The sequence below is a fragment of the Lacerta agilis genome, chromosome 10 (assembly GCF_009819535.1).
Source record: "Lacerta agilis isolate rLacAgi1 chromosome 10, rLacAgi1.pri, whole genome shotgun sequence".
NCBI lineage: Eukaryota > Metazoa > Chordata > Lepidosauria > Squamata > Lacertidae > Lacerta > Lacerta agilis.
The window spans coordinates 6784578-6906473 of record NC_046321.1 but is presented as its reverse complement, the minus strand read 5'-3'; the positions used below and the strand labels follow the sequence as shown (position 1 = coordinate 6906473).

At 47.4% G+C, this 121896-nt stretch overlaps 1 protein-coding gene across 1 annotated transcript; it reads right to left on the bottom strand.

Moving 5' to 3' along the window:
* Nucleotides 1–542: 542 nt before the first annotated feature.
* PODXL (podocalyxin like) lies at nucleotides 543–69043 on the bottom strand. Its single transcript, XM_033162733.1, has 8 exons — nucleotides 68739–69043; nucleotides 18289–18750; nucleotides 17596–17921; nucleotides 17159–17230; nucleotides 7754–7910; nucleotides 5954–6015; nucleotides 2615–2782; nucleotides 543–1410 (listed from the first exon to the last, which is right to left on the bottom strand). Exons 1-8 carry the CDS (start codon nucleotides 68824–68826, stop codon nucleotides 1216–1218), a joined length of 1530 nt encoding a protein of 509 aa, XP_033018624.1. The 5' UTR covers nucleotides 68827–69043; the 3' UTR covers nucleotides 543–1215.
* Nucleotides 69044–121896: the final 52853 nt, after the last annotated feature.

Here is a 121896-nt window from a genome sequence, read left to right as displayed (position 1 = left end):
GCTCCCATGTACAAGGCGACGGCCCGTAGCTTAGCGGTGGAACATCTGCTTTGCATGCGGAATGTCCCAGGTTCGATCCCTGGCATCTCCAGGTAAAACTGGGCGTTTATTCTGGTCTGAAAACCTGGAGAATCACTGCCGGCCAGTGTAGAATATTACTGAGCTAGATGAGCCCAGTGTCTTCTAGTCAAGTATAAGGCAGCTCCTATGTTCCTACATACTTCCTGAAATCTGAAGTTGTGCCACTGGGGCTAATGCTCCAGTCGTGGCCCATTTGGGTTTTGCGGTGCTTCATTCTTACACACACAAACCCCGGGCCCAAATTTGCATTCTACAGGATGAATGCAAAAAACAAAAACAAAAACCGGAATCCTCCTTGCATGACTGGCACATATTCACTGTAGGCGCCAGCTGTCTTGTTGCAAAATGCCTATGTACTGGAACGGGCTAGTTAATGGCCTGATCCTGACCTACGGAGATCGGGAGAATGCTTTTAATACATGGAGAAAACAAGTGGAGCGATATGATGATCTGGGGCGGGGCAAGTAGAGAGATACAGCTTTTTTTTAGCTGTGCCCTCTTGCCAATATTCAGAGTCTCCTGTACGCTGGAGCCCAATGCACCTCGGGTTTTGCATATCTGATTGAGTTTTTGCATAATGCGCCCCCCCCTGCAGCCGCTAACAGTGAGGGAGCGATGCCTTGTCAAGCTGCCCAGAAACGGCAGAAGTTAAGCTGCAACTCTGTCCTCTGAACAGGCGCTCCCACCTTGTTCTCTGCAGCCATGAGGACTAGAACCTTGGCTCCTATTAAAATGAGCAGTACATCCAGCCCTGCTCTCATGGTCCCTTGGCATCCGGAGGGCAAAGGGAGCGGGAGAATCCCCAGTGCCAAACTCTCCTGTCTGCCCTACTCAACACTTAAATAGGAGGCACAGTCATTAAAAATATATATATATATATACACATATACACACACCAACACATAGAATTTGCTTAGAAAGCTAATGGGATTTTAAAAAAAACAAAAACAAACAAAGGATTTGGCCACGGCAGATGCCCCTTGACAAATCCTCTTGCCCAATAACCGCGAGGCTCCTTCTGCATGTCGGCACTTGTGGCTGCAAGTTTTGAGTTTTCCGTGTTTTGAAATTTTTGCCTAGCACAAAGTTCGTTCTCTTTTTCCTTTAGAAAACAAAACAAAAAGCCCCAAACCATTATAAATGTGTATCCTCTTCGTCCTCCAGATCCTCTTTCGTTAGGCTGTCCATAGGGACAATCCAGCTGTCTCCAAGCTCCCCGTTCAGGTTGACCTTCTTCTCCTGCATCTCCGAGGAGGTCTCCATCACCTCCAGGGTCGGGTTGTCATGGTAACCATTCTCCATCGTCTGAAGTTCCTCGGTCAGGCGCTGCTGTAAGGCGGGGACCGGGAGGTTTGGGTAGGAGACATATGAACAGGGACTGAAAAAAGCTGAAACCATAGAGTTGAGGTAAGGTAAAGGACACCTGGACGGTTAAGTCCAGTCAAAGGCAACTATGGGGTTGTGGTGCTCATCTCACTTTCAGGTCGAGGGAGCCAGCGTTTGTCCACAGGCAGCTTTCCGGGTAATGTGGCCAGCATGATTAAACCGCTTCTGGCGCAATGGAACACTGTGATGGAAGCCATTGCGCATGGAGAAACCGTTTACCTTCCCGCCACAGTGGAACCGATTTATCTACTTGCACTGGTGTGCTTCCGAACTCCTAGGTAGGCAGGAGCTGGGACAAAGCAACGGGAGCTCACCCCGTTGTGTGGATTTGAACCCCCAACCTTCTGTTCGGCAAGCCCAAGAGGCTCAGTGGTTTGGACCACAGTGCCACCCACATCCAATAGAGTTTACCATAGAGTTGAAAGGGACCCAGGGGTCAGCTAGTCCAAACCCCTGCTGGATGCAGTGGAGCAGTGGCAGGCAGCAGCTGGGGGAACCCCAAGGGAAGAAGTCTCAGAGTGGTGGTGGGAACGGTGAGTGGTCAGAGGTAGAAGGCTGGGAGGAGGAGGTGTCAGAAGCTGGCAAGGCAACAGGGCTTAGTGAGCAGGGAGAGTCTGTGGCAGAGAGAAGTCCAGAATCAGAATTAGAAGCTGAAGTGGCAGAGATGAGTCAGGCTGGTGAAGATGCCAGGAGGGTCTACCCTCCTGCTACAACCAGCTCTCCTCCTCCCTGGTCTCCCAGGACAAGAGAGGTATGAAGAGGGCAGAGCAGAGACAAAGTGAGGAGTCTCAGATTGCTTGGGAAAGACCCAGGTGAGGAGACGACTCTGGAAAGGCAGAGACCGTCAGTCCTCGCCTCTGGCCATTGGGGCAAGACCTACTGGGAAGAGCTGCTGTGCTCACGAGGCCTGAGCTGTTTTGTTTCACTGACGCATTGCGAATTGTGGCAGGTAGGCTACCGACACCCAAAACTGACACTGTGCAGTGCAGAGGGTTAGGGTGAGCATTGCCGATGCCTGCAAATGAAGTGGGATATGGGAGACCCTGGCTCGGAGCGGATAACTCAAGGGTCGGGAGTGTGAAGGTTGGCCTTACAACTCCTGCGAGGCCCATTTCAATGGCGCGAAACGCAAAAAAAGCCTGTTTACCTGGTCCTTCCTTCGGGAGAGGCGCTGGTGGCAGCAGCCGTAGATGGCGGCACCAAGTAGCAGAGAGGCAGCCATGCAGACAATGGTGATGATCAGGGGCATGCTAAAGCGGTCTTCCATGTCGGGGTCCATGCTCCTGCCGCCGTGGGTGATGTTCTTCACTCCAATCTGTCAAACGAAGAGGGGGAGGGTGAATGGCTGGGAGCAGAGGAGTCGCCACGGAGAGAGGGGCATTGGCTGGGCTACTGCAATGCAGGCTACGTGGGTCTGCCCTTGAAGACTTACCCGAAAATGTCAACGGGCGCAAAACGCAGCCGCCAAATTACTGGCCAGGGTTCCAAAACAGCAAAAGCCCTGTTTTGAAACATCCCATGTGGGTGGCCAGTTTGTACCACGGCCCAATTCAAGGTGATTAAATCCCTAAAAAACTTAAGCCAGGGGTCAGCAACCTTCTCCAGCCGTGGGCCGGTCCACCGTCTCTCAGACCATGCGGGGGGCCGGACTATATTTTGAAAAACAAAAATCATGAACGAATTCCTATGCCCCACAAATAACCCAGAGATGCATTTTAAATAAAAGGACACATTCTACTCATGTAGAAATACGCCGATTCCCTGTCAGTCCGCGGGCCGGATTTAGAAGACGATTGGGCCGCATCCGGCCCCCGGGCCTTAGGTTGCCTACCCCTGACTTAAGCCCCCAATATCTGAAATGCCATCTGCATGGCTAGTGACCTCCCTAAGGTGGGCAGAGGGGCTCTGGGCGTAGTTCCTGTCCTTGGAAGTGTGGGGGATAATGGCCTGGGAGAGGATTTTCTCTGTGGCAAAACCTAAATTGTGGAAATCCCGACATTTAGCATCTTCTGCGTATTGCTCTGGAAGAGCGCAGCAAACGCACATCAGTTATCTTTGTTTTGTGGGACCCTCCTCGTTTGCTGAATCTGTCCTGTCCTGTTATGGTTGCTGCCGTTTTTCTTACTTAATTGTAACTCATTTACTCTAATTTTTGAAGTATTGGAGAGATGATATGATGATGATGATTATGATTTTGCGCCCCCTTGGATTGGCACCCTATGTGCAGTCACCACCACCCGAAATTGGACACTGAGGGGGAGAACCACCTGGAGCTCCTTGGAGAGAAAGTTAGCATATAAATGCAATGAATAAATACAATTTTCCGGAGCGTTACTCCCCAGAGGGAGTATAATTTTACTACTTTCAGGAGACAGTGGGGGCCTGTCCCTTTAAAAAATTTTTTATTATTATTATTAAATAAAAAAACAACAGGCTGATCATCTGACTTACAAGACGAGATGACCGAGGGGAGGGAACTGTGTTCGCCACATTTTTATTTTTATTTTAAATCTCCATTGTGGTTGCTCACACAATGACCCTATCAAGGCTCTCCGCCCTGCCAGCTGCATTTCCTGGACTAGCAGGAAGGGACAGAATGTGCCTTGTTCCCAGGGCATCCCGGCCCAGGAAATGTAGACTTGAATAAGGAATAAGGAAGGAATAATTTTATTGGCCAAGTATCAATCATACTTGGAATTTTGCTTCGACTACATTGCAATGTAAAGAAAAACGTACCTCATACAAACACTATCCCCCTCAAGATACAACAGCACAGGAAAGGAACGCGCCCCACCACCACCAACTGACCTCCCTTCCGCACACAACTACAAATTCAACAGTTTGATGGCACAAGGAAAAAACTATTCCTGTGCCTAGACCTTTTTGTGTATAGAGTCCTGTAACGACGCCCGGATGGAAGTAAATGAAACAGGTAATGACCAGGATGCAAAGGCTCTGCGACAATTCTCTCTGCTCTCTTCCTGGCTCGAGCAGCATAAAGTGTCTCTATTGGAGGCAAACTAACACCAATTACCCTCTCTGCAATTCTTACTGCTCGTTGGAGCCTCTTCTTATCCAGCTTAGAGGCTGTGCCATACCATACTTGATGGAGGGAGTCTGCTGCGCTCATCTCGCTTTACTGGCCGAGGGAGCCGGTGTACAGCTTCCGGGTCATGTGGCCAGCATGACTAAGCCGCTTCTGGCGAACCAGAGCAGTGCACGGAAACGCCGTTTAGCTTCCTGCCGGAGCAGTACCTGTTTATCTACTTGTAGTTTGTGCTTTCGAACTGCTAGGTTGGCAGGAGCAGGGACCGAGCAACGGGAGCTCACCCTGTTGCGGGGATTCGAACTGCCAACCTTCTGATTGTCAAGCCCAAGAGGCTCAGTGGTTTAGACCACAGTGAGTAAAACTTAGCCGAGTACCACTCATCTGCCCAACCCCTTAGACCCCCATCTAATTCTGCTATTCAGTCCCCTCAAAATTCAGGCAAGTTCATGTGCCCCATCTTTGGAGGGGGTTCCCCCCCTAAACTCCCCCAATTTCTAAATACAAGCTAGGCTGAAAATTTAGCACCAAGTTAAAATGCCCTTCGCTCTTCTCTCTGTTTCCGAAGAGGCCTCAACCTCCCTCCTTATCCCTTGAGGGGTGTCCGACATCTTGGCTCAACTCTTATTCGCTTTATTTATTTATTCCATATTCCCACCTTTTCCTCCAAGGACCTCCTCCCCCTCCCCATTTTATCCTCACAACGACCCTGTGAGGTAGGTTAGGCTGAGAGGCAGTGACCGGCCCAAGGTCACCCAGTGAGCTTTCTGGGCGAGTGGGGAATTGAACCCGGGTCTTCCAGGTCTCACACTCTAACCACTATACCACACTGCCTCAATGTCAACTGGACACAACATCAACTGGATCACCCTCTATTCATCTACTTCCTTTGCACTCTGAAAGGCGAGTGAGGCATGGCTGACGTGCACTTGCAAAATCTCCGCCGTGTCTACTTCACCCAAACCGGTTCCTGCTAATTCTGTCTTTAATCATGATTTCCACTCATTTCCCCAGAACATGCGTTAAGCTAACTGCCCGGCAATTTTGCAAACCAACTTTAGATTCCTTAAAAATAAAATAGAAAAGCGTTCTCCATTGACCGCTTTCCTAGTCCGGCACTCTAACCACTAGGCCACACTGTCTCTCTTGGCCTCCGCTGCTGATTTAAGAAGGCTTAAATCAGCCCCCCCCCCCCCAAGGGCACCACCTCACAACTAATATTGTGAGGGGCAAGAGATACGGGCAGCTGTTTTGCTTCTGTGCCCTTGGAGAATCACTCAGCAAAGCATTCTTCATCCTAACACACCTTGAAGGGCTGTCCTTGAACCCCAGTTGGTGACGGCCGGTTGCCAAGCAACACTGGAAGCAAAAGATCTGAAGATGCCTGACTGAAGAGGCGACACACCGAAGGAATGGGGCTTCCTTGAACATCCTCCTTACCTTTTCCAGCTCTTCCATCTTCGCCGCCAAAGACTCAAACAGCTCCTTATCCGCAGAGTTTGCTAACGGAAGGAAACAAAAGGGTTGGAATGTAGCAGTGGCCCCAAGGGGCCACAATGAGTGTGATAATGTGGACCCCTATAAATCCTTGAATATGCTTCTAATAGAGAAGTTATGGTTACAGGTAGGTAGCCGTGTTGGTCTGCCATAGTCAAAACAAAATAAAAATTCCCTTCCAGTAGCACCTTAGAGACCAACTAAGTTTGTTCTTGGTATGAGTTTTCGTGTGCATGTTATGGTAACCTGTTGCTTTAAGAAACTGATGATTTGGACATCAATCACAAAGATACAGCTCATAAGCTGACAAGTTGGAACGTGTCCAGAAGAGGGCAACCAAAATGGTCAAAGGCCTGGAAACAATGCCTTATGAGGAACGGCTTAGGGAGCTGGGTATGTTTAGCCTGGAGAAGAGAAGGTTAAGGGGTGATATGATAGCCATGTTCAAATATATAAAAGGATGTCATATACAGGAGGGAGAAAGGTTGTTTTCTGCTGCTCCAGAGAAGCGGACAAGGAGCAATGGATTCAAACTACAAGAAAGAAGATTCCACCTAAACATTAGGAAGAACTTCCTGACAGTAAGAGCTGTTCGACAGTGGAATTGGCTGCCAAGGAGTGTGGTGGAGTCTCCTTCTTTGGAGGTCTTTAAGCAGAGGCTTGACAGCCATCTGTCAGGAATGCTTTGATGGTGTTTCCTGCTTGGCAGGGGGTTGGACTGGATGGCCCTTGTGGTCTCTTCCAACTCTATGATTCTATAAGTTGATACATGGTACAAATGGCTACATGTAACACAGGTTCCCAACATGCTCACTAACACAATGTAACAGATCACTGTTAGAATCAAGGTTTAGTTAGCAATGCTTATTGCACATGAATGAGTTAATGATGTACAGGTGAAACTTGAAAAATTAGAATATCGTGGAAAATTCCGTTTATGTAAGCAATTGTTTTCATTGGCTACTGGAGTTTAATATATGAGATAGACTCATGACATGCAAAGCGAGATATGTCAAGCCTTTGTTTGTTATAATTGTGATGATTATGGCATACAGCTGATGAAAACCCCAGAGTTGAAATAGTTAATTTGGGGTTCTCATGCATGTCATGAATCTATCTCATATATTAGTTTCACCTTTTAAGCTGAATTACTGAAAGAAACGAACCTTTCCACGATATTCTAATTTTTCGAGTTTCACCTGCACATGATTGGTTAAATTGAAATCCTTTGTTTGAAATGTTATAAACACCCCTGCCTGGACCTTTGGGCGGGGTTGCAGTTTTGCGAAAAGATTCGACTGCAACCTATTGCTTTGCAATAAACAATAATGGACTCCTGGCTCCTCTCGTCTTTGAGTTTTATTGGCGTAACTCAGAAGATAAGCCATTTTTTGGCATACGACATGGAGAATTGAAACTCTTTATTTACCTTTTTAAGGCAATGCAGAAAATCTGTGTGGAATATTAACACACTCGGCTCAGTCGTCAGAGCATGAGACTCTTTATCTTGGGGTTGTGGGTTCGAGTCCAACGTTGGGCAAAAGGTTTCCTGCACTGCAGGGGGGGTGGACTGGTGGGCAGGTATGAAAGTTCCTAGTTCTTACTCCCGGGCAAACATCATCATCCCAGTGCTCTCCAGATGTTCTGGACCACAGCTCCCATCAGCCGCAGCTAGCACATCTGGAGGGCGCCAGGTTGGCGAAGGCTGCCCTAGGGGCACCCAACAACGCACGCGGTACCTACTCAACACAGCGACCTCGAGGACAGCCAAGTACTTGGGGTCGTCTTTGGAGGCCAGCCTCGCCAAACACCCATCCCGGCTCTGGTTGAAGGTGGGCTTCACCGCTTTGCAGAGGACATTCAAGAGAGCCTCTTTTGCGGAGCTCTTCTCCAAACTGCTCTGTAGAAAGAAAGAACAAAATTCGCTATGGTTAGGGTTTTGCTCATGGCAACTTGCTGGTGGCTGCCACCCTTGTGGAAATCGTTTCCTAACACAGGGGCAGTGCCAATCATGAGAGAAAAGTGTGGGGTTCACACAGAAACCGGGGCGGGGAATCAATGGAATGAGAAGCCTCCAATTGACTGTAGCAGCATCCTTAAGGTATCAATGACTTCCCTTCTTCTCTTTCCATGGTTCATTTTACATATCATAAATCCCTGCGTATTTTACGAATGTGAAATACTAGGACCATTTGGATTCCGTGAAGGATTAATTGATTTTCGGTCTTCTGGCCTCCATACACTAGCATCCAGAACGCTTTATTACTTTTACTCTGAATTGAATCGAGTTGTTGTAACCATTTTTGGGTGGCATATTTTTGTTTCTTTTCGGCCAATATATGATGATATTTTCTTTTTTCATCTAGATAGGGGGTTTCTAATTTAGTACTGTTATTTTTAAAGGCTTGGAGCAATTTTCTTTTAAGCTGGAAGCATTCATCATCAAACCAAGGGCTAGCGCTAAATTAAAGTTCCCATATTAGGTGGAGTATTAAGCTCTGCGAACATTTGAAAAATTTCATTATGTTTTACAGAAATATATTTTACAGAAACTATACCATTCAGTATTCCATTATTGCATCCATCAAAACTTGTTTACACTGTTGAATTTATATTAATGCTCCCAGCGTTTTCAGCTGTATACAATTATTTCCCATATATTCAAGAAATGTTTTCCAATATTCTTTAAACATATGTTCTTCTTGTTTTCTTACTCTATACGTTAAGTCTGCGAGTTGGGCATATTCTGTCAACTTAGGTTGCCATTCTTCTTTACTTGGGACCTCGCTCGTTTTCCATTTTTGGGCCAATAAAACACGGGCTGCAGTGGTAGCTTGCATCAATAACCTTTTTAAGATGCTGTCTATGTTTGTCATTGCTTTCCTCCCAAGAAGCAGGCGTCTTTTAATTCCGTGACTGCTGTCACCATCTGCAGTGATCAAGAAAGTAAAATCTCTCACTGCCTCCATTTCTTCCCCTTCTATTTGCCAGGAGGTGATGGGACCAGTGGGCATGATCTTAGTTTTTTTTTTATGTTGAGCTTCAGACCATATTTTGCACTCTCCTCTTTCACCCTCTTTAAAAGGTTCTTTAATTCCTCCTCACCTTCTGCCATCAAGGTTGTGTCATCAGCTCAAGTTAATAAGAACACGAGAAGAGATTGCTTGATCAGGATAATGGCTCACCTGGCATCCTGTTCTCACTGTGGCCCTTTTTTCTGTTTGCACAATTTCTTTTATTTAGCAGGATTTATACCGCTTATGGTGCTGGAGGAGGCTCTTGAGAGTCCCATGGACTGCAAAAAGACCAAACTTATTGATCCTTAAAGAAATCAGCCCTGAGTGCCCACTGGAAGGGCAGATCCTGAAGCTGAGGCTCCAGTACTTTGGCCACCTCATGAGAAGAGAAGACTCCCTGGAAAAGACCCTGATGTTGGGAAAGATGGAGGGCACAAGGAGAAGGGGACGACAGAGGATGAGATGGTTGGACAGTGTTCTCGAAGCGACTGGCATGAGTTTGGCCAAACTGCGGGAGGCAGTGAGAGATAGGCGTGCCTGGTCGGCTCTGGTCCATGGGGTCATGAAGAGTCGGACACGACTGAATGACTGAACAACAAAAATACCGCTTATTATACACTTCTTCTTCTTCTTCTTCACCTGTGGGTGAAATGTCTCTGTCCTTCCTCCCCAGGAGAGACGGGGGTTCCCCAGTTGAGGCAGCTGAAAGCAGAGCAAAGCTCTTTCTCCCCTTCTTTTCCTGGGTGGGTGCGTAAGGCCGAAGGGGGAAATCTATGTCCTGGATCGTTCACTGCTTTGTCTAAATATTTGGAGAAAGACTCTTTGGAGGTGCTAAGGGACGGGGACAGGACGTCGCGGCCTGCCAGACAGGAAGGAATGGTCCCTAGGCGTGGGACGGTATTGTTAAGATGGATTGTTAAAGGGGAGGGGTGGGAGGGGCCAAGGTCTCCAGGAGAACAGAGCTGCGCCTGAACATTGCCTCCCCTCGCTCAAAAAAATAAAATAAAAAATCTAGATCGTATCCCTTTCCCTTTCCACTGACGCATTGTGGCAAATTTAGGATTTTAAACAAAGCTGCTCAGGGACAAAATGTGAGGATAAGGAGAATGGGTTGGAAGAGGACGGGCTGAGATGGGAGGGGGTTTGAGGAAAACTGACCTGCAGGATCCGAAACCAGGATGAATCAAAATTTCAAAGAGACTGGAGTAAACTTATTGACTATATAAATAATAACGGTAGAAGTTTGAAGACACCAGCAGGACTGAAATAAACTCTACGACGTGGACTTGATAAATAAGATGAAACTGAGATGTAGATTGGAAAATAAAGCCTGTTGGCGGGATGGAGGGAACTCATAGCTCGGCAGAGCGAAGGGAAAGGATTTGTGTAAAAGAACGTTGAAATTTGCTGGATTTTTTTTTTGTTTGAAGTGGAAATTTAATAAAAAAGTTTTTTAAAAAAATCTCCACCCCTGCATATTCCAAGATTTTCATCAACTGTTGTCCCTTTGAAGATGCTTTCTGCCCCTTCCATTTCTATGCCTTATGAGGAACGGCTTAGGGAGCTGGGTATTTAGCCTGGAGAAGAGAAGGTTAAGGGGTGATATGATAGCCATGTTCAAATATATCAAAGGATGTCATATAGAGGAGGGAGAAAGGTTGTTTTCTGCTGCTCCAGAGAAGCGGACACGGGGCAATGGATTCAAACTACAAGAAAGAAGATTCCACCTAAACATTAGGAAGAACTTCCTGACAGTAAGAGCTGTTCGACAGTGGAATTTGCTGCCAAGGAGTGTGGTGGAGTCTCCTTCTTTGGAGGTCTTTAAGCGGAGGCTTGACAGCCATCTGTCAGGAATGCTTTGATGGTGTTTCCTGCTTGGCAGGGGGTTGGACTGGATGGCCCTTGTGGTCTCTTCCAATTCTATGAAGAAGAAGAAGAAGAAGAGGCAGAAGAAGAAGAAGAAGAAGAGGAAGAGGAGGAGGAGGAGGAGGAGGAGTTTGGATTTGATATCCCACTTTTCAATACCCGAAGGAGTCTCAAAGCGGCTAACATTCTCCTTTCCCTTCCTCCCCCACAACAAACACTCTGTGAGGTAAGTGGGGCTGAGAGACTTCAGAGAAGTGTGACTAGCCCAAGGTCACCCAGCAGCTGTATGTGGAGGAGAAGGGAAGCGAACCCGGTTCCCCAGATTACGAGTCTACCACTCTTAACCACTACATCACACTGGCTCTCTAGAATCCTTGTTGCTGTAGCCACATAAATGCTGCTGAAGCTTCCTTTGGGATTGCGCCGACTGGATGAGGCCAGTCCGGTTCACTCACGGGATACCCTCCCCCCCACCCCTTCCTCCCCCCCCCCAAACCCACTTTGCACCCCTCTATGGCCTTTGAAGCATTGCACATTCCTTGGCGAGACTTAACAGGCCTGGACAATCTGAGCTAATCAAATTCCCACACTAGCAGGAATCTAAAACTAACATCCCTCCCCAGAATGAGGTAATGTCACTTGAATCAACAGACCGAGCACCAAACACATGCTGAATCACACACACAGAGAGAGAGAGATAAAGCTTGGGGTGGGGTGGAAGGAAGAAAAACCCCACAATGACCCCAAACGGGTCGGACATCAAAACCTGAGCATGTTGGAGTTATAGTAGGAATTTGGTTCCTCGGTTTTTGGAATGGGTTGGTACATTAAAAGCTCATGAGACAACTCTCCCCCAGCAAGAAAGAGAGAATACAGTGGTACCTCTGGTTAAGAACTTAATTCGTTCTGGAGGTCCGCTCTTAACCTGAAACTGTTCTTAACTTGAGGTACCACTTTAGCTAATGGGGCCTCCCGCTGCCACCATGTTGTTCTCATCCTGAGGTAAAGTTCTTAACCCGAGGTACTTTTTCTGGGTTAGCGGAGTCTGTAACCCGAAGTGAGGTGTTTTCTAACCCGAGGTGCCATTGAGTTTCCCACAAGTTTAAGGCTGGAACTAAGCAGCCTTTAGCTCAGCTAAAGATGCACTTGAGGTACAATGGCAAATTGGAATAAGGGGCATTTGGTGATAAGAAACAGCTGGTAAAAAGAAAGAGGGATGCTTCACCCCCCCAACACTGATTCTCTCCTATAACACAACATCTTCTTTACCTATCAGGGCAGAGTTTGGAGGAGAATAACGAAACTTCCAGAAAAAGGCTCCCTTGCAAATGTCAACTCCACACCCAATTTTGGGCGTTACTAGGCAAACGATTGAAACCATTGTAACTCTGCCATTTCCTGAAGGAAAAAGTTGAGTGAAGGCAACTGCTTGGTGTCAACAGGCAGGGAGTTCCAAAGTGTTAAGTGATGCCACACGAAAAGATCGAGTCCTTACAAACACATAACAGGGATTATGTGCCAGTACCTCAAATTGGAGCTGTTGGTTGGGCATATATAGGGCAAGGCGATCCCTCAAGTAAACTGCACCCAACAGGGGCGTAGCAAGGTAAATTGGTAACCTGGGGGCAAAAAAAAAATTTGCCCCCCCCCGGAGGCATAGGAAGGTCAGGTGGTACCCGGTGTGGAAAATTCCTTGTCAACCCCCCCATTGATCCCCCCACAAAAATGGTTTTACGTTATTTCATATTTTCTTACAAAGGAATAATAACATGTAATAATAATAATAAACTTTTATTTATATCCCGCCCTCCCCAGCTGAAGTCGGGCTCAGGGTGGCTAACATCAGATACATAACATTGGTATAAAATCAAACAATAATTAAACTACCTCCTAAAAACATCTCAAAATCAAATTAAAGTCTAATTAGATGGCTAATTACATGGCTTTCCACAGGGTTAGGGTTGGGAACAGTAAGTGTTCTCTGAACTGAAATTTCAGCCTTCATGACATAGGAAAACCGCCAAGTGAACAGCTATTTTGGTGGAGGAGGGTCAAGATATTAACCGATATGCATGAAATTTCATATATAGCTATATAATCCCTAGTATAGTAAGATAAGACCTTCGGAGCAGGCATTTAAAAAAAAAATAATTAAAAAATTGTTCCTTGATCATTTGTCACCCCCTCCATTATGGAACCCGGGGCGGCCCCCGCCCCCCCTTGCTACGCCCCTGGCGTCCAAGCCATTAAGGACTTTATATACCAATAGCAACTCTATGCATTTACTAGGACTAGGAACGATGCAAACACATTGGCAACAAGTGTTGAAAACTACCCCAAATGGAAGGTGTGTTTGTGACCCTCGTGAAGAGGAACTTGGAATGAGGCAAGTGGGTCGTCTGAGCACTCAAGGAATGTGTTGGGAAAGACCCAAAGCCCGGTTTGGCTTTCTTCGCTGACCCATCCACCGGAATTGCTTCTCCCCGATCTGCAGCTGCTTTCAGCGTGGGGTGGAACGCCTCAGTTAGGACTTGGGGAAGGGGGGCAGGAACTGGCTCTGTTGGCATTTTGCCGCCAACCCAATTTGCCCTTCCTGGAACGACACAGGGGCTGAAATGCAACGACCCTTCAAGACAAAACACTGTACCAAAATTTTGCAATGCGCATGTCCAACCCCGTTTCAAGAGGAAGTGTGCATAGATTGGTGAAAATAACAAAAATGCATATTGCAGGCCAACGTGCACAGACAAATGTTTATGGGAGGGGAAATGCACACTGAGGCATTTTTTTTTTAAAAAAAAGACAAAACACACTGCAAAACTGACACCTATATGTGGAAAACTAAAATTAAGACTGGAGAAACCCAGAAACTGAGAGAAATTGACATGTTTGTCTACTCCAAGCATCAGAGGGTCTTGTTATCTGTTGAGAACCACCTGGGACCAAGGAGGGTTATTCTATTCATTCTCCTCATTCTGAGATGGAGATTCTCCTCCTAAGAGAGGCCTGACGGAAGACACCCATTACTTCACAGCTGGATCTTGCCCTGCAGGGCAGCGAAGGAAGGCCAGGGAAGGAAATTGCTATTGTGGTTGTGGGAATACCCCCCCCCCCCCGAACACCCCAATAACTGTGGGGTTAGAGAGTTCTGGAGGATTTCACAAGGATCTGTTTCCAAAACGTAATTGGCGCTTGCCGTTACCGATTATTTCCGACAATGATTATGTCCCTGCGAAAACCAGGCCTGCAGACTTCCTGACTTGGCTGCCAGAAAAGATGATATCACAGCTGCCATAATGAGCTGAAAGACACTCGCCGGCTCGATTCACACGCTTGCAACTCAACTCACAAGGGACAGGGGCAGGAGGGAGGGTATTGGAACCCCCCATGACTGTAACTCTGGCCAGGTCCTCTAACCCACTGTCTATTTTTAGCTGAACTGTACGACTTAACCTGCTGGGCATTGCATCAAGCAGTTTGCAAACATTAAGTCTTAAAAATCCCAGCTGGGTGGTGTGTTTTTTTTAGTGGATGCCGACAATTCAGAGCTTGTTCTGGTGGCCTTCAAGACGCCCGTTTCAAGTTCAAATGTGAATCTGTTCCCTCGCTGCGAGAAGCCAAGTTACAGGGAACCAGGCAGAGGGCCTTCTCGGTGGTGGCACCCGCCCTGTGGAACTCACTCCCACCAGATGTCAAAGAGAAAAACAACTACCAGACTTTTAGGAGACATCTGAAGGCAGCCCTGTTTAGGGAAGCTTTTAACGTTTAATAGACTATTGTATTTCAATATTCTGTTGGAAGCCGCCCAGAGTGGCTGGGGAATAAATAATAATAATTATTATTATTTTAACACACCTGGCCGCTGTAGTCCACACCCCGATAAGCTCCCAGTTGGATTGCTGCAATTGTGTGGCATGTGGGGAAATCCTTGAAGAGTGTCTGGAATCTGCAGAAGGCCGCGATCCGTTTGCTATCTAGAGCAGTGAGGAGGTGGAATCTTGCTAATTCAAAGTGCTGGTACTAGCATGAACAGCTTGGGACCAACTAGCCTGGGTGTCACAATCTACTCAGGAGGGTTTGCTGGCAGTCCCCCCCCCCCGCCTGAATGGTGCAGAGGGCAACTACAGAGAGCAGAGCCTTTTGGGTGGTGGCACCGTTTCCCAGGGCAAGACTGGCTGCCCCCGCCACTACACTCATTTAGGCAACAGCTTAACATGCATGCATTCTTGCAGCACTTGCGGCGTTGGCATCCTCGGTTGCATATTGCATGGGTGAACCCCGATGGAACGATAATAGTTAGCAGAGACCAATGAATTTAAATTTTAAACACTAAAAGGCTGAAATTTGGCTTGGGAGTGGGCGTCGGTTTTATGAATTGGCCCGCATTCCTGTTTTTGTTTGTGGCATAACACAACTTACACTAATATGTGGTTTTATAAATTGCTTTCTGGTCCTTGACCGTAATAATAAAAGATTTTACTTTTTTTTACTTTGCCATGGGTGAACATAAGGAAAGACCTGCAGGGTCTGGGCCAAAGGACCATCTAGCCAAGCATCTTGTACCTCCCCCAATGCCTCGGGGAAGCCAGGAAGGGGGGAGTCACTGGCGACGCAAATGACGCTGAAAATCCTTTTATCGCTGCATCACGTTCATCAATTTTGCGGAATTAAATAAACTATAAATAGTTCTGCTTAGATTTTGGATACACGTGCAATTCATTGCTACCGTTTCAAATTCCATTGTGTTATTATCTTCCTTGGTAGATCAAGCAAGCCGGTATTCTGAACGATGCTTTTGATGGGGTAAGGTAAGGGGCACTGGGGGGTGAGTTTGTGGAAATAATAATAATAATAATAATAATAATAATAATAATAATAATAAAATTATTTATACCCTGCTATGATGAGGCCTATAAATTGGCCCAAGATAAAAATGATAGCCTGCGTGAATTGATTTGGGAAGCTTTGGCGGTGATGGAAATGTAGCACGAAGGGTTTGAGAGGCTACCATACCCGGTGGCAATGTAAAATTATTAAGAAAGCCTGGGAAGTGATACGTAAAGATTTGAAGAAAACGTTGAAAATGACTCGTGCCAAAATAAATAAATAAATAATAGAAGCTATGATTCTAGAAGGTACAGGACTTCATGGATTTACCATGCAAAAAGGCTTGGATCCTGCATCTGATGCCAGGCCAAGAACAGCCCATCCCTATAGAAGGAAGACGCCACCGCCAAGGAAGATGAAGGAGATTGGCAAAACAAACTAATGAACTATATAGTGGACAAACCAGACAATTCCTCCCCCCACCCGTTTTCTTTTAAAAAAGGGAGAAATGTTCAGGCATAATCAGTAAGCTTTGTGTAGTGATTTCTGCATTAGTTGAACTTTTAAAGGTCACTTGTAATAATATGTGTAAGTTTTTAAAACTGGATAGTTAAGAGTATAAGATTCTGTAAAGGTAAAGGGTAAAGGGACCCTGGACCATTAGGTCCAGACGTGGACAGACTCTGGGGTTGCAGCCCTCATCTCGCTTTACTGGCCGAGGGAGCCAGTGTACAGCTTCCAGGTCATGTGGCCAGCATGACTAAACCGCTTCTGTTGAACCAGAGCAGCGCATGAAAACGCCGTTTACCTTCCCGCTGGAGCGGTACCTATTTATCTACTTGCACTTCGATGTGCTTTCAAACTGCTTGGTGGGCAGGAGCTGGGACCGAGCAACGGAAGCTCACCCTGTTGCGGGGATTCGAACTGCCAACCTTCTGATCAGCAAGCCCTAGACTCTGTGGTCTAACCCACAGCACCACTCACGTCCCAATAAGGTTCTGTGGACGTGTATAAATAAGTAAAAAAAAATATGTATGATTTTGATTGTGATGTTCTTTGCGGGTTTTTTTTAAAAAAAATTCATTATCATAAAATTAATAAATTGTATCTCCCCCCCTCCCCCCAAAATTGTTTTTTCCAGGGTAGTGGAGATGGCAAAGAAGGGAATCGTGGCCAGGTGGCGGCAGCAGTGAGCAAACCACGAGACCAACCAGGGAGTTATGACAGTCTAATAATGTCAAGAAACGGAACACTGAGTATTGTTTAAACTTGAGGGTCTGCAGAAAAACGACGGACCCAAAAGGGAATAGGGAGGTGCTGCTCGTCCCCCCACCCCCAGGATAAATAGTGCTTCCCCCCCCCCCCCCAGGACAGGAGCTCCATAAAATTCTAATCATATGAGACCACCAATAAGAGACACTCCCTGGGAGGTACTTACACACGGCGTGGATTGGTTCAAGGTCAAAATGATTGCCTGGTCTTCTGGTGGCGCCGCTTTTTCACAAACAATCTAGGAAAAACAGACAACAAAAACGCTGAGCGAATTCCCATGGAATGGAAAAAAACACAGCATCTCTAACAAAAACAAAGGCTGCACACAAATGCAAACCTCTGGCCTCACCCTTGTTTGGCTCTGCAGGGAAGTAACGCAGCTGGAGCCCAGAGAGAAAAGCCCTGATAGCACTTTACTGAGCAAGCTGAACAAAAATGGTGTATAATTTGAAGGGGGGAAAGGAACGGAAAGGTTTCACCTGTCTTACTTCCGGCCTTGTACATAGCAGGGAGACCTTCAACCAAAGCACACAGAGGAGAAACTCCCTCAGAAGTAAGCTGAAAGTTAAGAGGATACATTGCCTTGGGCTGAGCCCTGGGTACCTTGGACTGGGCTACGAAAGAAGTATCAGGAAATGCGACGGGCGGCTGCGGAGAGGCTGAGGGGGTCTTCTTTGTGACTGAAGTCCCAGGGCTCGAGCCGGGGGGTGCTGGAGCCGCTCCTGGCGTATGCGTGGCTGTGCTGCCCGCCGTCCCCCCAAGTTCTTTTGTTGTCACCGTTCTCGTTGTTGACTCGGCTTTCTTTGGCTTTTCTGTGGGCACCGCAGCAGGGGGGACGACGACCCTGCTTGTAGACTTCTCCGTTGTAGAGGCAACCGTGGTGACGGCTCCTGAACCTGGCGTTGTGCCGGCAGCGCCTGGGCTCTTCCCTGTTTAAAAAGGGAAAAAAAGCTGGGGTGAGGAAAACCATCACCCCCTCCTAATATATGCAAACCCACGACCTCCATGGTCCATTTTCTTTTCCACCCGAGAACGAGGCAGGGATTTTTTTTTCTGAATAAAGCATCTTGCAGTCTGGGCTCACAGCCACCATTCCCACTGGGTCTCTTCCGCTGCACCTGTTGAACTCTCAGCCTGACGTGAGGGCGTTCCACAGGGCTGGCGCCACTACAGAGAAGGCCCTCTTTTGACAAAGGGTGGTATATACATTTAACTAATGAATAAGAACAACAACCACGGCTGCCAGACAGTGCGTACAGCACTAGACTAGATGGGCCAAGGATCTGAGTACAGTACCTGGAGTGACAGCAGCTGAACTTTCTGGCTTCAGAGTCGGGGCGCTTGTCGCCACAATGCTAGCGTGTGGCGTCGAGGCCGCTGCTTTTGACCCAACGCCTGTCACGGACGTCGTTGTTTCTCGGGGGCCCGCAGATGTAGCTTTGGTTGATGCTGTTACGGTTGCAGAGGGTGGTTTGGTGGTGCTTGCAGCCACGGATGTAGCTGCGGTGGCAGGAGGCCCCTTGGCTCCACTCGTAGTTGTGTCTGCTGGTTTATTAGTGGTCCCCGTGGACGTACTCGGTGGGGGGCTTCCTGTTTGGGGCGCAGTTGCCGGGACACTGCTTTTGGCTGCGGTAGCAGAGGCGGTGGTCTTCAGGGTCGTCAGTGGAGAAGTGGCACTTCTGGTGGTTAACGTGGTGGGCTTAGCACTGGTTGTGGGCCTCACCGACGTGCCAGCCGTGGTTCCAGCTACGGTAGTTCCTAAAAAGACCCAGAGAATTAGGCATGTTTTGGAAACAGTTAACTTGCCCCCCAATCCCCACCACCACCACCACCATCATCATCGCTAACATTGTTTATTAAGCAGAGGCTGGGTGGGCCTCTGCCATGGATGCTTCAGTCGAGATTCCTGCAGAAGATCGTTGCAGGATCAGGCCAATGCCCATCTAGATCCTGGTTCCACAGCGGCCAACCAGGCATCCCTGCGAGCAGGACATGAACACAACAGATCTCTCTTGGCGTGCGATTATCAGCAACTGGTATAAACAACTGGCTTATATGTTTCCAGCTACCCTGGGATAACCGTTGCTCCCAAGCTCTGATTGGTTCATCTATTCAACATGTGAGCTAGAGGTCGAAACAAGCTATGAGCCAATGCACGGTCAGTGCAAGGAGGATCGTAGAATTGTAGAGTTGGAATGGGGCTACGAGGGTCATCTAGTCCAACCCCCTGCAATGCAGGAATCTCAGCAGTGGGAACCTTTTTTTCCTGCCTGAGGGCCACATGGACAAGCACCCAAGGGCTGCACATGCCAGGGGTGGGCAGAGCCAGAGGGGGAAAGTGGGTGGAGCAATGGATGCAAATGTTGCATTTGTACAAAAGGCTAGCATCTGCATACGCATACACACTCTTTATCCTCCATCCAGCCAAGCACGGCGCATGAACAGAGTCCAAGGGCACATTCCAGTCAGGCAAAAAACATTTGCGGTGCAAGGGAGGGTTAGTGGAGGGGCCAGCCAGATGGACTGGGAGGGCCAAATTTGGCCCCTGGCCTTCAGTCTCCCAAGCTTTGTGCTTGTACTTTGAATTGATCCAGGCCTACGAGAGACACAGATTTCCTCTAGTTAAGAGTCAGATTGAGAACCTGAACTGTTGGCTGCGAGTCAGGATATGGCAGTTATACCTAGAGGCAAGCTTTCACTGTTTCTTTCTTTCTTTCTATATTTTATTAGAACAATTTCATTCATAAAGAAATAAGTGATAAAATAAAAAGAAATTGTGAAAAAGAAAGGGGCAAAAATGATACAGTAGGTGAAATCTATAAATCTGTCCTTTAAAGAAAAAATAATGTTATACTCCTGATACAACTCTGGTTATTCATAATGTATTTGTCAGGGAACTGCCATCGGGCAGTGGGAGACCTGATGCCACCTGGACAGCAGTACCTCTTCCAACGGGGGAAGCAGCAACTCCTCTAGTGGGGAGGAGAGGGAAATGGGCAGCCTGGTGGGGAAAGGGGCTGGAGACGCTGCGGAGAACCCAAGCGCCTCATCTCGTCTGGCTGACCAGGAGGGAGGTACGACATTTCCGGTGCCCCAGTTGCGCAGAGGGGTGAAACGCAAGGAGGGGAGGAGGAGACTCGGGGTCCCGAAATTCTTATGTTGGGGACGTAGCCGGAAGGGGCCACTCCCGAATTCTGCGAGTGACTGAGATGGTCATGAACTCGTTTGCTCTGCATTGTAAATAGTTTGCACAATAAATCTGATAAAAGACATGCCGGAGTTTCTGCCTCGTTACTCGTGAGCAACCACCATAAGGAGACCTTACAGTATTACATTCTGTATAAACTCATTCCAAATATCTGTATTATAAATATTTCTATTTAAGGAGCAGAACACCAAAGGCTTAAAAACAAAAGAAAAGAAAAGAAAGGAAAGGAAAGGAAAGGAAAGGAAAGGAAAGGAAAGGAAAGGAAAGGAAAAAGACTCGTCTCATCCCTTCCGTCCCCCCTCCACCTCCACCTGAGCCATTTAGGGGTCCCCCCCTTGCATCGCGTTCCTAATTCTTGTCCCGGGGCCATTTCCTATCTGGGCAACTTCCTTCTCCGTCCAGCCACCTTTGGTGACACGGCGCTTAAGGCTGGCTCAGAGTCTATTAATAGCAGGAAAGGGAAATGCAAAAGAATAACTTCGGAAGGAGCAGGAGTGGGACACACCCTGCCCAGCCAGTCCTGAGCCTGCTTGCGCCAACGTCAGTGCATGGAGCCATATAGAGGTGGTGGGATGCGAGGCAGATCTGTCTGAGGCACCACTGACGCTCCTGAGTGTGGGGACTGCAAGCAAGGCTTCGGGAAATTCCTGTTTCCCCTCTGCAGCCTGTTCTGATTAAGTGGGAGCAAGGGGTTGAAGGAATCAAAGGCTTCTCCGTGGACTCTCTCAAGGTCAGCTGAGGTATGAGGGAGACTGTGAAGAAGAGAAGGTCCCAGAGCTGCATTTCTCCACTCCCTGGATTTTTTCCCCCATTTATTTTTTAAAATTGCTCGCCGTAAGCAAGGGAAGCAAAGAATCTCACCGAAATCAAAGTCCGGTCAAAACTGCGACAGCCCAGAAGCGGAACTTCCCTGCTGTTGCAAACAAACCTCCTCCAAGTTGTCTGAAGATGCCTAGTTTGCTCAGCACAAATTGCATACGTAAAAATGCATCGTTCGAGGGGATACTGCGCTGCAGAAATGTGTAGGCTAGCGAAAATTGCAGGCAGAAATGGGCGCCTTAGTAATAATTTATTTATACCCCGCCCATCTGGCCGGGTCTCCCCAGCCACTCTGGGCGGCCTCCAACAAATACCAAAATACAATACAAAGTCACAAATTAAAAACTTCCCTAAACAGGGCTGCCTTCAGGTATTTTCTAAATGACAGGTAGTTTCTCTGACCCCTGATGGGAGGGCGTTCCACAGGGCGGGTGCCACTACTGAGAAGGCCCTGTGCCTGATTCCATGTAGCTTTGCTTCTCGCGGTGAGGGAACCGCCTTAGGAGAAATTCTTAGGAGAATTTCGCACTAAAACGGTGGTGGCTTTTCACAGGAGGACCTTAAAAGGCAAATAAATCACAAACCGACATGGAAATGTTAAGGCCTGGATCTAAGGTCGGGAAAACAAGAAGCCGAAATTGAGATATTTGTGCATCTCTAGGTCCAAGTTTCATTCCTTCCTTGATGGGTCACCAGGGCAGGGTTAACTGACGGTGCTTTGGCCTTTGAGCTGAAGATAAAAAATGTCTTTGCAGCCAGGGGGAGGTTAAAACAGGGGCCAGCAACCTTTTCCAGCTGTGGTTCAGTCCACCGTCCCTCAGACCATGTGTTGGGCCGGACTATATTTTGGTAAATTTTTTAATAATGAACGAATTCCTATGCCCCCCAAATAACCCAGAGATGCATTCTTAATAAAAGCACACATTCTACTCCTGTAAAAACATGCTGATTCCCAGACCATCCACAGGCTGGATTGAGAAGGCAATTGGGCCGGATCCAGCCCATGGGCCTTAGGTTGCCTACCCTACCCCTGGGTTAAAACCATTCTCAAAACCCACATGCAGCTCTTCCTGCCTATCACACAGAGACCTCTAAGGGACAAGCTGTTTGAGGATGTGCTGCTTGCTCTGCTCCCAAGGCGCTGGGCTAGATAAAAATAAATTTCTGGCTTGGGCCAAGCGGATGGCGGAACTCTGCCTCCTGCTCTTATCAACCCGGCCCAGACGAGGCCAAGAAGGGCAACAGGTTCGTGACAGGCCCCGCTCTACGAGATAGCTGGGGCAGGGAGCGGCTCGGGCGGAGGGTTCTAGCCTGAGACGCTGTCTGGGACGGGATCGATAGCTGGAAGGGAAATAAACATCCACGGAAAGCGCAATATGGTAGCCTTGGAAACATAGTGCTCATTCGCCGGGCACGGAGCTATCATTCTCAGTTGAAAATGTCTCGAGGAAGGGCCTTATTGGTCGAGCATCCTCCAGCACCTCCAATTAGAGCTGGGGACCATTCCCTGTCCTGAAACCCTGGAACAACAACAAGTAGTAACCAAACAAACCCCTGTGTTGCACAAAGTACGCCAGCAAATATCCGAGCAACGCCATGACCACGTGCATACGCAATGAACAGTCTTTATAGAATTACTTCAAACCATAAGAAACGGAAAATGAAATCTTTAGTCTCAAAGTCTCCAAAAGTCTTTAAATGAAGAGAGGTACCAAACTTATACAATTAAAAAAATATATATATCCAAGGAGTGGAGAAATACAACTCTGGGACCTTCTCTTCTTCACAGTCTCGTCAGCGTGAATGAAAATATCACATGCTGTGGAACAGTGCTCATGTAATAATGCAGTTACAGGTAGGTAGCCGTGTTGGTCTGCCATAGTCAAAAAAATAAAAATAAAATAAAATTCCTTCCAGTAGCACCTTAGAGACCAACTAATTTGTTCTTGGTATGAGCTTTTTGTGTTTTGTGAAACAGAAGTCACCAGACCCTTATATATAGTGAGAGGGTGGAGAGGGGTATTACTCAGAAGGGTGGTGGGAATGGGGGATTGGCTGATAGGTGTGGAAAACCTGTTGACGACTGTTAACGACTGCAATTGGTCTTACAGAAAAAAGCAAGGGGTGAGATGGCTAAAGATAGCTTCGTCATGTATAATGAGATAAGAATCCAATGTCTTTCTTCAGACCAGGTTTCTCCATGGTTTTAAGTATGGTAATGAGTTGCAATTCAGCAACTTCTCTTTCCAGTCTATTTCTGAAATTCCTTTGTATTAAGACAGCTACTTTGAGATCTTGTATAGAATGTCCTGGGAGATCGAAGTGTTCTCCTACTGGTTTCTCTGTCTTGTGATTCCTGATATCAGATTTATGTCCATTTATCCTTTGGAGTAGGGTTTGGCCTGTTTGGCGTAGGGTTTGGCGCGCTTCGGGTTGCGCTTCCGGGTTAGCGGAGTTCGTAACCCGAAAAGTACGCAACCCGAAGCGTATGTAACCCGACGTACGACTGTATCTGAAGAAGTGTGCATGCACACGAAAGCTCATACCAAGAACAAAATTAGTTGGTCTCTAAGGTGCTACTGGAAGGAATTATTTTTTTATTTTTTATGTAATAATGCAGTCACTGTTCCACAGCATTTGATATTTTCATTCATATATATTCAATAAAAACAAGATGGATTTATGAAGCTATTCTATATCTTCCCACCACACTGACGAAGAATTCTACGAAACAGCAGTCAATATCCGGAATCTCTGTTCGGTGTTGGACATCATATTTGCTGAGTACCCAAAGCTTCACAGCTTGTCTTTTGTCATATAAGTTTGGTGCCTCTCTTCATTTACCATATTTTTCACTCCATAAGATGCACCTTTTTTCCTCCTAAAAAGTAAGGGGAAAATATCTGTGCATCTTATGGAGCGAATGGTGGTCCCTGGAGCTGAATTGCCCAGGGGCCAAAAGAGGATCATGCTTTTTATTTCACAAAGAGAAAAGGGGATGTTGAAAGGACCCCGCTCAGCAGCTGATCAGCAAGAGATCGGGAGAGAGATAAGAGTCCCCGGCTCCCTTTCAGCCCCGCCCCCTTGCCCAGGCCTCCATTGTTGCATGTGCTGCAGAGGGAGGTTGTTTGTTTCCCCAGCGACATGTGACTGGCTGATTAGATTATCTGTCTGGAAACTGTAGAAAAGGCTCCCTTTCCTTTAGAAGCTGCAGAAATGTGAGTTGAACCCCATAAAAATGGGGCTTTTCCTCTTTGCTTTTCCCCCTTTGCAAAAAAGCTGCAAAACTTTTAGCCGATCCTAAAAAAAAACAGGGTTTTTCTCTTTGCAAAAATCTGCAAAACTTTTAGCTGATCCTCAAAAAAACAGGGCTTTTAGAGGAGGAAAACCAGAAAAATTTTTTTCCTTGTTTCCTCCTCTAAAAACGAGGTGCGCCCTATGGTCCGGTGCACCTTATGGAGCGAAAAATACGGTAAAGACTTTTAGAGACTTTGAGACTAAAGATTTCATTTTGCATTTGTTATGGTTTGAAGTAATTCTATAAAGATTGTTTATTGTGTATCCACATGGTCATGGCGTTGCTTGGATATTCGCTGAAACCCTGGAAAGCTGTTGCCAGTCAGTGGAGACAATACCAAGCTGGATGGGCCAGAGGTCACGTAATGACACTTGTAATATGAAATAACTATGGTAAATTATGGATATACAACAGATGGTAAAAGATACAGAAATTTTAACTATAAATATGGAACTCATGGAGGGAGGGAAGGAGGTCCAAAAGGTTCAAAAGAACAAAAAAGGTTCAAAAGAACAAAAAATGAATGGCGGAATAAATTAAAAAATGAATGGTGGAATAAATTATTTGAGTATCTTGAATTGGCAAAAGTGACGGAGAAAATTAGGAGGCAGCCTAACCAAAAGTTCCAATGGAAATTTTATTATAGAGATTAGCCTACTTAAAATAAAGAACAACAGTGCCCGCCCAGTCAAAACCTGGACTTGCTTTGATTAATTTTCGCAAACCGTAATACAGATTGTTAAGTCAAGTATGCAGAAAACAGAAGAAATGATTAAATGATAAAAGAAGCAGTTTAACAAATAGACATAACAGACCTGCTTTGAGGAAGACGGAAGTCTGTCAGAGAAGAAGAGGAACTGGAAATAAAGAATATGGTGACAGAAAGAATATGGTGACAGAAATCCGTGTGTAAGAACTTATGGATTTATGGTTGTATGTATGTTTCTTGTTTTGTTGTTGTTGTTGTTGTCGTCATCATAAGCAGGTCAAAGTGTGTCCTCATATACAAAGTTGAGTTGGGCAGTGTTATAACCGTGTTAGAAACTCAGATATATAAGCGACAGTAATCTCCAAAGGGCACCTTAAACCAAAGTTGCGGCCGCCACAATGAAATGTCTAGGCACCATTTTTTTGTGATTGTATTTATTACTACTACTACTACTATTATTCATTTCATTTCTATACCATATTTTAAAGGAAAAAATCTAAAAGCAGTTTACAACACATTAAAATAACTAATGAAACAATCCAGAAACGCAAACGCCGGGGAAATATTCCACATCCTTCTCCAAGTGACGTTTTGCTTTCCCCGTATTTATTCATGTGCTCAATTTATGAAGCTGCCCCCTAGTAGGACTATAGGAAGACAGAGTGGTGTCATTGTTAGAGTGTCGTACTAGGACCTGGGAGATCAGGGTTCGAATCTCCACCCAGTCAGTCATGAAGCTCACAGGGTGAAAGCAGTACCAGCTCCAGCTGTGGGGGCAGAGCATAGTAGTAGCAGTAATACTACTACTACTACTACTAATAATAATTTTATTATTTGTACCTCCCCATCCGACTGGGTCTCCCCAGCCATCTCTTGTAGCTCCCTCCTCCCTGAATTTGTCTAATCCTCTTTCAAGGCCATCTAAATTGGTGGCCATCTTTTTTCTCCTGGGGGAGCAAGTTCCTATGCGCTGCATGTGGGATGTAATCCACTGGGAGCAGTCAAGTACAACATTCCTTGTAATGCTACAAAAAACATGCAAGGGAATGTTTGGTCCAGCCAGTTGAAGCTTCCTGTTCTTGTTCCTCCTGGCTGGAGCATCCTTCCTCTTGCGTGTGACTGGAAGGTGGGTGTGACCTAACCTGTCCAGGTAACAAAAGGACGAGTCACGCAGCACACCTCTCTCTCTTTCCTCTCTTCCATCTTCCCTTCATCATGTGGAGTGCAGTGACTGCTAGTTTGCAGTCACTGGAATTATTCCCCCATATGGGGTAGATCCACATGTACGTATTTGTAACTAAGCCTGCCTTCAGGGATCCAACTGTGAACTGATGTAAGTAAACTTCTTTTATTGACTTTGAATAAGATTGTGGCGTCTTTGTTCTTTTTAAGAGGGATTCAAGGGAACTTACCAGGAACGTACAATTCAATCTGAGACAGACTGAACTGTATAATAATGAGAGACTCACACGAGCCTGCAACCAGCTTTCTGCTGTGCATGAAAAGGGAAATGTAACTCTGCTACATAAAGGAACTTGCTAGCCCAAGTTAGGAAGGATATTAATAAACAATATATCCGCTCCTGCCACCCTGAACATTCGCACACTGCATGAAGGAGAGTTTCCTATTAACTGTCCTGGATCTTTCTGATGTTCAGCATCATGGGACACCCACAATATCTAGTGTTATGAAAGAGGGAGAAAAACTGTCCTCATCCACTTTCTCCAGGCCAGGCATAATCTTACGAACTTCTCTGAACTAAAAAGCCCTGAAGGCTGGAGCCTCTCTCCATCAAGCCGCTTTCTTTCCTCGCAGTAATTTTTTTTGCTGTATTTTGCTCCGTGAGATAGTAAGTCAGGGGAAGCTGAAGTTCGGCAGGGTGACGGAGCAAATCATTTTTCCATCAGGGAAAGGCGGCGTCTGAAATCCTCCCAACGGAGCGGTTCAATGGGGGCGACCCAGAAGCTTGTCCAGCACACAAAGAAGAACTGCTCCTCGCACATCTGTGCAAAAGGAGCACGCTGGATAAATACACCTATTGCCCCCCACCCGCAAGCTCTTCTCCATGAACAAATTTCCGGAAAAACCTGGAAAATTGTCCGCGGTGAGAGAGATGGAAAAAACGAACTCACAGAGCTCAGGAAATGAGAGAGGAGCTGTCGGGCAGGAAGAGAAGGGATGGCCGGTCCAAAACAGATGTTGCAGCTTGACTTAGCTGTCCCTTCCCAGAGAATCCTCAATGAAACATCACCCCCCCACCAAAGAAATAAAATTAAAGCTCACTAGCAAACTTGCAGATGCATTGCGGGTTATTTTGACTTAATTGGATTTTGCGTGGTGAGGGGAAATCCAGTTGAAATGGGAAATAAGTATGCATTAGCATTTTGAGAATTATGCCCTTTAAAATGTTTTGGGCGGCGGCGGGGGGGTGTAACTGGTTTGCTGTTGTAGTTCTTATTTTTATTACGTATTTTGTGGTTTTTATATTGTAATTTTATGTTGCGAACCGCCCTGAAATCTACGAGTGAAGGGCAGTACAGTCGTACCTTGGAAGTTGAATGGAATCCATTCTGGAAGTCTGTTTCACTTCCAAAATGTTCAGAAACCAAAGCGCGGCTTCTGATTGGCTGCAGGGAGCTCCTGAAGCCAATCAGAAGCCCCGTCGGACGTTCAGCTTCCAAAAATAGTTTGCAAACTGGAACAGTCACTTCCGAGTTTCAATCATTCAGGTGCCCATTTGTTCGGGAGACAAGGCATTCGAGATCCAAGGTACGACTGTATACAATTTAATAAAATACAATAAATAGATACTGATTCTACAATGAACTCCTGTCAGGAAGCATCCTTTATGAGAAAGCGCACCTTGTAATGAGGAAAGGGCAAAGTTCTTACACGACTGAATTTACCAGCCAAAACATCTGGTCTTTGTTATTGTTTAGTCATGTCCGACTCTTCGTGACCCCATGGACCAGAGCACGCCAGACACTCCTGTCTTCCACTGCCTCCCGCAGTTTGGTCACACTCATGTCGGTAGCTTCGAAAACACTGTCCAACCACCTCATCCTCTGTCGTCCCCTTCTCCTTGTGCCCTCCATCTTTCCCAAGATCAGGATCTTTTCCAGGGAGTCTTCTCTTCTCATGAGGTGGCCAAAGTATTGGAGCCTCAGCTTCAGGATCTGTCCTTCCAGTGAGCGCTCAGGGCTGATCTCCTTCAGAATGGATAGGTTTGATCTTCTTGCAGGTATATTTTCAATTGTCTCATAAGACTCATGATTGCGAGGGCTTTTTCTTGCAACTCTAATATATGAGGTTAACTTTCTCCAGGCTAATATATGAGGTTAATTTTCTCCAGGTATCTGAAGAAGTGTGCATGCACACAAAGGCTCATGCCAAGAACAGGCTTCGTTGGTTTCTAAGGTGCTACTGGAAAGAGTTTTTTATTTTATTTTATTTTGTTTTGTTTTGAATATGAGGTTAACATTAGGGCCGATATTACAGGCACGGCTCACTAGCGAGTCAATAGTTAGCTTCATTTTAAAAACAGTAATCTTTCTCCCCCCCCACCGGCTTTCAGGTTTGAAGCAAAAGGTATGCAGAGCGAGAAGCTAACCCAGCTACTAGAAGGGCAACTTTTGTGGTTCAAATCCCTCGAATTAAACGGTGCCCTCAACCTTTGCAAATCTGTTTCTGGCAGCTTGGGAGAACTTGGCAAAAAAAGGGGTCTCTTTGTTCAGCCTCGGGCATCAGCCCTGCCCAGCAGTAATTTATAGGAACATCCTCCAAGCTTTGCTGGAACCGAAAATCAGTAGGGCGTGCGTTGCCATTAAAGGATGACGCCGCGGTGCAATTCTGCTAGTTCTTCACAGTTCAGTGTTAGAGCATGTGCTCTGATGTGTACAAGGAGATCCAAGTTCAATCCCAGGCATCTGCGGGTCGGGATGTGAGAGGCTCCCCTGCCTGAAATCCTGGACAGCCCCTGCCAGTAGGTGTAGGAGATACTGAACCAGCTGCATCCATGCTCTGACTCATGATAAGGCAGCCTCTTTTGTCAGACCATCAGTATCGTCTCTTGTGATGCACCACGACTCTTCCAATTCTCGAAGCAGAGACCTCCCCCAAGCCCTGCAAGCTGATGGTCCTTCAAGTCAGGATGGAAAACCTGCAGGCTCCTAGATGTTTTCAGGACACCAACAGCCCCATTCAACATGACCAATGGTCAGGGATCATAGAATCCTAGAGTTGGAAGAGACCCCAAGGGCCATCCAGTCCAACCCCCTGCCAAGCAGGAAACACCATCAAAGCATTCCTGACAGATGGCTGTCAAGCCTCCGCTTAAAGACCTCCAAAGAAGGAGACTCCACCACACTCCTTGGTAGCAAATTCCACTGCGGAACAGCTCTCACTGTCAGGAAGTTCTTCCTAATGTTTAGGTGGAATCTTCTTTCTTGTAGTTTGAATCCATTGCTCCATGTCCGCTTCCCTGGAGCAGCAACCTTTCACCCTCCTCTATATGACATTCTTTTATATATTTGAACATGGCTATCATATCACCCCTTAACCTTCTCTTCTCCAGGCTAAACATACCCAGCTCCCTGAGCCGTTCCTCATAAGGCATCGTTTCCAGGCCTTTGACCATTTTGGTTGCCCTCCTCTGGACACGTTCCAGCTTGTCAGTATCCTTCTTGAACTGTGGTGACCAGAACTGGACACAGTATTCCAGGTGAGGTCTGACCAGAGCGGAATACAGCAGTACTATCAAGGGAAGTAATAGTACCGCTGTATTCCACTCTGGTCAGACCTCACCTGGTGTACTGTGTCCAGTTCTGGTCATTCAAGAAGGATGATGGTAGCTGTTCTCCAACATTATCTGGCAGGCCGCAGCTTCAAGGGGCACCCCAACCTGGGACCTTCTGTATGCAAAGTGGGTCCTTTATTGGTTAGGAATTCCCCAGGTGCCAGCCGTGTTTTGCGATTGGTGTGGGGTCCAATTGCGACCACATGAGAGATCTCTGGATGCCAGGTTGGCGACTGACATCTCCATCTGTCTGGCCCCTCCAGGTAAGCAGAAGAGCTTATTTACTGTGCTCCTTCTGTATCCCACCTTTTTCTCCAAGGAGTGCATGGTTCGCCCCCCGGGCTCAGTTGATCCCTATAACAACCCTGTGAGGTAGGTTAAGAGGCTGTGACTGACTCCAAGCTCACCCAGTGAGCTTCATGACTGAGTGGGGATTCGAACCCTGATCTCCCAGGTCCTAGTCCGGCACCACCATGGCTTCCTAGAGCCCTTCTGCTATGAGGCAGATCTATAAATTAAGTAGGTAAATAAACTTGGGGAAAGCAAAATGTCACTTAGAGAAGGATGTGGACTATTTTCCTTGAAGCTTGAATTTGTTTTATTCTGGGTTGTTTAATCTGATGGTTGTAAACTGCTTTGAGTTTTTTTTTCTTTAAAATATAAAGCGGTATACAAATGAAACGAAGCAGAAGGAATTTCACTGAGGGGGAAAACGGTGCCTAGATTGTGGCCACCGCACCCTAGGTTTAAGGTGCCGTTTGGCAATTAGCTTATATATATATATATATATATATATATATATATATATATATATATATATATTAGTTTCAAACACTAGTGTGCGCTAACAATGCTTTCTAACCCCCTGCGAGGCTAACCTGATCACCAACCCTTTGCAAAACAGTGCAACTCATATTTTTGTGTATTTGTGTCCAATACAATGCAAAGGGAACAATACAACGTCACCCTAGTTATGCAATCGTATCGCTGCCATTGGCTCAAAGGCTTTTCGTGCGAGTTGGTCTTTAAATAGCTTTGAATGGGAGAAAGCGGGGAGCGCTGGCGTTCTCCACCCTTCAAAGAATGGGAGACTCTCCCCCGCCTGCCAAACCTTCCTTCTCGGTTCCTGGATGCTGGGAAGTTCCACCGTGAATACCCTTTGTTTAAATCAATGCAATTCTTGGACAAATGAAAATAGGAGACCCTATTGTCAAAAGGGCAAGGTGGAGACCCACAGGGTCTGATATGACCTCTTTCTCCCAATTTAAAGGCAGCCTTGGGGTTCCCCAATTTGGGATAGAGGTACGGGGCTGGGAATAACTCTCTTCCTCATATTGCCCCCAACAACTTAAATCACCTTCCCATTGGGCAACAGGGGCAGGGAAGATAGGTGCAATACTGGGATGAGGAATCACAAAATTGCAGAGTTCGAAGGGTCTCCGAGGGTCATCTAGTCCAACCCCCTGCAATGCAGGAATCTCAGCTACAACACCCCTGACTAGAGAATGCAAATTCTGCTTAAAAACCTCCAAGGAAGGAGAGTCCACCACTTTCCACCGTCCAACAGCTCTTCAAACTATCAGAAAGTTCTTCCTGGTGTTCAGTCGAAATCTTGTTGCTTGTCATTTGAATCCATTGGTTTGGGTTCTACTCAAGCAGCAGAAGACACGCTTGTTTCACCTTCGGATATTTGAAGATTGAGAAGGGCATGGGTATCAGGCAAGATTCGAGCTCTGTTACTTCTCACAAGCCCCTTTCTTGTGTAAAAGGTAAAGGTAAAGGACCCCTGGACGGTTAAGTCCAATCAAAGGCAACTATGGGGTTGCGGCGCTCATCTCGCTTTCAGGCCGAGGGAGCCGGCATTTGTCCACAGACAGCTTTCCGGGCCATGTGGCCAGCAGGACTAAACCGCTTCTGGTGCAACGGGACACCGTGACAGAAGCCAGAGTGCATGGAAACGCCGTTTACCTTCCCGCCAAAGCGGTACCTATTTATCTACTTGCACAGGTGTGCTTTCAAACTGCTAGGCTGGCAGGAGCTGGGACAGAGCAACGGGAGCTCACCCCGTTGCAGGGATTCGAACCGCCGACCTTCCGATCGGCAAGCCCAAGAGGCTCAGTGGTTTAGACCACAGCGCCACCCGCTCAGACGTTTCCCCCCCCCCAAAGTCATTGTGCAGCCCAAATCCTATGTTTATTTATTTTATGGAACTGGCTGCCTAACAACCCAATCCTCTGCAAAGGCATGCTGAAGCACATGCAGAATCCTGCAATCTCATGCTCAATGACCTCAGATTATGTCCCACTGAGCATAATAGGGCATACAGAGAGAATAATCATGGTATCAACATAGGGACGAATTATAAGGCCAACCAGCTGCAGCCTCTCTCTGCCCCCTTCAAGCTGGAGTTTGCCAGAGGGGTGGAAGATCACCAAATTGGGGGACGGACATCGGTGTCCCCCTCTTTTCATTTTTCCAACTCTACACAAAGGCTCCCATCTGGCCCTCGTTGTTGATTCATGGCTCAAGGTTGGGGGCGACTGGTGGGACCAGCTTCAAGAAAGCATTCGAGCAATGTGGCTTCAGGGATGCTCGGCGTCTCGTTCCCACTGCTCTGCACAGCAGTGGGATGTTGACACAGTCTGTGTTCGGGCATTTCCCGTCTGAAGCTGGAAGGAATGCAGGAGGCAAGGCTGTAGCCTGTGACTTTGGCAATACGCTAAGGGAGGGAGGCAGGCAGGCGGGGAGGGAGGCGGCAGAAGAGTTGCCGCGGCAGATGTCAGCCCAGGCCAAGGTGGTCCTGGAAAAAGGCACCACCGGTGGAGTTTGCAGAAGGTGGCAAAGTCTGGTGCGGACTGTGCACCCATAGGACACATAGTCTGGGGACTGCATCCTCCAGGTTGGGCAAAATTACTGGACGGATGTGCCACCTTCAGAGAGCATCTCTTCCCCTGGTCAAGGGTATAAGCAATTCTGAGCACCTTCAGCTAGAACAGGTTGCAAAACCTGCAAGAGATGCTCTTTATAGCATAGAATCATAGAGTTGGAAGAGACCACAAGGGCCATCCAGTCCAACCCCCTGCCAAGCAGGAAACACCATCAAAGCATTCCTGACAGATGGCTGTCAAGCCTCCGCTTAAAGACCTCCAAAGAAGGAGACTCCACCACACTCCTTGGCAGCAAATTCCACTGTCGGACAGCTCTCAATGTCAGGAAGTTCTTCCTAATGTTTAGGTGGAATCTTCTTTCTTGTAGTTTGAATCCATTGCCCCGTGTCCGATTCTCTGGAGCAGCAGAAAACAACCTTTCTCCCTCCTCCATATGACATCCTTTTATATATTTGAACATGGCTATCCTATCACCCCTTAACCTTCTCTTCTCCAGGCTAAACATACCCAGCTCCCTAAGTCATTCTTCATAAGGCATCGTTTCCAGGCCTTTGACCATTTTGGTTGCCCTCCTCTGGACACGTTCTAGCTTGTCAGTATCCTGCTTGAACTGTGGTGCTCAGAACTGGACACAGTATTCCACAAAAAATGTGCCTCATTAATAAGAGGGGAATATTTTACAAACAGGTTTGTCCTAATGGCATATAAATCACAGGTTCGGACAAATATCAGCTTGGCTTGTTCAGAGGTCTGGTTCAAACGTAAGAGTTTCAGTCTAATCAATCATGGTTCATTGGCCTGCAACCTATTATAGTATGGTTTATTTAATTTGTATACCACTCTTCATCTGACGATCACAGAACGTAGAGGGCTAGAGCACGAGATTCTTAATCTCAGGGTCATGGGTTTGAGTCCCACATTGGGAAAAAGATTCCTGCATTGCAGGGGGTTGAACTAGATGACCCTTGTGGACGTTACTGCCTCCTGTAGCAGCCTTCTGAAATCTTCATCTCTGTTGGAAGCCTGTTGGTGTTGGATTCAATTTGATTTAATGTACATCCTATCATAGACTGACTCCTTCCTTTGATGTGCCCTCTGTCATCAGGTGAAGACTGTTTTATTCCAGCAGGCTTTTGGGGACTGCCTTTTTTTTAAATTAATAAATAATAATAATAATAATAATAATCATTTATTTATACACCGCCCATCTGGCTGGGTTTCCCCAGCCACTCTGGGCGGCTTCCAACAAAAGATTAAAAATACATTAAAACATCAAGGAAATGACTTTTAAATAGTTCTGCGCTATTTTTACTCTCTGTATTTTAACAGGTCTGCTTTCATATTGTCCTAATTTAATTTTAAATACTTTAAAGCAATTTTTTTTAAAAAAAAATGCATTCAGCCTTCTGTTTTTCATGTCTGTTGTTTTAAGATGAGTAAGTTGCCTTGAGTCTCAACAACTTTGACCTGAACCCCTAAAAAAACGGTCCTTCCTCCTCCCCCTAAAAAAAGCTCAGCGACTTTGACCTTAACCCCCCCAAAAAGGGGTAGATCCCTGCCAGTTTTTAACTGCGTGAGTAGATCACAGTCTTTTTGGGAGCTGGCCACCCCAACGTGAAGCGTGCTCCATTCACAATGGCCGACTCTTGCAATACACACAAGAAGCCAGACAGGCACTCATCCGAGCTCCCCAAGCGCTAACAATCTCACAAAGGCTCCACCAGCCCCTCTGCACTCACTGCACGGGAGCTGATAAGAGGAAACAAACACAGTTGCGCCCCTGGAGAGGACTGTTAATTCGGGCTGCTGATTTTCTGTGCCGACGGCAAGATAAGCCCTTCAAAGGCTGTGGGCTGAGCTGGATCAGAAGGGTCCCCACCCCTTAAAAAATAATAATAATTAAAAGGAGGGAGGGGGGAGCCAGCTGGACACCGGTCTCATAGCCTTCCTACATCCTAGACGCCAAGAGGCTGAAGATGAAATCGGCTTAGCGCCCGAGGCTAATGAGTCCTCTTCCCAATAAGGCCAGAGGGCTTGTTCCATTTCACATGTATACAGATGAGGAGGGAAACGAAGCAGGAGAAGTAACCCCAGGAAAACAAAGAGAAAATCCAATTCCTTCTGCCCTGCTTCAACACACAAACACACACAAAAGCAATATGGCTGACATCTCCTTTACTATGATTGCTATCGTTTGGCCCGGGTATCCTGGAGCCATTGCTAAGGCAGGAGGCGATTTGCCAGAGTTGTGCAAGAAGAGCTTGCCGGCTTTTCCAAGGATGTGTGACACAGCTCCCTGCGGAAGCTAAGCAGCTCTGGGTGGCGGCCAGTGCTGCCTGCATTGACTGGCAGCAGCGCTCTAGTTGTTTCAGGCAGGGAGTCCCTCCCAGCCCTGTGCATGGAGAAGCCGAGAATCAGCCTGGCACCTTCTACGTGAAAAGCAAATGCTCTGTCCATGAGCTATTGTCCTTCCAGGGCCTCAACAAGGTGTGCATGGAGGACAGATGCGGTAAGTCTGACCATTGGTCTATCTAGCCCAGTACTGCCTACTTTGACTGGCAGCAGCTCTCACCAGTGTCTCAGGCAGAGGCCCTCTCCGGCACTTCCTGTATGGAGAGCAAAGAGCAAAGGATATTGGACACAATATACAATTGGGAAGAGTTATGGAGGGAGGAGACTCTTGAGAGTCCCATGGACTGCAAGAAGATCAAACCTATCCATTCTCAAGGAAATCAGCCCTGAGTGCTCACTGGAAGGACAGATCCTGAAGCTGAGGCTCCAATACTTTGGCCACCTCAGGAGAAGAGAAGACTCTCTGGAAAAGACCCTGATGTTGGGAAAGATGGAGGGCACAAGGAGAAGGGGACGACAGAGGACGAGATGGTTGGACAGTGTTCTCGAAGCTCCCAACATGAGTCTGACCAAATTGTGGGAGGCAGTGGAAGACAGGAGTGCCTGGCGTGCTCTGGTCCATGGGGTCACGAAGAGTCGGACACGACTAAATGACTAAGCAACAACAACAACAGCAACATGGAGGCAAGATTTAAAATTTACAGCATGCTGTACGTTGAAGGAAAATCATATGAAAATGATGCGTTGTTGGTACCTAACTCACATTAAAATTAGCCAAAATGTATAGAAGTGCTTCAAACATATGTTGGAAGTGTAAAGAGAAAGAGGGCACATTCTACCACATGTGGTGGATGTTCAAGATGACAAAAGCATACTGGGAAATGATTTATAATGAGTTGGAAATTTTTTTTTCAATTATTTTGTCAAAAAACCAGAAGCTTTCTTATTAGGAAGTTCTGGGTTCAGAAATACCTAAGGAGCAGAAGAGACTGTTTATGTACACTATGACAGCTGTGCGAATGTTACTTGCCCAAAGATGGAAGGAAGATAAAGTACCTACAAGAGAAGGTCGGCTGATAAAGATGATGAGACTATGCCGAAATGGCGAAAATGACCAGGAAGATCAGAGACCAAGAAGGTAATAAATTTAACAAAGAATGGGGAAAGTTTGTAAGTTACTTAAAAGAACACTGTAAACAGTTGGAAAAGAGTAACAATGGAAACCATGGAAGGGTAGAGGGGAGTCTGGGGATTCAGAGAATCCTATGTATATATTATTATTATTTATTTGTGATGATATTTGTTAAAGGCAAAAATGAATGGCTTGAGAGCTGTACATGTGAAAAGGATCTAGGAGTCTTGGTAGACCATAAACTTGACATGAGTCAACAGTGTGATGCAGCAGCTAAAAAAGCCAATGCAATTATGGGCTGCATCAATAGGAGTATAGCATCTAGATCAAGGAAAGTAATAGTACCACTGTATTCCGCTCTGGTCAGACCTCACCTGGAATACTGTGTCCAGTTCTGGGCACCACAGTTCAAGAAGGATACTGACAAGCTGGAACGTGTCCAGAAGAGGGCAACCAAAATGGTCAAAGGCCTGGAAATGATGCCTTATGGGGAACGGCTTAGGGAGCTGGGTATATATAGCCTGGAGAAGAGAAGGTTAAGGGGTGATATGATAGCCATGTTCAAATATATCAAAGGATGTCCTATAGAGGAGGGAGAAAGGTTGTTTTCTGCTGCTCCAGAGAAGCGGACACGGGGCAATGGATTCAAACTACAAGAAAGAAGATTCCACCTAAACATTAGGAAGAACTTCCTGACAGTAAGAGCTATTCGACAGTGGAATTTGCTGCCAAGGAGTGTGGTGGAGTCTCCTTCTTTGGAGGTCTTTAAGCGGAGGCTTGGCAGCCATCTGTCAGGAATGCTTTGATGGTGTTTCCTGCTTGGCAGGGGGTTGGACTGGATGGCCCTTGGGGTCTCTTCCAACTCTATGATTCTATAAATATAATTTCTTTTTTTAAAAAAAAAAGTACAGAGAGCAAAATGAGGGTAACGGGAAGAAGCTTTGCAAGACGGAAGTTAATGCAAGATAACTCGCTTGATCAATGCCACCCACCCATCGCCTCACATGAAGCCTGTCTAGGTGAGAATCGATCATCCCTCTTCTGTTTGCTTACTTGTATGTACTTTGCTGGGTTTGCAGAAACCAGAGATATTAACGCTGGCGCTCATCATGTGTGCACTTAAGCCCCGAGAAGGGGAGAACGGGGCTCTCTGAATAATTCAGAGGAAAGCACCAGAATGACCAGCTAAGCAAACAACCCAAGACGGCCCAGAACTTCCCCTTGACCTGGGAGTATTCGCTAATGTGTCATCAATATCTAGTAATGGCTAGCCATGAGTCTCGCTCAGCCCCTTTGGCCTCAGACAGCTCAGACTCTCAGCAATTTTGTTTCACGGCCTTAGGCCTTCCTCCACCCGTTAGGATGGCACAGAGGCTGAATGGTGTGCTTCTCTTAGTTCAGGGGGGTCCTTATTGCAAAATATATTGAACAAAATGTTACTAAGAACTCTGGCCGCAAGTTTCAACAACAGAGATACGTTTACTCGTGAGTAGATTCAAATATATTACCAATCCTGTTAAAAATACTATGAAAAGCTACTTTGGTTAACCCATATATATGAATGATACTTCAAAACCTCGATGTAATATGTTTGATGTTGCTAAATGATGATCTATGTTAAATCTTAATTACTGGAACTTCTGTGCCTTGATGTACTCTGATATATTATTTGATATTGCCAGCTGAGGAAGGCGTCTACGCCGAAACGGGGCCCTGTCCTGGTCTCTAGTTGTCTCATCATACATCTGACCCGCATCGTAGAAGCCCTTACATCAACCTCTAAACAAAACAGAAAATTCTTTCCAGTAGCACCTTAGAGACCAACTGAGTTTGTTCTTGGTATGAGCTTTCGTGTGCATGCACACGAAAGCTCATACCAAGAACAAACTCAGTTGGTCTCTAAGGTGCTACTGGAAAGAATTTTCTATTTTGTTTCGACTATGGCAGACCAACACGGCTACCCACCCGTAATCAACTTCTAAAAGACTTTCAAGAGACTTTTCAATGTGAAACCATTATCTTTATTTAAGACTGTAATTCTTAATAGGATTGATAATATATTTGAATCTACCCACGAGTAAACGTATCTCTGTTGTTGAAACTTGCGGCCAGAGTTCTTAGTAACATTTAGTTCAGGGGTCAGCAACCTTTTTTAGCCGTGGGCCGGTCCACCATCCCTCAGACCATGTGGGGGGCCAGACTATATTTTGGGGGACAAAATGAACAAATTCCTATGCCCCACAAATAACCCAGAGGTGCTTTTTAAATAAAAGGACACAATCTACTCATGTAAAAACATGCTCATTCCCGGAACTTCTGCGGGCCAGATTTGGAAGGCGATTGGGCCGTATCCGGCCCACGGGCCTTAGGTTGCCTACCCCTGGTCTTAGTTAGACATGACATTATGGCTCCAAGGCTGTAGATCAATGTTTTCCAAACTTGGGTTTCCAGTTCTTGGCTTACGATCCCTAGGCTAGAAGAACCAGTGGTCAGGGATGGTGGGAATTGTGGTCCAAAACCAGGTGGAGACCCAAGTTTGGGAAAACCTGGTCTAGATCAAGGCATTATGGACCCCAACTCCAATCAGCCAAAGCAGGCATTGCCAATGATCTGGGATGATGGGAGTTGTAGTCCAAAAGCTCTAGAAGGCACCACACTGGCTTCCCTGTTGATGGGCATTACAACAAGGCAACTGCAAAGTCAATGGAAACAATGGAAACGGCAAAAGAAAAAAGAAAAGGGGGGGAGGCAGAACAGACTTATGGTTGAGCACATGCAGAAATGGCATGGAAAATGAATAGGTGGTCCAGTCCATCACTTACGCAGACTAGGGTTATAGCAATAGTAACTCTGTACGTACTACAAAGATATCATAAAGGATGGGAACATCAGCCCTGCCATGTGGGAATCCTTTGCAGGCGACCACAGTGCCTGGAGTCAAAGTCAGGTCATAGAATCATAGAATCATAGAGTTGGAAGAGACCACAAGGGCCATCCAGTCCAACCCCCTGCCAAGCAGGAAACACCATCAAAGCATTCCTGACAGACGGCTGTCAAGCCTCTGCTTAAAGACCTCCAAAGAAGGAGACTCCACCACACTCCTTGGCAGCAAATTCCACTGCTGAACAGCTCTTACTGTCAGGAAGTTCTTCCTAATGTTTAGGTGGAATCTTCTTTCTTGTAGTTTGAATATAGTGGCAGAATATAGTGGTACTATTACTTCCCTTGATCTCGACGCTATACTCCTATTGATGCAGCCCATGTATCTACAGCAGTGACCAGAGGAGGAATGACCGCTGGGAGGAGCGCAGAGAGAAGAAACGCCCTGGTGCACCTGCAGCAGCACAACTGGACGCCTTCCTCTGCCCCAGCTGCAACAAAACATGTCTCTCCTGCATCGCTCTCTACGGCCACAGCAGGCGCTGTAACTCGTCAGCTGTTTGACTTCTCCCCTAAAAGTGCAGTTTGACTTCAGCCCCAAAGGTGCTCTCTTCCATGGTCTCCCTAGACAGATGGATGCTAACTAACAACAACTTACCTGCCCCATCACTCTCAATTCCCAGTGTGCGCTACAACATTACTAAACAGCCAACGAAAAACCCTCACTTTGGGTCCCTAGAACATTAAGGGGGTTCTATTGTGCTGGTTAGGGACATGGGTGGTGCTGTGGGTTAAACCACAGAGCCTAGGGCTTGTCGATCAGAAGGTCAACGGTTCAAATCCCCGCGATGGGGTGAGCTCCCGTTGCTCGGTCCCAGCTCCTGCCAACATAGCAGTTCGAAAGCACCTCAAAGTACTAGTAGATAAATAGGTACCACTCCAGCGGGAAGGTAAACGGCATTTCCGTGCGCTGCTCTGGTTCGCCAGAAGCGGCTTAGTCATGCTGGCCACATGACTCAGAAGCTGTACGCCGGCTCCCTCGGCCAGTAAAGTGAGATGAGCACCGCAACCCCAGAGCCGTCCGCGACTGGACCTAATGGTCAGGGGTCCCTTTACCTTTATTGTGCTGGTTATTCGGCCTTGATCGGCCATTTTGTTTCTCTTCTAAAGTTAGTATTTCGAAGGGTGTTCTTTTTAAAAAATAAAATAAAAGCATTGCTTTCATTGTATTCAGGTGCGAGGAAGGGTGGGCCCCCGCCTCGAGCCCCTTTGGCCTCTGCCGGAAGGGAGGGCATTGTTGTCTTTCTGTGTTCCTTCTCTGCCGAGACTCCTGGCTCCCTCCCTGACCTTGGGGAGTAGAGGCAGCACTTTCCTCCTGGGCCTCCGCCTTTTGCTGGCTATTAATACTGGATTCTCCAAGCCGGCCCATTTCCTGGCTCCCTGCCCTCGTTCAATCGTAGGCCCTTACTTACCGGCAGCCTTTACTTGCAAGGAGACCTTTCTTGGGCCGAATGGCTCAATTTCAGGCTACCGCAGCAAGGGTGACTCGCTCCCTACTCCTCGGGGGTCAGCTGACTGGGGAGTACGGAGGGGCAGATCTGTCAGTGTGGCGGTTCTTTCTCCCCAGTCTTATGTCCAAGTTCTACATCCACATCAGCTTGAGAATTACTCACCCCCTAAAAAAAAGGTCCCCTTGAAAATTCACCAGCTTTTGACTGCAAACCTCTCCAAACACATTTTTGCAAAGCAGTTTTCCTGAACGTAGTGCATGTTTATATGCTATTTTACATTAAGCCCTGCAAATATATGCACACTTTCCCCTAGAACAGTGCTCCCCAACCTTTTTTATCGCCGCGGACCAGTCAACGTTTGACCCCTCCTCGCTGGCCCGCCCCTCTCCATCCCCCGGCTCCGCAAGCCAGCCAGCGGCGAAAAAAGCCGTTGAAAGGGGACGTCTGTTTTGTACTCATTTTTGCTAATTTGTGGGTCCGTGCGGCAGCTGCTCACACCCAGTGCACACATGCGCAGTCCGTCCCGGATGCTGGGTGCGAGCGGCACCCCGTCTGTGTGGCGACGGCTGCTCACACGGCAACTCGTAAGGCTGCAGCATGCGAGCAGCCGCCGCACGGAAGTGGTGCCGGGCAGTGGCTTGGGAGTTGTGGGGGGTGGCGGCGCCGAGTGTCACCCCCATCCAGGCTGGAACAGGGGGGGTGCCGCTCTCAATGCCCCCACCTTGCTACGCCACTGCACATACTGTTTTGAAAAGTGCAAATTAGGTTTCCGGCGGCGACGCCATCGCCGGGTGGTCGAAGGCTGCTTCGGGTCCGAAGCGCCTTGTCCATCCCGGGGGTTAGGAGCCGCGCTACCGCAGCGCGCGGCTCCGGTTGGGGTGCGGGAAGAGCGTCCCGCACCCTGGGCTCCCCGGCTGCGCCCGCGGAGGCTCCGAACCCTTCCCCTGCCCCCCTGTAAAGGGGGAGTGGGGGTGAAGGGACAACCGGAGCCGGGCTTCGGGGACATGCCCCAACCGGGATGCAAATGCGGCGACAGAGCCCGCGGTGAGCGTCTAAGTTCTACCTGTGAAGAATGGAGCTAAAGGAACCCGGTGGTCGTGAGTAAAGAATTTGAGTGAAATCGTGCTTTTGGGACGATCCGGGGGGAAGGAGAAGGGCAGCCTGCCTCCCTCCCTTCGAGCTCAAGAATCTAACCAATCTGAGTGATTGCTGCTACAGAACTGGCTATAATGTATTTAAAATTGACACATGAGACTGGCAAACTTTTCTGTCGGGAAGCTAATTAGAGGAAAATATCTCCATTTGAAGTTGCGGTATTTGCGCTCCAGCTCAGGAAAATGGCGACGAACAAAGAGGGGAGTAGAAATATGATACCCACTTCCTCCTCCTCTGCCAGTATGCTGGGTTTCGTCCTTGAACTGGTATTGAACTCTGGATTAACGGATGAACAGAGACTCACTGCCTTGAAGGTGGAATTGCTTTGTAGAAAAGTCAAAGTCTTGTGTGGGGGTTTGAAATGGAACCAATTGCCCACAGAGGAGGCTTTTAAAACTTTTGACACTTTGGAAGAATCCCTTGCCAATGAGCTGAGAGGGCTGATGAGTGAGCTACTTCGGAGAAGAAATTCGCTTTCTGGGGGTGGCAGCCCCAAGGCGACGTCAAGATTTTTTATATCCAGTCCCCGAGGTGTGAGCTCGGGGGCCAGGGACAGAGAATTAAGGTATTTACAAGAAGAAAAGGAATGTTACAAAGAACCGAAGAAGCTGAGAGATGATGAGATGGATACCTCTGAACTCGTGGCAAGGAGAGGTTTGGACTGTGCCTGGATCTGTGGACGTTTGGAGAGGGAAGCTACATGGAAGTTTAGTGTTGAAACCACCAGGAGAAGAATAATGGACAGAGGGGGTGTGGGGTGAAGCATTAAGTAATATTTAAGGTAGCCTGATATGGTAAACTGAAATCGGAGGGTGAATACTGTCAACAATTTTCTGTTATAATTTTTATTTGAACATGAAAGGAGATATTTCAAGTTATCATGTTATTAGCAGCAATCTTAAGGATAGAAGAGATAGATTTGATCGAATAAGCTGTGAAGATCAGTGAGGTGGAGTATAAGTAAAGTAAATCTAAGTGGATTATGTTTATGGAATAAGAGGATTGAGATCAAGATGTAGTGATGTATTTTTAGTAAAATGTTGAAGATATAATTGATTGTAATTATACAACTGAATTTAACTTCTTTTTTTTTGTTAGGAGAAATGGTTATAAAATAGACTTAAGATATAAACTCGAAGGTGAAAAGACAGGGGAAGTCAATAGTCAAGATACGGAAATAGAAATTTTTTTTTTTTCCTAGAAAGATGCAATAAGAAAACTTGACACTGTTTGTATTTGTTCTATGTGTTTTGCATTTGTTTAATTGTAGGTGTGGGTGTGGGTATATGTTGTTATAGAAAAATGCCAATAAATTCTTATGAAAAGTGCAAATTAGGTACATTTGCTTTTAAATGCAAACCAGGGCTCTACTCCCCACCCCCCAGACAGTATGTAATACAACTCAGTTTCTGCACCTCTCAGGTGGGTTTAATTGCCATTGTAAGAGAACAAGGGAGGCGTTCATGGTGAATACTGGCACCTCTTTCTCTAGAAATATGGCACTCATGCAAACGAAATCAAATTTCTTCCCCCAGGCCCCCTGTACATGGGGGGGGGGAAGAGAGCCAGTGTGGTGCAGTGGTTAAGAGCGGTAGACTCGTAATCTGGGGAACCGGGTTCGTGTCTCCACTCCTCCACATGCAGCTGCTGGGTGACCTTGGGCTAGTCACACTTCTCTGAAGTCTCTCAGCCCCACTCACCTCACAGAGTGTTTGTTGTGGGGGAGGAAGGGAAAGGAGATTGTTAGCCACTTTGAGACTCCTTCGGGTAGTGATAAAGCGGGATATCAAATCCAAACTCCTCCTCTTCTTCTTCTTCTAGTCTGACTGACTCCTCCATGTCAAAGTTTCCCATTCCTCCTTGACCCCCCTCTCTGCACTATATTCTTCCTCCAATCCTCAATCTGGTCATGGCTCCCCCCTTTTAGGACTGGCTCCAGAGAGGACCTATGCAAGGATCCCCAAACCAGCAGAGGATTTTGCAAATCTCTCCCAGGCTGGTGGGCATGCAAGCTAGCCTCAGCTCCCAGCAGGTGATGAGGCAAACTGTATTGTACATCATCACTTAATCTTGAGGACTGGAAGCCTTACTTTGTTTCCTTTAGACTTCTCGGATTTCACAGGTGTTGTCAATAAAATATCTAGAGAGAAATCTTTTTGTGAAAAATAATAAAACAGAGATTGCCAAGATGCAGAGCTGGGAAACTGCTTAAACACTGGAGTCAGGCTATTTGTCCATCTGGCCCTCTACTGGCCAACTCTGACTGGCAGCAGCTATCTGGGGACTCAGGTACAGAAGAGCCTTCCCCATCCCCTGCTATTTTACCTTTTCAACCTGAGATGGGCGGACTGTATATCACAGATCTTCTGCATGCAATGCATGTGCTCTGAGATAATGGCTGTCTGGAAAATTCTGCTAGGAAATGTTAAAATATCCACATGGAGCAGTAAGCAATCACCTGCCTTCTGCAAGGTCATTAGCAATCACAGGGGTTTCTGTAGAAGCAGAGGTGGAAAAGGACTCTGCAGTATCATCCATGACCACTAACTTCGCTGGATGAGGATGATGTGAGCTGTATTTTTCCAACAGTACCTGGGGACCCATGTTTGAAGAACCCTGTCCGGGGGGAATCTGACTCTTGGACAAGCCAGTTGAAGACCTTGGAAGGCTACTCAGATCAAGGAGAGGGGAATCTGATACCCTCCAAAAGTTGTTCGACTACAGGTCCCATTATTCCTGACAACTGGGCCAGGTTAACTGGAGTCCAGTAATATCTGGAGGGGCACGGGTTCCCCACTCCCGGCTTAAAAGAAGCATTTAATTAAATAATCACCATCTGAGAAATGGTTTTTTGAGGGAAGGAGGACTGGCTGCACGTTCTCAGCTTTCTCGTATTTGATCTTTAAAATCACTCTTTACATTGTACTCCCAATTTACCGCCGGGTGCGTTTTAATTGGCACTGTTTTGAAGCTGCAAGCAGGCCCAGGTTAGTGTTCTGCGGAGCCACATGGCAGGCTATTTGCTTCAATAAATAGGTCAAATCAAAGAGAAATCTTCTGGGGCCTCTGCCGAAAACGGATCCCCAGTACAAATGGCCCAGGTCCTGGTGCGGACTGACTCCAGGGAGTTGCCGGGAGAGGCTGGTCAGAGAGGGTGCAAGAGAAGTGAAAGAAAGCCTTGGAAAAGCTCCTTGGTGTGGACTAATTTCACAGATCACTGAACACAGTGGATTCCTTCGTTGCAGGGCAAATACCAGAGAAGCCGAGCATCATCCCTGCCTCGGCTTCGTGGTCCACTCCTGCTAGCAAACTCACGCAACTGAGTCATTCCATTTGGAAATGGGTAACCAGAAATGACGCGGTTGGCGCTGTGTTCTAAAACCACAGAGCCTAGGGCTTGCTGATCAGAAGGTTGGCGGTTCGAATCCCCGCGACGGGGTGAGCTCCCGTTGCTCGGTCCCTGCTCCTGCCAACCTAGCAGTTCGAAAGCACGTCAAAGTGCAAGTAGATAAATAGGTACCATTCCGGCGGGAAGGTAAACGGCGTTTCTGTGCCATGCTCGGGTTTGCCAGAAGTGGCTTTGTCATGCTGGCCACATGACCTGAAAACTATACGCCGGCTCCCTCAGCCAATAAAGCGAGATGAGCGCTGCAACCCCAGAGTCGTCCATGACTGGACCTAACAATCAGGGGTCCCTTTACCTTTACCTAGAAATGATTCACTCTGAAGTCAACGGTACTGCAGAAAATACAGCGATTCTGTGGGATAGGTGGCTGGAGGCAGACAACGGTTCCAAGTGTGTTGAAGATGGCATTTCAACGTAAAGGGTGCATTCGGACATGGGGTTATTTAGCTTTCCTGGCCACAATGGTAGCGGTCCTGTTATCATAGTTTCCAACTTTCCTTTCCCACTGTGCTACCCATCATGTGATGAAACGGTGGCTTTTGGACCGACCTCCCAGCATGCTGTGCTACCTTTCAATCACAACAGTGGGTGTACCGTGGAACAACGAGGAATGTCACTGGACAACATCAATCTCCTCCATCCTTCCCACATCCGTATGCTCCTATTCCTCCATGAAAATGGCGAGAAAGGACTCCTCCTTCCGTGTAGCCATGAAGAGCTGAGAAGCGTCTGCCGTCATCAGAACTGGGAACCGTGGTAACGTCAACTATGGTTAGCTTAAACAAGCCAACCCAAGGAACCATGGTTTGACGTTGGCTTAAGGCTGCCACCCCAGGCAACACACCAAACCACATTTAAGAGAAACTAAAAGGAAAGCCTTACATATTCCTCCACTGGGCAGTGCAGCATTTTGGGGGGGGGGGAAGAGTTTGATAGCCCATGGTTTGTTCCTACTGGTTCATGTGGAACTTACAGCATGATGCGCGAATTCAGCCAGTTTCAGGTAAACTTCCGTCCACACTTCAGCTTCCTACAGCACTCCTTCACAATGCTCACAAACAGCAAATATTGCACTTATTCCACTATGCCAACCTCTTTCAAGCCTGAGTCCCCCAGATGTTGTTGGACTACAACACCCATCACCCCCAGCTAGCAGGACCACTGCTCAAGGATGATGGGAGTTGTAGTCCAACCACACCTGGGGACCTAAAGGCTGCTCTATGCAAATGCTCAGCAACATTCAGACTATATGGGGCTACCTTTGAAGGTGTCGTGGAAACTACAGCTAATCCAGAATGTGGCAGCTAGAATGGTGACTGGGAGTGGCCACTGAGACCATATAACACTAGTCCTAAAAGATCTACATTGGCTCCCAGTACGTTTCCGAGCACAAATCAAAGTGTCGGCCCAGTATACCTGAAGGAGCGTCTCCACCCCCATCGTTCAACATGGACACTGGGGGCCTTCTGGCGGTTCCCTCCCTGCGAGAAGTGAGGTTACAGGGAACCAGGCAGAGGGCCTTCTCGGTGGTGGCGCCTGCCCTGTGGAACGCCCTCCCACCAGATGTCAAGGAAATAAACAACTATCTGACTTTTAGAAGACATCTGAAGGCAGCCCTGTTTAGGGGAGTTTTTGATGTTTGATGTTTTATTGTGTTTTAACATTGTGTTGGGAGCCGCCCAGAATGTTAACACTAATAATTCATTAACACTAATAATTCATTTTATGCTCCGGTTTTGAAGGATTTACTTTCAAACATGGTTACACCTTCTTGTGCCTACAAGGAGCAGCCTAAGTTCTTAAAAAAAAAAAAAACCACACACACCCTAAACGCAATAAACAGTAGGGTCCTACGGTCGTTTTATTTAAAATTCTCAACTTCCGCTTATTTGGGTCTCCGAGTGGGAGAGGTCTCTTCCACACTTTCCTGCTTTTTAGCCTGGAAGGGAAACTCCCTTACGACTCAACTTCAGAAAGAAACTCATCTGGGCTTTTTTTATAAAAAAGAATGAATAACAGCTGAGCCATCTTAAGTGTGCTCTCCCTGATAAGGGCCATTTGACGGCACAGAGGCGTCCTTTGATCTAGGCGTAGTTTTGACCCCGACACAGCAGACTTCCACAGTTCAGTCCTGCCCGAGATCGCCTTGCTTAGCTAATTGGGAGAATAACCCGCGGCATTGAGTCAATATCCCTCTAAACAAAGGACGCCAAAATCCTCCTTAATCTCAACCAAAAGACCAACCCTACCGCTGACCCCCTACTCCCAGAAATTCACATCCTTTGAAATCAGCCATGGGAAGAGTTGGTTCCCCTACGTTCAAAGTACGTTCCAGCTGAGAAGAGCGTTATATCTGCCAGACTTGGCAGGGTTGCACATCCTCCCACCGGGCTGGGTTTGATCATGACACAACGCATGTTATTTGCTGGTTGGGGTGTACAAAGTTTAGGCCCAATGCCATGAAATACCAACGAGAGGATGAGAGCATGTGTCCATTTTGGCTCACCTCCACATCTTGTTTTGCAAGGCTTAGGTTCAGCTCACCTCACTTCCACATACGCTGGCGAATTCTTTCATTTAACAAGCCACCACGAAAACTCCAAAACTGGGGGTTTGTTTTTTTTTGCACGTTAATCCCCACTAAATTGTGCACACTTTCTGTGCGTGCTTTTCACCGACAGACACAGTTGTGCACGCATGCTTAGGCCGGACAACCGCATCGCAAAAATGTGGAGGGTTCTGGCCACTGTGAGAACAGGATGCTGACTAGATGGGCCGGTGGCCGGATCCAGCAGGCCCTCTTCATGTTCCCAATTTCAAATGGCAAATTTTGCCCAAAAAGCGTGAATTTGTTAGGCTCACGTTCAGAAAAGTGAACTGGATGGATTTCTCCCCCCTCTGCCACCACCAACCAACGGGATGGAGTGATACTTCCATGAGGAAAGGCTGCAGCATTCGGGAATTTGTAATGTGTGCAGAGGAAGGCAACTAAGATGATCAAGGGTCTAGACCAGGGACCCCCCCCCCAAACTCGGCCCTCCAAGTGTTTTGGGACTACAACTCCCACCATCCCTAGCTAACAGGACCAGTGGTCAGGGATGATGGGAGTTGTAGTCCCAAAACATCTGGAAGGCCGGATTTGGGGATGCCTGGTCTAGAAGCCAAGCCTTCTGAGGAACGGTTGAAGGAGCTGGGTATGTTTAGCCTGGAAAAGAGGAGACTGAGAGGAGATAGAATGTAGCCATCTTCAAATATCTGAAGGGATAATTGGGAACAAGCTTTTTTTTCTCCTGCTCTTGAGGGCAGGACTCGAACCAATGGCTTCAAATTAAAAGCAAAGGAGATTCTGACCAAACTTCAGGAAGAATCTTCTGACAGCAAGAGCTGTTCGACAGGGGAATGGTCTCCATTGGAAGGTTGTGGAGTGTCCTTCCTTGGAGGTTTCCTAAGCAGAGGTTGGATGGCCATCTGTCATGGATGCCTGAGTTGAGATTCCTGCATTACAGGGGGTTGGACTAGAGGACCCTTGGGGGTCCCTTCCAACTTGGCAGTTCTGTGATTCTAACACTGTCCAAGCACATCACTCTCTCTTATGCAAAGGCTGCCTCCAGTCACAAGCTGTGATTCCTGTGAAGTCGCCGAGAATATATTTTTGTTGTTCAGTCGTTCAGTCGTGTCCGACTCTTCGTGACCCCATGGACCAGAGCACGCCAGGCACGCCTATCCTTCACTGCCTCTCGCAGTTTGGCCAAACTCTGTCCTTCTAGTGAGCACTCAGGGCTGATTTCTTTGAGAATGGATAGGTTTGATCTTCTTGCAGTCCATGGGACTCAAGAGTCTCCTCCAGCACCATAATTCAAAAGCATCAATTCTTCGGCGATCAGCCTTCTTTATGGTCCAGCTCCCACTTCCGTACATTACTACTGGGAAAACCATAGCTTTAACTATATGGACCTTTGTCAGCAAGGTGATGTCTTTGCTTTTTAAGGTGCTGTCTAGGTTTGTCATTGCTTTTCTCCCAATATATACTGTTCTGCAAGCATGTGGCATTTATTGGAAACTGCAGAAGGATGAGTTTCTCCCCAAAAGGCTGATTCCTCCGGGAGATTAGTTACAAGCAACTTGAGAGGCAACTGAAGGCAGAAATTGCAACCTAGGGGGAATGGAGACAGGTTGGGGCTGCACTGCTGCCCGTCTCTTTGCAGCAGATGCTGCATTTTGCAAGTCACAATTGTTCCAGCTCAGTGTCTCGGAGATGGGCTTCAGAGAGCAGAGATGTCCACCCAGGTATTATATGATCTTTTCTCCCGCTTGCGGTGCCGGCACCAAAATGACTCATTTAGAACTCATTTTGTACTCTTGCAGAAGCCAGAAGAACTCAGGCATCAGAGCTGGTCTTATTATGCTGCAGGCAGCACTCACTCTGCTGTGGGGAACAATATATATCTCTCTGCATATCTCCGTGTAACCCAAATAGCAAAACAGAACTTCATGAGACAAACCGCTAAAAACTAAACCCAACCAAGTGAAAGCTGGCATGGAATGTTACCTGCCACCGAAAACTTTATTTGGGTCTTCTTAAGTTTCTATGCTGTTGCAGGACTCAAGTCTGCTCAAAATTAATTTGGAAAATCAATGCAAATAGAGATTATTTTGGGTGAGCAGTAGAGCAGCTGTTCAGTCCCTGGGATCTGCAGTTAGGCTGGGAATGTCCCCTGCCAGAAACCTGGAGAGTTGCTGCCAGTCAGGGTAGACAACACTGAGTTAGATGGAGCAATGGGTGTGACTCAGTGTAAAAGCAGCTTCCTACAGAGCCTAGGGCTTGCTGATCAGAAGGTTGGCGGTTCGAATCCCCACGACGGGGTGAGCTCCCGTTGCTCGGTCCCTGCTCCTGCCAACCTAGCAGTTCGAAAGCACGTCAAAGTGCAAGTAGATAAATAGGTACTGCTCTGGCGGGAAGGTAAACGGCGTTTCCGTGCGCTGCTCTGGTTCGCCAGAAGCGGCTTAGTCATGCTGGACACATGACCCGGAAGCTGTACGCCGGCTCCCTCGGCCAGTAAAGCGAGATGAGCGCTGCAACCCCAGAGCCAGCCACGACTGGACCTAATGGTCAGGGGTCCCTTTACCTTTGATTAGGAATAAGATGTCATGACAACCTTTCCCATGATGAGCATGGGAAGGTAAAGAGAGGCCACAGAGACCACACCCTTCCAGATAGCTGTGGGACAGTCTTCTCTCCTCAGAGCCAATGACAAGCAAGGGCCACATCCCAGAGAAGGTGGGAGAGATATGTTGAGTGGACAACCTAATAAATAATAATAATAATAATTTTATTATTTATACCCCACCCATCCGGCTGCATTTCCCCAGCCACTCTGGGTGGCTTGCAGCACATCAAAAACATAAAAGAACATCAAACATTAAAAACTCCCCTAAACAGGGCTGCCTTCAGATGTCTTCTAAAAGTCAGATAGTTGTTTATTTCCTTGACATCTGCTGGGAGGGCGTTCCACAGGGCAGGCGCCACCACCGAGGAGGCCCTCTGCCTGGTTCCCTGTAACCTCACTTCTCGCAGGGAGGGAACCAACACTCTGAATTGTGCTCGAAAATGTACTGGGAGCCAATGAAGATCTTTCAGGACTGGTGTTATATGGTCTCGGCGGCCACTCCCAGTCACCAGTCTAGCTGCCGCATTCTGGATTAATTGCAGTTTCCGAGTCACCTTCAAAGGTAGCCCCACACAGAGCGCATTGCAGTAGTCCAAGTGGGAGATAACCAGAGCATGCACCACTCTGGCAAGACAGTCCACAGGCAGGGAGGGTCTCAGCCTGCGTACCAGATGGAGCTGGTAGACAGCTGCCCTGGACACAGAATTAACCTGTGCCTTCATGGACAGCTGTGAGTCCAAAATGACTCCCAGGCTGCGCACCCGGTCTTTCAGGGGCACAGTTACCCCATTCAGGATCAGGGAGTCCCCCACACCTGCCCAACCTCTGTCTTCCAAAAAGAGTACTTCTGTCTTGTCAGGATTCAACCTTGCCACTTTCCCATTGCAAAGGAGCTTGTGGGGACCAGCTCTCCAAATCTAAAGCAAGCTACCCTGGGCTCGGCCAAATCCTTGCATCACAGAGCTCAGTGCCTGAAGACCTGCCTTGCTTATTATATAATAGTGCCTGGGTGCGTGTATGCATAGGGAGAGAGACAGCAGCGAGGAAGAAAACCCAATTGACATGGATATTCCAGGATCTCAGCAACTCAATAAGGCTCAAGAAAGTAGGTCACTCTTCTGAGAGAAAAGGGGAAGATTAAGAGGCAGCCTCAGAGAGGTCACAGAATTCACTGGAGATGAACAATTTGTGAGAGAATCCATTAAAAAAACAAACAACCCCACATTCTGCAAAGTGAACCCTTTTTAATATATAGCAGAAAAATAGCAGACGGCGTGGGAGATCCAGGCCCCCTCCCTCCCCGAAGAAAATGGCTCATTACGGAAGGAAATGGAATAAGCAGTTATTAATCAGGGCTGGCCAAACCTTTCCTGAAAAAGGCTGATAAAAATAACACTTTGAAGTATCCAAAAGTATACGTGCAAAAAGGTTACAGATATATTCTTTCGATTCTGGAAACAATCCTGAAAGGCATGGACTATATCCAATGCTACTTCTGCTAAAAGTAGACCTACTTGAACTGAATGACCATGACTAACTTGGGTTCATTCACTTCAGTGGACCTTTGCTGAGTAGAAATTTAATTGGGCGCAACGGTATTCATGCTCGGAGCCAACCCCGAGAAATTAATAGACCCAAGTCAGTCATGTATGTATGCAGCCAATAGGTCTACCTGGAGTAGAATTTGGTACAGTGAGATTCGAACACTTTTCTTCCTACACCTTTGGTCCAGCATCCTGTTCTCACAGTGGCAGACCAGATGCCTTGTGGGAAACTCACAAAGAGAATCTGAGCACATGCATCACTGCTTCCAACTGTGGAGGCAGAGCATCGCCATCCCGACTGGCAGCTATCAATCTCCTCCATGCATTAATCTGATCCTCTTTTAAATCCATCTAGGTTTAAACCAAGCCTTGTGAGGAACGGTTGAAGGAGCTGGGTATGTTTAGCCTGGAATAGAGGAGAGTGAGAAGAGATATTGATAGCCATCTTCAAATATCTCAAGGGCTGCCTAATGGAAGATGGAGCAAGCTTGTTTTCTCTTGCTCCAGAGGGTAGGATTTGAACCAGTGGCTTCAAGTTACAAGAAAGGAGATTCTGACTCAACATCAGAAAGAACTTTCTGACAGGAAGAGCTGCTTGACAGTGGAACGGACTTCCTAGGGAGGTTGTAGGCTCTCCTTCCTTGGAGGTTTTTAAGCAGAGGTTGGACGGCCATCTGCCAGGGAGTTTTTACCCGAGATTCCTGCATTGCAGGGGGTTGGACTAGATGACCCCTGGGATCCCTTTCCAACTCTACAATTCTATGATTCTAGGTTTGTGGCCATCACCACCTCCTGTGAGAAATGATTCCTGTGCAGTTTATTTATTTCACATCTTTTGCAGAAAATGGGGCAGAACGAAACACACAAACTACAGACGTGGCCCAGAATTAAGACTGTTCTTGTCAATCCCTAGGCAGCCGCATCCTGAGAAGACGAGAGGGAAAGGGTGAATGTGTCACTCAGCAGGTTACAGGTGAGCAATCTGTGAGGAGAGCCTGTCACAGCCCATCACTCCCGAGAGGCAAGCGGAGTTGTTACAACAGGACTACCAGGCATGGGTTTCCTGCTTTTTTTGACTCGCCCTTCTGCTTTTTCAACCCCAGCAGCTTAACACATGGAAACTAAGCAGATGAAACCTCTTCCACAGATGGAGATCTAGACCAGTGTTTTTCAACCTTTTTTGGGCAAAGGCACACTTGTTTCATGAAAAAAATCACGAGGCACACCACCATTAGAAAATGTTAAAAAAATTAACTCTGTGCCTATATTGACTACATATAAAGTAATTTTTTAATTTTTCCCACGGCACACCAGGCAACATCTCGCGGCACACTAGACAAGCTGTAGCTCATCTGTTTGGCATGCAGAAGACGCTAAGTTAAATCTCCAAGTAGGTCTGGGGGTGAATCCAGCCTGAAATCCTGGATAGACCAATGTTCTGCCTTGGTATATTATATTATATTATATTATATTATATTATATTATATTATATTATATTATATTATATTATATTATATTATATTATATTATATTATATTATATTATATTATATTATATTATATTATATATTAATTATATGATTATATTATATTATATTAATTATATGATTATATTATATTAATTATATTATATTATATTAATTATATAATTATATTATATAATTATATAATTATATTATTAGCTGGCCCGGCCGCTAGACGAAAATATTCGCAGAACGAATTATTTTCGTCTAGCGGAGCACCACTGTACATCCTTACAACAATTTGTACCGTTGATCTTATTTCTCATATGTTTCTTTCTCCAAGGTCAATCAAGTGCTGCCGTAGACGATAAACCACTGGCGTATTTTTGCACATATCTCTTATATTTGTCCCATCCCCCCCCCACAATTCTTGTCTTGAATTACCCCTTAAACTGTTGGTCAATCGCGCCATTTCCACATATTCTTGTAGCTTATTCTGAGACTCTTAATCTCAGGGTCGTGGGTTCGAGTCCCACACTGGGCAAAAGATTCCTGCATTGCAGGGGGCTGGGCTGGATGACCCTCGGGGCCCTTTCCAACTCTAGGATTCTAAGCCACACTGGCTGGCCCCGATGGGTGCTCTCGTCCAAAACCCCGGGCGGGCACCCACTATGCAAAAGCTAACATAAGTCTTTAAGGTGCCACAATAACTCTCTGCTATCTGCAGCTGTTGGGGAAACATGTATGGCCTCCCCTCTGCAAAAAAAAATAAATATGTTTCACTAACTGCAAACCTCTTGATTGTTACAAACCAATCCCTGCAGCACTGCAAGCCTTTGCAGCGTCAGGAAGCTGGCACAGGGCAGCGACACCCCCCCCCCCCCAAAATGCAGCAATATCTGAGTGAATTATTCCTCCATAACCCTGTGCCCTCTGGCATCTCCCTCCCGGGCACTCTCTGCAAAAGGACATCAACATGCATTCCGCACAGCTGTGGCTTCCCCCTCGCTGGCTGGCACAGAACCGAGCTGGCAGTTCCGACTGCCCGGCGACAGAATAAACAGACGGCTGCAGATGTTGGGAGTGCAAAAAGGGCAGCAGGAGGGCCTGGGTGAACAGACGCCCAGAGAGACTCCAGCACCCTTGCGCAAATAGCCCGGCAGGAGCCCAGCACCAGCAGTCAAGGGGTGGGGGTGAGCTCCCCCCCCCCCAAGCCTAGCCTGCGTGGCACAGTTGCTCCAAACAAAGGAGGGAACTCCAGAATAATAATAATAATAATAATAATAATAAGTAATTTTATTTATACCCCTCCCCTCCCCGCCAAACCGGGCTCAGGGCGGCTAACACCAATAAAATCACAACAAAACATAAAACAATTCATTAAAATACAGATTAAAATACAATTTAAAATTAAATCTAAACTGCAGCCTCATTTTTAAGTAGCCCACCAATCACACCAAAAGAACGAAACATCAGGGTTAAACTGAAACCAACCCAAAGGCCAGGTGGAACAGCTCCATCTTGCAGGCCCTGCGGAAAGATGCCAAATCCCGCAGGGCCCTGGTCTCGTGTGCCAGACTGTTCCACCAAGTCGGGGCCAGTACTGAGAAGGCCCTGGCCCTAGCTGAAGCCAACCTAGCATCCTTGTGGCTCGGGACCTCCAACAAATTATTATTTGAGGACCTTAAGGTCCTACCCGGGACATACAAGGAGAGGCGGTCCCTTAGGTATGAGGGTCCTAAGCTGCATAGGGCTTTAAAGGTCAAAACCAGCACCTTAAACCTGGCCCTGTACTCCACCGGGAGCCAGTGCAGCTGGTAAAGCACTGGATGAATGTGGTCCCGTGGCAAAGAACCCGTGAGCCTCGCCGCGGCATTCTGCACCCGCTGGAGTTTCTGGGGCAGCTTCAGGGGCAGCCCCGCGTAGAGCGAGTTACAATAATCAAGTCTGGAGGTGACTGTCGCATGGATCACTGTGGCCAGATCAGGGCGAGAGAGGTAGGGGGCCAACTGCCTAATACGGCGGAGATGGAAAAGTTCTGCAGGATCTGAAGAAGGAAAAGACAAAGCTGTAGAGACCAAGTGGCAATAAAATGGTAGCGACTATTTCCGACGGGAAGTGGTAGAAGCTCAGCTATATGAGCTAGGTGCCAAACGGCTCCTTATACCAAGGTTGCAGTCGCCAAAACGGAATGCCTAGTTGCCATTCTGGGGCAAGACGTCTCCAAAGTCTCATTTCTCAAATGATGGACTGACTGTGGCACCTGGCTAGTTCAGATGGCAACTTTGAGCTAGGTGATGAACTTTTGAGAACTTAAAAGGAGAAAAGTCACTTGATCCAGGGACGGTCCACGTATATACAGGTGAAACTCGAAAAATTAGACTATCGTGGAAAGGTTCGTTTCTTTCAGTAATTCAACTTAAAAGGTGAAACTAATATATGAGATAAGACTCATGACATGCAAAGCGAGATACCTTTATGTGTTATAATTGTGATGATTATGGCGTACAGCTGCTGAGAACCCCAAATTAACAACCTCTTGTGGGGGAGGAAGGGAAAGGAGAATGTTAGCCGCTTTGAGACTCCTTCGGGTAGTGAAAAGCGGGATATCAAATCCAAACTCCTCCTCTTCTTCTACGGCTCGCAAACTTAAGTGAGATGCCGAAGCCAGCAATGAGGAGATGGGAAGGGAAGCGATGTTAAGCCCTTTCCAAAGGAAGCAGAATGTTTGCTCTCATCTTCCCTACGACTGTCGAATTTGCAGAAAAAGACTGGCGTGCCTTTGCAAGGTCTCGCTAGCTGGGGGTTGTGCTACCGCGATGTAGAAGAACGTTCACAAACATTCCAATTGTTGAGGCTGGGAAACAGCAAGCTACTACACATAGCCAACTCAGGGTGTAGCTCTTTCAGGAATGATAAAAGGTCGGTTTGATGGGGCAGAACACCTCATGGGAAGCCTAGGGGCAGGAAGAGCTGAATGAAATAGAAAGTTAAAGGGAGGATAGGAAATCACACATGGGCCTGGGGACAGGAAGGTCTGGGTCAGAGGAGGGAAGCTTTTCCAGGTGAAGGGGCTGTATTCCCTATTGGTGGGAAAGCAGGCAGAGCTACCCACGTCCCAGCTTTGGACCAAACATCATGCAATGTTAAATGCACATTTAGCACATGGGTTTTAAAAATTAGTCAGCTGTAGGGAGGCTGATAATTAACAGGGTCAGAGCAGGTGTCAAGGGAGAAATTTAGACATTCCTTCACTGCTGTCATCTTGAGGAAATCCCCTCCCTCCAGGTGCTATTTGTATTGAGAGGGAATTCCTGCACTGGTGCCATTAGGAGATTTCTCTCCCAAACGAACACCTGCTTTAGAAAGCTGATGCCCAGAGCTGATGCAATTTGCATTTTACAAAAAACAAACAAACAAACAAACAAACAAACAAACACCCTATGTTAAGTTCAAGGAGGCATCTAACCTGCAATTTAGCCCTCATTTGCCAAACCGTAATCTGCAAATCAGCATCAAGCCTGGGTTGGTGGCCACTTGCAAACCATAGTTTATCCGATGCTGTCAGCTCGGATATCATGGCAAACCATGGTTTGGTGCTACATTTGAACCATGTTCATGCTTAATTCAGATACCATACCGAACACGGCAGCTTGAGAAAGGGGTTTTTCTGCAGGAACGTGTTACATTTCTGCTCTGTGCCTGTTCTGATACTGTTAATCATCAGCCTCACCAGAGCTGATGTAAATCGTATTTTGCAATGAAACACTTCTACGTTAAGTGCAAAGAGGCATTTAACTTCTCCTGTACTTTGGCCCTCTGTCACTCATTTCCCCAGCTGAAAAGGATCCCAGGCAGCAGGACTTAGAAAAAGACTTCCTGCCAAACACAGGTGCTATCTGTTCAGATATCTGGACAAACCATGGTTTGGGCAAACCATCTGAACCAGCCTCATGCTCAGTCCAGACACCATACCAAACCATGGAGGTGCAGCTTTGCAATGACCATACTTTAGAACCCTAATTACGGTATGAGTTTCCAAATGTACAACAGGCGCACTATGGCTGAGAACAGCGGACCTGGCTGCTTTCCTTTTAATTTACTGTATACTCTGGCGTATAAGACTACTTTTTAATCCAGGAAAATCTTCTCAAGTCGGGGGTCATCTTAAACGCCGGGTGGAGAATCTGCGGTCGAGTATATCTCAAACTCTAAATTTTAACTGGAAAAGTTGGGGGTCGTTTTATACGGCCAGTCTTATACGCCAGAAAATACGGTATCTCAGCCCTCGTCTTTCTAAATACTCATCACTCTGCTTTACTCTCATTCCACCAAGCAGTAGCCCCCTGACTTATGACTCCTCCATGACATCGCACAAGGAAGTGGTTTCCCTGGTTTCCAAGTTAACAGTTAACCGTTAACTGTTAACAGTTAACAGTTTCCAAGTTAACAGTTCCAAGTTAACAGCCCTGGTTTCCAAGTTAACAGTTGTCAGGTTTGGAGCTTTCAGGGTTAAATAAGCTCAACAGTTCGCCTCTCCCACAGGGAAGATGTGTCACAACATCCGGGTATCTGCTGTACGCGAAGCCTATGTGATTTATGTGACGCACTGTTTATTTCCTGGTCAGTCCTACTTTCGCTTTTGACCGGGCGATATGTCTTCCATAAGCCCGGGAAAGAAGCTCCGTGATTTATATGCCTGTAAATAAAGCTTGCTTGACTTGAAACAAGCTAGACTTTGTGTGAGTTTAATTGCTGGCAAGAAAGGCACACATACCGTTGCACAAGAAGAAGCTTGAAGTTTGAACAACTCTGCAAAAGCACTGGAGAAGCAGGGAAACGCAGCAGGAAGCGTAGCTGGACACCACTCCAAGTGCTATACTGGTTTTGAGGCTTTCCCAGTTAAAACCAAAAGCCCCAATAACAGTCAACTGCAAACCATGGTTTGTCGATTCAGACATCCTTTCACATTAAAAAAACAAAGACTATTAATGCCTTTGAGCGAGCATCTGCGTGGCTCAAAATGATGACTGGGGAAGGCACACAGGCCAGCCCAGCATGCATGAAGCTCGTCTTGGACTTCCTCCTGATTATCTAGAGTGACATGGTCTGGTTCCTCATCATCGAGAGCCCCATTGTCTCCACCAGGACCACTACCCAAGGACCCCATCTGGCTAAGCCTGCTTAACAATGTGCATTATGTGTATTTTAATGAACTTGAATTGAGTGAAAGATTATGAGTCATGGGGGCATGGAGAATAGCTGTCAACCTTTTCCTTTTTTGCAGGAAATTCCCTTATTATAGCATTGGGAAACAGCAGGGAGGGTTGACAGCTATGGTATGGAGAGTGTGTGTAAGAACTTAAACTGGTTGGCATCCGTCCGTCTCAAGAGGCCATGGAGTGTGCCTCTGGGGGTGAAGCCAAACTGCTGTTTGAGCAGCACCGAAGTGACCTCCCCGGGACGCAAGGCTGGGCAGTGTGTCTGGAGGTCCTGGCTGCCCAGACGACAAGATCCTCACCTCGGCCTCCAAAGGAAAGCAGAACAAGATGGCTGGCACCAGCTTGGCTGGAAGACTTGCTGGAAGGAGGCACCATCCAAACGTCTTAGGGCCTTGTTGTAAGAATTTTAAGGTATTTTATTTATATATAATAATTGTTATTAATGTACCAAAACAAATAAGGCCACATGTCTGAAAAAAAACAGCACAGACAGGCCTCACTCCATTTTGACTCCCAACTGACCAAGTACAGTATTTCTTTGTCTCAGGAACAAAGGGGGGTTGCCCCTCCAGCTACTCAGCAGCCCTCTGCCTGAGTGATAATCTCTGGCATCCTGATATCTGAGTGTCAGACAAAAAGGTGTGATTAACTTGGCTGAGATATAGGGAAATGTAAATATCTTTTGTTTCACTTGATGGGTTTTTGGTGGAGGGCAAGAGGCCTGGGGGCAGGGTCCAAGATGCTCAGATCTTTGCTACCAGACCCTCCCAATTTGTGATGTAATTTTGATGTATGGAGGGGTGGTCTTGAGCTGGAGGGGGGCAATTTCAAAAATCTATATAGGAGCTTGCGCGCCTTTGTTCGAGGTCTTTTGCTTGCAAAGACACCCTGCTGCAGCAGTTCTAATAAAGGGCTACTGCCTTGCTTTGGGAGATTTTGTATTGTCTCTATTTTATTCATAAGTGCTCTTGAGAGGAGGGGAGCCCTACTAAGGCTCTCCCCCGGGTTCGTGGACTCCCTTCTGGGGTTGAACCTAATTTTTATAACAGCCTCCTCTGAGGATTTTTGTAGGGTTTACTCCTGAGCCTTTTCTTCTCCAGAACATATCCCACAAGGCAGCGGTGGTTTAGGATCAGAGTTTTCCTTTTCCTAGATGGGCTACCTTCCCAGGTTGACGAGCCCCATCTGCCCCCATAAACAATGCTTAGGTTATTCTGTTAATGTTGTTTTATAGATTATCAATGCCGTATTGATTTGTTAATGACACAATATGACTTTGGCTGGATATTTAGCTTATTATTTATTTCCTGCTTTGTTAATGGTGTTTTATAGATTGCAATTTTTTAAATTGATTATTTGTAATTGCTTTATTGATAATTTGTTAATCGTTTTATATGATTTTGTGCTGTATCTATGTGATGTTCTATTATGTCCTATTGTTCTGTATTGTTTCCAAGCCGCTTTGGGATTCATTTGAATGAAAAGCGACAATTACTCACCACTTTTAACCTTTGCATGTTGAATCTGGAGGGCTGAAGGGAGATTCGTCCGCGATCAGGGGCAGAAGAAAGAAGCGACCTGGCGATTTGGAGGCGAGGGAAAGATATTGGGAGGTGCAAGCCTCACTTTCTCTAGGGCAAAAGGGCTGTGGGCTCCTTTGAGGCTGAAGATTGCTCTAGTACTTACTACGCACACAAAGCAATCTGGATTAATCTCGCTGTCTGGCGAGATCATTTCCACTTACAGCTTCTCGACAGCGCATTCAGCATGCGTCAACAGATGGGCCCATCTTTGTGAAAACAAGCAAGCGACAGAGAAGGAGAAAGGGTGGAGATTTCCTTTTGCGCTGCCCCTCCAGGGGAAAAAATAAAGCCGTTTCCCTCAGTCTGCATGCCTTCCCTGCTACGGTTTCTTGCGCCTTTAAGAACAGCACACGATGCAAAAAGAAGAAGAAATACAATCCAACGGGGGCAGCTCATCCCAGCATGGATAACTCCACCTGATGAATTTCTGCCTGACATGCAACTGTGCTCATCATGAGCCAACCAGGGAAAAGAAGAAGGTGGCAACTCTGAACAGAGTTGGGGATGGTGGAGGAGTCTTGCCGCGCTTCTGGAGTTTTCGTGTGACAAATCACTAAATGCAGCCCAAACTCAATTCTTCTCTGTCTGACTTGGCTCATTGTTACTGATCTACCAATGCCATGTCGCATCACCCGGAAATCTGTGCCTAACCACAGGATCCATAAACTGCCTTTGAAATCTGTGCCTAACCATGAGATCTTGTAACTTACATACTTTAATAAATAATCAGAATGACAGGGTTCTCAAGACATTAGCAAGCAGCTGTTGACTTCTCAAAATACCCTCAAAGGTCTTATTCTGCAACATGCAGCGCCTCCTCCTTTCCTCCTTTCCCTTCCTCCCCCACAACAAACACTCTGTGAGGTGAGTGGGGCTGAGAGACTTCAGAGAAGTGTGACTAGCCCAAGGTCAGCCAGCAGCTGCATGTGGAGGAGCGGGGAATCGAACCCGGTTCACCAGATTACAAGTCCACCGCTCTTAACCACTACACCACACTGGCCACCCTCCCCTCCTGTGGTCCTGTGGTCCCTAGCAACTGGTATTCAGGAGCATCACTGCCTCCAATGGTGGAGGCAGAGCATAGCCATCATGGCTGGTAGCCATTGATAGCTTTCTCCTCCATGAATATGGCTGATGACATCCAAGTTGGTTGCCATCACTGCCTCCCACTGGAGCGAGTTCCACAGTTCCATAGTTTAACCATGCGCTGAGCAAAGAAGTGCTTTCTTTTGCAAGTTTTGCCAAATGCACGCAGGCCCTGGGAACAGCAGTCACAAGGCGACTCCTTATCTATGCAAGTCCACAATGGGACCGTGTGAAACTGTTCTGTCTTTAAAATTAAGAGTCTGCAGGACAAGTTCCAGGCAAAGGCTGGGGGAAATGAGAAATTGTAGCAGAATCAAAAACAACTCCTCCAAGGTCACGCAGGCTCAAGGAGGAAAAACAACCGAAAACTCCTGCCGCAAGCCACTAGGCGATCCTTCCTCACATTTTCATAGGGGGCGGGAGCCAAGCTTGTTAAAAAGGGATGAAAGGGCCCTTTGTTGTGGTTCAGTTCCCAGGCACTGCCTTCAGGTATTCAGGAGTGACTGTACAATATTGTACATTCATGATGTACAATAAGGGCCGTAGCTCAGCGGCAGAGCATCTGCTTGGCATGCACAAGCTCCCAGGTTCAATCCTCGGCATCTCCAGGTAGGCTGGGAAAGATGCCCCACGTGAAATCCCAGGCAGCCACTCCCATTGAGCAATAATAATACTGAGCCAGACGGACAATTTGCCTGGCTTGGTATAAGGCGGCTGAGGTCCCTATCTTCCTATATACATAAAAATGTAAGGCTGTCGTCACGTTGTAGTCCACTGGCGGCACAAACTCCAGTGTGATGACAAAATGGTAGGCAGACGAGCAAGCAAGTAGTGTGAGGGGCAGATGGCACAAGAGAGCTATTTAACAGGGGGGGGTGCTCTTTTAAAGGGGGCAAGCTGGGAGGAAGGGGTAGGTGAAACGCAAAGGGAGGAGGGGTTGGCCAGGTGTGGGGGAACGGGGGTAGGCGAGTGGAGCAACTAATGGCAGCAGACCCTAATATTCCTATGGAAGGTTTTTTTTTAAAAAAAATGTCAGCAGGTTGATTTAAAAAACAAACAAAAAACAAACAAACGGTGAGCCAGATACAATATGGGCAGTCCAACAGCATTTGGGCAGTGCAAAGAATTCAAATCATGGGAAAATTGTATTATGTTTGGTTATGTAAATATTAGAAATTATTTTTCTAATATGAAGACAATAGTTCTAGAACAATGGAGTCTCCTTTCCTGAGAAGGTCTCAGTGTTATGATAGAGGTAGCGATTTCAAAAGTTTCCAATTTGACATGCTAACATGAATCTTTTTGTAGTAAAAGTATATGGAACAATTGTGCCTGAAAATATCACCACCTGTTTTGATATATGCTTAGGAATACCTGGAACATGGAACAAGGATTGTACTCATTGGAAACAACAAATGCCTGGCAGGCAAATGACCCATGGTTCAAACCTCGGCATCTCCAGCTTGAGGAAACTCAGATGGAAGGGCTGAGAAGAAGAAGAAGAGTTTGGATTTCATATCCCGCTTTATCACTACCCGAAGGAGTCTCATTCTCCTTTCCCTTCCTCCCCCACAACAAACACTCTGTGAGGTGAGTGGGGCTGAGAGACTTCAAAGAAGCGTGACTAGCCCAAGGTCACCCAGCAGCTGCATGTGGAGGAGCGGGGACGCGAACCCGGTTCACCAGATTACGAGTCTACCGCTCTTAATCACTACACCACACTGGAAGACTTCTCTGCCAGAGAAGGTGAAGAACTGGCACCATGTTACAGGCATTGTGAGGGAAAGCAGAGTTGTTAAAGTGGGCAGGAGAGCTTTGGGCACCAGAAAGTAGGGAACTGAGAGACACAAGCAAAAATATAATCAGGATGCTAATGTGAGGCCTTGCAAATGTTAGTCTCCAACTCCTCTCAGCATCAGCCAGTATGGGCAACAATCAGGGATGGTGGGAGTGGCATCCCATGGCATCTGGAGGGCACCACTTTGCCTACCCTAGGCAGAGAGATGGGGCAGGAAACAGGCACACCTGCCTTAGCCAGTGGCGGAGTAAGGCTCTGCGGTACCCGGGGCGGCAAAGGAAATGCCCCGGGGCATTTCTGGGAGTGCCGCCGCTCCCAGGGTGACGGAGGGAGCGGCAGTGCGTGGGAATGGCGGGAGGGGCTGCCGCTTGTCACCCCCACGCGCCGCCGTTCGCTCCGTTGCCCCGGGAGCAGCAGCACTGCACACACCGTGCGCTGCTGCTCCCTAGGGGACGGAGCGAGCGGCGGCGCGTGGAGGTGACAAGCGGCAGCCCCTCCCGCCACTCCCCACGCATGGCTGGTCACCCCGGGAGCAGCAGCGCTGCACGGACGGGGTGCTCGCTCGGCCATGCGCTGTTGCTCCTGGGGTGACGGAGGGAGTGGCAGCGCTTGGGAATGGCGGGAGGGGCTGCCGCTTGTCACCCCCATGCACCGCCGCTCGCTCCGTCGCCCCGGGAGCAACAGCGCACGGCCGAGGGAGCACCCCATCAGTGCAGCGCTGCTGCTCCCAGGGTGACCGGCATTGCATGGGGAGTGGCGGGAGGGGTCGCCGCTTGTCACCCCTGCCCGCCGCTTGTCACCCCCACCTGCCACTTGTCGCCCCCGCCCGCCGCTTGTCACCCGTCGCCCGGGGCATGCCGCCCCCACCACACCCCCCTAGCGACGCCCCTGGCCTTAGCACTGGTGCAATTCATCTGTGGCCCTCCAGGTGTGGTTCAACTGCAGCTCCCATCATCCCAATCCAGTGGCTGGGGAGGATTATGGAGTTGTAACAACATCTGGAAGCCACAAGCTCCCCACCCCAGGCTGTTAGGATTCTTGCTCCGACATTGCTTTAATCACACCTGGGTTTTAAAGAGCTTCTGTAAAAAATAAAAAATAAAAACAAGGCAAAGGTTGGCCCGAATTATTTCACTGCCATGAACAAGGTGGCACTTCCACCAATGGCATTTACAAAACCCAACCAGAAGCAGATTTTTATTTCAATGCTGGTGACAGGACAGGATGCGCCACCATGCCACACTAGCTTAGGGGGCACTGGTCATGTTGTGTAGTACACACCCCACCTGCCACCTGAAGCAGCTACCTCCCTCTGCTGAATGCTGCGGCCGGCCCTGAAAGGAGAGGAAGTACACCTTTGGCCCTCCAGGTGGTGCTAGACTACAACTCCCATGATCTCCAACCCATGACCAAGTTTAACTGGCACTGATGGGACCTGGAGTCCTGCAGCGTCTGGCTAGGGGCACCAAATTGAGGAAGGGCGCTGTTTTCTAGCACCAACATCTGGAAGAGTTAAATATGCCAGAAGGATGACAGTAGTTCCTCTGGGCGGCGGGTGGGGGGAATGGGAGTCTAGCTTGCTGTCCTGGGCAAAGAATTTCCAACCAAAAGCACCAACTCATCAGCCTCCAATCAATAACAATGGAGCTAGCAATGAAGCAGCCCCTCCTTCGCACTGTGCTCAGCAACAGGATTTCCTCCAAAAACAACAAGGGCTCGTCGGCTCCTAATTCAGGGAGATGTACATGTGCAAAAGGGGAATCGGTCACCTGCGCCACCAACAGCTCTGCAGAAGGGGCGGATTTCAGCAGCAGCAGATGACCACGTTGCTCTGGGCTCCTTCGGCAAGAAGACGGGATATACATTTAACAAACAAGCTAAGTCTCAACACTGCAGAGCTGAGAACAGCTGCATCAGCCAAAATTTCGTCTATGCCACACTTGCATCCTGCTATCTATTGCATCTGTTCATCTTATTATTATTTTTGTAGATGTGGTGGGGGAGGGAAAAGGGCCACTCTGCACATCCTCCACCCACCCCCACCCTATTATTCGTAATCAGCAAAATGCCCTTTGTTATACTGGGTGCTGTGCTGGTGCATTGAAATGAACTGGGGTTTGTGTATTCAACAGATCTGGGGTGTATGGGGTGGTGGGAGGGCGAACCATATTTCTGTGGGTTTTTGGTGCAGAGGACTTCCCTACAGAATCCCGAGCAAGAATGATGGCTGCTGGTGGGTAAACTTTGACCCCCTGTGCTGCCTTCAATACAGTGCTTCTACGTTCTCCTCCATAGGAGTGAACAGCAATTTCCCCCTTATATGGGATGTAATTTAGGATGACGTATGGAAGTGAGAGCTGGACCATAAAGAAGGCTGATCGCTGAAGAATTGATGCTTTTGAATTCTGGTGCTGGAGGAGACTCTTGAGAGTCCCATGGACTGCAAGAAGATCAAACCTATCCATTCTGAAGGAAATCAGCCCTGAGTGCTCACTGGAAGGACAAATCCTGAAGCTGAAGCTCCAATACTTTGGCCACCTCATGAAAAGACTCCCTGGAAAAGACCCTGATGTTGGGAAAGATGGAGGGCACAAGGAGAAGGGGACGGCAGAGGACGAGATGGTTCGAAGTGTTGTCGAAGCTACCAACATGAGTCTGAGCAAACTGTGGGAGGCAGTGGAAGACAGGAGGGCCTGGCGTGCTCTGGTCCATGGGGTCACGAAGAGTCGGACATGACTAAACGTCTAAACAACAACAACTTAGGGTCATACAGTTCAGAGGGGACCCTTAGGATGCAACGTGCTATTTGCGGACAGAGGTCCACTGCTTTCCTTATCTCACGGTATACCTGTTTGTGGAAGGCAGGGTAAGGGTAGCTCTGGGGCAACCCCATACAGAAATGAATTTGAAGGCAGGTGACCCAACTACTCAACTAGCAACCCAACCCAAGAGCTGAAATCAACAGTGCATACAAAAGTTGCCAAATCAGACCACTGGGTCCACCTACTATTGTCTACACCAGGCTTCGTCAAACTCGACCCTCCAGATGTTTTTGTCCCACAACTCCCATGATCCCTAGCTAGAAGGACCAGTAGTCAGGGATGATGGGAATTGTAGTCTCAAAACATCTGGAGGGCGAGGTTGAGGAAGCCTGGTCTACACCAACAGGCAAGGGCTCTCCAGGGTTTCAGGCATCAGGCATTCTGAGCTCCACCAGGAGACGCCAGGATTTGACCCAGGGTCCTTCAGAATGCGAAACAGATGCTCTGTTACTGAGCTATTGCCCTTCTTCCCCAGTATAAACAATTTGTCTTGGGTTGAGAAGCTGTTAGCATGCTCCTGCATAGTGAGTGTTGCATTAACTTCTTACAAAAAGGAAAATAAAAATAAAAATTACCAGGAGATTTACAATAGCAATGGGCATTCAGGCCAGCAAATTGTGAGCAACGGTGAGCAGAGCCACCCGTGCAAACACATCGTCTTATACGAAAGGGATAAATCACACATGCAAAACGGTGCGTCAAGAGTTGTGGAAATGGGCTAAGGGTGGAAGCAAAAGAAAACAAGGTTTTCAAAAGCTGAACAAACATAGCCGGGAGTGTGATTTGGTGTGAGTAAAGAGGCTGTTTTGGCTGCTAATGAAGTGAGAGTGTAGCTGGTGACCACAATGTCTGGGGTTGGACCCTCCACCAGGCTTGAGGAACCTGTGGCACTAAAGATTGCTGGTTGTCCCTCAACCCTAGTAAGCATGGCCAACGGTCAGTCTAGCAAGTGAGTGCATTGCCCCAGGCTGAGCACGCTAGCCTCTGCATGTTGGAAAGCGGCTTTTAAAACTAGAGATAGATGAGGAGTCGTGTGTAGCAGCGAGATGGTCAAGCTTCATCACAAAAGACAGGTTCTAGAGAAAGCAATAGGGCTCTGCAATCCACAAATCCTGTGCATGCGGGAGACAGACAAACTGGTACCAATAAATCTGAGCAGATATAAATTTGTCCAATGCAACTAGCAGGTGTTTTGCCCAGCAAGACTGGGTCCCTCTTTATCCCTGATACCCATTATTATTTACCGATTTCTACCACGCTGTCAGCTGTGGTAACTCAGGGAGGAAACTCACTGCACATGCTCAGAAACACGCTTGGCCAAACTGAGGGAGGCAGTGAAAGGTAGGCATGCCTGGCGTGCTCTGGTCCATGGGGTCACGACGAGTCGGACACAACTGAACGACGACAACAACCACGCTTCCAATGCACAAAACCTGAAGACTTTAGGGCAGGGCTGGGGGGTTTTTGGCCTTCGGATGTTGGTGGCTACAACTCTCCCAGCACCCCTGACCATTGGGCATGCTGGCCGGGGCTGATGGGAGCTGCAGAAACACCTGTCGCACCCGCTTTAGGGTCCAGACGAACACAATCACATCCCTATTGGAAAGACACAGTTAACCAAGTTATAGGCACGTTGTGAAAATGGAGCAGGTGAAAGAATCTGGAGGGATCTACTAGCCAAAGCGATATCACCGCTGCAGAGTGTCAAATGCAAGACAACAGCAGCAGCAGCACCATGTGTCTGCAGAGCAATAACAACAGAGGGCGAGAGCATATCGACGTGGTACCCGTATCCATGCAGCTCAGACCAGTTCCTTAGCCAGAGGATTCTGTGCTGTAACCCCAAAGGAGGCTGCTGCAAAGCAGGAGGAACAGCCAGAGCCAGGATGCAATCTCGCACGCGGATTTGGCAAAATATATCTCTACGAAATTAATTCTCCAAGACATAATTGTCTAAAAACCAACTGAGGAATGGTAAAGCGAATATTATTGATAATCCTTTAAAGCAAAACAAACATACGCTTTCCTCCAACTTGGATTCCCGGTCTCTAACCTCGGTGTCAGCTGCAGTAACTCAGGGAGGGAAACTCACTGCACATGCTCAGAAACACCCTTCTCAAGAAACACTTTTAAAGCTGAACGGTGGCAGCGGCTGGCTCCTAAGAGGCCCATTGACTTCAACCACCAGAATTTTGCGCTGGGTAAGAGTGTTGCTGTGGGTCCCAGAACTGGATCGAATGCGTAGAGTACACCCAGGTCCACAAGTGTTTGCAGATTTATCCACCTCTGTGTATTGGGGGGGGGGGGGTTCCCCACAAATACAGCTCTAAGGACAGATGACCCCATCCTTGCCTTCCCAGCCCTTTGACACCTGCTAGTCAAGTCACTGGGGAAAAGGCTGTGACTCAGCGGTGGAGCTCGCACTTGGTGTGAAAAAGGTCCCGAGTTTGAATCCTGGCGTCTCCAAGTTGGGTTGGCCAAAATCCTGGAGAGCAGCTGCCAGTCAGTGTAGACAATACTGAGCTAAAGGGACCAACTCTCTGACTGATGAGAAAACAGCTTCCTATGCTACTATCACAGCCTAGGTGGGTGGGTGTTTACACAGGATCTACCTCTGTGCTGCCTTCACAGACTGGCAGCAGCTCTCCAGGGTTTCAGGCAGAAATCTATCCCAGCCTTACCGGGGGACGCCGGGAACCGTACCTGGGACCTTCTGCACGCCAAGCAAGTGATCCACGCTCCTTCCTCTCCTGTTCAAGAACTGCACCCATTTGGAGGCGATGCCAACGTGCTCCCCGTTCCCTGGCAAACAACAACCCCGCACGCTCCCGGGCCAGGAGCCTCGCGATCCCCTGCCCCGCCGCCCCGCTTCCCCTTGGATCCCAGCTGGCAAAGTGCCCTTACTTACCCCTGCAGGAGGAGATTACGCCGAGCAACAGCAGTACCAGCAGAGCCGAGCGCATGGTGAGCGCTGCTCCGGGTTCCCCTCTGCGCATGGGAAGAGCGCGGACCCGCCGGCCGGGGTGCCTCGTCGGGCGAACTTTGCCGGAGATCCGACCCCCGGCAGGATCAGCCCTTTCCTGGGGGGTGGAAGAGGGAAGCAGAAAGCGGCGAGCTGGTGGGGGCGACGCCAAGCCCACGTCGCCTTCTCCTTCCCCTCCTTTGTTGTCCCCTCGGGACCGTTTGCTCGTGATCCCCCTCGCCTCTTTCCCCGGAGGTCTGGCTTATGGTGCTTGGCGACGGGGGAGCCAAGATCCGGGACCCCCAAACCAGCCGATTCTGCGCTTCCAGCTGCAGAGCGAGCCCAGCGTTGGACCACCAATTACCGCAGAGCGCCCTGCCTCCTTTCCTAGTCGTCCGCCTTTGGCTGCCCGCGCACGCTGCTAGTCCCGATTGCGCACAGCTGCCTTTGTTCGCGGACGCATCAGACGCCTTGCCTGCTGTTGCTGCTGCTGCTGCCCGGACTGCGATCCCGCAAGCTGGGAACCGGCTACTACGATCGAACGCCGAGGAAGGAGACGGCGCCCTGATTGGTCCGTAGCTCTCCAAGCCGGCTCCCTGAATGGCTGGAGGTTTTCCCGAGCGGCGATTGGACAGAGCGCCTGCCTGTCCGTTGGATCCCGCCCACTCTCTTTTTTTTTTCTCTGCAAGGGAGTGGGTTTCTCTTGGCCAGGCTTATCTCCTTGGCTAAGGGCTTGCATCCTAAGGAAAAGCAGGACATTCCAGAATCAAATCAGAAACCAGGACGGCTTCTGTAAATCTGGGACTGTCCCTGGAAAACAGGGACATTAGGAGGGTCTGTCTCACACCAAGAGGCTGGGTTAAGCACTTAGCACCTTCCCATCTCTCCTTGTTCTCAACACAGGAACATAGCAATAAAATACTACCGTAGACTAATCTTTGAACGGTTAAGCTTGAAGATCACCATTGCTGGGGAAAACACACCAAACAATTCCACTGTGTGTGCGTTTTGACATTTCCTTATTCTTCTTAACGCTTGCAGCATCCTGAATACTGGGAAGAAATTGCCGCCAGAGATCATTTGGACGGAATTGGATTGTGCTGTCAGTTGAATGGGAACCAAACCAGTTTGTCTTGTAAAGGCAGGTTTCCTCAAACTTGGCCCTCCAGATGTTTTCGGCCTACAACTCCCACGATCCCTAGCCAGCGGGACCAGTGGTCAGGGATGATGGGAATTGTAGTCTCAAAACATCTGGAGGGCCGAGTTTGAGGAAGCCTGTGCTAGAACTCCTAGGAAGGAGCTTTATGGCACAATCAAAACGTGTTTCTCAAATGCAGCCGAGTCAAGCCTTACAGCAGGCATAGGCAACCTTGGCCCTCCAGATGTTTTGGGACTGCAATTCCCATCATCCCTGACCACTGGTCCTGTTAGCTAGGGATCATGCCAGTTGTAGTCCCAAAACATCTGGAGTGCCGAGGTTGCCTATGCCTGCCTTACAGTTTAATTATACCGTGCAATATCACATATGCAACCACCGGCTGCTAGCAATGTCCTTGAGCTGTTCGTGTCTTGGCCGAAGAGGACAGTCATTTTCCGTGAGAACAAATAGACATGCATAACTGAAATTGTGGGAAATGCAGAGATCAGCCTGAGAGATCTCCAAGGTACCTGGACACTTTTCAGGGTCCCTGAGGAAAGGATTTCTTCACACTGTGCCTAATTGATTTGTGGCATTTGCTGCCACAAGATGTGTTGATTAATGGCCATTCGCTTAGCTAGGTTTAAAGGGGGGGGGGTTAGACAAATTAATGGTTTGCTAATGGCTGCTGGTCCTCATGAGGAAAGGCTAGAAGTGATTGCAGCAACCGGACCTGCTGGAGCAAAAGGTTGCCGAGTGAAGCACTTCCATTTAGGATGCCACATCCATTCATCTCTAAGCCCTTTCCCAGGATATTGCGTTCTGTCATCTCTCCCCCCCCCCACTTTTCTTTCCATCTCCCAACAGGATACAAGTCATTGCAAAATTGGGATGCACTGTGGCAAAATCCTTCAGAGCAGAATGCTCCTGTTCAGGGTGCTAGCCAACCAGACATGCCCTGTTCCAGGACACTCCATTCCACTCCCCTCTCTTTTGCTTTTCGTCCGCCAACAGATATGTGGCATTCTCTGGCTGCTGACCATGCTCAGTCCCCACATGGCTCTTTAGCAATCCCACTGTGAACACAGACCACCATGTAGCAAGTACCTCAGGTTACAAACACCTCGGGTTACAAACACCTCGGGTTACAGACTCCGCTAACCCGGAATTAGTACCTCGGGTTAAGAACTTTACCTCAGGTTCAGAACAGAAATTGCACGCCGGCAGTGCGGCGGCAGCGGGAGGCCCCGTTAGCTAAAGTGGTACCTCAGGTTAAGAACGGTTTCAGGTTAAGAACGGACCTCCGGATCAAATTAAGTTCGTAACCACTGTAGCTACTTACCACAAGGTACAAGTAAGCATATTATAAATCTGTTCAACGTCAGCACTCTCCATATCAGGCTTCCTCAATCTCGTCCCTCCAGATGTTTTTGGCCTACAACTCCAATGATCCCTAGCTGGCAGGACCAGTGGTCAGGGATGATGGGAATTGTAATCTCAAAACATCTGGAGGGCCGAGTTTGAGGAAGCCTGCTTCATATGGTGATAATTTTACCTCTTCCCTTTATCTGAATAGAAACCCAGAGAATCAAAGATACTAGTAATGGCCTCCTCAATACCAATAACCAGCTTCTCCAGCTGCTAACATGTGGCCTGGTCAGCCACCTGTGGCTACTTATGTTCACTGCTGTTCCCATTTCACAGGTAGGACCACTGAGGCCAAGAGATGGCAACTTGTCCAGTCCTGTCCCAACCGAGAGCCCATTGCTCCATGGTAGAGCACATCATGGACATACCAAAAGTCCCAGGTTCAGTCCCTGGCATCTGTAAGTAGGGTTGGGAGAGACCCTTGTCTGAAACCATTGCCAGTCAGTGTATATCAGAGTTTCCCAAACTTGGGTCTCCAGCTGTTTTTGGACTACAACTCCTATAATCCCTAGCTAGCAGGACCAGTGGTGGAGATGGTAGGAACTGTAATCCAAAAACAGCTGGAGACCCAAGTTTGGGAAACCCTAGTGTAGATCAGGCTTCCTCAAACTCGGTCCTCCAGATGTTTTGAGACTACAATTCCCATCATCCCTGGTCCTGCTAACTCGGGATCATGGGAGTTGTAGGCCAAAAACATCTGGAGGGTCAAGTTTGAGGAAGCCTGGTGTAGATCATGGGGTAGGTAACATTGTGCTCTCCAGACGTTGACCACCAGCTCCTGTCATCCCCAGCCAACACAGCTGATGGACAGGAATGATGGGAGTTGGAGTCCAACATCCTCTGGTCTGGAAGGTTTCCTATTGGCTACCCCAGGTGTAGGCAATACTGAGCTACAATGGATCAATGACCTGACTTGGTACAAGGCAGCTTTCCATGTTCACATGATTACCCCACCTCCCTTAGTTGTGGATTCAACGCAATAAGAATCCAGACCTTTGTCCAGACCTTCCCGGATGACCAGCTGTCTGGCCAATGTTGCACAGCTCAGATGAAATGTACAGACAGAAGCAATGCAGACCCGTGGCTGTGAATTGGGCCCATTGTCTTCCTAGCTGTGCCATATTGTGATGGGGCATTTAGGCCAGATGTCGATCAGCTTTGCCAGTGGTACCACTTAGTGTCAAGGCGCTTGGTGTCACCAAGCTGGAAGGCTCCTGGTGGCTGCCTCTGACTCTGATATTGAGTAGCAGCCAAACCACATGTTACATACAAACACATGGGGAGCAGAAACTGTTCTGCTGCTGTATTTCCCCACAAAGCATTTTGTCATGTCTTTAAAAAACCAAACGCAGCTGTTTCATAAAATTAATGCGGATCAAAATGCATGGATCAAAATATTAGGCCCAGTTAAAATGGGCAGTGTCAAAGTTCTAATTGGCTTTCCCCAGTTTAGAAAAAGGGCAAGGAAGTTTTTTAAATTTAAGCATGGCATGGAGAAAGGGGATAGAGAATAGTATTTCTCCCTCTCTCATAACTTCAGAACTCAGGGACATAAAGGCCTGGGATAGCTCAGTCAGTAGAGCACAGGACTCTTAATCTCAGGGTCGTGGGTTTGAGCCCCATGTTGGGCAAAAGATTCCTGCATTGTAGGGGGTTGGACTAGATGACCCTTATGGTCCCTTCCAACTCGACGGTTCTATGATTACTTGGCTGGAAAACTGCATTGCAAAATTCAGAGAAGTGTGATATCTCTCCCCCCCCCTCCCCGGGACAATGGGTTTGTTTTGGTTCACACAGTTTTTCAGAAAGTCTGAATTTATCGTTTTATTATTTATATGAAGCCCATCTGACTTGGTTGCCCCACCCACTCTGGGCTGCTTCCAGCAAAATACAGTGGTACCTTGGGTTAAGAACTTAATTCGTTCCGGAGGTCCGTTCTTAAACTGAAACTGTTCTTAACCGGAGGTACCACTTTAGCTAATGGGGCCTCCCGCTGCTGCCGTGCCACTGCTGCACGATTTCTGTTCTCATCCTGAAGCAAAGTTCTTAACCCAAGGTACTATTTCTGTGTTAGCGGAGTCTGTAACCTGAAGCATCTGTAACCCGATGTTGTTGTTGTTGTTGTTGTTGTTGTTCAGTCGTTCAGTCATGTCCGACTCTTCGTGACCCCATGGACCAGAGCACGCCAGGCACGCCTATCCTCCACTGCCTCCCGCAGTTTGGCCAAACTCATGTTAGTAGCTTCGAGGACACTGTCCAACCATCTCGCCCTCTTTCGCCCCCTTCTCCTTGTGCCCTCCATCTTTCCCAACATTCGGGTCTTTTCCAGAGAGTCTTCTCTTCTCATGAGGTGGCCAAAGTACTGGAGCCTCAACTTCAGGATCTGTCCTTCTAGTGAGCACTCAGGGCCGATTTAGTTGAGAATGGATAGGTTTGATCTTCTTGCAGTCTTTCCATGGAGTTTTCTTGGCAGGGATACTGGAGTGGGTTGCCAGTTTGGTCCAAACTCTCCACTATGACCTGTCCATCTTGACCTGTCCATAGCTTCCCTGAGTAATTCAAGCCCCTTCGCCACGACAAGGTATAGTGTTTTTATACCACTGTATAAAAGCACTATAAAGCAGCAAACATTAAAAAAACTTCCCAGTACAGGGCTGCCTTTAGATGTCTTCGGAAAGTTGTGTAGTTCATTATTTCCTTGACACCTGATGGGAGGGCATTCCACAAGGTGGGCACCACTACCAAGAAGGCCCTCCGCCTGGTTCACTGTAACTTCACTCCTCACAGTGAGGGAACTACCAGAAGACCCTCAGAGCTGGACCTCAATGTCTGGGCTGAACGGTGGGGATGGAGACCCTCCTTCAATTTTGGGGTGGCTTGACCTTTAAATGTGTATCAAAGTTCTCCTTCACCCCTATTAGCCAGGAAGTGCAAGTATACACAATAGGTTAAAATACATAGGATTGCACTGATAGAAATCTCTGTCCAGGTTCGAAGGTGCTGGAAGATACGTACATGAGTCACATCACATAAATTTTACCTTTTATTTTCTGCTGGTGGTAGCATTTGCTGCTCTGAATATTTGCCCAGAACGATCGCCGGAGACATCAAGAGAAAATAACAAACAAACCCTGTATGTTCTGCAAGTCCTGGGACTTGAGGTTGGGCTGCAATCCAGCCATGGCTCACTTAACCGCCTGTCTGAGTTCCCCGGTAATCCTATGTTATTGAATGTCATCACCTCCCCAGTTAGAGCAACAGGGCCCAAAGTAATAATGTTTGGAATTCAAACGTGGGATTAAGGCAGGAAGATGATCACAAGGGCATCAGCTACTTACCTTTGCAGCAAAACAAACAGGGAGATGAACATGGGCTGCCTGCAGGGTCAAAATATATGGGAAGGAGAGATGGGTGGAAGAAGAAGGAAGAAGAAGAAGAGGAAGAAGAAATACTTTCAGGCTGACGTCTACCTGGCAGATTCCTCCATCTTTGAAAGGTGAAGGAAGAGGCCAAATCTGGAACGAAGTTTTAAAAACAGAGTTGGCGTGGGAAAAGAGGAAGAAGAACATACCAAAACACGTGGAAATCCAATACAGTGGTAAAAAGGTAAAGGGACCCCTGACCATTAGGTCCAGTCGTGTCCGACTCTGGGGTTGCGGCGCTCATCTCGTGTTACTGGTTGAGGGAGCTGGCGTACAGCTTCCGGGTCACGTGGCCAGCATGACTAAGCCGCTTCTGGTGAACCAGAGCAGTGCACGGAAACGCCGCTTACCTTCCCGCCAGAGCGGTACCGATTTATCTACTTGCACTTTGATAGTGCTTTCGAACTGCTAGGTGGGCAGGAGCAGGAACCGAGCAACGGGAACTCACCCCGTCGCGGGGATTTGAACCGCCGACCTTCTGATCAGCAAGCCCTAGGCTCTGTGGTTTTAACCCACAGCGCCACCTGCGTCCCTACAGTGGTACCTCAGTTTAAAAGCAGTCCTGTTTATGAACCATTCACTTTATGAACTTTGCAAAACCGGAAGTAGCGTTACTAAGAACAGAATCCTAATGGTGGAAGGGCACCGGCGGTGGGAGGCCTCATTAGGGAAAGCGCCCCTCAGTTTAAGAATGGTTTTGGTTTAAGAACAGACTTCCATAACGTTCGTAAACAGAGGTACCACTGTAATGTTGAATGTTGGAAGATTCAGGACTGAGGAAAGAAAGTATTTCTCTAAACAGGGCTTAGTTGAAATACAGAAGTTGCTCCTACAGGAGGCAGTGATGGAATGAAAAAAAATGTACAGAAATGCATATACAGTGGTGCCTCGCAAGACGAAATTAATTCGTTTTGTGAGTGCTGTCGTATAGCGAAAATTTCGTCTTGCGAAGCAAGTTTGACGGGGGGAAAAATCAGAATTTTTTCCGTCTTGCGAGGCAAGCCCATTGACAAATTCGTCTTGCGAGACAGCCTTCCGCTAGCGAATGCCTTTCGTTTAGTGAGTTTTTCGTCTAGCGAGGCATTCGTCTAGCGGGGCACCACTGTATTAAGGAATACGTGCATAAGAACTTCATTTGTCAGTGAAAACGACATCACAATGCACTGTTAGGGAAAGTTGCTTGCAAAAAAAATTGTGCACTGGGCAACATAAAAGGTAAAGGTAAAGGGACCACTGACCATTAGGTCCAGTCGTGGACGACTCTGGGGTTGTGGCGCTCATCTCGCTTTATTGACTGAGGGAGCTGGCATACAGCTTCCGGTTCATGTGGTCAGCATGATTACGCCACTTCTGGCGAACTAGAACAGTGCATGGAAACACCGTTTACCTTCCCACTGGAGCGGTACCTATTTATCTACTTGCAGTTTGATGTGCTTTCGAACTGCTAGGTGGGCAGGAGCTGGAACCGAGCAACAGGAGCTCACCCCGTCGTGGGGATTCATACCGCCGACCTTCTGATCACAAAAACTGCATGTATCAGGGCAATTTACATTGCAATGCAAAATATTATGAGAAGTTCATGCTTTAGTGCTGACAATCTTTTTTTGTGATGGTTTAAAGAAAATCACAAAGTGGTGCAAAAATGTGGCAAACTGAACTTAAGATCAGGAAAATGGGAAAATGAAATGAACAGATTCACCCTTCCCTGTGCTTGACTTGATTCGCTTGGAAAACTTTTGACCAGATTTGCTTTATTTTTGTTCCTATACCTTCAGAAATGGAATTGTGCAGAACGAGAAAGTAGAAACAACTGAATCTGAATCATAGCTGTCAACTTTTCCTTTTTCTTGCGAGGAATCCCATTCGGAATAAGGGAATTTCCCTTAAAAAAGGGGAAAGTCAACAGCTATGACCTGAATACTGAAGTGGAAAGCAAGTTCTTTGCAGGCAAGATCAATGGTAAATGCTTGGTTCGGGAAGTGTTATTTTTTTTAGCTTCGTTTTTGTATGCAAGTTTGCCTCATATTTGCCAAGTATATTTTCCCTGTTGTGATGCCTTTGGTATCTTAGTACAGTATATGCAATTTTGTATGCGTTGCTTTGCTGTGGAACTTCACTGTAAAATTCAGAGAAGTGCAAGTTTCAAAAGATGGCTTTGCTGTGGTTCGTGGAATGCTTTGGAAAGTGAGAATGTGGGAGACTCATCTTTAAACGTGAACTGAATCTAATTTCTGTCCTATCCCTACCTGGGGCACAAGCCCAGACACCTCTCCCCCCTCCCCCAGCTAGGTGTTGATGGCTGAAATCAGGTGGTAAACTGAGCACGCCTGATAAGGAGCAACAATACAGCTGTGTTTAAAATGTACACCCGACCTCTCTTATTGAACTAATCCAATCTGCTTGAGCAAGTGGCGATCTAGAGGTGGTTATTGCTAACACATTCCAGGAAGCTGGGATTTGTGCTGTGTGCCTGAGACTTTCTTTTTCATGCCTGGTGAGCATATAGTATTTGTGTGTGATCTGCAGTGTAAACAAACAGAACTTCATTGCTAACAACAGTGCGGGGAATCGATGTGTGTGTGTGTGTCAAAACGCACGTCCGAGTACCCTGGGTAGATTCCCAAACCCTTTGGATAAAATTCGTCCGATGCAACGAAAAAGGCTCAAACCAAGGAAAAGCTCATTTGTCTCCTAATTACTCTCAGCACCCTTAGCAGACTCTCAGCATTCCCATAATTCTTTGGGGGAAGCCATGACTGTTTAAAGTGGTATCATCGTGCTTTAAATGCACAGGTGAGACTCGAAAAATTAGAATATCGTGGAAAGGTTCGTTTCATTCAGTAATTCAACTTAAAAGGTGAAACTAATATATGAGATAGACTCACGACATGCAAAGCGAGATATGTGAAGCCTTTATTTGTTATAATTGTGATGATTATGGCGTACAGCTGATGAGAACCCCAAATTAACAATCTCAACTTTGGGGTTTCCATCAGCTGTACGCCATAATCATCACAATTATAACAAGCAAAGGTTTGACATATCTCGCTTTGCATGTCATGAGTCTATCTCATATATTAAACTCCAGTAGCTTTTGAATTATGGTGCTGGAGGAGACTCTTGAGAGTCCCATGGACTGCAAGAAGATCAAACCTATCCATTCTCAAAGAAATCAGCCCTGAGTGCTCACTAGAAGGACAGATCCTAAAGTTGAGGCTCCAGTACTTTGGCCACCTCATGAGAAGAGAAGACTCCCTGGAAAAGACCCTGATGTTGGGGGAAATGGAGGGCAGAAGGAGAAGGGGACGATAGAGGATGAGATGGTTGGACAGTGTTCTCGAAGCTATTAACATGAGTTTGGCCAAACTGCGAGAGGCAGTGAAGGATAGGCGTGCCTGGCGTGCTCTGGTCCATGGGGTCACGAAGAGTCAGACACGACTGAACGACTGAACAACAACAACAACAAGCTAATGAAAACAATTGCTTACATAAATGGACTTTTCCATGATATTCTAATTTTTCAAGTTTCACCTGTATGGGGTGAATGTTGCCCCACTGCAGATATTGTGGCTTTAACATCGGCTAACATTTCCTCTCCTTCTGCAATTGCTCACTTTACTATTTAGCCTGATGGAAGAACCCCCCCCCCAAGACTTGCCCATGCTATTTTCTGATATTTTGTACCCTGTGTACAGTAATGCAGAAAGGTGGCTTATAAATTGAAAACTAACGTGAAATGAAGATTGAGAAAAAGAATTAAACCCAACAACGAAACGACGAAGAAAGAAAACGAAACCCAGTTAATTTTTTTCTAAAATACTTCCAGTGCGGTCTTCATCACTGAGGTTTTCTGATAATATTAGGTAACAGCAAGCTAAATAAACAGACCCCGGTTTCAAAATGCAGGTAGACAGACGGGCAAGACTTGCCATTGTTCTAGAATAATCCATCTTTGAAGAGCTGTATAATTGTACATACAGTTTTTTTTCATGTCTCGTTCAAGGTCAGTCCCAATGGAAAATTTCCTCGCCACGCTGAAAAATTGCATTATTCCCCGTCACAAAGGGCCCGTTTCAACAACCAAATGTTTCAGAGATTGAAAAGCTGCCAAGGACATTTGGGAAAACCAAAGCAAAAGTGTGTTTTTGTGTTTTTGTTTTAATTTCATCTTTTGAGCAGAGAAAGGAGACAGCAGGCATGGCAACAAACGAAGACTCTTACAGTGTGAATGTGGGGAAGAAAAATTGACCTGGCCGTCGAACAATAAATGGTTTTTTTCCTCCCTGCAAGCCAATGGTCATCTCCCAAAGCTACCCACCCAACTGAAGGAAGCCCCTCCACCTCCTCAGCACAATTAATTCAATGGTTTTCCTCATTTCCTGCAGTTTAGTTGCAAAATGCCAGGGGGTTGCCACGGCGACACCTCAAACCCTCGGCCTGGTTAGATCACTCTTTAATCCTGACAGCCAGCCAGAGGAATCTGGCTATTTGTTTTAAAGATAAAAGCCGCAAGCTCCCCGACATTCTTCCCCAATTTCGCCCCCCATTAGCTGCGTCCTTCTGTCATAACAAAAGCATGTGAGGGTTGTGAGAGGGAGCAGGGAAGAATGTGAAGCCGAGAGCCAGGCACAGAGGGGCTCGAAACGCACTTCTGAATGGGCAGCCATTGAAGTGGGGAGGGTGGGGTTATTTAAGCCAGAAAAACGTTTTGAGGAGGGGTAGCCAAGGCAACGTTCTGTAGATGCTACTGGACTCCAAATCCCATCACCCAAATGTCAAGGATGATGGGAGTTGTAGTTCAACAAAATCCAGAGGCTTCCCCAAAGGATAATTTACTGTTTATCCTATGAGCTGCCAATTATGTTCACAGCTCTAATTAGCGGCGTAGCTAGCTGCTTGGGCCCTCTAATAAATGAAGGCAATGGTGAATTATGGTGCTTGTTTTAATTATTAAAATCATATTCTGTACAATATATATATATGTTTAAAATATTTCTGTTCCATCCTTAAACTCTGTCTTTATTAATGCAACGCAGTACAAACTGTTTATACTGGCTGGACAACCCAGCCAGATGGGTGGAGTATAAATAATTAAACTATTATTATTATCATCATCATCATCATCATCATTATTATCATTATTATTATTATACTATTTGTTACAACTGCTTAGGGGATATAGGGATGCGGGTGGCGCTGTGGGTTAAACCACTGAGCCTAGGGCTTGCTGATCAGAAGGTTGGTGGTTCGAATCCCCGCAATGGGGTGAGCTCCCATTGCTCGGTCCCTGCTCCTGCCAACCTAGCAGTTCGAAAGCACATCGAAGTGCAAGTAGATAAATAGGTACTGCTCCGGCGGGAAGGTAAACAGCATTTCCGTGTGCTGCTCTGGTTTGCCAGAAGCAGCTTAGTCATGGTGGCCACATGACCCGGAAGCTGTACGCCGGCTCCCTCGGCCAGTAAAGCGAGATGAGCGCCGCAACCCCAGAGTCACCCACGACTGGACCTAATGGCCAGGGGTCCCTTTACCTTTACCTTTTACTTAGGGGATAGTTGAGTAGATTGCCCATGATAGCTGCTCCCCTCAAGTCCAGATGCTAAATCAAACTCTGGGGATGCTGGTGAACATAGGTACAGGCATTATTGATAATAACTCCATACTGCCATTTACCATGAATAGTAAGCTTCCAATACTTTGGCTCCAATACTTTGGCCACCTCATGAGAAGAGAAGATTCCCTGAAAAGACCCTGATGTTGGGAAAGATGGAGGGCACAAGGAGATGGGGATGACAGAGGATGAGATGGTTGGACAGTGTTCTCGAAGCTACTAAGGGACACAGTGGAAGACAGGAGTGCCTGGCGTGTTCTGGTCCATGGGGTCACGGAGAGTCAGACACGACTAAACGACAAAACAAGTTATTTCCAACACTACTTGCCATACATCTCAGGTAGTGGGGTAGACTGTGAGCAGGTGAGCCTGTGTGCCTGCTGCATCCACTGGGCAACTTCAAGGCCCCTCCTACTTTGCTGCCTTATCCTTGAAGCAAACGTGGATTTGGACACCCTTTCAAACGGAGGAGTCCTTCCAACAGAGGACTGTTCTTGGAAATCAGACTAGCTTAATGGATGGGTATTAAGGGACTGTGCCAAAGGTATGTTTGCAGGGTGCTTTTTCCAGCTGCCTATTTGAAGCAGCCCTTCAGTTGCTGATGCACAGGATGCAGGAACATAATACGAATTTCCTTACAGCCACAGGGGCTTGAGCACAGTGTATTGCAAGGAGGTGGTTCCCCCAACTCTGTGCCCAGTAGACAAATGCTGGAACGGTTCCAATGTCATCCCTGATTTCCTGCAGTTTCCCCTGATTGTTACCTTTGAAAAGTAGCACTGAGAGAATGCACCCTACGCCCAAATCCACCGAACGGAGTATGCTCAGCCTGCCTTTCCCAGATATTTTCTCTGCCAAATCCATTTCTGTTCCTGCTCCCTGACCCAACAGGCATTGATGCACGTCTAGGCAGATCCCAGATGCTCTGATTATTGCAGTGTCAGCAGAAACGGTTCTGTATCTCTGTATGAAGCCCACTTCGAACCTGACTCTCTGGCGAGGCGGCAGAATAACGGCGGCAGCTTCTTGAGCCTCCTGGGCCATTCCTACTCTTAGGGGCTCCCGTCTGTGCATCCCAGGAGTGCACAGCGGCCATCAGTGAGAACTTCAGAAGAACCTTGCTAGACCCAGCAAGGAGCCATCATCCCAGTCCAGCATCCTGTTCTCCCAGTGGCCAACCACATGAGCAGCTCGCAAGCAGCACCTGAGTGCAGCAGCACTGTCCTCACATGTGATTCTGAGCAACCAATCTCAAGAGGCATATTGCCTCTGACCGTGGAGGGAGAACATAGCCGTTGAGGTTACTCGCCATCGGTAGCTGTTACACACCATCCGAATCTCCAAGCAGTGGGAGGTGCCAGGAGTTTCAGTTCTTACTCAGGGTTCTGTTTCCTTGGAAGAAAGGTCAACAGAGACTGTGATGTCTTTAGGATGGGTGACACCTGGCTTGAGCAGTACATATGAAAAGGATCTAGGAGTCTTGGTAGACCACAAACTTGACATGAGTCAACAGTGTGATGCAGCAGCTAAAAAAGCCAATGCAATTCTGGGCTGCATCAATAGGAGTATAGCGTCTAGATCAAGGGAAGTAATAGCGTCTAGATCAAGGGAAGTAATAGTACCACTGTATTCCGCTCTGGCCAGTTCTGGGCACCACAGCTCAAGAAGGATACTGACAAGCTGGAACGTGTCCAGAAGAGGGCAACCAAAATGGTCAAAGGCCTGGAAACAATGCCTTATGAGGAGCGGCTTAGGGAGCTGGGTATGTTTAGCCTGGAGAAGAGAAGGTTAAGGGGTGATATGATAGCCATGTTCAAATATATCAAAGGATGTCATCTAGAGGAGGGAGAAAGGTTGTTTTCTGCTGCTCCAGAGAAGTGGACACGGAGCAATGGATTCAAACTACAAGAAAGAAGATTCCACCTAAACATTAGGAAGAACTTCCTGACAGTGAGAGCTGTTGGACAGTGGAATTTGCTACCAAGGAGTGTGGTGGAGTCTCCTTCTTTGGAGGTCTTTAAGCAGAGGCTTGAATGCTTTGATGGTGTTTCCTGCTTGGCAGGGGGTTGGACTGGATGGCCCTTGTGGTCTCTTCCAACTCTAGGATTCTATGTGTGGTCTATGTATGTATATATATGTGTGTGTGGTGTGTGGTGTGTGTGTGTGTGTGTGTGTGTGTGTGTGTGTGTGTAAAGGACCCCTGGACGGTTAAGTCCAGTCAAAGGCAACTATGGGGTTGCAGCGCTCATCTCACATTCAGGCCGAGGGAGCCAGCCTTGGTCCACAGACAGCTTTCTGGGTCATGTAGCCAGCAGGACTAAATCGCTTCTGGTAAAACGGAGCACCGTGATGGAAACAGAGCACACGGAAATGCTGTTTACCTTCCCGCCGCAGTGGTACTTATCTACTTGTACTAGTGTGCTTTTGAACTGCTAGGTAGGCAGGAGCTGGGACAGAGCAACCTGAGCTCACCCCGTTGTGCGGATTTGAACCGCCAACCTTCGGATTGGCAAGTGCAAGAATCTCAGTGGTTTAGACCACAGCGCCCCCCACATCCCATATTATGCCTATATTATATAGGCATAATATGGGAGATCTCACAGCATTAACACCTCAACAGATCTTGCTTCTCCATTAGTCACAGCTTTGGATCCAGCACAGACCTGAAAAAGGCAGAAGCTTAATTGAAAGCATTAGGGTGGGTCGGACTGGTGGCGAAAGCGAAAGAGGGAGAGGTGGGGACTTTTGCAATGTGAAATTTCGGCAGCGGTTGTCTCTCTTTGTTTCCGCGCATTGACCCGGACAGAGAAAAAGGCAGAAGAATCCCAAGAATTTCCAAGAGCCTGCTCCGAGCCAGCTCTGCCTCTCATCCACCCCCCGCCCTGACAGTCCCTTCATCCGCTCATGTCTCTGAGCCCACAGTGGCTGCCAGTTGACAAAGGAATTGCTGAGGAAGAAAAGGAATCCATGACAGCGGGCTGCAGTGGGTGGGTGGGTGGTTAGGGGTGGCCTTTGGAGAGCTGCGTTTTTGCTGTCAAGATCACCAAGATAGTGTCAGGAGAACATAAGGAGAGCCTGACTGCTGGATCAGGTCAAAGGCCCATTCAGTTCTCACAATGACCAACAGACACCCATGGTGAGCACACAAGTAGGACCTGAGCACAACAGCCCCTCCTCCTATGAGTACAGTCATACCTCATGTTACGATTGCTGCAGGTAGCGTTCGTCACGGGATATGAACACACCGAACCCAGAAGTACCGGAAAGGGTTACTTCCAGGTTCGGCACTTTGCACATGCGCAGAAGCGCAAAATGATGCCACACGCATGCACAGAAGCGCCAAATTGCACTGCGCACATGCGCAGACGCAGCGCTTCAGGTTGCGCTCTGTTCAGGTTGCGAACGGGCCTCCGGAACGGATCCCGTTCGCAACCAGAGGTACCACTGTACAGGGCCGGATTTAGGTTTGATGAGGCCCTAAGCTCCTGAAAGTAATGGGGACCTTTATATGTCCAGCTGTCCTTTGTCAACAACAAATTGTCACTGTTTTTGTGTTGAATATATGGTATGTGGTAATTTATGGACCTCATAGGTATCTCAAGCCATTTGCACATGTTGCCGTGCAACCCATCCATGCAGAATGTTGGCACCCTATATATAGAAATGAGCAAACCAGTGGTATTTTAGGGAGCAGACTAGCAGGCAGGGCCCATTACTTACATCATAGGAGCCTACACAACACAAAACACTGTTGCTGTATGTAGGTTTTATTTTATTTGTTTTTCATTTTATATTTTGGAAAGGTACATCCAGTTTTTTTCCTTGAATTTTTTTTGGGGCCCCCAAGAGAATGGGGCCCTAAGCTATAGCTTGTTTAGCTTATACATAAATCCGGCACTGTGCGTGTGATTCCCACTAACTGGTGTCATACCAGTTACAGGTGGGTAGCCATGTTGGTCTGCCATAGTCGAAACAAAATAGAAAATTCTTTCCAGTAGCACCTTAGAGACCAACTGAGTTTGTTCTTCGTATGAGCTTTTCGCATGCACACGAAAGCTCATACCAAGAACAAACTCAGTTGGTCTCTAAGGTGCTACTGGAAAGAATTTTCTATTTTGGTGTCATACCCTCCAATATTTCTTTGTTGAAAATAGGGCAGCATAGCTAATAATAATACTAATAATAATAATATTTATACTCTGCTCATCTGACTGGGTTGCGCCAGCCACCCTGGACACCTTCCAACATATATAAAAACATAATAAAACATTCAACAATTTAACACTTCCATCTACAGTGTCTTCTAAAGGCTGTGTAGTTACTTATCTCCTTGGCTCGCATAACTCCATAGCCTCCAACATTTCTCCGATGAAAATAGGGACGTCCTAAGGAAAAGCGGGGCATTCCAGGATCAAATCAGAAACCTGGACGGCTTCTGTAAATCCGGGACTGTCCCAGGAAAACAAGGACATTTAGAGAGTCTGTGGTATTCAGAGGCTGCTTTCAACAGTGGGGGTAGAACATAGCCATCGTGGCTAAAAATGAAAATGAAAATATACCCTGCTCTTCTGACTGGGTTGCTCCTAGCCATTGGTAGTATTATCCACCCTAAGACTTCCAAATTCCCTTTTCCAAAGCCATCCAAGTTGGTGACCGTTGCTACCCCCTGTGGGAGTGAGTTCCATGGTTTAACTATGAACTGTGAGGAGAAACACTTTATTTTCTCTGTCCTGAGCCTACTAACATCCAGCACTCGGAAGAGCCCTTCTGGATCACACCAACAGACCATCGAGTCCAGCATACTGTTCTCACATCATGGCAAGGAGCCATGAATTTGCCAAATCCTGTTTGTTTGTTTTTTTAAAGCCATCCAAGTGGGTGGCCCTCATTACCTCTTAGAATCATAGAATCTTAGAGTTGGAAGAGACCACAAGGGCCATCCAGTCAGGCACATACCGAGCCGCTCGGTCACCTGGGGTGGCAAACCCGGGGACCCAGCGGCGGCGTGTGTGTGCAGCGTCACTGCGTCTGACACACATGCTGTGCGTCGTGTGTCATACGCAGCAGCTTGTGCGCAGTGTGTACAATGCACTGTGCATGTGTGCCGTGCCATAGCGGCGCCACTGAGCAGGTCCCGAACAGGCCGCAGGGCGGAGCGGCCTCGCCCCACAGCCTGCTCGCATTCCGCCCTCCCCTGTCACCCCCTCCCCTGGAACCCAGGGAGGACCACCCCCTGCCCCTTGCTCCGCCCCTGCATCCAGTCCGACCCCCTGCCAAGCAAGAAACACCAGCAAAGCATTCCTGACAGGTGGCTGCCAAGCCTCTGCTTAAAGACCCCCAAAGAAGGAGACTCCACCACACTCCTTGGCAGCAAATTCCACTCTTGAGGGAGTAAATTCCGTAGTTTAACTATGGGCTGCTGTGTGAAAGAATACAGGCGCAGTCAAGCCTGGTGTTCTTGGGGGAATTTTCTCCACTGAAAAGCAAGAGTGCCTGATGCTGCTTGTTTTATAGTCCAGGCAGCAAAAGTGGTCACACGACAAGGCAAGGGTATGTGTTGAATGCAGACCGCCAGGCCTCTTTGTCCAAATCTGCTTAGGCCATGCCTCCTAGAGCCAGTGTGGTGTAGTGGTTAAGAGTGGTAGACTCGTAATCTGGTGAACCGGGTTCGCGTCTCCACTCCTCCACATGCAGCTTCTGGGTGACCTTGGGCTAGTCACCCTTCTCTGAAGTCTCTCAGCCCCACTCACCTCACAGAGTGTTTGTTGTGGGGGAGGAAGGAAAAGGAGAATGTTAGCCGCTTTGAGAATCCTTTGGGATAAAGCGGGATATCAAATCCAAACTCTTCTTCTTCTCCTCCTCCTCCTCTTCTCAGGCCACTCCCCTCACCGACCCTGCTCACATCCACTTTCCTTCCTCCAGCCCACCGTTGGAATGTGGCCCTCAGGAGATTGTCTATAAAAGAATGTGGCCCCTGACCAGGGAAAATATTCTCCACAGCTGCTCCAAGGACTTTTTGCTGCTAGTGTCTGTCCTTTTTTCAACTCGCCAAGCTCCAAAGTGAGCTTTTTAATGCTGCTTTGCTCCTGTTCCACTTTGCTGTATCGATTTTGCGGCTGTCTTCTTGGTTTGATTTATTGGATGTTGTTTTAATTTGTAAACCACCATGGAATTTTTATGAGTAGGTGGTTTGTCAATCTTTTAAGTAAAATAAACACAGACATGCAAGTTTCACCTGCTATTTTATTGCTGACGGTGTTATTGAATGTCTAATTTTATGTTAATATGTTTTGATTGCTTAATCACTTGGGGGATTTTTGCAGTAGAGATACAGGGCTGTACCTAGTTACAGGTGGGTAGCCGTGTTGGTCTGCCATAGTCAGAACAAAATAAAATAAAAAATTCTTTCCAGTAGCACTTTAGAGACCAACTAAGTTTGTTCTTGGTATGAGCTTTCGTGTGCATGAACACTTCTTCAGATACACTGAAATGGAAGAACTGCACCCAGTTAAGTTCTACTCTGAATAGACCCATTGAAATCAAGCGCTGTGATTTATTCTAGCCTAAGCATTTTCACGGGGAACGTTTGTTTAAAGGTGGATGAGGGCAGATGTAAAACTAAACAAGTTTTAATGTGCTTGGAGCAGTCATCATTGTACTTAACTCTGCAATGAGAGAGTAAGAATCTATTTCCCAAACCTCTCTCTTCAATACACATCAGAATAACCAGTGCTGATAAGCAACAGCGGGTGAGAATTATTGCTCCCTTGCCATGATTATGGGCTTCCTAGAGGCAGCTGGATGGTCCTTATGGGGACCAGGAAGCTGGAGTAGATGGGTCATTAGTCTGATCCATACAAGACTTATCTTACATTCTTAGGAAAATATGCTTTGGGTGTGTGCCAGGAAGCTTTCCGTCCTTTCAAAGGTGCCTGAATATTTAACAGAAACTGCCCTTCGCACACCTTCTTAGGTCTCATCTCTGCAGGTGATGTTTGGGTTTCGTCAGAGAGGTATGCTTAGCCTGGGGAACAGACGATTGAAAAGAAGATGTGATAGGAGCCTTCAAATATCTGGAAGCCTGTCAAGCAGAAGATGAAGCAGACCTGCCTCCTGTTTCTCCAGAGGGCAGGATTAGAGCCAATGAATGGAATTTGTGGGGAAGAGGATTCCAGGAGGAATTTCCTAATGGCCAGAGCTGTTTGATCCTGGAACAGACTGCCCTGGGAGGTGGTGGGATCTCCTTCTCTGGATGCCATCAAGTGGAGACTCAACAGCCGTCAGTCAGGGATGCTCCTTCTCCATCTCACATTTCAGATCTAAACTAGAGGGCCTCCAAGGATCTGCCCAACTCTGTGGGTTGTAAACAATGTTAGTCCTACTCAGAGTAAACCCATTGAAATGAATGGGAATGGTTAATTGAGGTCCAGTGGCTCTGTTCTGAGTAGGACAAGCATTGGATGCAACCCTATGATTCTGTGAGGACAGCGAGCTATTATTATTATTATTATTATTATTATTATTATTAATCAGACTTATTAGCTGTTTGGTACCCAAAGGGATTTGGTACCCAAAGCTGTTTGGTACTCCAAGGGATTTGCAATGCATTAAAAAATATTTTAAAAAATATTAAAGACCAGGAGCATTTTTATTAGGGATTTTAGGGCGAGACCTGCCAAGGAAAACAAAGGATTTGTTTATGTACGCTGCAAGAGCGGCAAGAGTCTTGTTGGCACAAAGATGGAAGAACGAAGGAATCCCAACGAAGAAGAAGAAGAAGAAGAGTTTGGATTTGATATCCCGCTTTTCACTACCCGAAGGAGTCTCAAAGCGGCTAACAATCTCCTTTCCCTTCCTCCCCCACAACAAACACTCTGTGAGGTGAGTGGGGCTGAGAGACTTCAGAGAAGTGTGACTAGCCCAAGGTCACCCAGCAGCTGCATGTGGAGGAGCGGGGAAGCGAACCCGGTTCACCAGATTACGAGTCTACCACTCTTAACCACTACACCACACTGGAACAATGGCAAGAATAGTTGATGAGTTATGCGGAGATGGCAAAGTTAACATATAAACTACGTGAGAAGGACAACCATGACTTTAAGGAAGAATGGGGACTTTTTACAATTTATCTAAAAAGGCAACAAAGGGATTTGGACTCCTTGGCAGGTTTTGAATAAACATTCACAAATTTAGAAGGAGAACATATGACAGACAATGTAAGGATATGTAAAAATTTATAACATCCAGAAAGCAGTATGTATAAATAAATCGGAGAGGGGAGCTGAGGGAAGTCTTGGGAGGGTGGAGGAGGGCGGGGGGGAGGGGAGGGAATAAAAATGGGGGAAATGCAATTAATTATAATGATAATTTGTTTTGATAAGTCTTTAATATATATTTTAATTTTTTTTTAAAAAAAATAATGCCGAGAACCAAACCCAAGGTTGGAAAAAATGAATGCTTAGAGGTTTATCTTTGATGGAGCTGAGTGCAAAAAGGGGCACAGCTAATAATAATAATAATAATAATAATAATAATAATAATAATAATAATAATTTTATTTATACCCCGCCCTTCCCAGCCAGAGAACCGGGCTCAGGGCGGCTAACATCAATTAAAATCACAACAAAATAATAATAATAATAATAATAATAATAATAATAATAATAATAATAATTCCTTCCAGTAGCACCTTAGAGACAAACTAAGTTTGTTATTGGCTACTGGAAGGAATTTTGTTTCGACTATGGCAGACCAACATGGCTACCTACCTGTAACTAATACTAATACTGATAGTAATATTAATAATAATAATAATAATAATAATAATAATAATAATAATAATAATAATCCAGTGCTAAGTGGGGGGAAACCTAGCCTTGCATCTTGCTAATCTATTTCCCAAAGTAGGAGGAAGTTAGACTCTTCCTCCTCCCTCCTCTCCTCTGGCCAGCTGTCTATACTACAGCCGCCCAACAGACTTTAACCCAGTGCTGCAGAATGATGGATGATGGGATGGTCTCTCTCTCTCTCTCTCTCTCTCTCTCTCTCTCTCTCTCTCTCTCTCTCTCTCTCTCTCTCTCTCTCTCTCTCATGGAAAACAGCCTCTTTCTTTCATGGAAAACAGCCTCTGTTCTGCTGTGAAACCACGGCCATTCCCTTCCACCGCACCCTAGAGCTCAGTGCACATCACCCCCTTCCCTGAACGCTCCCACAAGGTGTTTCCTCTCCTGCGGATGATAATGAAACTGCATGCTATTTTAGGACCCATGTTTGTTGGCTCAGCCTGACGCAGTGCTGGGGGAAAAAAAAACTTGATCTGAATCACAACCAAACATGTTTACAGTCATCTCGGGGTGAAGACAGACGTATTGTTGTGTGTGTGGAGGGGTCATCTGGATAACTGAGAGCAGCAAAGGTTGAAGACCAGCATGCATTTGAATAGCAATGGACGTGACTTGAATTTTGAACGGATGCCCATTGCCCTGAGAACAAATGCCTTGCAATGGATGCAGCAAAGCTTGCATCAGAGCCACACTTTGTAATCTCTGTCTTCATCCTGAGAAACTATTACCTTTGTCTTCGCCCTTAGAAATGTTAAATATCTTGCAGGCTGGGGAGGTGATTGGATTAGGCTTGACTGGGCCCATCTGTTCTGTTTTTAAAAACAATCATATCCTTACTAGTGGGGCAGGAGAGCTGTGGGGGAAAAAATCACATCTGGCAACCAATGCACCCCTTGGGTTTCAGATAGTACATGTGTTGTTGTTGTTTAGTCGTTTGGTCATGTCCGACTCTTCGTGACCCCATGGACCAGAGCATGCCAGGCACTCCTGTCTTCCACTGCCTCCCGCAGTTTGGTCAGACTCATGTTGGTAGCTTTGAGAACACTGTCCAACCATCTCGTCCTCTGTCATCCCCTTCTCCTTCATCCATCTTTCCCAACATCAGGGTCTTTTCTAGGGAGTCTTATCTTCTCATGAGGTGGCCAAAGTATTGGAGCCTCAGCTTCAGGATCTGTCCTTCCAGTGAGCGCTCAGGGCTGATTTCCTTCAGAATGGATAGGTTTGATCTTCTTGCAGTCCATGGGACTCTCAAGAGTCTCCTCCAGCACCACAATTCAAAAGCATCAATTTGTCAGCGATCAGCCTTCTTTATGTTCCAACTCTCACTTCCATACATCACTACTGGGAAAACCATAGCTTGAACTATATGGACCTTTGTTGGTAAGGTGATGGGTAAAGGTAAAGGTAAAGGGACCCCTGACCGTTAGGTCCAGTCGTGGACAACTCTGGGGTTGCGCGCTCATCTCTCTCTATAGGCCGAGGGAGCCGCCGTTTGTCCGCAGACAGTTTTTCCAGGTCATGTGGCCAGCATGACTAAGCCGCTTCTGGTGAACCAGAGCAGTGCACGGAAATGCCGTTTACCTTCCCGCCGGAGTGGTACCTATTTATCTACTTGCACTTTGATGTGCTTTCAAACTGCTAGGTGGGCAGGAGCTGGGACCGAACAATGGGAGCTCACCCTGTCGCAGGGATTCGAACCGCCGACCTTCTGATCGGCAAGCCCTAGGCTCTGTTGTTTACCTCACAGCGCCACCCGTGTCCCTAAGGTGATGGGTAGATGAGTCTAAAAAGCCTGGAACATCTGTGCAATAGATATTGACCAACCATGGGGGCTGGAGCCCATTGGAACGGGTAGGGTAGAAGGCAGAGAAACCGACGTTAAAGGGACTGGGAGGTAGTGACAGGTACAGCCACCACCTGTTTGGTGGCAAGTCAGAAGCCAGGCAGGGGGTCTGGCTGAGGCAGACTGAGGTTGGTGGGGCAATGCCCCATTCACTCTAATAGACCACCTTCTCCTGTTGGTCCACCATATATCACAGTGTTTCCCAAACTTGGTTCTCCAGCTGTTTTTGGACTACAACTCCCATCATCCCTCGCTAGCAGGACCAGTGGTCAGGAATGATGGGATTGTAGTCCCAAAACAGCTGGAGACCCAAGTTTGGCCAACACTGATCTATCACATCCTTCCTTCTTTGGGTTGAATTTTTGGCTGACTTGCTAAATATGCTGGTTAGAGGCTGAGGATATTTCAGCGGAGTGGGAGAAAGCCAGAGCGTTGCAGGATGAGGCTATAAATCTGGCTTATTGGCTAACGAAGCTTTCATGTTGCCTTGGCACCAATGGCCCAACCCTGAGCCAAGGCTTGCAGGCAGCTAATTAAATTCAACGGCTGTGATACAAGGAGGGGATTCTGGGAGGAGAGAGAGACAGAAAGCAACGAAGTTTCTGCTTGGTGAAAACTAGACTGGCGGGACAAAACGGGAAATCAAGGACATTCACAAGCAAATGCGGCCCTCGGTGCCTCTGAATCTGGACCCCGGGACTCTTCCGCGAGCTGCACAACCTCACCATGCCACACTTTCCCCTGGCCTTGCTTCAGATCCTCCCTGAGTCAATAAGTTCTTCTACCACAAAGAGAAATGGTTTGGATGAAATAAGACACTGGGCTAATTAATACAGGTGAGAGGGCCTATTTGGCCCTCCAGCTCTTGCTGGACTACAACTCCCATCACCCCTGACCACTAGCCATGCTTGCTGGGGCTGATGGGAGTTGTAGTTCAGCAACACCTGGCAGGCTGAATGGGCCCGCTCACCTGTATTAATTAGTCCTGTGTCTTCTTTCACTATGGTTTCCCCAGTAGTGATGTACGGAAGTGAGAGCTGGACCATAAAGAAGGCTGATCGCCGAAGAATTGATGCTTTTGAATTCTGGTGCTGGAGGAGACTCTTGAGAGTCCCATGGACTGCAAGAAGATCAAACTTATCAATTCTCAAAGAAATCAGCCCTGAGGGCTCACTAGAAGGACAGATCCTGAAGTTGAGGCTCCAGTACTTTGGCCACCTCATGAGAAGAGAAGACTCCCTGGAAAAGACCCTGATGTTGGGAAAGATGGAGGGCACAAGGAGAAGGGGACGACAGAGGATGAGATGGTTGGACAGTGTTCTCGAAGCTACCAATATGAGTCTGACCAAACTGTGGGAGGCAGTGGAGGATAGGGGTGCCTGGCATGCTCTGGTCCATGGGGTCACAAAGAGTCGGACACGACTGAACGACTGAAAAACAACAACTTCTTTCACGCCAACCATTTGCCTTTGTGGTAGAAGAAGCTATTGACTTTGGCTATTATGGAAAAAAATAACATAAACTATGTATCTCCAGAGGATACCAATAATTTCTGATAACTATTTTGGGGTGGGGAGTTATGGATACAATGTTTGATTGCTGTCGGTGAGGCATTTTTACCTAGGTATTTTTCACACTACCTATTTTTCAGGTCAAAATGCTCACTCAAGGTGGTTTGCAAATAAAACCTTATAACCATTTATCCCACCTGGTTTTTTTTTATTTTTACGATTGTACCTCAGTTTGGAGACTTTTAGTCAAAAATCCAAGGAAGGAAGGAAGGAAGGAAGGAAGGAAGGAAGGAAGGAAGGAAGGAAGACAATAGGAAAGAAGGAAGGAATACAGAGAACAGGAGAGAGGGAAGGAAGGAGGTTTCGGGGTGGTGGTGGTGAAATAGCTTTCATAACCCCAGTCACATTTAATCATGCAATGCCGAGAGACTTTATGAACATCTAAACATTTGTCTTTGAGATTACATGTGCTTGGTACAGGAAGATGGACTGGGGCAGTGCGTTTCTTGAGACAGTGTTTTTTTTTAAAAAAAATTTTTTACAAGTTGAAGCACTTGGAAAGAATGCGGACAGGAGGAGATACCTGCCTGCCAGTGAGAAGAGGCAAACTCTGGCTGAACCCACCTTTTATCACGGGGGGGGGGGGAGTGGTACAAGGTGGAACAGTGTTTAGACACAAAATCCAACCCGCGCCTGTGAAAAGGACGAGCATAAATTATAGTGATTGGAGAGATGGCGCACTGCAGGGCGAAGAATGAAAAATTAACTATGCCTTTTCTCTTTCAACTCTCTCACTGACTTGGGGGAAATGTTGGAGGGTATGGAATAGGACGCCCCTATTTATATTGGTCCATGGGGTCACGAAGAGTCGGACACGACTGAACGACTGAACGACAACAACATTTATATTGGTATGGAATTATGCGACCCCCACCGAGCCAAAGAAATAATTAGCTATACAACCTTTAGAAGACTTCTGATGGCAGCCCTGTATAGGGATGTTTTTCTTAATGTTTAATGGGTGACATATAAATGATAAAATTATAATTATAATTATAATGGAATAAAGGTAAAGGTAAAGGGACCCCTGACCGTTAAGTCCAGTCGCGGACGACTCTGGGGTTGCGGCGCTCATCTCGCTTTACTAGCCGAGGGAGCCGGCGTACAGCTTCCGGGCCATGTGGCCAGCATGACTAAGCAGCTTCTGGCGAAGCAGAGCAGCGCACGGAAATGCCGTTTACCTTCCCACCGGAGCGGTACCTATTTATCTACTTGCACTTTGATGTGCTTTCGAGCTGCTAGGTTGGCAGGAGCAGGGACCAAACAATGGGAGCTCACGCCATCGCAGGGATTTGAACCGCCGACCTTTTGATCTGCAAGCCCTAGGCTCTGTGGTTTAACCCACAGCACCACCCGCGTCCCTTTATAATGGAATAGGGCATCCCTATATTCATTGGAGAAATGTTGAAGGGTATGCTCACAACTCTCAGCGACCTTAACCAATTTCAGCTCCCAGAATTCTTGGGGGAAGCTATGACTGTTTAAAGTGGTGTTTTGTAGTAAGGTTAAAGCTCACTGGGAAATGATATATAATGAATTGAAAAGGATGTTTAAAATAACGTTTGTAAAAAATAAAAATAAAAAACCCAGAAGCTTTTCTTTTGGAAATTATAGGGACAGAACTACCTAAATTGTATAGAAATTTATTTATGTATGCTACTACAGCAGCAAGAATGTTACTTGCCCAAAACTGGAAAGAAGCAGAAGTCTGAGTAAAGGAAGAAGGGATACAAAAACTCATGGAATGTGCAGAAATGGCGCAACTTACTGGAAGAATAAGAAATCAAGGCAACAAACTTTTTATAAAAGAGTGGATATGGTTTATTGAATATTTACAGATAAATTGTAAACAGATAAGAACATTGGCAGGATTATTGTAACAACCTGCAGTTTCGTAAGCGTTTAGATTTAAAGTAGATAATTAAACGAGCAAATTAAATGAATTTGGATATGCAGAAGATATTAAAAATAAACTTAAGGAACCGAGGAAAGGGGGGGGGAGTCAAAGTTTTGAAATGTTAAGATGAATGTAAAATTTGGGAAATGTACGAGTCTGAAAAGTATATATAAAATTTAAAAATAAGAAGTAAAGTGGTGTCATAGCTTTAAATGTATGGTCTGAATGTATGGCCAAACTCGTGGGCCCTCCTGGACAGAGTAAACCCTCATACCTCAATGGCCTGCTGTGCCTGCAATTCAGAATGTTGGGTGGGACTGGGAAATGGGGGGGGGGGAGATCTGAAGAGCACACTTCTGAATTCTTGCACGTTATCTCCAAGTGGTGCTTCTTGGCTCTTTGCCCGATGGCCCCATACCTCTGTTATTTGAAAACGTTTCTTTTGCATGGGCTTCGGATGAGGTGGACCTTAAAGGGTAAGGCGTCCGCCCTGCCTGTAACCCTGTAACAGGCACTCCCAGCCTCTGAACCAGAAGATGTATGTGTTTATTTCGGAACATTTCAAGAGCAACGGCGTGGAGGAGTTTGAAGGATTTCTTTGGAGGGATTCTTGCCTTGGGAGGAGCAAGATTCTGGCAGAAGACGCACATCGCCAGGCTCTTGCTTAGCGGAGGACACAATTCCCACATCTCATTTCGAGTATTCTCTGAAGTCAAACACCAGAGCATCCTAAAGGTAAAAATAAAGGTACCCCTGACTGTTAGGTCCAGTCGCGGACGTCTCTGGGGTTGCGCGCTCATCTCGCTCTATAGGCCGAGGGAGCCGGCGTTTGTCCGCAGACAGCTTCCGGGTCATGTGGCCAGCATGACAAAGCCGCTTCCGGCGAACCAGAGCAGCGCATGGAAACACCGTTTACCTTCCCGCCAGAGTGGTACCTATTTATCTACTTGCACTTTGACGTGCTTTCGAACTGCTAGGTGGGCAGGAGCTGGGACCGAGCAACGGGAGCTCACCCCATCGCGGGGATTCGAACTGCCAACCATCCAATCGACGAGCCTTAGGCACTGTGGTTTAGACCACCCGCGTTCCCCCAGAACATGCTAGAGAATGACATACCCTCCCAACGTCTCACCAATGCGATGCGAGAGATGAATGAATCAGTCTATTTGCGGGTCACTCTGTGTTCGCCCATAAATTTCTCCTGTGCCATTTCCTCATTAATCTGCAGTTTAATATAATTGAGGTTCCTTAATCTTGGTTTGCTGCAATGCCTGACCTGGACCGTTCAGAGCTGAGCTGTAGTCCGTCCTGACACTATCAAGCAGACACGGGCTTGATTCACACACAGTGCCAAATTTTAATTATGTTGTAATTTGTATTGTAATATTCCATATTTTATTTTGTGTTGGGGTTGCAGGCTGCCTGGAGATGTTTGCTTGACAGGGTGTGTGTACATACCATATTTAAAATTGAAAGAATGAATGATAAAGAAATGAAATTCGTCCAGTGAGCAAGTTTTGTGGATGCCCCATATATCTGGCCCCTATATGGCTTCGTGATTACTCATATCTCCCACTGTACTAGAATCATAGAATTGTAGAGTTAGAAGGGACTTCAAGGGTCGTGTAGTAAAGGTAAAAGGTAAAGGACCCCTGGACGGTTAAGTACAGTCAAAGGTTACTATGGGATGTGGTGCTCATCTCACTTTCAGGTCGAGGGAGCCAGTGTTTGTCCACAGACAGCTTTCTGGGTCATGCGGCCAGCATGACTAAACTGCTTCTGGTGCAACGGGGCACCGGGACAGAAACCAGAGTGCACGGAAACGCCGTTTACCTTCCCGCCGGAGCGGTACCTATCTATCTACTTGCACTGGTGTGCTTTTGAACTGCTGTGGTCTAAACCACTGAGCCTCTTGGGCTTGCTGATCAGATGGTTGGCGGTTCAAATCCCTGCAACGGGGTGAGCTCCCGTTGCTCGGTTCCAGCTCCTGCCAACTTAGCAGTTCGAAAGCACACCAATGCAAGTAGATAAATAGGTATTGCTGTGGCGGGAAGGTAAACGGTGTTTCCATGCACTGCTCTGGTTTCGGTGTTCCGTTGCCCCAGAAGCGGGTTAGTCATGCTGGCCACATGACCTGGAAAAACTATCTGAGGACAAACACCGGCTCCCTCGGCCTGAAAGCGAGATGAGCGCCACAACCCCAGAGTCATTCGCGACTGGACTTAACTGTCAGGGGTCCTTTACCTTTACCTTTTTTTTAAAAGATCCACTACCCAAGTCCCCAGAGAGCCAGTGCCCATCAGCAGGGATGATGCTGAACTAAATGGACCAATGGTTTGACTCAGTGTAAGGCAGCTTCCAACATTCCTGATATTATCCCTAAAAGCTTGCATACAAAATCCAGTCCTCAAAGCAAACCACCATTACAACCATCAGTTTCCACAAAACAAGTAATCTCATATCCCACCTTTCCCCTGCACTCCTGAATGGCAGGGGGATGGACTAGATGACTTCTGGGGTCCCTCCCAACTCTACGATTCTATGATTCCCAAAGAAAAGGTTCTCGCTGACCCCTTATTTGGGTTTAGCAAGGTTGTTGCATCATGTGCCCTTGGGGCAGTTCATCTTACTGTACCACAACTGAAACACCGGACTTGTTCTTTTGTGGTTTTTATAGCCTCTTCTGCCAAGGTTCTGCTGGTAAATCCTGCATCCCACTTCTGGGAAGAACAACATCCTAGCTCCAGCGACTCTCCTTGGCTGATGATTGTTCATCTAATAAGGACACCTGAGCTTCGGATGGAGACAAATGGTCTTGAATTACCTGCTGCTGACGAAGCCTCCATTCACTCCCTAGCGTATTTGGAATATTTTCCTTCCAGATCTTTGCTACGTATCTCTCTCTCTCTCTCCCCCCCCCCCCTTTACTGATCGTTCCCCTGCAGTTATTAGCTTTGTAAAACATCTCCTCCCCGGAAAGTCAAGGGAGGCCTTTTCGTTCTGATGTGTCTAGCAAGTGCCCTAGGAGCAAATGGAGCATTGGCTCACCAAGGATATGTGATGATAGCATAACACACTAAATAACATTAATATGAATAAATAAAATGTATGGTACGATCCCTTAAAATGTGAAAGTTAAAAGCAAACTCAAACAAACAAATAATGTGAGCAGATTTAAAACCACAATGTGTTTTTATATTGTGGTTTTACGTTGTGAACCACCCTGAGATTGGGTTGTTGTTGTTGTTGTTGTTGTTGTTGTTGTTGTTGTTGTTCAGTTGTTCAGTCGTCTCCGACTCTTCGTGACCCCATGGACCAGAGCACGCCAGGCACGCCTATCCTTCACTGCCTCTCGCAGTTTGGCCAAACTCATGTTAGTCGCTTCGAGAACACTGTCCAACCATCTCATCCTCTGCCGTCCCCTTCTCCTTGTGCCCTCCATCTTTCCCAACATCAGGGTCTTTTCCAGGGAGTCTTCTGTTCTCATGAGGTGGCCAAAGTACTGGAGCCTCAGCTTCAGGATCTGTCCTTCTAGTGAGCACTCAGGGCTGATTTCTTTGAGAATGGATAGGTTTGATCTTCTTGCAGTCCATGGGACTCTCAAGAGTCTCCTCCAGCACCATAATTCAAAAGCATCAATTCTTCGGCGATCAGCCTTCTTTATGGTCCAGCTCTCACTTCCATGCATTACTACTGGGAAAACCATAGCTTTAACTATACGGACCTTTGTCGGCAAGGTGATGTCTTGGCTTTTTAAGATGCTGTCTAGGTTTGTCATTGCTTTTCTCCCAAGAAGCAGGCGTTGAGATTGGGTGCTATACAAATATAACAACAACAACAACAACAACAACAACAACAACAACAACAACAACAACAACAGTACTGTACCAGTGGCATCGCCAGGTGTGGCTTGGAACATCTCCCTGCCTGAGCCACTGCAGAGCTGCTGCCAGCCAGTGTAGACAGTATGGAGCTAGATGGAGCAATAGTCTGACCCAGGATATACAGCAGTCTCCAGGGGTGCCAACTCGCCCTCAGGGTTGTGGGTGCCCGCTGCCGCAATGCAGATGTGTGACGTCAGACGCACGCACCTGCACATAGTGTGTGTGACATCACACACATGACATCATAGTGTGTGTGTGACATCACACGCATGACATGCAGGCATGTGAGTGTGACATCGCATGTTGTGGCGGCAGTGGCTCCTCTTCCTCTTCCTTTTCCTCTCTGCACCCAGCGAGGCACCCTTTTCTGCGGGGAGGGGCTCGGACTCAGAGGCACAGAGACTCTGGACTCAGCTATACAACTGATAAATAAAACGTTTCAAGTGTGTTTTAAGTGCAATATACAATAGGACACTAGATGGCGATGGTGAGACTGATGGAAAATTCAATGTATTTTTTTAATGATTTAAAGAAGCATTTTCAAAGCAGTTTTTATATATGTCTAGATTCCACCTCTGCCTCCACATCTGAGCCCCACCCCGCTGGAAAAGAGTGCCTCACTCACTGGCTGCGGAGAGTGGAGCTGAACTGCTTCCACTATAGCAGTGTTTTTCAACCACTGTTCCGTGGCACACTAGTGTGCCGCGAGATGTTGCCTGGTGTGCTGTGGGAAAAATTGAAAAATTACTTTATATATAGTCAATATAGGCACAGAGTTAATTTTTTTAACATTTTCTAATGGTGGTGTGCCTCGTGATTTTTTTCATGAAACAAGTGTGCCTTTGCCCAAAAAAGGTTGAAAAACACTGCACTATAGCTACCTCCTGACGCCTTTTCTCATTGACTTTGTGGGTGCCCAGCCCCCCCCAATTATATTATTGTGGGTGCCCAAACACCCATGGCCCCCTGGAGTTGGCTCCTGCGGCAGTTTCCTATGGTCCTAACTGCAGCTCCCAGGATCCTTTGCAGGAAGCCGCGGCTGTTAACGTGGTCAAAGCGTGCTTGAAATCTATGGTGCAGTTGTGAGCTCTGCGTGTGTGTTGGCAGTGCCGTTTTAAGCCCAAACAAAGGACCTGGAGATGTGGAGTAACTGCAGGAGCAGATTAGGCTCAAGAGCAATAAATAACCCGATCCATTTGGAGAAAGCACTCATGCGGCCTTCACAACCAACCCGGGGGCAAAAACAACAACATCGACAAAGTCTAGGATTGCCTATGAAACAAGAGTCTTTAAATATCCAGCGTGGTTGTTTTTCAAGAGCGTTTTTACCGCCTTGGTAGGAAAGTTTATTAAAAACAGCGCTAGTTGGCTGGTGTCCTGCTGCCGCCGCCTTTTTCCTCTGCTATGTTGAAGTTGTTTGATAAGAGCTTTCTGCCCCAATCTTTTGAAGCTGGTAGCAGTTTCCCCTGGAGAATGCAAAGTGTTCTGAACAACCGATCGAGACGAATAATAAGCGAGACAAAGAACGTTATTAAGAAACTGCTCGCAGAGGCTGGTGGGCGTGAGAGTCCCTGGGGGAATTTTCTCTTGGGGAGTGCAGGGGACCATCCTACCATTCGAGCAGTCTTTCTCTACCTTGGGTCCCCAGATGTTCTTGAACTACGACTCAGACAGGCCCCAACCACTGGGTATGCTGACTAGGCAGGATGGGAATTGGTTCCTCGTCATCCTGGAAAACAGTGACAAGTGAGGTGTCCTGGGCTTGTGGCTGATCAACATCTTTATAAATGACTTGGATGAAGCTATTGAAGGATTGCTCATCAAATTTGCTGATGACACCAAACTGGGAGGAGTGGCCAGTGTCGCAGAGATTGGAGAACTGGGCCCAAAGTAACAAAATGAATGAACGGACTTCCATGGGAGGTGGTGAACAGCCCTTCCTTGGAGACTTTAAAGCAGAGGTTGTATGACCATCTGTCATGTATGATTTACAGATAAGCCACAGGGTCCCTTCCAACCTTACGACCATGATTCTGTGTATGTAAATAAATGGGGAAAGAAGCAAAAAACTATTTGTGTGATTGCCTCGCAGTGAATTGCACCACAAGATGGGGTCATTTGTTCTTAAACTGATGTGTTACCCTGCAGCAGAAAATGTGCTTATTGGGCATAAGCCAGTTTCTAAAAAGCCATTGCTTCTTTAACCTTCTAAGTTGCAAAGAAGGCAAGCAAAACTATCCCGCACCAACACCCAAGTTATGCCTGCCTTGCATTGCCATCTTTAACCTTTGCTCTCATAGGAGTGTCTGGGAGCTTAGGAATGATCCTTTTGCTGCTTCAGGATGACCATAACGCTCTGCTCGGAAACCGAGATATTTTCTTTTAATTATGAAGAAGACTGCACAGCTGTCGTTGGGCTTTTGCTCACCTCTTCTAAATGTTAGGCTCATTAGCATTCTCATCGGAGGCCAGCTGTTTCATCTCATTTGTTCATTTAATTAGTCCTCCAACACATCAGGAGTAACGCCGGAGTTTTGCGTCGAGATTTTGTCCATCTCCATCGGAAAAAGAGAACATTTATGCCTACTTCAGCAGCTCCAGCATCTTGAGGATCTGGGAATGGTGCTGTCAGCAAATTTAGATGCTTGCGATGCACAAGAGGGGTCCTGTATCCTCCTGGGTCAGGTCAGGGAATCGAACTGTAGGACGAGGCAAAATAATTGTTTAGAGAGGTAAGCTTGTTGGGAGTCAAGCAACAGAGCTTGCAATAAGCTACCTGAACTCTCTTTCTGTGTGTGAGAAAGACAGATGGACAGAAAGGCAACATATTTTTTCTCTCTTTTAGTAACTACTTGTTGGTACAGTAAATCATTTCTTTTAAGGCTTTACTTCCTTCCTGCTTTTTCTCCAAGTATCACGCACTTGCAAAGACATCACCTTGCCGACAAAGGTCCGTATAGTTAAAGCTATGGTTTTCCCAGTAGTAATGTACGGAAGTGAGAGCTGGACCATAAAGAAGGCTGATTGCCGAAGAATTGATGCTTTTGAATTGTGGTGCTGGAGGAGACTCTTGAGAGTCCCATGGACTGCAAGAAGATCAAACCTATCCATTCTCAAGGAAATCGGCCCTGAGTGCTCACTAGAAGGACAGATCCTGAAGTTGAGGCTCCAGTACTTTGGCCACCTCATGAGAAGAGAAGACTCCCTGGAAAAGACCCTGATGTTGGGAAAGATGGAGGGCACAAGGAGAAGGGGATGACAGAGGACGACATGGTTGGACAGTGTTCTCGAAGCTACTAACATGAGTTTGGCCAAACTGCGGGAGGCAGTGAAGGATAGGCGTGCCTGGCATGCTCTGGTCCATGGGGTCATGAAGAGTCGGACATGACTGAACGACTGAACAACAACAAATCACGCACTAGTTGGGAGGAACCAGGTGGGGAACCCCCAAGGAAAGAAGCCTCAGAGCCCAGGGAGTGGAACAACACTGAGAAGTCCGGCGGAGAAGGCTGGGAAGAGGAGGTATCGGAAGTGGAAGATTTAACAGGGCTTAGTGAGCAGGGAGAGTCTGTGACAGAGAGAAGTCCAGACTCAGAGGCAGAAGCTGAAGCAGGAGAGGAGGGAGACCAAGAGGCAGAGATGAGTCAGGCTAGTGAAGAGTCACACGTGCCTCTCTCTCCTGCTGTGACAAGCTCCCCCTGTCTCCCAGAACCAGGAAAGGCATGAAGAGGGAGGAGGAGAGACTGGCTGCATGCAGACACAGTCTCTGATTGCTTGGGAAAAGCCTTGGAGAGGAGGAGATGTCTATATCAAGATGTCTATGCCAAGATGTCTTGGCAACTGATTTCTTGGAAATGACCTGCTGTGCTCAATAGGCCTGACACTCAGCCAAGAGCTAATAAAGAGTTAACTTCAGCATTGAAATGTGTGATTTACTGGTCGGCATGCTCCGTGACATCAAGTTAGCTCAAGTTAGCAGCAGTGTGAGTCAGCTTGTGCTAGTGTTAACTTCTTGGTTCTATCTTGGACACAAGTAATTCCTGTAGCCTGAATACAGTCGTACCTTGGAAGTCGAACGGAACTCATTCCAGAAGTCCGTTCGACTTCCAACATGTTCAGAAACCAAAGCGCAGTTTCTGATTGACTGCAGGAAGCTCCTACAGCCAATCAGAAGCCGTGGAAGCCCTGTTGGGCGTTCGGCTTCCAAAAATAGTTTGAAACTGGAACAGTCACTTCTCGGTTTGCGGCGTTCGGGAGCCAAAACGTTCGGGAACTAAGCTGTTCAAAAACCAAGGTGAGACTGTACCTTTGTTTGCCATGACATATAAAGTTTGCTCATTCTTGCAAACAGCAGTCTTGCCAGACCATTTCTTTCGGCACTGCTGCAGTATATTTACCAAACTCAATCAAGGCTTAGGTCGGCTCCCAGCAGTGGACAGGTGAGAAAAAGGGAGAGCTTTGGTTCAGTGGGAGAACATCTGCCTTGGAAGCAGAAGGTCCCTGGTTCAATCTTCAACATCTCCATACAGAGATGGGTCTGTATTCACTCTGCTGGGTATCGCAAGTGGGGAGAGTCGCTGTTGTTCTCATGTCCTGTTTGTGGCCTTCCCATGGGTACCCGGTGCCACTGGAACAACAGGATGTCAGATTAGATGAGTCTCTGGCCTGATCCAGTTGGCTGGTCTCTTCTTGAATTCTTGAACATAACTTGATAGTTAAACAGGTAAGCTGGTGCAGTTCGTTCCACACAGGTGAGCTAAGTCCATAGCTCAGCACCCTAGCAGCACTTGCCAGGCGATGCACAGATCTTCGAGGTGCATACCTCAGTCCCAAGGTAAAGGTAAAAGGTAAAGGCGACTGTGGGGTTGCAGCACTCATCTCGCTTTCAGGCCGAGGGAGCCAGCGTTTGTCCACAGACAGTTTTCCGGGTCATATGTCCAGCGTGACTAAACCACTACTGGCACATGGAAGACTGTGACGAGTACAAGAATGCACGGAAATGCCGTTTACCTTTCCGCCGCAGTGGTACCTATTTATCTACTTGCACTGGCGTGCTTTCGAACTGCTAGGTTGGCAGGAGCTGGGAGAGAGCAATAGGAGCTCAACCCGTCAGGGGATTCGAACCGCGGACCTTCCAATCAGCAATGAACATAAGGAGAGACCTAGCAGATCAGAAGAAGGATCCCTTTTATCCTGCATCCAGTTTCCATCTAGATGCTCCCAGGAAGCCAACGACAGGCCTCTGAGACTATCACTTCTGCCAGGCGTGACTTGCCAGCCATCACGGACAGGCAGAGGACATGCAGATTACAGTAACCGCATTAATTGCAAATCTCAAGCTTAATGAACGGATCACGAGTCACTGCTGGGACGTGGCGCCATTTCAATTCTCTTGCATTTTATCGAAAAAGCACTGATGCAACATGGTCACAGGACCGGGCTCCCAGCAGCAGCCTTGCCTGTGGCCATGTTTTCCCCAAATGCAATTTCCAGACAGACGTCAAGGGATGCCCCGGGCAGAGCGCATTGCAGCAGTCTAACCCAGCAGCTACCACAGGGCATGTAACTGGGGCAGCATTTGGATGATGTTGTTCCTGAAGTAGCCATCGGATGAGTGGAGGTAAGGAAGAGACTTGTTAGATGGCACAACACTGTTTGGCCGCCATATGTACGGAGAGAGGAGGGCACTTAGGGCGCTTGCCAATTCCTTCTGGCTCGGGAGGATATGTGGAAAGGGCAGAGGGGAGCGATTTTTTCATTTTCTGCAGCTGGCTCCCACTCGAACGCCTTTTATAAATCAACCCAGTTAGAACATTCCTCCCTCTGGTGTCAGAGGAAGGCTTTTAACTCCTTCAGGCTGGAGAGACGGAGGAGGAAATGATGGAGGAGGTGGGGGGGGGAGAGAGAATTTCCCCTCCCGAAACGCCAGCATCGCTGGGATGAGAGTCCTGCTGGGTCCCCTGCTCTCGGGCAGGTGCTGTGCTGAGAAGATATTGCGCCCTGTAATTTATTCCTTGTTTACTGGAAGCGGAGAAATTGCTGCCGCAACTCTGTGCCAAGGGGAGGAGGATGCTTCAAGCTGAACAATGGGGATCCCCCCTTTCATTCCAGGGCTGTGTCTCCTCTAGGCTTAAGGGGGAAATAACAAGGTGGCGCTGTGGGTTAAACCACAGAGTCTAGGGCTTGCCGATCAGAAGGTCGGCGGTTTGAATCCCTGGGACGGGGTGAGCTCCTGTTGTTCGGTCCTAGCTCCTGCCCACCTAGCAGTTCGAAAGCACGTTAAAGTGCAAGTAGATAAATAGGGACCGCTCCAGCGGGAAGGTAAACGGCGTTTCCGTGCGCTGCTCTGGTTAGCTAGAAGCGGCTTTGTCATGCTGGCCACATGACCCGGAAGCTGTCTGCGGACAAACACCGGCTCCCTCGGCCTATAGAGCGAGATGAGCGCTGCAACCCCAGAGTCGGACACGACTGGACCTGATGGTCAGGGGTCCCTTTACCTTTACCTTTAGCCCCAGTTCTGAGCCACGGAAGTTTGTTTCATGCGGATAATAAAACAGGCCCACACTGCAGGGAGGGCTGTCATGTTTTGCGTCTGACAACCGTGCAGTGTCAGACGGTGTGCCGTTCCTCAAAGCAGCACAGAGGGGGAAGCCCCAGGAGCCGGCGCTCGGTCGCCGCTGGAGCAGCAGCGCCGGCTGAGATGGACTACATGGTCCATCCCGCCGGCACTGCTGCTCCAGCGGCAACCTGCTGAGTGAGCACCAGCTCCTGGGGCTTCCCTGTCCCAATCGCGCGAGGCAGCGCCGGCGGACGGACCCCGGACGGGCCGTGGGGCGGAGTGGCTCCGCTCCACAGCTTGCTCGGGTCCGCCAGCAGGGCTGGCCTGGCCCATGTGTCACCCCCATCCCCTGGAACCCAGGGCGGACTGCCCCCACCGCCCCGATTGAAGTTTACAAGATTATGCATTATGGCCCGCAGAAAGCGTAGAGAGAAAAGTTTTTAATGCTGGAACTCGTGACCATCTGACGAAGCCGAATGTTGGAAGATTCAGGACAGGTTGTAATCGGAAAATCCCAGGTGTGGAACTGCCCAGGCACCTGGCCCTTGGGGATAAGCCCACTGGTTTCTGCGGAGTTAAATAAAAGAAGTCCAGCCACTGGAGCAAGGACAAGACAGGGTTTATTGCGCAATAGGTTACAGTCAAAACTGCCCCCCCCCCCCGAGCAGCGTTACAAGAACTTTTAAAAACTCCTATCATATCCCAGAATACAGTTTGGAAACATCATTACTACGTCAAAGGGAAGGGTTACACATGATTAACATATAGGAAAAACAAGATTAGCATATGGGGGAAACAGAGCAATATCAGGGAGATAGCCCTGGGCCAATGTGAATGGGTGTTAAGTATTGGCAAGGATACCTTGAGCACTTATCTGGGAGAGAACAATGGGATTCCAGCTGAGGGATATTAGCCCCGGTGGCTTCCTGAAGCAACCAGAGATTACCTGCTGAGGCATTTCCCTGTGCACGTGGTCTCTCACCTACTGGATCATGGCGGAGAGATGGGTCCCCTTAAGGGCATCACTCCATAACCCAAATGAGTTTGCTCGGGAGGAGACTTTGCTTGGGTGACCCCCCCCCCCATAATTTCCGTAACAAGGTAAAATAAAGGACTTATTCTTCACACAGCACAGAGTTCAATGGCAAAACTCCCTCCCTCAAGAGGCAGTTAGTATGGCTTTAAAAGAGGATTCGGCAGATTCATGGAGCAGAATTAAAAGAGCGGCTTCACATATTTATCTTCTGGAAAGACGAGACCATAATTCAGTACTAGAGAAGATGTTTCCCATGGAGAAATCCCAGGTTCAGTCTCCAGCATCTGCAGGTGGGGCTGGGAGGGTCATTTTGTCTGAAGCCCTGGAGAGCCACTGCCAGCCAGTGTAGACACTATTAGCTAGATGCACCAGCGGGCTGAGATTCCTACATGCCTTGGAAGAAAGTGTGACTGGGCCAGTGGTATTCTGGCTGGTTAGTTGACCCTACTCTGCAGGGTTGTTGTAGAGATTACTGAGGTAAGTTGTGGAAAGAATTTGGGAGCTCATATGGAGCGGGGGAAGATGTCAGATACCAAGGACATGATCCGGTCATAGCTGAGCACTAGGATAGGAGAGCTGAGATTAGAATCATAGAATCATAGAATCATAGAGTTGGAAGAGACCACAAGGGCCATCCGGGTCCAACCCCCTGCCAAGCAGGAAACACCATCAAAGCATTCCTGACAGAGGGCTGTCAAGCCTCCGCTTAAAGACCTCCAAAGAAGGAGACTCCACCACACTCCTTGGCAGCAAATTCCACTGCCGAACAGCTCTCACTGTCAGGAAGTTCTTCCTAATGTTAGGTGGAATCTTCTTGTGCTGAAATCTTTCCTGAAATCCAGGGGAATTAAAAATGTCTAATCATGCTGTATGCATTAGCTTTATTACATCATATTGAAAATAAAGTGGCAACAGAAACCCATTTTTAAAATAAAAAACCCCTCCCTTTGCAGCTCACCCTCAGCAGTTTCCTCGCCCTCTTGCAAACGTACCCAGCTGCCAGAATCACAATTAAGCTATTAAAAAAATTAAAAGACGCCAAAAAATGAAAAGCTATTGAGAATCTTGCAGAGAATTATGAACACTCAATTGACATTCATTAAGATTTGTGGCTCGAGGCGATGACGGGAGGAAGAAACTTGCAAATTGTAAGCTGCCTTGCAAACTAAAGGGGTTGACTTATTTTTTTTTTAATGTCCTAAGCGAATAAATGCAATTTTATTTTTGTAGTTGTTGTTGTTGGCATCTAAGCATCATTATCTTTTGCACGCACAACTGAGATAACTGGATCTGACTCCCCCCGCTCCCCCAAAAGAAGGGGAGCTGAGTTTGATCTGACCGAAGCGAGAGAACATGCCACACAAAAGCCAGAGAATGAGGATTAGCACCAGGAAAACCCTGGCTATAAATCTACTGTTAGGGTCTGATGAAAGCACTCATCTCAGATGGGAACGTCCTCTCTGCAAGAGATGCGTAACCGCTTTGATTTTTCTGGTGGGCCTGCTCAGCGTAACTTTGCAGACAGGAGTGTCAGAAGAGCTTTGTCGACCTGGGAGGGCCGGCTCTGAAGTACTCTTCTCAGCTGGCGGAGGGAGGCCAGGCCTGGAGAGCCAGTGCAGAGCAGGTACCAGGAACGAAATCTTAAGGTGAAATTCCTCGCATTGCTGGGATATCACGGTGCCCTGTGAAGTACTCCTTTGGGATGGCCCTTTGAGCTGGCTCGCCTGTTCTCGGAAGGGAGAGGCGGGGGGGGGGGGGAGAATTTTAAGGGAAAGGAATTCTTTCACGATGCAACTGTTGGAGACGAGAAGAGACTTCTTGGGTCAGGCCAAAGCCCCATCGAATCCAGTACATTCATCGAGTCCAGCAAGCAGAACCTGGGTGCAACAGCATTTCATGAATATGACTAAGTCAGTGTGGTGTAGGGGTTAAGAGCGGTAGTCTCGTAATCTGGGGAACCAGGTTCGCGTCTCCACTCCTCCATATGCAGCTGCTGGGTGACCTTGGGCTAGTCACACTTCTCTGAAGTCTCTCAGCCCCACTCACGTCACAGAGCGTTTGTTGTGGGGAAGGAAGGGAAAGGAGAATGTCAGCCACTTTGAGACTCCTTCAGGTAGTGATAAAGCGGGATATCAAATCCAAACTCTTCTTCTTCTTCTTCTAAGTTCAGCTCAGTGATTTCAATGGGTCCCACACCCTCCAAGTGTCCCTATTTTCCTGCGACACTCCCAGATTTACAGAATGTCCCATCTTCCCTTAAAGGTAAAGGTAAAGGGACCCCTGACCATCAGGTCCAGTCGTGTCCAACTCTGGGGTTGTGCGCTCATCTCACTCTACAGGCCGAGGGAGCCGGCGTTTGTCCGCAGACAGCTTCTGGGTCATGTGGCCAGCATGACAAAGCCGCTTCTGGCGAACCAGAGCAGCGCACGGAAACGCCGTTTACCTTCCCGCTGGAGCGGTCCCTATTTATCTACTTGCACTTTAACGTGCTTTTGAACTGCTAGGTGGGCAGGAGCTGGGACTGAGCAACGGGAGCTCACCCCATGGCAGGGATTCGAACCACCGACCTTCTGATCAGCAAGCCATAGACTCTGTGGTTTAACCCACAGCGCCACCTTAGGACGTCCCTATTTTCAACGTAGAAATGTTGGAGACTATAGAGTTATGCGACCCCCAAGCCAAGGAGATAAGTAACTATGCAACCTTTAGAAGACATGTGAAGGCAGCCCTGTAGAGGGAAGCTTTTATTTATTTATTTTAAGTTAAATGTTTTATTGTGTTTTTATATATGTTGGAAGGTGCCCGGAGTGGCTGGGCAGTGGGGCAAGCCAGTCAGATGGGCGGGGTATAAATAATAAAATTGTTGTTGTAAATAATAAAATTGTTGTTGTTGTTGTTGTTGTTGTTGTTGAATAGAACGTCCCTATTTTCTTTGGAGAAATGTTGGAGGATATGGGTCCACTCTGAGTAAAACTAAATTGAACACCACCCCTTGTCTACTTGCTTCCTCTTCGCCCAGGTGCGAGGTACCTGAGGCTCTGTAGAAGTTGCTGGACTCCATCTCCCATCAGCCCCTGCCAGCATCGCCGGTCGTCAGACATGATGGGAGATGGAGTCCAGCAACTTCTGCAGGTGTTCCACTCCACCTCAGCCCGTTGTTGTCACTGACCCCTTGACACTCTTTTCCGCTGACGCCTGGTGCAGCCTGTCACGGTGAGCCTCGACTGCACAGGAAGAGCATTGTGTGTCTACCACATTCCCCGAGGTGCAGTCAGGCTGCGTCATGTTAAGATGTGCCGAGGATAGTGAGTCTCCCCTCTCAGCGATGCTTCCCCCCTCCCCTCTAAGTAGGAGGAAGAGAACATTCTGTGCCAGAGAGATGGAAGCAGGCTGACAAAGAGTGAATGCTCTGTGGAGTCGGAACGAGATTTGCTCCCTAAATTTCCCTCTTTGGGATTCTCATGTCGTACATTTAGCAGACGGGCGCTGCTTACTTTCCCAGCCTTTGCTGAGGATTTGCTTAAACATTTGCCATCTGCATTTGAGAGCTCGCGAGCTTTGATCAGGAATATTTTATATCAAGCCTTCAGTGCATGGCTTGCGGTCTTCCACAGTTCGTAGAGTTGGAAGGGACCGCCCTGGGTCATCTCGTCCAGCCCCCCTGAAATGCAGGAATCTCAGCTAATGCATCCCTGACAGATGACCACCCATAGAACCATAGAATTGTCTGTATGACAGAGCAGACATGCAAAAGTAATTTATTTTCTTTCTCCCTTTAGTAGGATTTTCATCTGCCGTTTTAAACTTTTTATTTATCAACGACATTTATACACAGGGCTGTCTTTAGCATATGCGGCGCCGGGGGGCAAAGATCTGCCCGGCGCCCCCCCCCAGGTTGCCCAGTCTCAGGCGCACAGGAGGATGGAGCCAGCTGGCCACCTCAGCGTCTCGTTGTCTCGGTCGCCCCCGAATTTGCAGCGCAGAGCCACCCGCAGCACAAGAGCCCGCTGTGGTGCTCCGACCGACGGGCGGGCTCTTCCCTGGACTCAACTCTCGGGCTCCGGACTCTCGGCCTGGCACCCCTGAGAGCCCAACGCCCGGGTGCCCCACCCCCCAGCACCTGTGGGTAAGACGGCCCTGTTTATACACTGCTTAATTACAGTGGTACCTAATCTGAAGAAGTGTGCATGCACACGAAAGCTCATACCAAGAACAAACTCAGTTGGTCTCTAAGGTGCTACTGGAAAGAATTTCCTATTTTGTTTCGACTATGGCAGACCATCACGGCTACCCAGTGGTACCCCATGTTACGTACGCGATCCGTTCCAGGTCGCGCCACGTAACCCGGGCGCACGTAACATGAACGAACAAAAACCCCCAGAGGTTCGCGGGTTTTTGTACTTCTGCGCATGCGCGAAGTGTGCAGAACGCTTCTGTGTACTTGTGCGCATCGACGCATCGTGGAGGACTTCCGGGTCGCGGAGGTGTGTATCTCGAACGTACGCAACACGGAGCGTACGAAACACGAGATATGACTGTATTTGCATTTCTAAGCAGCGTGCGTAAAATAACACAATATAAGAAAATAAGAAGGGCCTGCTGGATCAGGCCAATGTCCCATCTAGGCCAGCATCCTGTTCTCACGGTGGCCAATCAGATGTCTGTGGGGAGCCAGCAAGCAGGATTCGAACACAAGAACACTTCCCCGTCCTGCAGTTACCAGCAAGTGTTGTGCAGAAGCATCCCTGCCTGCAGCTGTGGAGGCAGAACATAAACATCATGGCTGCTCACCATACCCTCCATGAATTTTTCAATCCTCTTTTAAAGCTGTCTGAATTGGCGCCATCATTGTCTCCTGTGGGTGGGAGTTCCATAGTTTAACAGTGCCCTGCGCGAAGAAGCACTGTCCTGAATTCTCCAACGTTCAGCTTCAGAATAAAGAAACAACCCACAGAAAGTGGGACAAACAAGCAAACAAAGCCTACCATGAAACTGAACACGACCTTAAAATGGCTTCTGGAGCGAGGAAGTTCTAGTCGTGCAGCTGGAGTTCAACAAGGAGGGGGCCTGTCGCATCTCAGCTTGGAGTGAGTTCCACAGGATCGGGCCCACTGCACTGAATGCAGGCTTCTAGTAGTTAAACCACAGAGCCTAGGGCTTGCCGATCAGAAGGTCGGCGGTTCGAATCTCCACGACAGGGTGAGCTCCCGTTGCTCGGTCCCAGCTCCTGCCCACCTAGCAGTTCGAAAGCACGTCAAAGTGCAAGTAGATAAATACAGGTGAAACTCAAAAAATTAGAATATCATGGAAAAGTTCATTTCTTTCAGTAATTCAACTTAAAAGGTGAAACTAATATATGAGATAGACTCATGACATGCAAAGCGAGATATGTCAAGCCTTTATTTGTTATAATTGTGATGATTATTTGCATACAGCTGATGAGAATTTCAACTTTGGGGTTTCCATCAGCTGTACGCCATAATCATCACAATTATAACAAAGAAAGGCTTGACATATCTCGCTTTGCATGTCACGAGTCTATCTCAGATATTAAACTCCAGTAGCTAATGAAAACAATTGCTTACATAAATGGACTTTTCCACGATATTCTAATTTTTCAAGTTTCACCTGTAGGTACCACTCCAGCGGGAAGGTAAACGGTGTTTCCGTGCGCTGCTCTGGTTCGCCAGAAGTGGCTTTGTCGTGCTGGCCACATGACCTGGAAGCTGTACACCGGCTCCCTCAGCCAATAAAGCGAGATGAGCGTTGCAACCCCAGAGTCGGTCACGACTGGACCTAGTGGTCAGGGGTCCCTTTACCTTTACCTTACCAACAGGACTCCCCTAGAGTTTTCCCCTTTCCTTTCACTTCACTTTTAATTTGTATACTGTCTTTCTGCATACACAAGGCGTTTTACAAGCTGAAGAAACAACAAGGTCGACTGCAAAGATCATACACGTAATGAAAATCTGATCCAACACAGAAAAGTCACAATATCTTTAAAATAAACAACTTGCAGCAAATAAAGCAATATTCAGTCATCTGTTTCTTGGTGACTGGGTTGGGATCTAAGGGATCAGGTAGTCCTCGAGATATCCTGGCCCCATGTTGTTCTCTATCCCTGATTTGTTTTCCCCGGAGCGCTCAAGAGAGCCTGCCCAGGTTTCCTCAGCAGATTCCCATCCATTCACTGAGCAGACTCAGACCTGCCCAGGTTTCAGCAAAGTTGTATGAGATACCCTCAGGTCACCCCACGAAGCTCCCTATCTCCATGGCCCCAGGTTCGGGCTGAAGCTGACCAGTGTTTGAACGAGACTCATGTAAGAGTTCTGCTAAACAGAAATACCCATTGTTTCTCATTTGCTTCTTAACACCAATTGTTTAGTATAAATATTTGATCTTCCAACAGATGTCCAGGCGATGCACTTTTTAAGCATTCCATATGTAAGGATATGCTTTTGGCATCCCTGTTAATTTTAGTTCTAACTTTGTCTTAGTTAACCTCACCCCACGTAGTTCCTGTTGCCGACATTTCTGTAAATACATCGCCTCCTGATGCGTCAGGGCACACTTCCATTATCTTTCTCAAAATCGTGTGTCTTTTATTAAGTTTTCCAAAAATTTAACACATGCCTTTCAATGCATATTAAAACTTTTTTCTTTGTTGTTGTATGCTGTTTTTATTTCCCTTCCCTCTGTTGCAGCCTGACTTCTATCTCTGATATCTTAACAACACTATTGCAACCTTTAAGTTCTCCTGTTGCCCAATCCTGCTCCCTTGTTCATCATAGCTTCCTGCAAAGGATCATGGGAAGTGAAGCTTGCAAGGGAGAGCGCTCAGAAATTTGGCTTCGAGAGAATCCCTTTAGAGCAGGTGTGTCAGCCCTCCAGATGTTTCTGAACTACAACTCCCATCATTCCTAGCAATGGTGCATTGGCTGCAGTGGGAGTTATAGTTCAGCAACTTCTGAAGAGACAAAGGTTCCCCCCACTCCTGCTTTATTGAACTATAGCGCTATAGTTCCCAGGCTTCCTTTGGTGGTTGAGAACCATAACTGTGGAAGAGGTTTCAGACTGTTTACATGGACAATGTAGGCACAGTCTCCGAGGTCAGAGTCTCCTTGCAGAGGAAAATATCCTTTTGAATTATATACCCAACACATGGAATCTAACAAAAGGACAAGATGAATTTGGCCCTTACTATGGCCAAAAGACTGGTATTAAAGAACTGGAAAAAATAAATATGTTTTCCCCTTTAATGACTGGATTGAAGATGAACAAGTTGCGTAGAAACGTCAATTTGCCATGGCCAGATTTAATGATATTTGGAATTCATTTTTATAAATACAGTGGTACCTCGGGTTACATACGCTTCAGTTTACAGACTCTGCTAACCCAGAAATAACGCTTCAGGTTAAGAACTTTGCTTCAGGATAAGAACAGAAATCGTGCTCTGGCGGCGCAGCGGCAACGGGAAGTCCCATTAGCTAAAGTGGTGCTTCAGGTTAAGAACAGTTTCAGGTTAAGAACGGACCTCCAGAATGAATTAAGTACGTAACCAGAGGTACCATTGTACCATATTTGATTAAGGTCTGGTTAATTGCAATAACAACCCCCCCCCCCTTTTTGTCATGTGCACAATATCTTTTTTTCTGTTTTGTTTTCACATGGGTACTATTTCTTGTTTCTTCTTTGTGTCTTATTTTACTCTGTGCACTTGTAATTTATTTTCAGTAAAGAATATAAAATTATAATAATAATAAAAAGAAGAAAGATCCTTCTGGTGGGCTTCCCCAGAGGTATCTGGTTGGCCAGTTTGTGTGGAGAGCAGGAAGCTACAACGGAAGGATCTTTGGTCTGATCCAACGGGACTCTTTGGATGTTTTATAAATGTAGCAGCTATTGTCAAACAAACAAAACCATTATTTCTCCATTGCTGTCTCCTCCAAACGCTGGGTCAGCTTGCCCCAGGAACATCTCACCACCACTTGGTGAATTGGAGAGTGTGAAACAAGATGATAGACCCCATGAATAACAGCACTGCCTTACAAGGAGTGACACGGGTGGCGCTGTGGGTTAAACCACAGAGACTAGGGCTTGCCGATCAGAAGGTCGGCGGTTCGAATCCCCGCGGCGGGGTGAGCTCCCGTTGCTCGGTCCCAGCTCCTGCCAACCTAGCAGTTCGAAAGCACGTCAAAGTGCAAGTAGATAAATAGGTACCGCTCCAGCGGGAAGGTAAACGGCGTTTCCGTGCGCTGCTCTGGTTCGCCAGAAGCGGCTTAGTCATGCTGGCCACGTGACCCGGAAGCTGTACGCCGACTCCCTCGGCCAATAAAGCGAGATGAGCGCCGCATTCCCAGAGTTTGACAAGACCGGACCTAATGCTCAGGGGTCCCTTTACAAGGAGAAAGGCCGAGGCTGCAGGTGGATTTTCATCTCAGGAAAAAAATGTGAGTGTGGGGAAAGGGAGGTAAGGAAAGACAAACCAGAGCCCCTTCTTACTGCGACCCAGACGATTGCGTCTAATCTGACTTGAGGTAACACTTTGGCTGAAAAGACCCAATGTGTCCTTGGCTTAGGGTGACATTCTCTAGCTGTCATGGTGGGGCCTTCTCCTATCAGGTCTCGCTGGGGGGTGCACTCGCCTGCTCTCCCACCCACCCCACAAAAAAAGATTCCACGGGAAGGAAATCTAATCAGCTGCAGATAAACAGGCTAGCGGTGTGGGAGACTGGAGATTTTTGCTCTTGCCTCCGGGAGGAAACGCTTCCCAAAGAGACTTTGGGCTTATGGGAATTCTCAACAATGCAATCTTGCTCGGGCGGGGTGTGGGAATGAAACGCTGCCTGCTCTTAGCGCCGGAGAGCTGGAGAATGTCTCTCGCAGGCCGTTGGAGCCTCCCCAACCCCTTGCATCAGGGTGCAGAAACTTTGTCTAGGGCCGCATTCCTTTCTGGACAGTGTTCTGGGGGCCGTGTGGCACTGGGGCAAGAGTTGCCACTGGTTTTTCTGGCAAAATACAGGACAGGGGTGTGTGGTGTGGTTGGGGGGACAATTTTTTTAAAAATTTTTCATCTGCTGCTGAAGTGATTTCTATTTTTTATAAAGAATTTATTGGTATTTCAAGAAAATACAGAATGAGAAAAAGAAAATACATACAAAATACAAACTAAAAAAATACAAAACAAAAAAGACTTATACAGGACATAAAACACAACTAAAACAATAAAACACCTATTTAACTATTTAATCTTATTTATAATCTTACTTGGGGGACTTCCTCATGTCCTCTCTTCTGTGTTCATTTCAAATATACTATAGTAACTTTGTAACTACTTTATCCCTACTTTTACAACTAATCTTAATAATTATCTATCAACTTATATCTATCACCTTATTCTTAACAAAGTACAGAAAATGGAAAAATCACAATTATATCTTCTTATATCCTATTTTAAACTAACATTTTAATGCTATCGCCTATAATGTCCACTGATTTCAAATTCAAATATCTAACTTTTCACGTTGTTTCAAATATTCTTTAAATTTCTTCCAGTCTTCTTGCACCTTCTCTTCCCTCTGGTCTCGGAGTTTCGCGGTCAGTTCTGCAAGTTCCATATACTCAATCAACTGGTGCTAAGTGATTTCAAAGCAATCCATTACAATATTTTGTAGCCTAACAGGATGGCCCCTCTGGAATTTGTCCCACACAGAGACACCTGAATTTGGAAATCGGTCTATGCTTGGGCTACCCAGAGCTTAAATACGTGACCTTTCACACACCCTTTCAAACACATGCATTTGGAGAGAACCCCTAATTTGGCAGAGAGGGAGAGAGAGGACTCAGGTACACTGGCAAAGAAAAAGTGCATGCATTCATGCATTCTAACCCTGTGACACCAGATGGCGCCGTGGAGTTCAGTCTTTGCCAATCCGATTTCTCATACAAAGTTTGCAACACATTTCAGTGAAATGCTTCTTTGATGTGTCTAGATCCAGCCAAAGGAGGGGGGAGGGAGGTGGAAAGTGACCTGAAATATGCAAATAATCATCACAATAATAACAAATAAAGGCTTGACATATCTCGCTTTGCATGTCATGAGTCTATCTCATATATTAGTTTCACCTTTTAAGTTGAATTACTGAAAGAAATGAACTTTTCCATGATATTCTAATTTTTCGTAAGTCGTGCCAATGGCACCATGTGGGAGGGGTCAAAGAGGCAGTCGCCCTGGGCGCTAAATTCTTTGGGGTGCAAAATTTCAAAAGAAAAATAAATGAAGTAGAATGAATGAATAAATGTGCTCCCCCCCTTGCACAGCACACCTCCCAATGTTCGTGTGGGTGGACTGAGGAGCAGATATGGGTGACGGCTGGTTGCTAGGGTGCTTTATGCATGGGCTTTAGAAAGGTACCCACTCCCGACCAATCCCCCGTCCTGCTCTCCGCTGGGCAAGATGCTCACAGGGCGCTGTGGCTGCCACTCAGGTAGGTCACCAAGCTACTGCCCCTTCATTACGGCTGATCAGTAGGCAGTGCCAAGGGTACTTGCCTTGCCCCGGGCACTGGCAGCCCATGGTATGCCACTGAGCCGCACTGAGTTCAAGAGGACTTACCTCTGAGGAGAAATGAGTTTGGCTCTAATTGGCCACTGCTTTCTTTCTTCCAGCACTTTCGCCACCATTTTTCTTGCAATTTCTTAGTTCAGTCTTGTACTCACCTTCCTGGGAGAAAGTCCCATTAACATGGGAAACTAAACCTTGCGAGGAGCGCTTGATGGAGCTGGGCATGTTTAGCCTGGAAAAGAGGAGACTGAGAGAAGATATGAGAGCCACCTTCAAATATCTTAAGGGCGGTCACATGGAAGAGGGAACATACTTGTTTTCTCCTGCTCTGGGGGGTAGGACTCAAACCGGTGGCTTCAACTTACATGAAAGGAGATTCCAACTATACATTCGGAAAAACTTTCTGACAGTAAGAGTTGTTCGACAGTGGAACAGACTACCAAGAGAGGTGGTGGGCTCTGCTTCCTTGGAAGCTTTTAAGCAGAGGTTGGATGGCCATCTGTCCTGGATGCTTTAGCTGAGATTCCTGCATTGCAGAGGGGCTTTGGACTAGATGACCCCTGGGCTCCCTTCCAACTCTAAGATTCAGTGTAGGTAACTAATCCATAATGGGACCCAGGTGGCGCTATGGGTTAAACCACAGAGCCTAAGGCTTGCTGATCAGAAGGTCAGTGGTTCGAATCCCTGTGACAGGGTGAGCTCCCGTTGCTCGGTCCCAGCTCCTGCCCACCTAGCAGTTCGAAAGGACGTCAAAGTGCAAGTAGATAAATAGGGACCGCTCCAGCGGGAAGGTAAACGGCGTTTCTGTGTGCTGCTCTGGTTCGCCAGAAGCGGCTTTGTCATGCTGGCCACATGACCCGGAAGCTGTCTGCGGACAAACGCCAGCTCCCTCGGCCTATAGAGCGAGATGAGCGCCACAACCCCAGAGTCGGACACGACTGGACCTGATGGTCAGGGGTCCCTTTACCTTTACCTAACTAATCCATAAGAACATAGTGTTGTGAGTTGGGGGCAGGGTTAATCTGTATGATGCCTGAAACCATGGGTAGGCAAACTAAGGCCCGGGGGCTGGATCCGGCCCAATCGCCTTCTAAATCCGGCCCATGGATGGTCTGGGAATCAGCGTGTTTTACATGAGTAAAATGTGCCCTTTTATTTAAAATGCCTATCTGGGTTGTTTGTGGGCCCTGCTTGGTGTTTTTACATGAGTAGAATATGCCCTTTTATTTAAAATGCATCTCTGGGTTATTTGTGGGGCATAGGAATTCATTCACCCCCCCATATAGTCCGCCCCCCCACAAGGTCTGAGGGACAGTGGACCGGACCCCTGCTGAAAAAGTTTGCTGACCCCTGCCCGAGACCCTTTAAATCCCTGTGGTCTTGGATCCAGGAAGGGTTAAGATCTAATGGAGGATTCCATTGTTGAACTGGTCAGGATAGTTTCTTTGTAAGTACCTTCATTAGTATAACAAAAGAAGTTTCTCTGTGCCAGAGAGCAAATGGCAAATGGGTGGACCCCCACCCACAGCTGGCTGAAATCCAAGGCTGTGATTATGGGAGATGCAAGACCTCTTGTGGTGTTGATGCTGGGAGCCCCTCCACCTTAGGGCTCAGGTTGTATGATTGCCTGACATCCATCTGTCTTGAGAGACAATGGAGCGTGCCTACAAGGGTGAAGTCAAACCACTGCATTAGCAGCTCCAAACTGGGCGCAACCTTGGGCAGTGTGTATGGAGGTCCTGGGCTTCCCAGACAACAAGAACTCTCTGATGAGCAAGATGTTTGGGCCCAGCATAGCTGCAGGAGTTGCCGGAAGGAGGCGTACAAAGCACCACCTAACCATCTGGGTATGTTTAGCCTGGAGAAGAGAAGGTTAAGGGGTGATATGATAGCCATGTTCAAATATATCAAAGGATGTCATATAGAGGAGGGAGAAAGGTTCTTTTCTGCTGCTCCAGAGAAGCGGACATGGGGCAATGGATTCAAACTACAAGAAATAAGATTCCACCTGAACATTAGGAAGAACTTCCTGACAGTAAGAGCTGTTGGACAGTGGAATTTGCTGCCAAGGAGTGTGGTGGAGTCTCCTTCTTTGGAGGTCTTTAAGCGGAGGCTTGACAGGAATGCTTTGATGGTGTTTCCTGCTTGGCAGGGGGTTGGACTGGATGGCCCTTGTGGTCTGTTCCAGCTCTATGATTCTATGATCTTAGGGTCTCCACTCTGGATTTGTGTAGAATTCACACCATAACCTTTACTTCTCCTGAAGATATCCCACAAGGCAGCAGAGGTTTAGGACCAGAGTTTTCCTTCTCTTAGATGGGTTACCTTCCCAGGTTGACGAGCCCCATCTGCCCCTCACTTCCCTCTATGGCACATGCAGAAACCACCTCCTTGACTGTTGGAGCCATTATTGGCCTCACCCACTCAATCTTTGTGTGCAGAGTAAGTCCCTAACTCACTGAAGGTTTGAGACCCATCAGCTACCCTCACCTAGATTAGTCAGCCAGCCAAAAGCCATTTCCCTGGGTATGGCCACCATCGTATGCTGACAGTTTCTAGGAGCCACAGGTGAGAGCTGTTTGGGTCAGGATAATGGCCCATCCAGTCTGGCATCCTGTTCTCACAGCAGCCGATCAGATGCCCCCCATGGGAACCCCACAAGCAGGTCCGGGGCACAGTGCATCCTCTGAGCGCAAGTCTCATGGGACCCCTTTCCGTGGGAGAGAAAAACAACGCTTTAAGCCGAGACCAGCTATCAATGAGAAACCAGAAACAACGCAGAACCCCCTAAAAATATATATATCCCAAATCGTGTTGTTTGTCTTTCGATTTCTGTGAGAACGGAATGCATCGCCGCTGTTTATAACTAAGTGACCTGTTATTGCGGGGATTATCAGTCAGGAGGTGGACTGGAAAACTCTAATCTCTTTCCTGCCAAAGCCGGTGCTTATCTGGGAAACCAAAAAGCCATTTGGGCTTGTGAGTGGCTCTGATTAATGAGCCCATAGAGGCTCTGCTCCTTGCAGGGGGGGGGGCAGCAGAGGGAGGAGGAGAACGGTGGTGTTGCTGTGATGTCTGGTCCCAAGCTTCAGGGAAAAAGGAGAACGGAGTCAGGCAGGAGGAGATAGCCAGATGCTTGGGGCTGTTCCATTTAGACCAAGTTCCTTTTGATCCATATAAGTGCCTCCTTCATCTTTTACCGATAGGGATTCGCAGCACAACACAGGTGGGCATCTGTATAAGACCAGCCCATCATTCTTCTCTAAAGTTTTCTCTCTGAATAAGGACGTAAGATGAAGCTGAAACATTTCTTCTGGGGTAATAGCGATGGAGGTTCCCTGAAAAGATGGCTAAACTATTGATGTATGCAACAACGGCAGCCAGAATCCCGTACGCATGCAGAAACGGAAAGAAGGACAAATACTCACTAAAGAAGAAGGGCTTCAAAAGTTAATGGATTGTGCAGAAATGGTGAAATTGACAGCACAAATAAGAGAGGAAAAGAGATGGACTTTTTACAGAAGAGCGGAGACCCTTTTCGAACTATTTGAAGAACTGTTGCGGCCAAATGAAAACATGGGCAGGGGTCGAATTCTGAGCAGCGGAATGAAAACAAGGATAAGTGAAATAGTGAAACAACGATAAGTGAAATATTAAAGTACGTCATATAAAGCAGTAGGTGTAAGGTGGGAATAAAAACATCATGGAAGTTAGGGTGGAAGTCAAAATTTTAAGAAAAATTCCATATATTGAGGTATAAGGAAATTTGAAAATCAATAAAAGGAAGAGGATTTCTGGGGGCTGGGGGCTGGGTATATCTTCTTGTTTGTACGCCATCTTTTTGCAGTTAAAACCAGGCTCAAGGTAATTTGCAACACAGCAAGGCTTACAGTAGGGGTGCCCAAACTTTTTTCAAAGAGGGCCAGATTTGATGAAGTGAACATGCGTGAGGGCCGGCCAAAGTTGTTGAGCTTTTTTTAAGACTGAAGGTTAAACCAACCGGCAGGCCAGATTAGGCCCCCGAAACAGACTTTGGACATGCCTGGCTTACATCAATACAAACGCAACGAAAATTGCAAACACCCAAAAGCACGCAACCAGATTGAAATGATTTCTGCATACATCACAATGAATATCAATATCAACAACACAAAACCCAAACGAAACACCTGAAACAATACTATCCCAAGAGTGCATTCAGCAGCTTTTGCAGCTGGAGTCAGTCCAGGACCCTGTCCTCCCAGGCTAGGTGGGGAAAGATTCGTAAGGCAGGGAATAGGTCTTCCAGGACTCAGAGTCGAGATGGGTTGCGGCACGTAGGAAAAGGTTGTCCCAGAGCCCAATGGCACTACCTGAAGGTTGGGCAATGCCTAAGGATGTGTGTCTTCTGGAAGCCAGGTGAGACCAGGAGTGACAAGCACAGTAAGGCAGGAGCACTAAGATGCTCTCCTGGAAACAGCATCACTGGCTGCTTAGTAGGACATCATGGGTGTGTCATTTTAGGCGGTGAAACTTTATTTTTTGCAAATTTCTTCAGTGCTGTGGTCTTTAAAATATGTTTTAGGATTCAAGGAATTCAAATCTGCTATTATTTTTTGTGGCTGGACAACATTTAGCTTGGTAGAAGAATAGAATCAAAGAGTATAGAATCCAGAAGAATAGAATCCAGAAGAGGGCAACCAAAATGGTCCAAGGCCTGGAAACGATGCCTTATGAGGAACGGCTTAGGGAGCTGGGTATGTTTAGCCTGGAGAAGAGAAGGTTAAGGGGTGATATGATAGCCATGTTCAAATATATAAAAGGATGTCATATAGAGGAGGGTGAAAGGTTGTTTTCTGCTGCTCCAGAGAAGCGGACACGGGGCAATGGATTCAAACTACAAGAAAGAAGATTCCACCTAAACATTAGGAAGAACTTCCTGACAGTGAGAGCTGTTCGGACAGTGGAATTTGCTACCAAGGAGTGTGGTGTAGTCTCCTTCTTTGGAGGTCTTTAAGCAGAGGCTTCACGGCCATCTGTCAGGAATGCTTTGATGGTGTTTCCTGCTTGGCAGGGGGTTGGACTGGATGGCCCTTGTGGTCTCTTCCAACTCTATGATTCTATGATTCTATGAGTTGGAAGGGGCATCTAGCACAACCCCCTGCAATGTAGGTAAGTATACATTTGGTGAAGAAGAATGACTTCCATGAAGAAGAAGAAGAGTTTGGATTTGATATCCCGCTTTATCACTACCCAAAGGAGTCTCAAAGTGGCTAACATTCTCCTTCCCCTTCCTCCCCCACAACAAACACTCTGTGGGGTGAGCGGGGCT

Coding starts and splice junctions, on each gene's coding strand:
- PODXL (XM_033162733.1), bottom strand. CDS start 68,826: ATGCGCAGAGGGGAACCCGGAGCAGCGCTCACCATGCGCTCGGCTCTG. Junction 17,922..18,288: donor TTCAGCTGCTGTCACTCCAG/GTACTGTACTCA, acceptor CTTTTTAAACAG/GGAAGAGCCCAGGCGCTGCC. Junction 2,783..5,953: donor AGATGGAAGAGCTGGAAAAG/GTAAGGAGGATG, acceptor TTCGTTTGACAG/ATTGGAGTGAAGAACATCAC.